The sequence below is a fragment of the Pangasianodon hypophthalmus genome, chromosome 4, assembly GCF_027358585.1.
Source record: "Pangasianodon hypophthalmus isolate fPanHyp1 chromosome 4, fPanHyp1.pri, whole genome shotgun sequence".
Lineage (NCBI taxonomy): Eukaryota > Metazoa > Chordata > Actinopteri > Siluriformes > Pangasiidae > Pangasianodon > Pangasianodon hypophthalmus.
In genome coordinates this window covers 22451124-22591289 of record NC_069713.1, presented here as the reverse complement: position 1 = coordinate 22591289, position 140166 = coordinate 22451124, and the positions used below count along the sequence as shown (strand labels likewise).

General features: G+C 38.7%; 5 protein-coding genes across 15 annotated transcripts; 1 reads left to right on the top strand and 4 right to left on the bottom strand.

Annotated features, from left to right (window-relative positions):
• Window positions 1–205: 205 nt before the first annotated feature.
• On the bottom strand, window positions 206–11297 carry arl8 (ADP-ribosylation factor-like 8). The gene is made up of 7 exons (XM_034304043.2): window positions 11192–11297; window positions 10670–11108; window positions 5534–5594; window positions 5257–5404; window positions 4320–4403; window positions 3817–3968; window positions 206–2048 (listed from the first exon to the last, which is right to left on the bottom strand). Exons 2-7 carry the CDS (start codon window positions 10713–10715, stop codon window positions 2000–2002), a joined length of 540 nt encoding a protein of 179 aa, XP_034159934.1. The 5' UTR covers window positions 10716–11108; window positions 11192–11297; the 3' UTR covers window positions 206–1999.
• Window positions 11298–12229: 932 nt separating this feature from the next.
• nsun6 (NOP2/Sun RNA methyltransferase 6) lies at window positions 12230–28800 on the top strand. 4 transcript variants are annotated; one of them, XM_026936723.3, is made up of 12 exons: window positions 12230–12380; window positions 13293–13390; window positions 17111–17266; window positions 18835–18932; window positions 20593–20699; window positions 20827–20980; window positions 21169–21250; window positions 21369–21488; window positions 24681–24828; window positions 25227–25378; window positions 26145–26270; window positions 27836–28800. In XM_026936723.3, the coding sequence occupies exons 2-12, from the start codon at window positions 13298–13300 to the stop codon at window positions 28022–28024; spliced, it is 1425 nt and encodes a 474-aa protein (XP_026792524.2). In that variant the 5' UTR covers window positions 12230–12380; window positions 13293–13297; the 3' UTR covers window positions 28025–28800. The 4 variants fall into 4 exon arrangements, with proteins under 4 accessions (XP_026792524.2, XP_026792523.2, XP_026792525.2 ...); XM_026936722.3 differs by lacking the exon at window positions 12230–12380 and adding an exon at window positions 12448–12819; XM_026936724.3 differs by lacking the exon at window positions 12230–12380 and adding an exon at window positions 12835–12975 and having other exon boundaries at window positions 25230–25378.
• A 2550-nt stretch (window positions 28801–31350) lies between these two features.
• cacnb2a (calcium channel, voltage-dependent, beta 2a) lies at window positions 31351–96070 on the bottom strand. 7 transcript variants are annotated; one of them, XM_026936359.3, is made up of 14 exons: window positions 95713–96070; window positions 93671–93763; window positions 57343–57462; window positions 46168–46290; window positions 45860–45996; window positions 45621–45697; window positions 43744–43883; window positions 41215–41295; window positions 40831–40889; window positions 40092–40201; window positions 37855–38006; window positions 37322–37417; window positions 36099–36284; window positions 31351–33256 (listed from the first exon to the last, which is right to left on the bottom strand). In XM_026936359.3, the coding sequence occupies exons 1-14, from the start codon at window positions 95791–95793 to the stop codon at window positions 32534–32536; spliced, it is 2178 nt and encodes a 725-aa protein (XP_026792160.2). In that variant the 5' UTR covers window positions 95794–96070; the 3' UTR covers window positions 31351–32533. The 7 variants fall into 7 exon arrangements, with proteins under 7 accessions (XP_026792160.2, XP_026792162.2, XP_026792163.2 ...); XM_026936361.3 differs by lacking the exon at window positions 43744–43883 and adding an exon at window positions 43399–43418 and having other exon boundaries at window positions 95713–96068; XM_026936362.3 differs by lacking the exons at window positions 93671–93763; window positions 95713–96070 and adding an exon at window positions 67356–67479.
• Window positions 96071–101717: 5647 nt separating this feature from the next.
• On the bottom strand, window positions 101718–115872 carry LOC113540130 (zinc transporter ZIP12). The gene is made up of 12 exons (XM_026936381.3): window positions 115408–115872; window positions 113915–114241; window positions 109031–109238; window positions 108806–108948; window positions 108469–108640; window positions 107207–107379; window positions 106589–106741; window positions 104279–104359; window positions 104081–104153; window positions 103839–103997; window positions 102216–102403; window positions 101718–102079 (listed from the first exon to the last, which is right to left on the bottom strand). Exons 1-12 carry the CDS (start codon window positions 115870–115872, stop codon window positions 101951–101953), a joined length of 2271 nt encoding a protein of 756 aa, XP_026792182.3. The 3' UTR covers window positions 101718–101950.
• Window positions 114731–138024, bottom strand: mrc1a (mannose receptor, C type 1a). Of its 2 annotated transcripts, XM_026936379.3 has the most exons (31): window positions 137820–138024; window positions 136726–137127; window positions 136067–136240; window positions 134998–135153; window positions 134777–134890; window positions 134563–134703; window positions 134270–134452; window positions 133636–133793; window positions 133383–133496; window positions 128415–128530; window positions 128157–128305; window positions 127832–128028; window positions 127555–127670; window positions 127330–127414; window positions 126647–126791; window positions 126429–126467; window positions 126097–126263; window positions 125947–126011; window positions 125748–125848; window positions 125523–125662; window positions 124812–124926; window positions 124498–124670; window positions 123209–123253; window positions 120749–120851; window positions 120402–120634; window positions 119548–119713; window positions 118769–118921; window positions 118190–118306; window positions 117911–118072; window positions 117678–117710; window positions 114731–117489 (listed from the first exon to the last, which is right to left on the bottom strand). In XM_026936379.3, exons 1-31 carry the CDS (start codon window positions 137887–137889, stop codon window positions 117254–117256), a joined length of 4368 nt encoding a protein of 1455 aa, XP_026792180.1. In that variant the 5' UTR covers window positions 137890–138024; the 3' UTR covers window positions 114731–117253. The 2 variants fall into 2 exon arrangements, with proteins under 2 accessions (XP_026792180.1, XP_026792181.1); XM_026936380.3 differs by lacking the exon at window positions 123209–123253 and having other exon boundaries at window positions 137820–138023.
• Window positions 138025–140166: the final 2142 nt, after the last annotated feature.

Here is a 140166-nt window from a genome sequence, read left to right as displayed (position 1 = left end):
TCTCATGGGCAGGTGAAGACAAAGCTGCATCTCAGTTCTCCCTACTTGGTTTTGAGCTCTTGGCTAAGTGAGCTAGGAAGTTCTAAAAAGAATTTGCAAGGAAATCCAATTTTTCCTGAATATCACATCACAAAAATGTAGAACTAACCGTCTCCACAAAGGTGAGACAGTTCAAAATGTCAGATAGGTACAGACCAAAGACAAGTTCAAAATAAAAGCATTTATTATAAAATTACAGAAATATAAAAGTTGATACATATTTCTCCCGCTTATGCTGAAATGGCACGTCAGATTTCACCGAATAGGAAATCAATGGCTGATGATGAAATGAGGAATCGGTGGAACTGCAGATTAATGAATCTGTGCCTCTGAGTCAACAGCATACTTAGTGAACCCTGACCCTTTTGTCTTCCCTCACAATCCATTCAGCAAAAAAATTATACATATATATGCTGGAACCATATAACAAAAACCATGGTTACCGATAGTGAGGCAAAAGCTTCACTGGTTTCCAGGTCTGTACTATTTGGTGTTCAAGCAGGCAAGCATAGTTTTAAGTGTTAAAGAAATAAAAGCAGAGGAATGCACAGTTCAATGCCTCAATTATGCTAATAATCCCACAGGCATACCTGTAAACTCCTATAAAGGCTGAGGCTGGGGTTTCCAACATCAGCATAAAACATCTGGTTCCTGTGTGGAATCAACTCACTCAAAGGCCTATTTTAATTTCAGTTCAAAACATGTTTTTATATCTAGACCTTGTCACTTCTGTTCCAAATAAATTTCAAAAAAGGAAAACATTTTTTTCATGAATAATCCCACACAACAGGTAGTTCCAGCAACTATCCAAAAAAGGTAATATTTCATATATGCATGGTTTCATTCTGTACAGCCAATCTTTCAAAATCACAGAGGAATCTGTTCAAGAACACTTTCATTGTTCAAAACTGTAGAACTGAACAGAGCTCCTATATTTTGAAATTGCTTCTCAGTTTGCACCCATTATTTAGAATAGATTTAGAAAATGCTCACCAGCCTGAGACACACACAAATCTGAGTAAAAGTGTTTTGATGCAGCATATGAAATCACCAGTATAAAAACAATACAAACTGGTACCTGAAATATTAAAACAAAATACAATTAGCACTAAAATCAGGATTTTCAAGTTTACCCATAATCCATGTTTCATCCTCACGTAAGCTAAGGAATACAAATTAGTAACCAGTCCTCAATGCAATTACAACGGATGTGTGGAAAATCAGCACATTTTATGTAACAGCACAAACATGGCTAGGGAGGGGAAAAAAAAAAAAAAGGCATTTGAGGACCTTAAATAACGGACATAAATTAATGAAAAGAAATCACTATTACTGACCCAACCTGTATGCCACATTTCAGTGGTCATGCATTAGTTGCACCAGGCTGGGTAAATGACGGCTGGTCGAGTGACTGTAGTGCTGTCAACTGAGGTAATGCGACATGATATGTAATGTAGTGGTTTTTGAATTTGTTAGACACCCCATACAAGTCTCCCCTCCCCCCCAACCAAGCAACAGACTTCCCTGATCCATGAATTGACCTTGGAAAAAAAATTACCACTAAAATATGTTGTCCAATAAAATACACCATAGCCCCCAACATTCCTAAACCAGAACAGAGAACATTTCCAAAAAATTAGTGTTCAAAGCACGCAGTCTCTTGCCTCTCTGTAAGCAGTAACATTTCAGATACTGTGTGTTTCCCTTCTTTCACCTGCACGATTAAACTTGTCCTGAAAAGCTGAGATGTCTGTCCAATCAATCAACCAGTATCCGGTCATTCCGAGGTGAGGTAGGTGTCCAGAGAGGTTGAACATTGATCATGAGCTTAAAAGTTTAAAATCAAATAATAATAATAATAATAATAATAAAAAAGCAGCCAATAGGATGAGGCCGAGTTGCTGCCAGATATTTGTGGTGAAGGCTGTAAATGAAGCCAGTCCTGTAAGGGTGGTGGAGGCTATCTGAGTCCCACCCTCGAGGTCATCCACTCCAGGCCCTGGCACAGCCTGAAAGAAAGATCAAGCACATTAGGCAGAGTTTGTACATGTACATGCGTAAGCTTTTGGGGCAAAGCTTTAGTGAGGTACAAAGGGCCTAAAAATTATTTTTTTTTAATGAATAAAACAACAAATTTTAAATGATCAACAAGACAATCTTTTTTTTGATCAATTTAAGTCAAAATGTGCAACACCGCCAATCCTGTAGATGAATAATGGGTAGTTTCGGGAAATCAGGGGAAAGGGTGGGTACGAGCAAAAACACTAAACAATTAAATGTAACAGTACATTTTTGATATTGTCCTTTTACGAATTTCTTGTCTAATATCCCTCATGGCAAACTGTGTAATGTTTCCACATGGGTGACAAATTCATTGTTGCTCAAACTGTCCAGTCTGAGAGAGCAAAGGAAATCCTTTAATCATTCTCATTTTCATTAACATTGAATTTATTTGTAAAAGTATTTGACACTTTGCTGTAAGTCTGCATGTAGAAGAGGGCAGATAGCACTTTCCTGAGTGTGTTATGCTGCCCTGCAACATGAGCAGTAGTTTGAAAAAATGAGGTTGGCTGGGTTCACGTGTTAGCCTTTACTTTCCCTGCTTGGGAGATGCCCTATGGTAGGCAAGAGCTGGCTGGTGGGTGGGAAATGGCAGGTGAAGAGTTCGTGGAGAAAATAGAAAAAAGTCCAAAGAAAGCATTTGTGGCCAAAAAAATTTTTGGTGGCCAAAATTTCAATGCATCCATAATAAATATAGTTACCTGATTATAAATATAGTTAACTATACACTTGTGGAGTGTCAGTGTACTGTAGTGCAGAAGTCAGACATACATTAATACATTAATTCACATGAATGAATTCAAAACATTCTTCGTTTACAATGACAGAAAGCAAGGGCTCTGCTTCAAGTGGGAAAATAGAGTGGAGACGTCAGAAAATTAATAATGTAAGATGGGTGGAGGGGGCGGAGGGTTCAAAACACCCATATAACTGTCAATCATTCCAGATTCATATGTCGATTGATTGATCTGCCATTTTTATTGGGGAAAAGAAGACTATTGTTTTGGCATAATTTTGAGTGAAATCTCATATCAGCATGATTTATTTTAAAATGAAGAGCTCCAAAACAAAATGTGTAAAGGTTCTCAGGTCTGAATGTGTCATCATACCGTACCAATTTAGTCAATAAGGTGTGCACTTGTTTCGATTAAATACACTATATGGTCAAAAGAATGTGGACACCTGACCATGACATTCATATGTGATTCTTCTCCAAATTGTTGCCACAAAACTGGAAGCACACAACTGTATAGGATATCTTTGTATGCTGTAGCTTTACAACTTCCCTTTACTGAAACTAAGGGGCCCAAACATGTTCCAACATGACAATGCCCCTGTGCACAAAGCGAGCTCCATGAAGACATGGTTTGCCAAGGTTGGTGTGGAAGAACTCGAGTCTCCTGCACAGAGACCTGACCTCAAACCCCACTGAACCTTTGGGATGAACTGGAAAGCTGACTGCACGCCAGGCCTCCTCACCCGCCATCAGTGCCCAACCTCACTAATGCTCTTGAGGCTGAACGGGCAAATCTCCAGTCACTCCAAAATCTGAAGTTTATAACAGCAAAGTGTGAATACATCAGGAATGGGATGTTCAACAAGCACACATGGGTGTCATGGTCAGGTATCCACAAACTTCTGGCCATATAGTGTGCATGTGGACAAATGAAAGAAACAAAATCATACGAACAGTGTGCATGAGTGTGCGACCCTCACCCTTCTCCTGTAAGAGCACAGCAGGACTGAATGTGCCATGGATGGTCTTTGATGGAGCTGAGGGTCAGGTATTTTGAAATCTCTGCTGCAGACATACAGCCCTTCATATCCTGCTTATTAGCAAAAATCAACACTGCAGCTTTACGCAAATCCTGAGAAAGAGCAAGAGACAGAGCGTAAGAGAGCAAGTGATATTTTGAATGATTATAAACAGTAGGCAAAACTACTTACTTAACCGGTAAAACATTATAATATAGTGTTACAAAGGCATCTACTTAAAATAGCAGCCTGCCTGATGGAACTTGGCCCACTCACATTTAGGATTAAGACTGTAACACCAGGATAAACTACTCAGTCAGCACTAAGTACTAGTCATTTGGAATTTAACAGATTAGTTTAGTCGCTGATTTTTTTTTAATTGTACTGAAAAAAGACGCAGAATAAACTTTTCTTTATCTATACACTAGCACAGAAAAATAGTTAGTCCATGTGTAAGTGTTTACCTCATGTGCCAGCATTCTGTACAGCTCCTCTTTAGAGATAGCAAGCCTTTCTCTATCTGTACTGTCCACTACCAGGATTATGAACTGTAGACAAGACAGATATAAAATTCACAATGTTATCAAAAACTAACGTTACAGTTAGCTCCGTGAAAAAAGCAGTCACAATGAGGAGGGCTTTGTGTTTGACAGGAACACTGAGTTGTTCTGCATGTTCTTGCCTGCCAGCACGTGTACATGAGAATGTGTGTGCGCGTGTGCGCGTGTGTGCTTGTGTGTTGCACAGAGTGCAGTGGTTTGGAACAGTATTCAGTAGCAGCCCCCACCATCTCGACCTCTCACACACAAACTGTTCTGGTTGAATGGCTGTAACGTCTTTTCACTTAGTCCTCTTTGTCAGATGGTCAACTTTGACCTCTGGCTCTGCTGCACGCACACACACACCAGCTGGGCTTTGGATGGACACAGTTCACAGCATTCATCAATGTGACGGTACACACTGATACACTCGCTTACAGTAGCTAGTCCACTGGTCAGCGCCTGCAAGTCAGAATTTGCTGGCGAAACCTCATTAAAAATGATATGTTACCGATATAAATTTATATTTGAGATATTTTATTCTCAAGTATATTTTTTAGTTAGTATTTTGTTATTGCTCATTATTACATAGGACAAATCAATTTTGGCATTTGATAATTCTCTGTATAAAATTTAAATACATCTGAATGTTTTCTTTTCATTTTCATTTCATATTATTTTTCAAATAATTTGAATACTTACATACTAAATGACAATTATGTCCCTACATATAATTTGGCAAGTCATTCGGTATTTCAGAAGTACTGAAATAATAATAATAATAATAGCTCTGTCATATAGCTCAAGAGTACATTGTACAGAAATAAAATAAGTATGTTGTTGGAGAGTCATTAAAGGGTACCTCGGTGTTGGAATAGTAGGTGTTCCAAGAGGACCGAAGACTCTCCTGGCCACCAATGTCCCACATTAGGAAGTGTGTATTCTTCACAACGATCTCTTCAACGTTACTGCCAATCGTTGGGGACGTGTGGACGACCTCTTTCATCAGGCTGCATGACAAACAAGAGCACTGCTGAACATGTCCCGCTCACCACAGCTAGTGAGAATCATTACATTTATTGGGGGGGAAAAGAGAAAAAAAAAAAAAAAAAAAAAAAAAAACCCCAGGTGCTACTTACAACTGGTAAAGAATGGTCGTCTTTCCAGCATTGTCAAGACCCACGATGATCACCTTGTGTTCTGTAGATCAGAGAGCAAAATATGTTAAGAAGATAGATTTACCCCATGTGCACTTTTCAATGAGAGCCGGCGGTTTCTGGCTTCAGTAGGCAAAGTGACCATAAGCAAAACAAATTGAGTAGGGCGAGCAGCATGACAAATTTGAGTGAAGTTTAACTTTATGCACATGAGAAGCAAAGCGATTGGGCTACTACTGATACGAGTGAGCAAGGGGCATGTCGTTAACCCCTTGTGGTCAAATGGGTGGTTTTGTCTATGTTCTGTAGCTAGCTTGTAAACACAGTGGGGTCCTGTATTGTACAGGCCCGCTAAAGAAGTGAAAATGCTTCTATTTTGCATTCTTTTCCAATTTAATACAAACATTTTATTACAAATTATATTATCAGCAATAACTTTACTTGAATATCAGAATTTCTTAGATATTCGGTACTTCCCCCTTTTGCTTTAATGACAGTGTGCACTCGAGCTGGCATGGATGCCACAAGTTTGTGTAAAACATGACTATCAATGTTAGCAACTCCTGAACACGTGCTTCAATGGAAGGGACAGGGAAAATCTGACCTTTTGTACAAAGGAGTTAAAATGATCAATAACAAATTTACTTAAATTCAGTAGTGATCTGCAAATGGGCAGAATCATTAATACTAGACATTCAAGATATTGAACATTTCCTTTCTTTGTTCTAAAACTTTGATAATTTCATTAAATCCAGGTTTAAATAAAAAAAAAAAAAAAAAAAAACTTTTGAAAGCATGGTGCTACCAGTAAACCACTGCAACCGGCAGTAAACTAATTATAGGAAAGCCCACAAGTAACCAGCGTAGACATGTGTGACACAAGGTGAAAAATCAATTTTGGTGTGTACTCAGGATAATACTTCTTGAGTTCAAGAACCAAAAGGTCTTCCAAAAGCTCAAGCAATGAAGCAAGTCAAAACATCACAGTCAATATAATTCATTATGACTAGCCATCCCAAAGCAATCAGTGTGTAACATTACATTACAAGAAACCACAAATAAGAACGCCATGTGTTTGTACACACCCTAGTGCATTGACTGCAAGATCTGGAGTAAAATGAAGGTTCATAACTGCCTAGGGAATGGCTCTTTATGTAGCACTGATCCATTTCCTTCAATTCAGAGCAAGCCTACGTCCTGTCTAGCTCTGTGGCTATAGTGAACTTACTACTCACAATTTCAGCATTTTACATAACACAAAAAGGCTGCATGAGCACCTACACACACACACACAAACACAGAGAATCACACTTATGTTATCCAAGAAAAGCATGACAGCCCACGATCAAAGCTGGCATGCCAGTGCAAAGAAAACATGTGTGTGGGTGGGTGTGTGTGTAAAAATGGAGCAGAAGTAGTCTGGCTTTTTGCCCTTTGTGTTTAGATGTGGACTGACGGAAGGAAGTGAGGACACACAACTTGTTGGGTTTAGACAGCTGCACAATGCCATACAGGAAACTGTATCAGTATTACTTCCTCAGGGCTGACTGACCCACACTGGGACTTTGATTCCATCAACTAAATAAACCAAATGAACCAGACAGCTTGGGGGAATTATGCCAAAACTACCACAAATCTCCCTTTGGAGCTCTACTTGAACAAAACAAGAAGAACAGAATGTACTTGCAGAGCACCAGACTTTGTTGGCTGTGTTGCACATAACCAGTATAGTCAAATAGCTAGCTAGATAAAGATACCGACATATCATGTCAAGAGATGTCTACTAATCAGCTTCCGTTATTTTCAGATCCAGCGCTGTCAAACTGATCAAGATTTCCGGCTAGGATCAGCAGCCTCGGCCAAATGCGCCTGTTTATTTAGGTGATTAGTGTAATGGACCAAAAATACCAGTCTAAACCTCTTATCCTGGAAAAAAGTGATGAGGTTTGAGCATTCCGCATCACACTTGACTTCATTGCCATGACCCATATCTAAACCCAGAGATGAAGGAGGGGAAGAGAAGAAGGGAAAGAAAAAAGAGACAGCTTCTATTCTTGTTCACCGTGTTTAACCGGTCTGCCATGCTGACTAGTTATGATCATGCTGTGCGTGATCTTAATCTGCCATGAAGTCAAGCTCAAGGTATGAGCACAAGAACTGCAGCCTCACATTGCTCTTTCTGGAACGTCTGTCTGAAAGCACATCAATATACAGTTTCCACATAATGTAAGCATAATAACTCAAAGGAAACATGATATTTAACAAAGGAAACATACGGTGAAGCTTTCTGTAAGTTCTGTAAGTAGATGTTAGAATAGTCTTCATGACAGAGGACTTAGCTGCTATAATGTAAGTGATAACAGGAACTAACTCCTCTTGAAGACATTCCACAATATTAAATGCAACTATTTATGGTTAAAAAGTGTGATGCATCATTAATAAATGGAAATATATTCAAAAGAATAATCCTTGGCAAATTGCTGTGGTATAAGAGGAATAAAACGCTTCAGGCTGTGCTGTTATGGGAAAATGATGAACTTCGGTTTGATAACACATCATAGCACCCTGTCGCTGATTATTTTCCGACAACAGCACACCGCATTGTTTTATTCCTTATATATATTAATGCAACCTTCTAATAAAGGCGGACATCCAACATTCAGGTCAGTAAACACAGATTTGAACCTTTTCATGTTAAAATGAATAAAGATGATTTATAATTAATAATAATAATAATAATAATGATGATAATGATATTTTCGAACAGACTTTTCAGTTAGGTAGCAGTTAGGCATTCAAGATGTTTGTCAGAGGATGGACGCTCACATCTGCTCATCCTGACAGGATCACCGGCTGTGCATGCATACATGAGTAACGTCATGGGAAGACAATATGGAAGGAAAATGCCTTCCTCACACGCGTTTTGTTTGCCGGGTCACCCAAGACACCAGGCCTTCTGTCACATCCTGAGTCAGAAAAGACTCAGCGTCTGTTCTGAAACACAAAAGCACTATGGGGGTGGAACACTGTGACCTTTTCACCCTCCACATTTCCATAGAAAAGAACTTGACACCCGCCACTCCAAACTACTGTATGCAACAAGATTAAAATAACTGAGTTAACGGATTAGCCAGACTATTCACCTGGCCATGTATTTGCAGTGGATGGGACTCAGTTTAACCTGAAATCAGTCCTTACTCACTCCATAATACTGTGTTTCCCATATTACTCAAGATGAAGACAAGTTTTATTAATCCCTGTGTATTTGCTGGTTTGAGAAATACATAATTTAGAATTCAGGATTAGGAGCCAAATGACCTTTTACTAAGAACTGCACAGGAACACTAGAGGAAGAGCTTCTCAAACTTTTTGCAACCAGGATCCCATTTCACTGTAAAATAATTTCCACTGACTCCTCAAAACTACTTTCTTGAATATTTAAATGCGTACACTAACATTTTATTTATTTATTAGACCCATGGTGCTTACTATTCATGAACACAATATATGCACACTGACATTACTGATAGGCTTATTTTATATTGATTTCCACCACTGTATCAAATCAGGCTGTTACAGTGTCACAGTTAGTCACGGTGTATGATCAGACACTTCTCAACGTTGCATTTTCAAAATACACATTAAATGCATGTCTCTATTACCATCTACACTTTCATTTTGTACCCAGTCAAGTGCTTTACTTTTTTGTTCGGCTCTAGCTCCTCAAAAAAAAAAAAATTCACAACATTGTCCTTCTGGACTAAATCACACTAGGGCTGGACAAAATCTTATACTACAATATGGATAACTTCATACCTTGACACGCTATACATCACAATATATTACGTTTTCTCTAGAATTATTGAAAAATATCTATAAAAAAAAACTGCACGCATTCATGACTGGTCTGTGGCATACCTTACAAATGACTTCTAGTTTTCTGTTGAGTGTCTGATTTGTTATACCCAAAACAAATCCAAACGACCGAAAAGTGACGCAAATCGGTCGAAAAGTGACTTTTGTGACGTTGGCGATATAACAAAATATCCATCAACAGACATTTTCCCCATTCTTCTATGATATATTTCAACATATCGCACAACCCTAAACCCTAAATCACGCAACAGTAACCTCTGTTTATCTGAGTAGGGGACTCAGACTGCACTGAAAACCTTTTGGCTGCATAAACCACTACTGCTGTAAACATATTACACTGTTTCCTCTGCTGCAAAACAAAAACAAAAACTAGGTATTTTTGGCTGCATTACTGCCTGGCAAATTAGCTTTTTTTTTTCTTAAAAAACTTCTTTTACTCGCAGTCAGTCACTCTTTCAGCTTATAACATGATAAATACTGACAATACACGAGATTTTATGGAAAAGTCTTTCGTAAAAAAGAAATAACATTTAGAAAATTATTGTGTGTTTTTATATAATTATTATTATTATATATGTTATTATGTGTGTATGTATATGTATATATGTGTGTGTTTGATCACCACCATGAAAAAATAAAGGTGATATTTTAGACTGGGTTATCATGACAATATCAAACTGTAAGACAAATGCTAAAAACATAATAATAATAATAATAATAATAATAATAATAATAATAAGCCACTGAACCCCTGCCTGCTGCCTGTTGGGGGAAGTATAACTTTAGTGTATACAGTGTGATGTTATTGGGTTCGTGTTAACCCCCTGATTATCCAGTACAGCAGTTATTACACAGCTGATATTTCCACTAAGCAGCTATGGGCTTACCTTCACCTTACCGCTACTAACCGTTACTCAGTGTTATTATTACTAAAAGAACACAATTCGTGTCGAAACTGTGAGTAAACAGGTGTTCAGACAGCATTAGGAAACCATGACACTGTCCTTCACCAATTCTCAGCTGGTGTAAAGCTCAATCTGGAAAGGTAACCGCTAAGTTCAGGCTAGCTCAATGAAGCTAGCTATAGAACTGCGGCTAACAACTGCGGATACTGTAACACTAACACACACACACACACACACACACACACACACAGCTGGAGTGGTACCGTTAGCACCAGAAGTTATTAACCAGCAGCTATAACACACAGTAATAAGACAACACAACAGCCTGGCTGCTTACCTTGATTACAGAAGAAGCTCCACAGTTTGGCTACAATCAGGCCCATGGCTTTGTGTGAGACTGTGGCGCGCGCGGTGGAGAGAGGAGCGGCCTGGCCTGAGCCGCGCGGTCCTGCTAACCCGTTATGTTACCCGGCTACGCTAGCTCCACACAGCCCATCTCCGGGGAGCAACGAGCCGACTGTCTGCGCTGCGGAAAAGATGTTTACACCCCGGCCAGGCAAGGCACCTCAGTTTCTGTCAAAAGCCGGCGCTGCCTCCACATCTCACAGAGTCTCAGAGAGAGAGAGAGAGAGAGAGAGAGAGAGAGAGAGAGAGAGAGTGTGTGTGTGTGTGTGTGTGTGTACTGCTGACCGAGCTGCTCTGTAATCCGCTACAGTCACATCCCAGTCTCCAGCGTGGACTGGCCGCCGGGGTACTAAAGCGAACACGAGGTGTCTCTGGAAGAGAAATACCGCGCTAGCCAGGAGTGAAGAACTTTCATTCCTCTGAAAAGAGGGAAAAGTTTGCATACAAAACTAACCCGGTGTAGTTAAGCGGGTAGTAAGCAGCAGCAGTAGTAGCAGTAGTGGTGCTTAGCACCCAGCTGTACACTAGCGCACCACCATCCCCCAACGCCTTAGGGTTCCCACACGAATATAGCCCACATAGCCCGCCTCCTGAGCTCCGATTGGCTAGTTTGGCTAGTTGTATCCCGCCTTCTGAGCTCCGATTGGCTAGTTTGGCTAGTTGTATCCCGCCTTCTGAGTTACGATTGGCTAATCGTGAATGCTCATGACAAAACCATTTATTCGGATTGATAGATCTTGATAGATTATTATTATTATTATTATTATTATTATTATTATTATTATTATTATTATTATTATTATTATTATTATAGTGCTAATGACAAAGCCATAGATGCCACATTAACGCTGCTGAGAACTACTGATGGGAATTCCGGCTCTTTTCAAAAAGTCAAATCATTTGGCTCGGCTCACCGGTAAGAGTCGACTCCCAAACGACACATTGCCATTTTTCTTATCAAAGTTTGTAAGATTTTGACCAGTGCTTATTTTTCTTTGCCTAACCATGGTTGAAATTGCTTCATGAAATTTATAGTATTTCAGTATAATTAACAAGATAACAGTATTTTGATTTATATTTTATAAAATCTCAGCATTGTACTGCAGAAATGTATTAACAAATACAGAAAGCATACATGCATTATTGCCTGATGTGTCTGTGCTTCATTTAATTAATTTCCATTTATCCTGATAACTTTGAGTCAAACACAATGACCTGGATAAAGTCACTCTCTTCTTGACACTAACGAACAGCTCAGATGTTAAAAAGATCTTTCCATGGAAATATTTTATTAAATACAACTGTAAAGTAACAGCACTGTTTACATTTATTTAAAAAAAAAGAACAAAAAAGGCTTATACATTTGAGTCGGCTCTTATCCTAAATGATCCGTCTCGATGAGTCGACTCTTTCGCGAACGATACATCATTATGCGATACGTCAACTGGTCCGCCATATTGAAAGGGTCTACGGTCTAAACTCGGCTGAAGCTTTCTTAGGTACAACCGATTTTTTAAACAATTTTTTTTTTTCATGAGCCTTGCTGGAAATCTGTCTGGTGTCCGAAACGTAAAAATGCTGTCTTATAAAGGCTGTATTTGGACGCAGGAAAGCATTGTGTCCGAATCGTGCTGCCTTCTGAGGTGACTTTGTTTAACCTGGTCTTGTTTTTGAAGCTAGCACACATGTAGCCTTCGCCTTACTACATATCCCATAATGCAGCGTGTAAACCAGCTTATACAAATGGCGGCGGAAAACACCAGGGAGCGAGGATAAATATTTTATTTATAATTATTTTTGGCTTAATGTTTTATTTATAGCTAGAAACAGCTGCAGAAGTCACAGAATATATGCTCTATTTCCCCAACGATACTTTATTCCATCTCGCATAGAAGACTTTAGGGTTAGTGGCCGTTAGCGTATGTAGGTAACCTAGCAACGTGGTGACGCATGCTGCCTTCGGGGTCCGTCTCAAACCGTTTCATTAAAGGTAGCTTCGCAGATATCGAAGCGCTGCCTTATAAGACAGTTATGAAACAGCAAGGCACCAAAGGAATCAAGGCAGCTGTCTTCGGACACGGCGTAAGTTTTGTAGAACTACATTTCCCACTAAGCCTGGGTTTGAACTATGACCCTTCATGACGTTTGCGGATATTCTGTAGAAACGTGATGGTGCTCAGTGTGGAAAGTAAAGATGTGTTTGCTTCTCCTCGAGCACTGAAAGAAAGAAGAGTCTGGGTTAGTAGGGGAGTGCTTTGAGTGTGCATTCAATTTGTCTAGCTAATCATCAACCTCTGAAAGCAGTGTGTGTGTGTGTGTGTGTGTGCAGAATAAGCTGTCAGATGCAGGCATGCGCTTTATTCATTCATAACATTTCAGATCAGACACAGAAGCAGTCAAATGCAGTGTTGCTGTTAAATAATCTGTGCTGTTTAATCAGTATCGACTCATAATAAACTGGAATAATCATATAGCATACACATATCAATAAACTAGACATGAGTCTTTATTTACTCCTGACAGCTGTACCTTCTCCCCTTTCATCCTCTTTACAGTGTCCATGATGTCTGAGATAAACAGGAGTGTTTTCCCACAGATAGCCTTAAGGTCTGAAGTGCAGGAATATCTTCACAATGTCTACACGAACAAAGAGGTAGGAATCTAGGCCTAAAAATTCTAATCTGTCTGTATCTGTCTACTATACCAGACAGAGCAGAACAATATCATCTTGTGGTTATTATCAAGTTATTGGCCTGTGCCTTTGTGGTACCAGAAAATACTCTACTCTACCATAAAATGGTCATTCCCTTAAAGATTACATTTCTTAAAAAACCGTTTATGCTCAAATCTCACCCTTTCTGCAGTGGATAATCTCACATGGGTACTTCTGAGACCTAAAGTCTACAGCTACTGTAATCATAAAGACTATCATGTATATCCTGAACATCTTTTAATCACACCTGGAACTCTTTGATGTTAATTCCACTATTCGGTGTCATCCAGAGGAGAGTCGTTTCCTTTTCAATCCGGTTCCTCTCAAGGTTTCTTCCTCATGTCCTTTAGGGAGTTTTGCACTGCTACAGTCACCTCCGGCTTGCTCAGAAGGGATCTAAATCTATCAAAATGATACTTTAATTACTTTAATGTATTATTATTTTTAAATGGTTGTGTTCATTTTTCTACAATATGTATTTGATCTCCCATTCCACCAATGACATAATCTTATAATTTCATTCTGTTTTGTGTTTTTATAATATTATTACCCAAATATTTCTCAATAGCAGAGTTGACAGCAAGAAGAAAGCAACAATGTTTAGAATACACACATGTATTAATGGTTAATGGTTTTTAAACTGCAAATACAGTGCATATGGAAAGTTTTCCGACTCCTTCAAGTTCTCCACATTGTGTCATGTTTCAGGCTCATCTTAAAATGGATTCAAGTAATTTTTTTTAACCAATCTACACACAATACTCAATGCCAAAGCAAAAAGAAGTTTTAGAATACTTCGTCAATTTATTTAAATTAATAGACTGAACTATCTAATTTACATAATTATTCAGATCCTTTGTTATGACACTCGCCATTGAGCTCTGGTGCATCCTACTTCTAACGATCGTCCTTGAAATGATTCTACAACTTCACTGGAGTCCACCTGTGCCTAACTGAATTGATTGGAAATACCTAGGAAAGGAACACACCTGTATGTATATGGTCTCACAGTTGATGGTGCATGTCAGATGGAAAACCAAGCCATGAGGTTGAGAGAATTGCCCGTAGACCTGCAAGACAGGATTGTGTCAAGGCACAGATCTGGGAAAGCATTGAAAGTGCCTGTGAGCATGGTAGCCTCCATCACTCTCGAATGGAAGAACTTTGAAACCGCCAACAGTGTTCTTGGATCTGTCTGCCCAGCTAAGCTGAGTAATCAGGGACGAAGGGCTTTGTTCAGACAGATAATCAAGAACCCAATGGTCACTATGAATAAGCTCCAGATTACCTTTGTGGGAGAAACTTACAGAAGGACAGCCATCAGTGCAGCACTCCAACAATCAGGCCTTTATGGGAGAGTGGCCAGATGGAGCCCATTCCTCACTAAAAGGCACTTTAGAGCCTGCTTGGAGTTTGCCAGAAGGCACCTGAATGACTCTCAGATAATGAGAAGCAAGATCCTCTGGTCTGATAAAATGAGGATTTAACTATTTGGCCGCAGTTAACAGCAGCATGTATGGAGGAAACCAGACACTGAGCATCATCTCACTAATACCATCCTTACAGTCAAACATGGTGGTGGCAGCATCATGCTGTGGGGATGTCTTTCTGTGACAGGGACTGGGAGACTAGTCAAGGTAGAGGGAAAGATGAGTGCAGAAAAATATAGAGCAATCCTGAGTGAAAACCTTTCCCAGATGGCCCAAGATCTCAGGTTGAGGCAACAAGAAGACAACGACCTGAAGAAGACAACGACCTGAAGAAGACAACGACCTGAAGAAGACAACGACCTGACAGTCAAACATACAAGCATCCCACCAAGAAAACACAGGAGTGGCTTCAGGTAAAGTCCTGGGGCCTCATTTATAAAACTTTGCATGGATTCCTGAGTGAAAGTGTGCGCATGCACAAAAAACAGGAAATAGCATGTGCACAAAAAAAAAAAAATCAGATTTATAAAACCTTGCATACTCATCCCTGCACTCTGTTTCTTCGTTATTAATCACAATCTTCATGAAAATATGGTTCCAATTCATGGGTTCTAATTCTGACTAGGTGCCCTATAGCAACATGAGTGCATGTTGCTCTGATTACATTTGGGAAAATGGATATTGCTGCAAATTGTGTTTTGATATTGGCCTCTCACCCACTGTGTAAGGAACTCTGATGTATCAACTTGTCAATTTAATTATCCTAACCAATTTGGCTGACATTATGGCTCTTAAGGATAGTTGGGGTTGTTAAGATCTGTAAGTGGACAGGTGCGCACTGGACTTTCTAAACCTGGCATCAACTCGGCACATATTTTTTAAAATTTAAATCGGCTCATTAGCCAGTCATTGTGGTAAGGAAATCTTTGTGGTGTCTAAAAACACGCTCTAAATGTATTGTTTGTTTGGCTTGGTCTTCTAATTGAACCAAAAATGCCACTGTGCCATAGACAACGCATCATTCTCTACCCAATTTATATCATGTAGCCTATTAATAGATCTGTAAATGTGTCAAATCACTTCACAGCTGTTTGCAGCTAATAGTTAACTGAAGCAATAAATATCAATACATAGAAACAGACTAATGAACCAGTCTACACAAATAAATAAATCAACTCATAAAAATGTTATGCTTTAATGCTTCTCATGTCCTAGTAGCTTGTAGAGAATTACAGTTAAATGTGCAAATCACCGCTCTCACGTTACACTTCATATCAACTTATGCAGCTCCATAATAACTGTAATAGCTGCATAATGCAGTGATTTGCACATTTAGCTGTAATTCTCTACATATCCACAGTGTGTTGCTAATTCTTACTGTTTCTAAAATGTTGTGGATGGCGTTACACATAGCTCAAAGCTTCCATAAATATACAATCAATTTCCCGCTAAGCATTTCTTTATAAATCCCAGTCTCTGTGTGGGAGGTTGTGTACACACATTTCAGACCCATGTGTGAGTCTTTATAAATGAGGCGCCTGAAGTGGCCCAGCCAGAGTCCGGACCTAATAGAGGATCTCTGGAGAGACCTGAAAATGGCTGTGCACTGATGATCCCCATCCAACCTGGCTGAACCTGAATGCTTCTGCCATGAAGAATGGGAGAAACTTCCTAAAGAAAGGTGTGCCAAGCTCGTATGATCATTCCCAAGAAGCCTTGAGGCTGTCATTGCTGCCAGAGTCTGAATACTTATATAAATGAGATATATTTCAGTTTTTTATTTGTAATAAATTTGCAAAACATTCCAAAAACCTGTTTTCGCTTTGTTATTGTGGAGTACTGTGTGCAGATTGATGATAAAAAAACTTCATTTTGAAAAAAAATGTGGAAAACTTGAAAGGGTCTGAAAACTTTCTGTATGCACTTTATATTACTCTTTTTTTCCTATTGTAATCTTATTTTAATAATATCTACATAACCTCTTGTTTCTTAAAAACTATATCTAAAGGTTTTATTAGCTTTAATAAATCAAAGAACTTATATGATACCATAAACAAAGACATTTCTCTAACATGGTTAGAATTGTTTGTAATATGTTGGAAAGCGTATAGCACTCGCACCATGTAGCAATTTAATAGTGTAATAATTTATTTATATTGTGCAGCCCTGATACTGAAGTTTAATCTGGAATGGGATGAGCGTCGTCATTGTGTCTCTCTTTCTCCTTCAGCTCGTGTCTGAACTCGGAAAGGAGGAGGCAGAGAAAGTGTTTGATTCACTGCTGTCCTGTCTGTCCCACCCGCCATCACTCACCTGCCTGAGAGCCAGCACACACATACACACTCTACAGGACATAGAACACAGGCTGGAGCAGCACCTTGCACAGGTGTGTGTCAGTATGTGTGTGTCTCACATGTGCTCTGTTCTTCTTCTGTGACAGTTCATATAACAGGATAATCAGACTCCTGCTCTCACATTTTAGAAATCAGGAAAGTCACGTGTACAATCCATGTGCGTTGTGAACAACAGCAAAAAAAATTGCATGCTTGTGAGGCAGTGACAGTTCTGTGCTGAGAGACGTGTGGGTGTGGGAGAGGAGCCAGCAGCAATATGTGCAGTGAAGTGTGATGTACAAAAAAATCACAAGTTCTGATCTGACTGTTCTCATTACAATCGCATGGCCACATTTTGGTTACATATCCAGGACCTCACATGTAAACAGCACACAGCACACATGAAACTACTATGAAAAGATTGCATTCATACAGCTCTAAATTAATTAATGTTGAGATTCACCCAATTTTGACTATTTTAGTGGAACCAAAGAGGATTTTCACTAAGGACGTTTATCTCTTCTTCAAGTAGGAAATGCTCATGTTAATAAATGATCAGTGAAAAAAGGATCTATATTTCATTGCAATCTGCATTAGAGCTGTTGTGTGATGCAGTGTCATTCAGTATTGTGCAATCAGGCACAGATGCTAGGCCACACCTCTTTTACTGAACCTGACAGGCACAGAGGCCACACCTCTTTTACTGAACCTGACAGGCACAGAGGCCACACCTCTTTTACTGAACCTGACAGGCGCAGAGGCCACACCTCTTTTACTGAACCTGACAGGCACATAGGCCACACCTCTTTTACTGAACCTGACAGGCACATAGGCCACACCTCTTTTACTGAACCCGACAGGCACATAGGCCACACCTCTTTTACTGAACCCGACAGGCACAGAGGCCACACCTCTTTTACTGAACCTGACAGGCACATAGGCCACACCTCTTTTACTGAACCTGACAGGCACAAAGGCCACACCTCTTTTACTGAACCCGACAGGCACAGAGGCCACACCTCTTTTACTGAACCTGACAGGCACATAGGCCACACCTCTTTTATTGAACCTGACAGGCACAAAGGCCACACCTCTTTTATTGAACCTGACAGGCACAAAGGCCACACTTTTTTTTTTTTTTTTTTAAACTGAACCTGGTGGGCACAGAGGCCACGTCTCTTGCACTGGCCCTGCTGGGAACATAGGCCACACCTCTTTCACAGGCCCCAACAGGCACAGAGGCCACGACTCTTTTACTGGACTACACAGGCACAGAGACCATGCCTCTTTTACTAGACCTGACATGCACCATGGCTACATCTCCTTCACTGGGCCTGACAGAGACAGAGGCCACACCTAATTTACTGGGCTTGACAGGTACAGAGACCATGCCTATTTCACTGGACAGGCACATGGGCCATAACACTTTCACTAGAGCTGACAGGCACAACTATTGCAATGGACCTGTTGTAGAACAATACAAAGTAACACAAATCCAGTCATTGACTAATTCTTGTGAAAATTGTGTTGTTTAACTTTGAGTATTATCATTTATTTCTTATTTTGACAGCATATCACTAGTAGACTCTTTGATCTCTGATAGTCTCTTCCTGTTTCTCAGCAACAAGTGAGTGGTTGTTACAGTGACAGGGTTTCCACTCCCATCCTTCCTCACCCACAGCTTCCAGACGTGCTGCTGCTGCCAGTCATAGGGCCGAGGTACGTGCACAGATCTGCTGGGAAAGTTACCAGATTCCCCCAGAGACCGTTTTCCTCCGGCTTTCTTAATAGTTTAGCTTGCTTTCCTTTTTACACACACACGCACACACACACACAGCAGAAACGTGTCAAATTCCTTTTGAAATTGCATTAAAAATATAATAAATTAAAAGATTCAGCCTTTAAAGGCATTTGATTACTAATCAGCCTGTACACTATTCAAAATTACGTTATGTCACGTTATGTCTCTTGCTTAAGTCAAACTATCATGAGGAAACAATATAATAACTTTGTTATAAACATGAAATTTCTTTTCTTTGGACTCGTTTGTATTTATTTACCCACAGTAATGTTTTCTTGTCATTGATGTTTAGTTAGATTTAGCATTTCTTATGTTATTTGAGATAATGGCTGCCTAAACTTTAAATGTGGACTTTGACCTAACAGTATTTTTCTAATTATATCTTTGGAGAAGGATATTTACTTATGTAAATATCCTTCTCCAAAGATATATTTATCTTACATTTTTTTATATTTAGTTGTAATAATAGATACATGTTGTTGCAATGCCAGGGAGCAACTATTTATGTTATACTATATATTATACTATTACATGGATAGTGTTTTTGATGTTAATGTTATAAGTAATTATGAATAGCCAGTTTTCCAGTAGGATTTAACTATTGCGGTATGTCCTTGTCTTTTTATACAGAGAAGGTGGAGTTCACTGGGAATAGACTAAATGTAATCTTTAGTCTTGTCTGTTCTTGTACTTGTCATGGTCAGTAATGAAAATGGAATGAATAGCATTGTTTTAATTGTATATGTTTTCTGAGGAACGTGGTGTTCTGCAAGCTTGTCAGGTAATTAAGATAAACTCTTGTCCAGCATGTCATATGGTGCTTTGCAGCATTTTAAAAAGGGTAATGAGATCTAAGATGGCTACACAATGATGAAACATTTGTGTAATATTTCCAAGTAAATAATTGAACAGAGCTTATTGTGTGTGTGTGTGTGTGTGTGTGTGTGTGTGGAGACATGCACCATCTTCAACTCACAGTCACGCAGGAGTTTCAACAGACATCAGCATCCCAAATGACTTCCTATTCATCATATAGCGTAAAGTGACTGAAATTGTTAATAAAATGATAAATAACTTTTAAGACACTAGAAAATAGTTAAAATATGACATGTGTGTATTAAGGCATTTTCCTACATCAAGCAAAGAGGGTCACTTGGACAGAAAGGGTTAACTAATGCATTTTGATAGATTCCGTTTTTACTTTTGAACATGCAAATATTATGAAAATTTGAATACTGTTTGAACAATTAAATTTAAATTTGTTGACATATTTACAGTCTTGAAAGACATGAGATTGCATTCTGGTTTTCTCTGCTCTGTGTGTGTGTGTGTGTGTGTGTGTGTGTGTGTGTGTGTGTGTGTGTGTGTGTGTGTGTGTGCGTGCGCGTGTGTGCGTGTGCGAGAGCCAAACCCTGGCTTTATGTATATACAGTATTATGTGGTAAGTGAAGTTAAATATTGTAGAGTAAATATAGTTGTGAGACCCTCTCCTCTCTGTCCTTTCTGTGTGTGTGGATGAGAAGCTGCTTTCCTGTAGCATAACTGTTTTACTAAAGTGTAGCTCTGTGATGTGTTCAGGGATGTGAGTATTCTGAATGCTGAAGTGATCGTCGGTGCACAGTGTGGCAGTGCGGTATTGAGAGGAGCTCATGTCTTTGCTCCGGGTGTCCTCAGTGCACCTAAGTGTAAGAACTTACACACAATGATTGCTTATAATATACAGTATAGTGTATTCAAAACATAATGGACACAATTTACCATTAACATAGCAGCTGTTTGTGTGTGTGTGTGTGTGTGTTCTGCATGTCTCAGTTATGAAAGCAGGTGACGTAGTGTCAGTGTTCTCAGATGCGGAGGGCAAGTGTACACGAGGAGCTAAAGACTTCCAGGGGAAGAAGGTCTTCCTGGGGAATGGCGTGTGTGTGATGAACCGTTCTGATATATTTTGTGCAGAAGGACCAGTGAGGTAAACTGTAATACTACTAAATAAGAAGAAAGGAAAACAAAATTATTGACTAAATATTAGAAACTGATACGCATCTTGATTTGTGATTTCTTTTTGGAAAGCTTTTGTTTCTCCCAATTTTTTAATCTCTCCTTTGTTTCCTTCTGTCCATTCTTCTCTCTCTTTCTTTCTCCTTGTCTTGTTTTTAGAGGTGTGGCCATTAAGATGGTGGATGCTCTTTACCAAAGCCCATCTTTTGATGGCGTGCTGCCAAATGAAGTGTTCCTGCAGGTGTGACTTCACGTTTGCATGTTCTGAAGGATAATATTGACATGGAATAATCATCTGTCATGTAATAACAATCATCCTGTGTGTGTGTGTGTGTGTGTGTGTGTGCGCACGTGCGCAGAACCTCCCATCAGTGGTGGTGGGACATGTTTTGGGGCCTCGTCCTGGGGAGAGGATTTTGGACATGTGTGCAGCTCCTGGAGGAAAGACTACACATATAGCTGCTCTCATGGCTAATCAGGTGAGTGTGACTGTGCCTACAGGGCTCGGTATCAGTCATCAGCAGGCAGGTTAACAGGAATGTTTTTTAAAACACAATCAATCTTTGCCAGTTTATTGCTGATAAGCTGATATTCTAACAGATATTTTTAATGGAAGTTTTTTTTTTTTAACTCTTTGGATATAAAAAATTCTTTTGTGCCATTTTTTCAGTATAAAATCTAACAAATCCATCAATAATCAACATTTTGGGAAATTCCTCTGTAATATCCTTCTAGTTGGGAGCAGGAATGAACATGTAAATTTCATGAATGTAGATTATCAACTAACATTTTTGGTTCTGAATAATGGAAATAAAGGAAACTGAAGTGTATATCATAATGACAAATAACATGACATATAGGTATAGGTATGTATTTGACATATACATATAGAGATATGTATATGTCAAAATAAAATGAAAATTAGAGTCTTAGAAATATTTACTTGAATTATAGAATTTCTTAGTATTTGATATGTCCTCTGTTTGCTTTAATGACAGTGTGCACTCGAGCTGGCATGATCTCCACAAATTTGTGTAAAACCTGATGATCCATGGTAGATTAAATCCATCAGCGTGTCATCTGAACACATGCTTTAATGGAATGGATGAGACTCATGGAAGTTAACTCATGGAGTTAACATGGTCAATATCACATTAACTTAAATTTAAATAGTGACCTAGAAATGTCTAACACTTTCTGTTTATTTCCAGTTTTTATCTATCTATCTATATCTATATATATATATATATATATATATATATATATATATATATATATATATATATATATATATATATATGTATTAGACAATGACTGTGTTTTTGTGATTTTTTTTACACCACCACAATGGATTTGAAATAAAACAGTCAAGATGTGATTGAAGTGTTGTCTTTCAGCTTTATTTTAAGAGGTTCCACAAAAATATGGCATTTACCATTTAGGAATTACAGCCATTTTAAGCAAAGTACCTCCATTTTCTCAAAGGTATGTGGACAAAGTGACATAATTGTAAATTTAACCATAATTTTAATACTTGGATGAAAATCCTTTGCAGTCAATGACTGTCTGAAGTCTGGAGCCCATGTTCTCAAAACTCAAATTCTGAGTTTCCTCCCTGGAGATGCTTTGCCAGGCCTTCACTGCAGTCACCTTCAGTTCAGTTGCTGCTTGTTTGTGGGTCTTTCTGCCTTCAGTCTTGTCTTCAGTAAGTGAAAAGCATGCTCTATTGGGTGGAGATCAGGCGACTGACTTGGCCATTGAAGAATATTCCATTTCTTTGCCTTCAAAAAGTCTTGAGTTGCTTTCGCAGTATGTTTAGGGCCGTTATCCACCTGCACTGTGAAGCGGCATCCTATCAGTTTTGTAGCATTTGGCTGAATGTGAGTAGAGAGTATAGCCCTATACACCTCAGAATTCATCTTGCTACTTCTGTCAGCAGTCACATCATCAATAAACACCAGTGAGCCCGTTCCATTTTCAGCCATACATGCCCATGCCATAACACTGCCTCCACCATGTTTGACACACGATGTGGTATACTTTGGATCATGAGCTGTTCCTTTCTTTCACCATACTTTTCTCTTCCCATCATTCTGGTACAAGTTAATCTTGGTTTCATCAGTCCAAAGAATCTTATTCCAGAACATGGGAGGCTTTTTTGGATATTTTCTGGCAAAGTCTAATCTGGCTTTCCTGTTCTTGAATGTTACCAGTGGTTTGCACCTTGTTGTAAACCCTCTGTATTTACATTCATGAAGGTGTCTCTTGATTGTAGATTTTGACAACGATACGCCTACATTCTCCAGAGTATTCTTGACTTCTGTTGATGTTGTGAAGGGGTTTTTCTTCACCAAGGAAAGGATTCTGTGATCATCCACTTTAGTTGTCTTCCATGGTCTTCCAGGCGTTTCAATGTTGTTGAGCTCACCAGTGCTTTCTTTCTTTTTAAGAATGTACCCAACTGTTGATTTGGCCACACCTAAGGGATTTTGCTATCTCTCTTATAGATTTATGTTGTTTTTTCAGCCTAATGATGTCCTCCTTCACTTGCATTGAGATCTCGTTGGACTTCATATTGCTAGCTCCAGTCGAACAGCTGCCAAATGCCAACTCAATACCTGATATCAACTCCAGACCTTTTATCTGCTTCATTTGTCTTGAAGTAATGAGGGAATGGACCGCACCTGGTCAATTAACTTCTTGTCAGTCAATTGTCCAAATACCTTTGAGCCCCTGAAAATGGAAGTACTTTGCTTAAAATGGCCGTAATGCCATATTTTTGTGGAACCTCTTAAAATAAAGCTGAAAGACTACACTTTGATCATATCTTGATTGTTTTATTTCAAATCCATTGTGGTGGTGCATAAAGGCAAAATCACACAAACTCTGTCACTTTCCAAATACTTCCGGACCTAACTGTATATATATAAACTGTATGTATACATACAGAGATTGATAGATAGATAGATAGATAGATAGATTAAATCCATACAAATCAATCCCGTACTATATCCTCATCCATATAACGCTGCATAATTTTGCCTTTAAACACTGATTGGCATCTGGGCTGTGAGGCTGTGGGGATGTTGCTAATGTAAACACAAATGATGACTCAGAATCTTGTGCTTATACAGACAGTGATAAACTAAATGGTGCACTGAAAAACAAAGTATTTCCAGCTGCTACTGAAGATGGCTGCTGTTACTGTTTTTAGCTTTTCAGTGTACTTTTCTCCATTGTCCTAGATCACAGCTTGTCATACAGAGTCAGATCCACGTACACAAATCTACTGTGTACTGGATACTGAACAACTCAAAACAGTTTGAGACAAGTGAGTAATGGTCTAATCATGCAGTTTGCACAGTGCCAAACTGGAGGCAATCGCTTATCAGTTACAATATCCTTAGAGCCCCAGCACAAATCTAATGAAACCAAACATGCCCTGTCTAATTTATTACATATCAGATTTTAGATGACTGAAAAATTTTAGTTTAGATGACTGAAAAATGTTGATGTTTCTAATAGCTTTTTTATGAAATGAGACAAAATTAATCAGGGTTGACTAGCCAGGAAAGGTTTATACCACATCTGTATGTACTGATTTCTGACCTACATCACCTACTTTATTTACTTGACTCTGATTTCTCCTTGGTGTTTTGTGTCTCTGACAGGGAGTGGTAGTGGCTCTGGACAAGATCAAATCCAAAGTAGAGAAGATCACTGAGAATGCTCAAGCTCTAAGGCTGCACTGCATTAAAGCGCACTGTTACAACAGCATACAGGCCGTCTGCTCTGATCTTACCCACAGCTGTAGTACAGGTACTCATCAGATCACCTTCATTTATTGTATTTATTTCCACAACGTAAAAAAACACCTCAGACAAATAAGAAGCCAACTATCATAAGTAAAAAATAAAACATGGCAGGTCATGATGAGGTGGTGTCCTGCTGTTACACCCCAATAATAAGCAATTTTTTCCCCCAAAAACAGCACATCTTGTAGTGTTTTACTCCTCAAGGATTACAATTTTATATTTATTCATGAATGACATATTTCTATTTCCTTTATACATTTAATATTGTGGAATGTTTTTAAGGCACATTACGTTATAACAGCTATAAACATAAACAGTATCATTTCAACTGATCATTTATGAAGCCTTTACTGAGTTATGCTGATTTTGATGTGATAAATTGTATAATTTTGTGCATGTCAGCAGACACTCCTCCATTCCCAGAAGAGAGTTTTGATCGGATATTATTAGACGCTCCATGCAGTGGGCTGGGACAGAGACCTAACATGGCACTCAACTACAGTCTCAAGGAAGTGTGCTCATACCAGCCTTTACAGAGAAAACTCTTCCGCACGGTAGGGGCACACATGCACACACGTGTTTTTCCACAAAACAGGAACTTAACGCATCGAATTTTTCAAATTCATTTTCACTTAAGAGACACTGTCACAGTAATAGCCATCAAAGGGAGTGCGTAGTCATTTCATGTGCAACAACACCAGTTGATGAAAATGAGTTTAGCACAAAATGTTCATTTTTTTGACTTTGGTTTATTTTCACTTACAGTGTCACCTTCATAATATAAATTAGAAACTATGGATATAGATTTGATATGTGGCACAGTATGCACCAATGCTGCTAGCCCCGCCCCTTAATACCACTAGTTCCTGTTGATATCTTGAACTAGAACTTTTGGTACCAGGTTCTTGACCAGTGGAAAAATAAAGCACAGATCCTTCTAAGTTCCAGTACATTGTGCAGAGGTAAAAGGCCCATACACACAGAAAACATAACCCCTAACTTCCTTTTGTGTGACATGCATTAACTGCCAGTAGATGGTGCAGTTTCCTTACTTGTCTGTACGAGGTCCATTCCCTGTAGGATATAATGTTAGACCAGGATTGTAAATGTGCTTCCTGGAGCCTTTTTCCTGCGCACATAAATTCTGTAATAAATGCAATAACATAGTGCTAGAATGTTGAGTCCTGTTATAAGTATATAAGTTATAATATATAATTAGAAATTGAGTATAATTCTGAATGTGTTTTGTGATGGGCCGTTAGTTTGTTGAAGAATCTGCATTGGAATGTAGTACCTTTACTGTGACTGTGTGTGTTACAGGCTGTGCAGCTCTTGAAAAAGGGAGGTGTGTTGGTGTATAGTACCTGCACTGTAACACTTGCTGAGAATGAAGAGCAGGTGGCCTGGGCATTGAAAACGTTCCCGTGTTTAACTCTGGAGCCACAGGTAAGAATATGAGTTCAGACAGATATTGTATAGGACATGGATCGTCAAATGATAGTCTGGATGCAGTCCCAACAAAGTGTTTCAATGGATCAAACCAAGTATCCCAAAAACTACTGTAGTACAATTGATCAGTATACGAAAAAGACTGGCCGTAGTCCAGTGACTCTAGTTTTTTTTTTTAAAAAAAGTGAACCATCACAGTTTCTGTAGCATTTATGCATTTATGATAATGATTCTCCTGAAGGCAGCTCATCAAGGAACGAACGTTGTCACACACTTATTTAAATTTCATTTATCTGCTTAGTGAAGTGATGACATTGCGTGTTCAAAAGAAAGAAAAAGTTGACAACAGCAGACAGCTGGACAGAGAAGTATGCATTTATTCTCTGCTTCAGGTTCAAAACAGACATCTCATCAGTTCAGAGTCTATGGCGCTAGTCAAAATATGCAATGTGAAGCACCACTATGAAACAAAACAACCACTTTCAATTGATGTGTCTTATTTATAGCCTTGAACTACTTATTAATTGTTATCTGAACCGGACCTTCACACATTCTTGTTGAACACCCCTTTTGCATAAGCCAGTGTCCAGCTGAATAATATGCCAGTTTTCAGCATTTGAATGAGGCAAGATTTGATAGTATATCTAGATTGAAAAAATGCTCTATAACCTTTTTCCACAATATTTACTTTGGATAAAATCTGTGTATTGCATATTGCTGATGTAAATATAAGTATATACATACTGTCAATATTTTAGTCTAAACATTGGAAACTGTATGCAGAGCAGTGTTGTTATAGAAAAATAATCAACACATTCTAATCAGAATAGAGAATTCAACAGCACTGTTGCATAAAATAAAATAACACCTGCCAGTGTTATGCAATAAATTTAAATCTAATACACCACTTGTTAAATAACTACAATAATAGCCTAATAATAAGTAGAGTGAGTAGATTTATTTTTAATCCACATAGCAGCAACAAGATTAGATGAGAATTACAAAGAAGTATTTTCACATATGATTATATATAAAAAAAAAAAATTATCATAAATTGATCAAGTAACATAATGTTAACTAAAGCTAACCCTAGCTGTTATAAGTTACTTAATGATAAACTGAGTCACTGTTAGTCACTTCTCACAGGCACTGTGATTGGGGGATCACTCCCACCCAGAGAGCATGGCCAATTTTAGTCTCTTGGCCTTGGATGGCTGTTGCATCTGACAGATTCAAATTTGTAATCTCCTACTGATAGGGCAAGTGTTTACTGTTGTGCCATTCGGGAGCTTGATCAAGGTTTAAAGTGATGAAAGTGGTAGTATAAACTTTAAGGTAATCTAGCTAGCAATTTAGCTAACCTCTGGTTTAATGAAAATATGGTCAGGGCTTTGACCTATGAACAATGATTTTTTTTGTGCTTGTCTAGAGGTTTTGCTGATTCGTACATGCCAATCCAGTATGGTGTGGAGAAAATTTTGGAGAAAATTGTAATTGACTTTAAGTAAAGTCTTGATAGATTTTGCTCACCCCCAAATAAAGTGCGATCTTTTTTTCCCCAGGAGCCACACCTTGGATCACAAGGCATGCCTGGAGCTGAATTATCATGTGACCAGCGGAGGCTGCTGCAGAGGTTCCGCCCAGAATTATCATGGCACAGGGCTACTGAGAGTCACGCCTCAGAGGACCTCCTGCTAAAAGCCAACACGGACACTATCGGGTTCTTCATAGCAAAATTCAGCAAGAGATAACGCCCGTTCATTCTAACACGTGTTCATGAAGCAGCTCAAGGAGGCAGACGGAAACGAGTGCCAGGGGAGGGAGGGGTAAACGGATGGCATGAATGGAGGGGAGAGAAGGGGTGGTGCCATGCGTAGTTCTGCTTCCGTTGCCATGACAACAGTGACGCAACGGCTGCTATGGTGATTGTTGGGTTTGCGTGACCATTGGACTGTGACCAGGAAGCAGCATGCAGCCAGAGGACACGATGGTATTGACAGTTTCTCACACACACAGCAAATGACCGCCAGCTGAATTTGTTAATCAACAGATGTGAGCACTGTACATTTTTTTTTTTTTTTTTTTTTTATGGAGTAGTGGAGCAGTAGTTTTTATCAAAATGATGAACGTATATTAAAAGGTTGACACATGGAAATTAACATGCTTTAATATTTAATTTTTTAAAAAAAAGGGCTAGTGAGCACATTTTGTAAATGAACACAGATAAATGTTCTGAAACAGATACCTTTTTAAAATATGGTTATTTTAGATAATCACACATGCAGATCTGACACTAGACCAGTAATTAAGTGGTCAGAATAAAGAAATTAGATTTAAATGATCTCTTGTCTAAAGGGACATACACCCAGAGGAAAGTTCATTTGGGTCCATCACCCTATATAGTTGACATGTCTTTATGACTCATTGTCTAATGTTGGGATGTCTATTTTGATTTAGAAGAAAGTTCATTGTAAGGAGTTGATAGTTAATAGAGCACGAGTGTATTAAAACAGCCTGCGAGTGTGAATGTGGGGGTGTCTGGAAGCATTTTTGCAACCAAAATTATTCTTCAGCACCGTCATTGCTGCCGTTATGACGACTTAAAGTGACTGCCTTCCCACCTGGGACATTCACAGATTTTTCAGCATCCTATTTTTAGTGACCAGTCGGAACCATTTCATCATTCCTCCTTTTGGGCACACACACATACTTTTTGTATGAATCTTAGTAGAAGGTAATCACCATATACAGGCAATAGGTAACAAGTCATGGACTAAAAATGTACAACATATTTCACCCATGCAGATCTTGAAACAAATGAAGAGGGAAATCAGGGAGGAGAAGCGTGTTGGTTATTTTGGGAGCACAGCTGAGATGGGGTTGAGAGCATTGATGGTTTGAGAGAGAGAGAGTGTATGTGTGTGCGTGCGCGTGTATGTGTGCGTGTGTGCGTGTGCGCCTGCAGTAAAGGCAGGGGCATGTGCTTCACTGTAGTTCGCTCACAAATCAATGACATTAATCAAAGTGCTGGGATGCAAACACAAGCTTATGGAACTAAAGAATGCTCACACACACATATATATAACTATATATACTGGATTTATACATATATCCAGTCAGCCAATCATGTGGCAGCAGCACAATGTATAAATCATGCAGATGCTTATAAAGAGCTACATTTAATGCTCCCATCAGTTATCTGAATGGGGAGAAAATGTGACTTTGATGGTTGTTGGTGTCATATTGGCTAGCTTAAATATTTCATAAACTGCTGATCTCCTAGGATTTTCACACACATTCTCAGACAGAATGGGGTCTAACCGCGCTGAACAGAAACGTATCTCAGGATGCACAACACGTCAAACCTTGAGGCAATGACTGCAGAAGACCTCATCGGGTTCCATTCCTGTCAGCCAAGAACAGGAATCTGAGGCTACAGTGGGCACAGGCTCACCAGGTTCTGGACGGTTAAACATTGAAAAAACATTACCTGGTTCAAGCTTCAACTTTATCAATTATATACAGTCAGATCCATATATACATATATATGGACTTTTACAAAGTTATTGTTATTTTAGCTGTCTACCATGGTACATTGGAGTTGAAATTAAATTTTGAATATACCTCTAACATGCAGACTTTCAGCTTTAATTTGAGGGTATTTACATCCAAATCAGGTCAACGTTGTAGGATTTACAACACTTTTTATGTGTGGTCCACTCCTTTTTCCCTAATTATTTCACTTACAAGTAAGCAGGTAAAAGGTCTAGTGAAGCAAGCCATCATTACACTAATAAAAAATACAATTAAAAAAACAGAGAGATAGCAATTAGGTGTGGCCAAATCAACTAATTGGTACATTCTTAAGAGGAAAGAATGCACTTGTGAGCTCAGGAACACCAAAAGGCCTGGAAGACCACAGAAAACAACTGTGGTGGATGACAGAAGAATTCTTTCCCTGGTGAAGAAAAACCCTTTCACAACACTTGGCCAGATTAAGAACACCCAGAAGGTAGGCATATCTGTGTCAAAGTCAACAATCAAGAGAAGACATCACCAAAGTAAATACAGAGGTTTTACCACAAGATGTAATCCATTGGTAAACCTAAAAAAACAGGAAGACGAGATTAGAGTTTGCCAGAAACCTCTATAAAAGCCTGTACGGTTGTGGAACAAGATCCTTGGGGCCGAATCCCCATAGCCCGAAGAGTGGAGGTTATAATAACAGCAAAGGGGGCATTAAGTCTGGAATGGGATGTTCAAAAAACATACATGAGTGTGATGGTCAGGTGTCCACAACATTTTGGCCATATAGTGTATAATGGTATGCTAAAATGTATGCTATAGTCCAGGAGCTATAGCTTTCCACATTATCAGGCACATAGAGACAGCTCTTTGTCATGATTGCCTGGATGTTGGTGGCCCACATTATTTGTTTTTTTGGTTTGTTCACAGTGTCTGTTTTTTTTTTTTTTTATTTCGAATAAATTTCTTTAGAATGTTCTGACTTGAAATTGCTAGAAAGTGACTGCAATAAGAACACTTAATAATGAAACTTTAGAAAGGTTTTGACTTAACTGAGAATCACAATTTATCTTCAATAATTCATCGAAACAATATAGAAATGTTTTTCTTCCGCCCTGGTTTGTTAGTTTAAAATGTAGGCAACCCTGCATTAATCATGAATTTCAGTGTATGCATGGACATGTTTTTCTGTGACATAATCATTAATGCTTAAGGTGTACATAATTTCAGATTTCCTCAACATATATCTTCACACACCTAATCAAAACTTTTAGGGAAGCTACCGCTTCCTGTAGAATGTAGAAATGATGCTCTGAAGAAAAGATCACAAAGTTTTTTATATTATAAGTATTTTATAATTAATTAATATAATATTATATATTTATATTATAAGTTTTTTAAGTTAATTATATTTGTATTTCTCTCTAATCAAAGAGCAACTACAATGCATTCATTGTAGATGCTAAATAATTAAAAAGAAACAAAGATAAAAGACCGCTGACAGAGCAACCAGATATTAAAAACACACCTCCATTATTCATGCCATAGGAAATTATTAATGACTCATATTTATTGTTTAATATTCACGTGTCCACACACTGATAGAACAAGTATGCATGGATACCTATATCTTATTTACAATAATGTAGTCATCTTTAAAAACACCAGTCTTTACAAAGGAGGCATAGTAACAGAGAGCCAAAAGTCCAGAGGGCAGGATAGCAGCACATGGTGTATGTGTGTATATGTGTGAGGTGTGACAGGCCCAGAATTAGCATTATTAGCTTCATAATTTTCTAGTAATTTTCTATTTTCTATATCTTAATTTCTATTACTACATATTTATTCTTTGCAATGAGCCTGAACCTAAAGTGAACTGGAACATATGGCAGATGAGACCAAAACAGAAATTTGACCCCATGTGTCATCTACACCACTGGTGTTTGTGGCATTCAAAGAAACTTAAATTTTTGACTAGTTGATGCTTTGATTACTCAGTCCTGGCAGCCTAAAAGTACAAAAAGAACCATAGCCACAGATTTTGGCAGTTCATAGGCACAACACTAAAAGTCTCTGTATGGACAAGTAACCCATAATCCCTCAAAATGTGCACTATAATAATATTTGGAATGATAGACACAGTATCCAGGAGGGTATACAATGTGCCTAACTTTCTGTTTTGAAGATGTTTTGTTTATTCCATTGATTTATAACAACATTGCCAAACTTTTATGGTTTGCCAGAATGACAACAAGATAGAACATTACAAAACAACATATCTCAGTATTAAAGGAGCAGTTTGTAATTATTCAAGCCCTCTGCTGTATGTGAGGTCAATCACAATGAATCAATGAAAACACTGATGAGCCTTCTCTTCCTCTAAACTCCCTCTCCTAAAATTATGTTTCCATCATGTGTTGCTTTTTTCCGGCTTGGGAGGTGGAGCTCATTTCCAGGCTCGAAAAATGTAAAGAGAAGCCTGAAATGAAGATACTAGCCAAATCAATCACATGGCAATATTGCACATCACAGTTTCTATAACATATCTTTGAAATGATCTAATTATTATAGGCCTGAAACACATTTAAACATTACAAACTGCACCTTTAAATGTTCCCTGTTTGTTTTCACTAACATTGATCAAGGTTGGCAATAATTCTGGACCTGTATCTAGCTTTTATAAAGGTGTATGTTTTGTCTGTTCAGTGCAGTCCATGGGTGTGTGTCTTTGTGCGTTACTGCTCTATGTAGGGATCAGTCTCCCAGTCTGTTTCTTCTTTTTTCTCTTCTCCTTCAGTAGAGTGTTGCCTTTCGCGCTCATGATAGCGTTCTCGTTGTGATCTCTGCTGTCCACGTTGCCGGCCATTACGTTCACTGTGATCGTGCTCTCGCTCTCTTTCTCTTCCTTCCTTTCCATGATGATGATGGCGGTGATGATGGTTATGTTGAACAGGCTGATCTTCCTCTTCCTCCTCCTCCTCCTCCTCCTCATCCTCCTCCCCCTCCTCTTCCTCCTCGTCCTCGTCCTCATCCTCATCCTCTTCGTCTTCCTCCCCTGTGTGGCGTGTATGCGAGTGTGTGGGCAGATCTGAGTGTGTGTGAGTGGTGTGTGGCTCTGCACATGCAGAGTCTCTGCTCTCCAGCGTCTCTTGCCTGGAGAGTGTGCGTGCTGTGTGACTGTGATGGTGGTGGTGATGATGGTGATGGTGGTGATTGTGGTGTTCGGTCCGTGTGGATGAAGAGCGGTGGTGTATGTGCGGTGCTCTTCGCTCACTCCGTAAGACTCTCTGTTCTTTAACAGCCTCTTCCTGAGGATCGTCTTCCTCAGCTTGGTCCAGGCTCTCTTGCTTTTGCAGGCGATGGTGGTGACGGTGATGGTGGTGGTGATGGTGATGATCTTCTAGAGAGCTCTTCCTCTCGTCTAGTGACTTCTCGGCCTTCTGGGCGCCCCCTGTGCCCTGGGTTAGTGAACACATGCACACACACATGCACACATGTATTAGTGATGAAACACAAAACTCACAGCATTGCAGACTGACCATGCATCTCTCTCCTTCTCTGCCACTCTCACTTCAATACAATGCTATAGAAATCATCAAAATTTGGACACACATACAGTACACAACACACTGGGGGTCCTTTTCTACTGACAAGGTTCTGGTGCTGGAACCATTCCACATTTTTCTAGTGTAAAAGAGCCAGTTCTTAGCTGGCAAAATCTGTTCAGATTTATCATCAGAATGTTGCTGGGCTGGAACCAAGGAACCATTAACATAAGGGGCTTTAGAGCAGGGTAAGTTTGCAGCAGGTTATTTTTCATGAAGACGTGAAATTGGCAAGATTACTATTGGGGGAAAAAAATTTAATACCGTATCTCTGAAATAATTTACAGAAAATGAAATAACTCATTGATGGGCAACAACCTAATTAGAGGTTACCTTACTAATGTTTTAAGCATCTAAAGACTCAGAATTGTTTAAAGCAATAAAAACATGTATCTGTCAACTTATGTGTAATCAGATGTCAAAGTATTTGACTTTGGATGGTATAACATGCTCTCAAAGCCAGTTGTACAACTTGCACCATTTTTCATGTGCATTAGGAAAGATGATTAGATAATAGTTTGGTGCTTAAATATGTTGGTTCTTTAAAAAAAGGTTCCCTTGAGCAGCACCAGCTCCAGCACCATGCCAGCAGGGTTTCAGGAGGGTATGGGTTACGTACATAAAGAACATGAGACCACTGCAAACCACTGCAAAGCAGATCATAGTGTTTCAGTCAGCTTTCTCACACTCAGTAATGCCACATTAGTATGTTTATTCTGAAGTACGTAGACCTTTACTGTTTAACATTTTAACTCATGTTCATGTTGGCTGCTTCATGTTCACTAATGTCAGCTGAATTGTAAAATTTACAATTGAGTGTGAATGTAAGAATAACTGACACTCTCTTCTTCTTCTTCTCTCTCCACTAGCACACCCACACTCACCATAGACAAAGCTATGCATCTGTAGCCTCCTCAGACTGAACAAAAGCCACAGCAGGCAATAAAGAGATCATTATTTTTAGAATATAACAAGTACTGACACACACACTGTACAATGCTTTGCATATTTACCCCTGTTGAATTTCCACATTTTGTAGTGTTACAACCTACAAAACTGAAACTGACTTAACTGGGATTACATTTCATAAATCTACACAAAATAGCACATAATCCTGAAGTTGTGATTGCATAAGTATTCACCCCCATCGCTGTGAAACCCCTAAATTAGTTCTGGTGCAACCAGTTGCCATCAAAAATCACATAACTGGTAGCGTGGAGTCCACTCTCCATATAAATACATCTGTTCCTGTAAGAACCCAGAGTTTGTTAGAGAACACCTAAACAAACAACATCATACAGACCAGGGAGCTATCAAAACAAAGGTCTGGGAAAAGAAACTTTGAACATCCCACCAAAGCAACATTAATTCACCATTAAATAGCCATTTCATAGAATCCACAGAGTCTTCCTGCGTGGCTTTAAAGTGTAACATGACCGCAATATAAATACACCAGTCCCATTTCTGGAAGGCCCCAGAATTTTTTTAGAGCACATACCTAAACAAACAGCATTGTGAAGACTGAGGAGCTAGTTGAACAAGTCACAGCTAAACTTCAAGTATCAATCAGAGTTTGGCCATAAAAATTTGAACACCCTGTGGAGTACCATTAAATCCTTTATTAAAAATGGAAAGAACATTGCATAACCATAACTCTGGTAAGAGCCTTAGTCAGGCCAAGGGTGACGCTGAAGTAGCTAGAGAGATCCACAGCTCAGATGAGAGAAGCTGCTCATAGGACGGCCATCGCCTAGACACACCAAAAAGCTGAGCTTCAAGGAACCACGCTGAGCCATATGAAATTCTGTTTGGAATTTGCCAAAAGGCAGGTAGGAGTGTCTGCAAATGTGGAAAAATATTCTCTGATCTAACGAGACCAAAACTGACCTTTTTGGCCTTGGCACAAAGCCCTAAATTTGGCAGAAACACAACACTATTCATCACCCTGAGAGCATCCCAACAGTGAAGCATGGTGGTGGTAGCATCGTGTTGAGTACTACGCTTGGCATCTTGGTTACCTCTCTGACTATTCCCCTCTTTCCCGGTCATTGAGTTTTGGTGTTTTGCCTCCTCTGACTGATCCTGATTGATACTTTTCCAGAACCTTTGCACTCCTCCACCCTCCAAAAACACACCATTATTAGCTATTTTCAATGTATTAATGGCATATAATCATATAATTAAATATATTTCAGTTCCAGATTATAACACTAGAAAATATGAAAAGATTGAAAGGTGGCTGAATACTTATGCAAAGCATTGTAAACACATAAGTAAGGTCTGGTGTCCCACAGAAATGTATCATTTTTATGATAGTCTTACAGTGATATGGTTAAAAGTCAGATGAATAGTCATGATGAGCAATACATCAGTAATTCTGTGAGTGACCCCGTGCTGCACTTTACTACACAAAGCTTTTTATGGACTCAATCCCACTGGGCTACATGTTCACCCTGGCCTTGAGTCTTTTCTGTTACTCCCTGTCTGTTTCATCCCTCATTCTTCATCTTTTCTGTCACCTTCTCTTCCACCACTACAAGCCTGGACCATAGTCTTGTGCTTGTCTGTCTTGTGTTCATTTCCTTCCTTCCTTGTTTTATCCCTTATAGACCAACCCCACTTCACCATCTCCTCTCCTCCTCTCCTGTCCCTCTCCCATCCCTGATGTAGGAGCAGGATAACGTTTGGTGAGCACCTGCAGATGCAGACTAGACAGAGGCTCAGGAGTGGCTGACTGGGTGGCAGTGAGTTTGTCTAAGAGAGGATTGGCCGGAGTGCAGCTGGCCGGGTGTGTGGATTTCCAGTAAGCTTCCAGATAGTCGGCCATGTGCTCACAGGCGTCCTCTAACTGATTCTCATCCAGGATGATGTCAAAAAGTTCCTGGAAAAAGACATGGAAGGTAGGGCATAGAAGTGAAAAAAGATTAATGAGTGATTAATGGGATAATAGCAGGGAGGAGGGAAGGATTGAAGAGGGAGAGAAAGGAAAAGAAGCAAAAAGAGAAGAGAAAATATATCAGGAAGTTAAACAGTAACAAGAGTAAATTAATAATATTTCAATAATATTTCTTATTTAAGCTATTACTTCTACTTCAAAAAGAGATTGCACAGCATAAAAACTTTTCAAGTAACTTGGGAGAAGTGTATTGTCTGTTTTGGGGTATGAAACTTAGAATGTGTGTCAGAAATAAGGTGACCCATTTAGGAATTTTACAGATCCATTCAGTATAAATTTGAAATCAAAAAGGGAATTCAAAATTCTCAAAGGCTGTAGCATACATAGGGCTTAAACTAAGACGAGAACATTCAGACTATCCCCTCACACACTCTAGGGGTGTGTGCTATAGATAAAAATAGCATATTTTGGCCTGGGAAAACCCTTCACATCAACTTTTTCTACTATATATAGTTCTGGGAATTACAGGCTTTCCTTTTTGCATGCATCTCAACAAGAAATAAAGTTGTAGCATTTTATAAAGTCTGGTTACCCCCAAAAGCGAAAAGGGAGAAATTATTAAAATGCATTTTAAAAAATCCAGTCTGACTTCACTGCAGTGCAGCAGCCGCATTGTGGATGGTATTTGATTACAAACTGAATTGATAAGGCTTATGATCATTTCACTACAATGCTTAACCAAAGTGTGTCATTCTCTATGTCAGGAAATCACACTTAGCTAACAATGTTTTAAATATCTTTAGGCAGACTGAAGCTTTGGCAGTAATACCCAATTTTAGCTGAAAATTTTTAGCTTAACCTGAAGTAATTTGACCAAAATTAGTTGTCTTTGGGGATCATGTGAATGCCACAATTAATTAAAAACAAAAACCCCGAGAGGGTCATTCAGACAGCTCACCAAACACAATAAATATCTAAAAAAATATGTGTCTGTATGTGTAAGTCAGCGTGTCCATACTCACCGGAGGGCACTGAGCCAGTTTGTCTGCTGCCACCATCTGCACATTGAGGTGTTTCGCCTGAGACTTTCCTCTAGATTTTATTAATCTCTGTAACACCTGAACATACACAAACACAATATCAGTATAGAAATCACACGATACCAACAGATCACCTAATTCATCACACTGGCATCAACTCCATCTATTTATGCTTTCTTGTATTAAAGTTGTATGATTTCTTCCATTCAGTAATTGTCAGTACAAATTACTGATATAAATATAGATACAGTAAATTAATCCAAGTCTATGATTGCAGTATTGATAATTTTACTTCTTTCACAAATATGACTATTTATGTCCTGCATTCATTATCACTGTAATTTTATGTCACGGACTCTAATTTAATTATTCATTATGAGACTGGGCTTATTTTACGAGGTAACCGTACATCGTCATACTATGCAATACAGACGCATCAATGCAGATGTACTGAGAGAGAAGATCTAAAATAAAGAGTAACAGAATGAGTGTTGGCTAAGTGTGTGCCTGTGTACCTTTGGAGAGGCAATCTTGACGTAGACGATGATTGGTGCAAGTGAAGTCTTGCTCAGCTGAGATGGATGGTTTATTGTGTCAGCGTCCAGAACCACCAACTGCAGCGTGCGTGCCAGCTCAAAGATCCTCTCAATCTCACTCTGTACCTCAGCTAACACATAAACACATAAAGAAACATAAAACAGAGGTTACTATACTGCATGGTCATGTCAGGAACTTATTCACTCAAACGTCCATTCATGTAGTGCTTTTCAAAGTGGGGTCTGTGATGTTTTTTTTTTTTTTTAATTTAGTTTCAGCAGTAAAAACAACAGCACACCATTATCAAATTTATTATATTTATTAATGAGTTCTTATTGTTATTGGCCTGTTTCATGACATAAATCTGTACTGAGGGGTCAGTGGAATTTATTTTACAGATAAATGGTCCCTGGATACAAAGTTTGAGAACCCCTGATCTAGTCATTCAGGCTATGTAAACACTAGAAATATTCACATTGGAGTAAAGCTGCTTTGTGGCAATGTCTATCCAACAAATATTCATATGTCTGTTATACCATTAATTACTGAATAAAACTAGATGAGGGAAACTGATGTTTTGTGAGTAATCGTGTGTGTGTGCGTGCGTGTGCGTGTGCTTTGCGTGCTTTTAATGTGTGTGCTCAATGGTGATTGTACAAAAGATTGCCAGGAGTGCAATCAGGAGGTCATGCTACAAGGAATGTCTTTGATCTTAATCATGGCTCACTAATCAAGCCAAACTAACAATCATAACAAGCTTCCTGCTCTCCCTGTCTCCCGTTCACACACTTCAGTTCCTGCACCTTCCTCATGGGTAATGGGCTCAATATTCTTTGTCTTCAAATGATAGTATAAGCATGACATATATACAGGATATAAGCAGGATATAAGCAGGAGTCATACTCAAATTCAGTATTTTTGTCAGCCATAAAGTAAAGCTATTCATTTTTTAACATATTATTATCATATTATCGTATATCTTAACGTATTATTGTTGTTAATACTAATAACCTAGGCTCTAAATTTATGGATGTTTCTAGGAAAAAGAAGGCTAATACAAAGTATTTAACTGTATGCACTGTTAGGTGATAACCAATTTAAGTTTTTTTTTAATGTACTGTATATTAGGGGTACATAGGCTAGTCAAATGTATTCTAATAAATAGTGAATATCATCACTTTATGCTGCTGTGGGGATTTTTACTAGTCAAGGTGGTGGAAAAAACAGTGAGGCAGATGGTCTAATTGTAATATTTCAGACTAGATGAATTCTAAAGTCAGCTGCACATTGTGTAAGACTATGCTTGAGAAGTATATTTTTATTTTGTTTTGCTTCAATAGAACATTTTTACTTTTATATCACTTTGTATTTGATATAGTTTTTATAAGCATACTGCTCTCATCAGTATTTGCTTCAACTATGGAGCCAACTAGTCGAATAGTCCATGAGTTTTTTGAATTATATCTACTGTTCAACTAGCAAAAAATAGTCATGCAGGCCCTTATATAGACTCTATCTCTTTTCCAAATATCCAAAATATATAACAGTAGGAAAGAGAACCCACATGGAATTGAATCTTGTATGCTAAGAACATACATGTGAATCACTGAATTACACTAAAGACCAACACCTGATTCCTTTCTGAATCTTATTTTTAGACACAGGACTAACTTTCACCAAACACAGCAGATAGGCGTTGATTTTAATCAGCGTTTCAGCCCTGTGAGATTCGAGCGGCCCATGCAGAACAAGGGCAGTCACTACACTACATGACTGTGAATTCTAGTGTGAATTTGTTGAACAGTATTTACTATGGGCCGTTTCAGTATTATTTTTTGCAAGTTCTCATGAGCCAAATGAAACATGGCATTGGGCCATATTTGTCCCACAGGCCTTGAGTTTGACACTTGTGTGTTAAAACTCAAGGCCTGTGGGACAAAATCCTGTGTGTCCTACTTTCAAGTCTTGTTTTTAGGTTGTTATAATGTCACTTTCTTAACCTTGTGGAAAAAAAGATGGATGCAACATCCTTAAGAAGGCCATTGATCATTTAATATGGCATCCACAGTGCATGCACACATGCTTTATGGACACTTATAAGCACTGAAGTCATGCACAATGGGAATGTACAAAGACAAATGTAAGTCTGAAGGCCAACACACATATACAGGGCATAAGCTACACAAACACACACACACCACACACATGCACTTACCAAGATTGGAACGTGTGTTGGAGCGTTCAATGATGGCATGTTTACTGGGGTTATTCAGGACAGATCGCTTGGCAAGAGAAATGTCTGCTGTTACCCGAGTGATTGATATCCTAGGACGAGAGTGAGAAAAAGAGAGAGCATGTGCACAAGCCATTTAAGAAAATGACTTCCCAAAAATAATTCTACAAGAGGAAAGAAAGTGACACTGCAGTATGTCCATGCACAACAGAAAATGAGAATAAAAACTACTAGCCAGAACTCCAATCATTAAATTTTTTTCTGCTTTTCAGAAAATATCACAGAAAATACTGTATTATTTCGAAAAAATACTGCACACATTTATTATCCAGTCTGCACTTCAAACTGTGGTTACTGAAATCCAATTTTGTCATTTACGTGAACTAATTTTAATATGTGTAAAATTACTGTTACTGTATTGTTCATAATATGCTTTCGTTTCAGCATACACACAGCTGTGTTTTCTGTGTTTTTCTGTGCTGCACTGGAAAGAGGCATCGGTCCCGTTCCGGGAAAACACTCAGGCCAGGAGAAGGCGCAGGCATGCAAGCCAGCCTTGTGCTTATGGTCCAGCATGGCCAATTAAGGCAATGAGACAAGACTATTTAAAGTAGCTCCACACACATACACACGCTAATACATAAACTACCCCAAAGAAGGATCAGTCAGGACAGGAGCTATCAGAGAAAGAGACAGAGAAGGACTTTGGGCAAGCTCTTACCTTCCCTCAAATCTGTGCTTCAGAAAGTCAAATAACGCTTTCTGCATCATGTCTGTCACCTGTTAAAAAAGATGTGGGTAAATAAAAGACACAGGATATACAGTATATACATGTAATGCTACTAGCATTATTACTGAAGAGGAAAACTGGTCAATATACATAACATAGCTTCATATGTACAATATATTTGTAATATCTTTATCTCTTTCAATGTACGAAAAAAAGATGATATTCTAAACTGAGCATCAGGCATGGCATTGAAACCAACATGTGGTCGGGAAAATGTCCACAATTTCATATAATGACCGGAAATCCTATTGCAGCACAGCTAATTCTGGCAAGATTTATGATGCTTGATTTATAGTCATTGTTGAAGAATCTGACCTCATAGCCCTTGAGTGAGGGTCCCACCAGGACCACGGGCCTCATGGAGGGCACCACGTCATATGGGGGGACGTGCTCAGTCTGGAGAGTGCAGGAAAACACGTCATTCTCCCTCTCCCACACTCAACCCTTCATGACACACTGACATAAACTTACATCACATTCAGTATAACTACTAAAACACACCATATACAAGGCTTTACCAATCCCAATTCACTGGACCCCATGACCTGCACGTTTGACTGGTTTTCCTACACTAAACACACCTGACCAGCTCATGTAGTGCTTGATGATTAGATGTTCAATCATGTTCAATCAGGTATGTTATATTACGGAAAACAACAAATGTGTAGAACATTGAGGTCTTTGGTATTGGGATTGAAAACCACTGTTGTATACCCACACCAAATGACAAAAAATGCCAAGAAATGTTATGAAAAGCAAAATATACATTTCTTTCAAAGTAGGCAGAAAACGATTTTCTGGTTACAGTCGGCAATGTGCATGATTTTTGTCTAAAAATCTCACACAAGGCATTACTGTAGAGAAAGCACAGAAATTCAACCATGTCAAAGTAGACTAGCTGTTGAGAGTTTTTTGCTCAGTCTTCAGTATTCAATGAAGCAATGAGTCCACTTCATCAACATGTGCTGAAACTGTAACATCTAATTAACATTCTGCAGTGTAAGATTGAATTTTGTCTTCATTTACAGTTGCAAATGAATCCTCTTAATTAAGCTTCTCAGCCTGAAAGTGGAACAAAGTAAGTAGGCTGAGACTGATGTCTGTATCTATAAAGTTCTCACTTCATTGGTGAATGATACAGTCATCTAGGACAGAATATGATATAATAGCTAAGAAAAATGGGCCTCATTTATCAAGCCAGATACGAATGAATTTATTCGTAAATATTCCGTAGGAGCATTTACACAAGAAATGTGATAAATTTGGGAAAATGTCCTTATCCTATGAGACCAACCTGATTTTCTGTAAATTTATGTATAAGGAGCCTCACATTAGTGGGCTAAGAATATAAATTATGTTTTCAAGTTTGAATAGCTTATTTATTAATGACTTGAAAGAAAGCAATCCAAAACAAATCCATCAATTAAGACAAATAAAACTAGCCTTACAAATAAGAAATGGCACCCTATAAATGGAGTTATTCTGTGTCTATCATAGCTGAACTGCTTCAACGGCTGAGCTGCATTATTAGAAAACTCTGCCATTAAGAGGAACTCATAGTCATCATTTCGTTGTTTTCAGCTTCCTGTGAGCTTTGCCTTTTATGGACTTTTGTGGGCGTCACTACAACGCAAAACAGCTGTGCCGTGAAAGTGCTTGGTAATATATAGATGATCAGCGTTTATCAGCATATGCACCTGAATACAAAGAAATTCAGCATTACTTAAGGTTTTTAAAATTGGCAGCAATTTTTTTTAGTTCAGTTTGGCCTACCAAAACATATACACACAACTTTATGAAAAGATTGATAAATAAGGCCCAATAAGTACAACACAAATGCTAAAAATACCTAACATAACTAACGCAAGATCAAGTCTTCTTGCTGATCGTGGTCATGCTTTAGTGTTTTACATCTATTCAACAGTAAAGATGATCACTTTAATCCATCAGAAAAACAACTGAACAACACAGATATCACAGATTTGATCAAAGGCATGTAGTACAGGTTCGGTATCAATGAAACAATCAGTGCATTAGACTGTTCACAACAAGCACGTGTTAGTCAAGCAAGCAAAAATAGAACACTATTTTGTAACACAAACGTGAATGGGAACTCGAGTTGTCTAGTAATGCAAAACAATAATAATAATAAAAAAAAACCAAACACAGGTCCTGAGGGTATCTTCTTAGTATAGCTGATGTTCAGTTTGTTGTTCTATATAAAAAGCATTTACGTCAAGATAGACAAAACAAACTTTGAAACCTTCCATTTTTACATTACATGTGAACCACTTGAGAAAAGGCAATACCCATGAACTGAGGTTCCATTCATTGTATCACAAACACACACACACACACACATAAACACATCTACGTTAAAGCAAGACTCAGTTACAGAGAAGGATTAGTGGGAAGGGAAAAACACAGCAATGCAGAGACTCCAGTGGGCCTTACAGGCTTCAGGAGACTCCTACATGTCCTTATAGCAGCCTAACTTACCGACTTCAACTTCTGCTTAGCTGAGAGAGGGAGCGAGGGAGAAGGACAGAAAGGAAGTGACAGCATTAAGTGAAAGAGGAGAAAAGGAAGGAAGGAAAGCAGAAGAAGAGAGCAGAAGAGGGTAGTAGAGTGGGAATTTGAGGCCAGAAATTGAGAGAGAAGGGAGAGCAGACAGAGGGAAAAAGTAAAATGGTTAGCTAGGCGAGCATGCTTATTGCTCTCGTGCGGTCATACAGACAGAGATGTTGCATGGACAGACAGGTGGACGCACATCGCGTGGTGCTGGAGAGACATACAACCGTACGGAGGATTGCGAAAAATGGGAGGACCCGCCTCTCGGGTTACCTTCTTAAAGAAGGGCATTCGTTTCTCACGGGTTAAAGTGGATATGACTTGGTTTGGGCTGGCTTTAGGAGAACGCTGCTGGGGAGGAGGAGGAGGTTCAGGCTCCTCCGACTCTAAACCCACAGCATCTATGTCAATGGCTACACACAGATATAGACATATACATACAGTTACATATGGGACTCCGCAAACAAAACACAAGGAAATAGACTATATGGATATCTACAAATAATGTCTGCATGTATGTTAATTTCACTGAAAATACTAAAACTAATTTAAACTCTATGGCTGAAAACACACTTATTTTTTAACTGTTACCATTGGAATAAAAAAAAAAACAAAGCAGCAGTACTGATCATGGGTGCTCAACCTCACAGTTTACCAAAATAAAACATTATCTTTTATAAAACCATAAAAATTGTATAAAATGCATCATGTACTTTATATAATCTTCCCCACACAATATCAACATAGACACTAAGGCTGTCAGAACAAATTTAACTGATCAAACAGTTAATTTTTCTTGATATTTACATATACAAATGTAAAAGATCCATATTCCAATGTTATTCCAATTATTCCAACGTCACCTATCATAATCCATAATCCAAAAATGCATGCCATTTATTTTATTTTCATTTGTTCATCTTCAAGCCCCTATCCAAGATCAAAAAGTAATATTATGTGTAAGAATGTGTACTCTTTTAGAAAAGAGGGTTCCTCAAGGGTTCTTTAAGGGTTCATTGGATAATTAAGGGTTTGTTTCCAAACAGAGTTCTATTTAGAACCCTTTTTGATAGGGAAACACTGTCGTAGGGAACTACTGAGAACTTTTAAGGGTTCCCCCAAAGGGACAATTGAGTTAATTAAGGGTTAGGAATTTACTCAGTGTTTAACATTTCCAACAGGTCATCTGAGTTAGTCCTAATAGGCACTTACGTGCAATCCTAGTCAGGGGTTGAAAAAAAAGTAGTCAACTAGTCATCGTTTCAATAGGTAAAGTAAAAACTGTTTTAGGACACTGGTATTTTTAATCTGTTTTATTTGTATAAGAATGTGGTAAACTGCAGTCCAATTAAAAGACATAGACGGTCTACAAAACTTTTTTATGCTACACTTATAAATAAATTGGTACCCTAAATGTGCAAAATAATAAATCTGTGTATATTCCACTATTTAAGGACATGCCAATTCTAAAATGCACTCATGTGAAGACCTGGCAAAGACCTGAAATCTTTGATTCTGAAACTGAGAGTGCATAGTGTGGCATGGAAGTTTCTAGCCTAAAGAAGGATGGAGGATGTGATGTCCACAGCAGTGTCCAGGAGGTTTTTCTGCCATGTTCAACTCCAGCATTTGTAACATCAAATATCAGCCTCTTTGGCATGCGGTGCTGTTCTGAGGAAACTAGCTGAGTGGGATTGGACAGTGATGTGCAACCCGTGGCTCTGAAAGTGCTCTTTCACACTGCACTCCACAGTGGAATTCAAATTCACTATGCCACAGTGAAAGGATTTTATTTAAAATTTCTTTAGCTTTCTGCTGCACAGCTCTCCACTTGATACAAAGTGATATCCAAGTCAACTAGTCTATGTAACCCCTGATCCATATAAAAGCTGTCAAGGTTATGCCATACAAGAATGTGACAAAAGCAGGTCTAGTATACCCTTGTTCATTTGCCTAACAGAATTTACACACAACATTCATAGTGCCTGGTTACATGTAAGAATTATTACCATCATTTAGCTGGAAAACATATATGATATAAAGACCATGTTACTATAGAGCTAAACCTTTATATTATGCCATGATGTTAAATGTTTTCTTTCTGAATTCTAAAGTAAATTAAACGAGTGCGAACTAAATAGGCCACTAACCTGAGGAGGGAGGAGTAGACTTTCGAGAGCTTGGGACAATGTCCCCTAAACTGGACAAGGAGTTAGCCCCCAGTTTGCTACAGAAAGAGAGAGAGAAAAAGATTGTTTATGACAAAGATAGAAGGTGACATTTCTGAATAAGTCTACATAAACAAACAGCAGGTTTAATTTGGTATGCTGTCATCTATGCAAGTCTACTTGTCTTGTGTGTGTGTATTTGTGTGTGTGCGAGCATATGCCTGGAGTGGAATTTGCTCTGTTTGGCTCGTTGCTCCTGGCGGATGCGAAGGTTTTCTAATTTCACTGGACTGGGGATGAAACCAATCTCACATCCTTCTTTCACCAAGCGGCCAATCCACCAGTCATTATTGAACTTCTGCCAAAAGCACATATAGAGGCAATAAATCAGCATCATCATTATATCATCATTTCATCCATCAGCTCAATAAGCATACACTTACAGAACCATTATCACTGTTTCACTCACACAGTGAATTAATATAGGTGTGTGTGTGTGTGTGTGTGTGTGTGTTTATTTATTACTAACCTCTTTTACATGTAGGAAATCTTTAGCTTCAAATGAAATGGCCATGCCAGGCACGGGGACATCATCGTCGAGGGAAGCACTGTAGCTAACATTTGTGCGAACAGCAAACGCTACTGGTTTTGTCTGCTCAGGATAAATGGAAATAAAAAGAATGGAGAGAAAGAAGAGTGATAAGAACTAACTTCATCAAGTTAGGTCCAACCTAAGCCCTCTCATTGCATAAATATGCAAATTAGAAATATCTATCTGTCCTTCTGCTATCCCAACCCCACCACTTGACCATACTAACCTGCTTACACTATTACTATTGCCTATGGCAGGGATCATCTTATCCACAAAGAGCCGGGGTGGCTGCAGGTTTTCATTCCAAACTCACCTAACTACACCTAACAGTGCTTTGATAGTTCATTGATTCAACAAGAGGAATCTGGTGTCATTCCTGCTTGGTTATATGTCACAGCCACCCTTTACAGATACGATTCAATACCCCTGACCTGCAAAATATACCACAAAATGGTAAAGAGAAACCGGGGAAATACAACTCTATATGTTTACCTGTCCTTATTAGTGTACTATATGATTGCTTACTGTTCCGTATGAAGCTACTGCAAAATGTTAGCACTTATTTACCTGCTAGGAAGCTTGTCATATGATGATACATGTGGGATTTCAGTATTATATAATTCATAATCATTTTATGTAACAGTAGCCAGACTTGTCAAAACATACACCCATAACAACCAAGTCTTGGCCCGTCTCACAATATTAATAACATTGCCATAAAATACTTTTATGATCGTTTCACTGAAAATAACTAAAACAACATGCTAGTAGGAATTAAGGGTTAAAATTATAAGTGGATACAATTTTCTACTCTTTGTTTTATGCTACACTGTGTAGACCAATCTGAATGAACTTCATCGCAAAACTACCTCAAGTAGAGCAACAGTGTCATCTCTGTGTAGGAATGAGCTTTTTTTAGTCAGTGTGTGGCTAGACGCCATTGTGCCTGCTCTAAAAATAGAACTCAGTCAGAGGAACCGGGGGAGTCTGACTCACTCATGAGTCATGAGTCAATGCTAACATTTATGTTATCAGTGCTTATGAGCACTAACTAATACAACACAAAGTTAAAAGTCAGGGAACAAGTCAAGATAGGGTAATTGGTAAGAATTTCAAAAGCCGAAGGCTATTGATAGACTCGGAATATCACTACACTTCAGTGGCATAGCCAGTGAGGATTAAGGAAATACAGTATACTAAACAAAATCACTGTGTGGTCAGTACAATTAAACTGTACATATATTGTCATGCATTTTGGGTGGATGCCAGAGAGTAGTCGGAGTGGTGATGGCACAAATTTTATTGTTTAAGCATTTAAGGCTCAATCTGATGTCAACCAATTTTGCCATATTAATACCATAGCCATTAAATACCTTTATGACAGTTCCATTGAAAATGTCCAAAACAGCATGCTAGTGCTAGGGAAAATGACATTTCATAAAACCAGATCTCCTCTTCTTTTTCTCCTGCTGCAGTAGACCACTAATATTCTGTTGTCTGTCACCTCGATATTCCTATGCCCAGAGTATAGCTAGCTGGCTAGTAGCTTTGAAACAGAGACTGGAAAACACAGGATTCTGATTGGTTGATTCTGTTTATCACTATAGTAGCTGGTAGGCAATAAAATGTGATTTAAAAAACTAAGGGACACTTTCATTTTACCTTTGGGGAGGGTAAATATGAAACTGTTGACTCTTTATGAACATCATTATAGAGCCGTACATGTTATTTGAGACATATAATCAGCTGAGCTGTATGTCTGTTATGGTTAATTTGCCACAAATAAAAATTTGGAATAATCATAATATATTGTTTAGGTGGAGTGGGTGTAGGGTTAAAACTCGTTGGGGTAGATACACCACTGCTATTTATGCAACTGTATTTATGCACATGTATATTCTTACATTCATAAGATGTTGAACTCAGTGCAATGGTATTAATACTTACATAAGAAATATAGGTATAGATTATACAACTATTTGATATAATAGCTCCATATTATATTATTTGGTCAAATAAAACTGCTGACAGTAGCGCTGCCAACAGCAAAAGCAAATGTTTCAGAAAACAGATAGAGCAAAACAAAGACAAAATGCAGATTACTGTATATGTATTTTATAGGAGCAGTATGTGTACATCATGGTGAGAGAAAAGCTTAAGTAGGTTAAGATTTATTGCTTTTTTTTTTCCATTTCCTGGCTTTTCCAATTTCCTGTTATAGGAAATAATCTCAGCTCAACTCTAGAATTCTCACGGGTGTGTTGGCGTAACCAGAGCACCAATCAATCAATAGAGGGGTGCATTCTCAATGCGGCAATGTTTGTAGAAGACATAAAAACCAGAACGGTAGAATAACCCTCACTGCTGTAGCATAGAACATATTCTGAGAATGGAGGATTTCAAAACAAGCGATTTAAAAATAACTTGGGCTGACAAGAAGGACAACAGAGAAAAATGTGAGGAGAGACTTTGGGAATATCAATTTACAATCCATTTCATGTAAATTAGATTAAATGAGACAAAAAATGCAACTACAGTAAGCTGTATGGTTGGAATGGGATTATGACATCGCCTCGTTTTCAGCTGAAAATGTGGTGTAAAACTGGGTTGTAAATTGAAGCCTTAATCTGAAAAAGTATCAAAGGGCAGCCTTTAATACCTGACGAACATGCACTATAAAAGTTGGCTGAATGTTGTACAACACTGTAGTTAGATGATAGTGTGAGAATCTATGTCCCTTGAATGACCTTAGCTCAGAGTGAACACAAAAGAGAGGATAACAGGAAGGTTGTATCCAGTGGAATACCTAAATCAAGAGACTTTGACAGCCAGACATCAGATAAATAATATTAGATGCAGTGGGGGAAAAAGATAATGAGCTTGAATACATCATACATTCATATACAGTTTAACTATGATAAATGTGTGGCTGTGAGTGTGTGTGGGTCCGAGAGAGTGCGAATTTAAAAGGTGAAAATCAGTGTCATTAGCATCCCAGTGATGGCCCTCACACACAGACACACAAAAACATGCACAAATACGTGTGCAGACTGAATTATGGGCACACTATACAGAGGACACGTGTCCTCTACTATACATTGTGCACACACACATTACTACTTTTCTGCTCTGGATGACCGGGTAAGACTACTGGTGTCAGCTCTTCTCTTTCAGTCCATCCGTCCTTTTTGACCTTCTCATCCCCCTTCTTTACAAAAACCTAATCCTCTACCCTAATGCAAACATTACCTTTAAACAGTAATTATGTAAAATATAAAGTGCCTTATTATTACATTTTAAAATACTTCTCTACTGACATTTCTTTCTACTTTTCTCTATTTCCATGCCTCTCTTTCTCACTGACCATCTGTTATGCAACACAGGCTTCCATAATATATGCAGTACTGACCATGCAGAGAGAGCACGCATTTGAGTGTGTGTGTGTGTGTGTGTGTGGATTGCATGTTTTCATGTTTGTACATCTTGGTCTCCACAAGAATAGAAATCTCGGAAGGGGGTGGGTAGTGGTGAGGGTAATAGGATTATCTGAGATCGTCTGGTTGAGATCAGAGACCAGAGGACATTGGAACTGGGATCACATGGAACGCAAAAAAAAAAAAAAAAAATGTCACACAAGCGGGAGTTTTTTATGCTCATGTGAGCGAGTGATCAGATATGAAGTTAGCAGGACAAACAAAGAGCACAATCATTAATATCATTCATCCTTAGTAACTTCCTAGTCAGGGTCACATTGGCTTAAATTAGGCTAATGATAGATCGATAAAGATCTCATATAATTATATAATCTTTATAACTATATCTCACAATGATGGTCATGTAGCATCCATAACATGCTTATACTACACTACACTGTGGCAGATCTCCCAAAACAATTAAATTCCCATGAATTACTAAAGTCCTGTTACATTTTGTGACATTAGTATTATAAGGTTGTATCTGGGTTAAAAATGAATAGAGAGATTATGGATAATTACCTGAGTAATTAAAGTCTCAAGATGATTTGTCTTTTTAAAAGCACGGTTTATGAGGGTGGTGTTTGTATGACTGTATGCATGTGGAAGCATATGGCTGTTTTCCTGTCCAAGGGTAATGAATAATCTCTTATTCCTGTCCCCATGCCTATGTGCTATTGGACATCTGGCCTTGCTATGAATATTCATGCATCTGATGCATTTTTAATATGAGATTGATGGCCAGTGCTATATTTAACACAGTGGAGGAAAAACATGGCTAAAGAGAGAAAGAAAAAAGGAAAAAGGAGAGATTAATGGGGAGAGAGGAAAAAAACATGACTGAGGAAGTTTGTGTGTGTGTGTGTGTGTGTGACAGAGAGAGGAAGATAGAGAGAGAGACAGAGAGAGAGAGAGTATAAGAAATAGCCTAGCTCTGAACACCTGCTTCATTTTGCCTTTCAGAAACCTGTTTCTAAAAATGAGAGAAGCTCCAGACAACCTAAAGTAGCCCTGAAGCTGTGTCTAAAACCTAGCCAGCCAGACTTCTCTGGAAACAGTAAGTGTACGTGTCTTCTGTGAGAGAGTGAGTGAGTGAGAGTGAGAGAGAGAGAGAGATAGAGTGATGACATTTGCCTATGTATGAAAAGTGAATACAGTCATGTATAGCATGTTGCCATTGTAGTTAAAGGTCTTTTCTAATTAGCACACACTCACATGAGTTCATTCACAGGCAATTTTCATTCCCTCTGCTATAATAACAGACAGGCTTATCAAAAGTAGGGGTGTTAATCAATTCAATCCTATTGGCCAGAAAGTTCATTTTCATTAAACAATGTGTGAGATTAGAATTGGCAGGTTTGGGTTCCCAGTTGGGGCAAGAGAGAAGCATTGGCCCTATTGTAAGGAGATCAGTAGCTCCAAATCCACAGAAAGCTTTGGCTGGGAGTTCAAGGGAGAGTAACTGGCCATGTTTTCTGGGTAGGAGGGATGTCATTACACTGTCCCCTGTCAATCACAGCGACATTAGCCAATCATGGGTGTCTGCGAGCTCATGTATGTGGAAGAGGGCAGATAGTGCATTATCTGTATGTTATGCTACCCTGTGATGTAGCATGAGCAGCAGTTCAGAAAGGTGCTATGGCTAGTGTCATGGGTCTCAGAGGAAGTGTGATAGTGGAGGGTGGGAATTGGCAAAATAACCAAATTGAGAGAAAATGGGGTACAAGCATAAAAATAAACAAACAAACAAACAAAAAAACATCATTCACGTTGTGGGGAGTGATCCTGAGCTATACACGTAAGTATGCAATACTGCATTTAGGCCTTTTATTTTTTCTTGATCTGATTGGAGAGATTACTGGTCACATTTTAAAATTTAACAAAAGAAAGGTGTAGTGATTTCCCAGCAGCCTTTGCCAGAAAGGCTTAAATAAACAGGCAGTTAGAAATCTGGTAAATTCTTCTCTCTTCTGTATGCAGAGCACATTTGAGTCATCTCATTTCAATATCAGCTCTACAAACATGACAGATTATGAATTCATCAGAGCTTTATTTTGAATGTCTATAATTACCACAGAATGAGCAAAGATAAACTTTTAAAAGTCAATTTCTGTTTTAAATATTTAAGTTATATATTACTGTTATATAGCAAGGCTATATTAGAGGCAAAGGCTGCAAGGAGATGCAAGATTTAAAAAACAGAAAAATCTGGTTTTGTCATTCACTTATGATTAGTGCCATGTGATATTACACTCACTGAACACTTTATTAGGAACACCTTTACACCTACCCATTCATGCAATTATCCAATCAGCCAATCGTGTGGCACCAGTGCAGTGCATAAAATACTGCAGATACGGGCCAGCAGCTTTGGGTAATGTTCACATTAACCATCAGATGGGGAAAAAATGTGATCTCAGTGATTTTAACTGTGGCATGATTGTTGGTGCCAGACAGGCTGATTTGAATATTTCTATAACTGCTTATCTCCTGGGATTTTCACGCACACAGTCTCTAGAGTTTACTTAGAATTGCGCAATAAAGAAAAAAAAAACCCAGTGAGAGCCAGTTCTGCAGACGGAAACGCCTTGATGAGAAAGGTCAACAGAGAATGGCCAGACTGGTTAGAGCTGACAGAAAGGCTACAGTAACTCAGATAACTGCTCTGTACAATTGTGGTGAGCAGAAAAACATCTCAGAATGCACAACATGTTGAACTTTGAAATGGATGGGCTACAACAGCAGAAGGCCATGTCCGGCTCCACTTCTGTCAGCCATGGACAGTTGATCACTGGAAAAATTTAGCCTGGTCTAATGAATCTCAATTTCTGCTGAGGCACACAGATGGTAGGCTCAGAAATTGGCCATGGACCCAACCTGCCTTGTGTCAACAGTCCAGGCTGTTGGAGGTGGTGTAATAGTGTGGAGAATGTTTTCTTGGCACACTTTGGGCCTGTTAATACCAATCGATCATCTCTTGAATGCCACAGCCTATTTGAGTATTGTTGCTGACCATGTGCATCCCTTCATGGCTACAATTTACCATCTTCTAATGGCTACTTCCAGCATGATAATACACCATCTCACAAAGCAGTCATTGGATCTGAATCCAATAGAACACCTTTGGGACATGGTAGAACGGGAGATTCACAGCATGAAAGTGCACCTGAAAAATCTACAGGAATTGCATGAGGCAATCATGTCAACATGGACCAGAATCTCAAAGGAATGTTTCCAACATCTTGTGGAATCCATGCCATGAAGAATTGAGACTGTTTTGAAGACAAAGGGAGGCCCTACCCAGTATTAGTGTAGTGTTTCTAATAAAGTGCTCAATGCGTGTATATCACAGAGCTATTTGCTCAATTCTCTTTTTTTGAAGTGTCGACGGCTCTGACACTAGTTATGGTTGTAAAGTTTATATTAATGCGCTTGTTCTAATATGTTAGCCTATGTTAGCTTCACATAAACAGAACATAAACGTGTAAACATTGACATGGTGAAGTTTTCCGTAAGAAGACATTTATTTAACATTTTTGACAAGTCTCTAATGTCAGAGTTTTGTAACCCTCAGAGGCAAAGCCGTAACATTATGTTTTCTGACATGGGAAAGTCTTTAGGATGAAGGGATTTGCAGTTTTTCAGTAACGTGACAAGCAACAGGCTTTTATTGTTCTATTAACCTAATTAATTAACAAAAGTGACAAACTAGTAAGAATTTTGCATTATGCAAAAATATGCAAAATTGTATTGCCTCCCTGCCCCCATCGTTTGAATCCATGATCATTCTTGTATGTATTTATCATTCTTGTATGTATGTACATATTCTCTTGGTGAAAGCTAATTTTGTGTGGATGCACGTTAGATTTATCTCGACTTTTGTTTTGCAGGTGCCCCATCATACGCTACTGCTATAAATTATCCAATAGTTCAATGAAGACAAATATTTATAAATTGTTACTCCTGACTGCACTGTTTTCTCTGTTTTCTCTTTTCCTTTATGTTACTAAGTGAAACTGTGTATTTTGGATAGCTTAGTCCATAGGCTATGGCCTCATCTGTTTTTTTTTTGTTTTTAACTTAGAGGAGAACTAATTTTAGAAAATTAAACTGCATTGCTCCTAGCTAGATTGTTTAACCTAATGTAGCATATAGATTTCCGTCTTCATTCAGCAAAACCTTGCTGACATAAAATGCACAAATGTTTGATATTTTTGATCAATTATATGTTTGTTGGTTAGCATTCAATCACCAGCTTATGATGGGTAATGGTCAAAAGATTTGCCAATACATGTATAAGAGTGAAAAAGAGGAAAAGAAGCACAAAATATCAATGGATAATCAAAATTTTAAGACATTTATAGCCACATCCCAGATCATTTTCCACCTAGCCCTGAAGTCCCATTGCACTTACAGTTCTTGCTTTTTTCCGCTCTAACATACTCATTGTAATCTAAATGGAGAACTTGGCAATTAGCAAATGAGTTGTGTCTGGCAGCAAAATATGCAGTGCAGGGATGAATGATCTCCCAAACAAACCAACATATTATGTTAATAATGTTTACTTATGATTCCAAGGTCCCACACTAATGAGGCTGAGCTGCTTTCACTAACATGAATTAGAGAATCAGTGCTAACAAAAACTTCACTGGCATGAGAAAGTGAAGCTAAGGGATCTTGGGACTCCAAAATCAGAGCATTCCCTCCTAGTTTTGTCCTTCAGTGGACACCTTTAGAAAGTGTAGCCTGCTCTGTCAGCTGAAAAACAAATGGTTCTGTTCTGCAATGACTAGAAGACGATTTTAGTGGCGGCACATGGGAAAGGCAGGTGGGACAATGCTCCACTTTCCCCAGTAAGCAATTAAAACCATTCAGTCTGGAACTTCATGTTTCACCATTTCAAATAGAACAAGTCACTAACAAATCAGTGTTTAGCAAGTGTGTGCATAAAACTAGGTCCGAAGTTATTCACTTCAGTAGCAAGATGATAAACAGACCACTGCAGCCAAACACAAAGTCTGTGGTGGAAACAACTGGTGAAATGGCAACAGAGCCATTAAAAACTAGGTCAATCAGTTTATCTTATCATTTCTAAGCCTGACACTACCACAACTCACTATTATACCTTCCTTAAATTTGCCCTGATTCTCACCTGAGCCAAAATTGGGACTTGATTTGATATTTTGTATTTTGTAAAATCAGCTGTACAGTGCATATTAAAATATGTTAACATTAGTAAAACTAATCCATGAAAAATGGAATGGTTCTGCATTATGCAAAAATTCTGCATCACAGCATTAGTTTTAACAAAAACACTAAACGAATTTGTTATTAATAAGAGTCTCTTGCAAATAAATATTACACAATGGGCAAATTCTCCAATGAATACTTAGTATTGCCTAAGTATGCACAGTATTGCCCTTATTTATTTAACCCTGCTTATTGTTGCTTTTCTTTGAACATGTGCCACACTCCAATCTGTCCTCACATCTTATAGACCCAGAAGGTATGCTCCACAAAGCCTTCCAGAAAGCTGACTTCCTCTCGGCTTTAGCTTCCCGTCACTCTCTCTATTTTCTGGCAATGACTGAGACCTGGATAAGTCTAGATAACTCAGCTATACTGGCTGCTCTGTCCTCTGCCTATGCTTTCTCTCAGACTCCACACCACAGGTTTGCTTTTATCCCAGAAACACCTATTGCACTGCTTCATCTGAACACTTCATCCTTTGAATTCCAGTCTGTTACTGTTATATCTCCCTCTTATTTTCATATTATTGTTATCTATCGCTCACCTGGCCTCCTACGTAACATCATTTCCTTATTCCGTCCTTATTATTTCCTTATTATAAACGTCCTCCTTATTATCTTTCCTTCTGATGCCACTTCTCTCACTCTCCTCATAGACTTCAGCCTCCCTTCTCTCAAGCTTTAGGCTTTTTACCTTCTCTCTCTTGCACTCTTTTGGTCTGCTTTTCAACAGCTGCTCTCCAAAAACAAGTGAGGAAATGTTCTGGACCTGGTCTTCACTCGACCCTCCTCAGCTGTAGACATCAATGCTACCCCTCGCTACTTTTCAGATCATCACACTGTATACTTCACTCTCACCCTCACTGCCCTGCTTATCACAAACTATTCCTACCTCTCACTGACCTCTCAGAAATGACCTTAAAAGTTCACAATGCTGTGTGTCACATTGGTATCAATACCCACTCAAACTAAACTACCCATGATTCCAGTCGAAACCGTGTCAGCCAAAGAAGTCAACATCAAATCAGCACTAGACTTACAGGCATCCTATCCCCATTCACAATCACCTTCTAATCACACACACACACACACACACACATCAGGTTCTAATCATTGCAACTACTTATATACAGCGGACAGTTCAGAGTCTCTTTGAGAATTCTTGCTCCAGCATTCATGTCAGTGACGTTACTGAGACATTGTTTACATTCCTGTCTCTCTCTGGCTTTGTACCTAGCTTTGCTTGGTACTTTGCCATTTTGGTTTGGCTCCGTCTTTGCCTGTTTCATGACCTCTGTCTGTGAGTCATGACACTGCCTTTGAACTTGTTTTTATTGGACCAGTTTTCTTGTAAGTAGCTATTAAATAATTGCCGACTATTATTTGTTTCAGAAAATTGAAAGCGAATGTGTAATAATGTGTCACTGTTGCTGCATGCTACATATCACAGTCGTAAATTAGTAGCTACTCTGTATCCCAAACAATTATACTTCTTATGATGTTTTTGCACAATTTGTAAAAAATGCAAGCATTTATTTCAGAACCAAATTAAAAATTTATTGTGTTTAATTAGATGCAAGACAAATTCCAAATCTGACCCCCCCTTCCACCCCCGCACCCCAATTTTCTACCTAATTTAGTCATGCCCAATTCCCAGCAGGCATCTCTCCCCTATCACACGACAGCTACCAACCAGGGTAGCGATGGCTATCACATACTTTCTCTCAGGCATGTGAAGCTAGCCAACCACATCTTTTTGAAAAGCTGTTCATGCAACATCAGGGGCGGCGTAACTTGGAGGAAAGTGCTAATTTGGAGGAAAGTGCTATCCCCCATTTCTGCATACACAAGCTTACAGATGATTGGCTAGTGCTGCTGTGATTGATAGGGGAGAGAGTATGCCACCCCTCCCTCCCTGAGAGCACATACATTTTTGCTCTCTTGGATGGAGGATTCAAACTTGTGATCTCCGGATGATAGGGTGAAAGCTTTCCTGTTTTACTAACGTAAAATAGATTAGAATCTGCTAGTCATATTGCTGAATAATTAACCCCTTACACTCAGTGGGATGAGACTCACATACCTCACTCTCATAACTACATATCTTTCCTATTAGTTTCATTGTATTTATTGAATAATTAATAGCAGTTACTAAATAATGTCCTTTAACATTAATAATGGAATAATAAGCGGGGACTAAGAGGTTACCACACCCTATGATCACATTGATTGTATCAAGAATTCCATGGTAAATTTTATTTTATCATTGCTGTCCTTCTAGGCATCTCCTGAGAGCACAGACCCACAACTCAAAGAATTCATTCACAATACAGGCGTACACTGACAGATACAGTATAGACAAGCCCTTAGGCTGGCAAATAAAAGTTAACCTTGGCCTTTTCGAGCTGGAGCTGGGCCTGCCTCTCAGCCTCTCTGCGCAGTGCCTCTTTGTCCTCCTCTAGAGACACATCCGAGTCAGACGGTCGACTGGTGTATGAGTCTGCCGAACCCTGTAGAGAGAGCAGAGAGACAAGCTTTACCACAATATCACCTACAGCATCACATACACCTGTAGATACATTTTCAGGTTTTTCTGTATTATCACTATCCCGAATGATAACAGTGCAAGTGTTTAGAAGCTTTACATATTATCATAGACTAGAAGCAAAGGATATCTGAGTGAAAGATACCTGAGGCAGTAGTGAAGTAGCAAAAGTGATAGGCAGCAATATGTAACATAACTCTGTTAATATTTTGCACTTGAACAAAGCACCAGGAGTGCAGGACTGACTGACCTACTGTGCCTTTGTAATCTACCTTCTAGACAAGAATGAATTTTTAGTAGTATTCCAACATTAAAGACACTTCACTCTCTGCTCTACTCCAGAGTGCTCAAGTATGGCTGACAAATCTGACTTACTAAGATCTGTCTGTCCAGTAGATATTTGTGAAATGTGTGCAGACAAAGTACACACTTTTTAAAAAATTTTAAAATCAAATTTATTTGAGAACACTTTTATATGAGTCACTATATAATGATCACAAAGCAGTAGAAGTCTACTGTTTGGATCTTTACTCTAAAAGCATTTAAGTTTCACCCTTTAAATAAGCAAATAAAAGCACATTTCAAATCCAGAGTAAGTTTATATTTATTGTTCATTTTAACACTAATTCATGCAATAACAGTGTAATCCATATATCGTGTCCTGGCAAATGATGTCATTGAGGAAGATGAGAGAATAATTCTTTCATACAGTATGCATGAATGCAAATATATTCATAAATACACACACAGACACACACATACACACACACACACACACACACACACACAGAGCCCCCTGTGGCACTTGTGGTGCAGACACTGCAATGCTGATTTTCAACTATAACAGTACATTCATAGTTACTTTCATATCTAAGGAACATATCACAAGCAAAGGATCCAGTGAGATAAAAATGGAATAAAATACTATGTTTACTATCTAGATATTATTGCAGTGAAGTCAAATTGTTATAAACTAACACTGACAATTTTTTTTATATTTCATTGTTTTGCAATGACTTTCTTCAACAGTCAAGTCAAGAAGATATGGAAAAAGCCTTTGTGTTCTTTTTTTATATCTGTACCTCACGTTGACCCATTTTACAGTATATTATTTACAAAATTCTAAATTAAGGACGCCTTTGGGATTATATGAAGAATGTGAGAATCAAGTGTAATTGATTAAGGTTGCAATAAACCTCAAAGGGCTGAATGTATGTACATGAGGAAACACAGCACAAAATGCAATTCAATGCAGCCAAAAAATACACTCCCAGTGCGTCTGACATTAACATTCAGTTTACTAAGGCTCCAGCTCATCACTCAAACTGACCCAGTTGTGTGAGAAAACTGTGTTGCCAATGTTTCTAGTAGCACGGTGCTCATTTACACCTGGTCTTGGGTCACATGCAAAACTGTTTTGTGCACTGAAAAGAATATGTAACCTGCTCCACTTCTCACTTCCCTTTGCACTAACTTACAACTTTTTGCACAGTCCACTCTCAAATGCTTATGTATGAGAAAGATAAGTACACTTTGGGCTGTATTTAGAGTTGATGACTTAAGTTCTAAGGAAGAGATTCAGAGATGCACATGCTTAAGTTGATTTTCTGGGAAACCCATTTAGATTATGCAAACAATTTAAAAATGAACAAATAAAGACTGATATGATGATATATGAATGAGAAGATGGCAAGCATTGGAATAAACATTGAATAGGAGTCTAGTATATTTCTAACATTTTGCTGCATGAATAGTTCTAGTAGAAATTATAACTTTAGTCAGTGTAAATTTGGTTTTATTTAACAATATGGCTTCCACTCTCCTAAAATTCCACTTGATCCAGCACATCCTACTTAATGTAGCCTCAAGAGACTAAATCGAGGTCATGAAATTGCAATGTATGCACAGGATGCAGCCTATTTTATCAGGCTGTTACTTCACTATTTTGTGTTGTTGAATTAATTAAATATTGCCAATGTTTTAGTTAATTCTATGCACTCTCTTGGAAAGAAAATGTAACCATGGTTTGAAGGATAAGCTGACTAGGCATTCATCTATTACGCTTACTGCTCATTTTAATTAATAATTTTATTTATAAAAAATTTAGTCCTCGAGATAAGCAATGTCTCCAATTAAAAAGCTGTCTTCTCAGATTTAGTGGAATTTAAAGGGATAATGAATTAATAGTCTCATATTTATGTATTTAATATTAGCCTTAAATGGTGTCCCATAGTTTTTCCAGTGTATTTACAGCCTAAACATAAATTTCAGCCATACTGTGGTTACGTCAAACTGTCAGACAGTGGCACTCAACTTATATGCTGACATCATGCAAGGAAAAATGGGCTTAAGTCTAAGGTTAAAATTGTGCCTACCTGTTTCTGTTTTAGACAAAATCAACCCTGTACACACAACTCCCACTCAACTGTCCAACTAGCGTACATAGTTACATCTGTGGTCTGAATACCATTGTGCACAGTTTCAGTATTAATTCCTGCGCATTTAGATCATAAATATTAAAGTCAAATATTAAAAAGTACTATTAATAGTAAGTGTACTATTTAGTGGATTCAAAATAGACCTGAACAGGCCAGGTTCAGATAAGGACATTAAGTGGTTGCAGCCAAAGAAATGTTAATGCATCATAGCAAAATCCAAAGTTCATACATAGTACAAGGCATAATCAACTTCTCATGAACAGTACACACACATACACTCACAAACACACATAGACACACATATACAAACACACACATGTACACACACAGCCATATTATGCAATTCAATTATCACGCTTCTGCACTCACTCTCACACACTTTGTAAAGTAAATTCTTACGCCAATATCGTTCTTGACTCGACCCCCCTTTGCTCTTTTCAGCAGCCGTATCCAGGAGGCCTTCATCAGCCAAAATGGATGGAGCCTTCGCTCTCTTCACCATAACCACAAACACAGCTGACACACTAACTACAATCACACAACAGGAGCTATCACTCACTAATCACTATGCTAAAGTGATGACAACAAATTACTACACACTTAAACTAAATCTTAAAGCATGTCAGCACTTCATACCAACGATATTGATGCTACTACTAGTGTAAATATAGCAAAAAACACTGAATTCCCTTTAGAGTATTCCACAAATAGTAATTACAGATCAACAACTATCACTAAAAGTAATTTAATGTACTTATACAAATGCAACATTGCAATAGAGCTACTCTGATACTCTGATATGTTTTTTTTTTTTTAAATTACAACCTTTCACTGTTGCTATTTTAAAAGCTACACCTGCCCTGCAACCTTATTACTGTGCTACCTGATGTCCCTACTATTGCTGGAGCTAACAGTAAGAGCGTTAGTTGTACGGCTGCTGTTGCTGTGAGAACAGAGATTCGCGCTGCTCGTGTTATGCTGTATTCGACGGCCGCCAGTGATTCCACTTGAGCGTGTTCTCTCACTCTCCCAGCGCATGCTGAATGAAGAGGGGCTGCAGAAGCTGTTGCACAGGCTGCTGTTCGTATTATCCTCATTCAATTAACAAGGCCAGGCTGCCATGCTCCGCGAAATGAGAAAGCAGGTCCAGGATTGTGGAGCTGCAGATGCTAATGATGCTGTTGCTGCGGCTCACAGGTGCTGCAGTCAGCCACTCTCACTTGGTCCCTGCCCTGGAGTCTCTATCCATCCATCCTCTCACCGGGTGTATGTGTCTCAAGCTCTCTACTCTCTGCATATGATGTTGTTATGGGCTGCATCCTGTATTTCGTCCCTCTCTCTCTCTTTCTCTCTCTCTCTCTCTCTTGTCCCTCTCTTCTGCGTTCTCTCAGCACCTTCGCTTTTACTCAGCCCCCTCCCTTCTGCTCCCCCCTTGCTCTCCCCTCCTCTCTCTCTCTCTCTCTCTCTCTCACACACACACATACACACACTTCTCGGCTCCTCTTCACAGCATCTCCATCTGCTCTTTCTCTGCTGTGATTAATGCCTCTGCCTGTTTGCTTCACTGTGTCTATGTGTGTGTGTAAATGGGATTGTGTGCGCATCTAAGTGTGTGTCTCTAAATTTGTGTTTGTGACTCCAAAGCTTGCCATCTTTGCCACCTTGCTGATGTCACATGACAGCATGCGTAATATACAAAACACACACACACACACACACACACACACACACACAGGCACACGCTGTTCCTTGGCTTTGTTCTCATCCAACTAAAGTTCAGCAGTGTGTGTCTCTCTCTCACTCTGTCTCTCTGGGGACATTGTGAACATGCTCAATCTGTGCCTGTTTCACGTGCAAATCACATCACTGAGAGATAAGCTGAATATGAGAGAGAAAAAGGGAAAGACAGAGATAGACATGTATTTGATAAATCAGTCAAAATCATGACTCCATTAAATTTTCTTATTCTCTTACAATTAACTACCTGACTGACTGAAATCAAATATATAGAATAGATTATACAAGTATAATCAATTATACTACTGTTTATAGCATACACCATTGTTCTACTACTGTTAATGTGTGTTATATATAAACATTATTCAGTTACAGATTTCTAGTGGTTTAGTCGAAGGAATACAGAATATATTCTTTACACATAACAGCATTTAATGCCTTTACAATAAGACTTTTGGACTATACAGTATTCATAGACAGACAGTTTTTAACCTCCAAAAACTTTAGTCAGTAATAGCAAATTCCCAAGGCAACCAGAATTTCATTTGAAACATGTACTATGTGAGTTTATATCTTTTTTATAAATAATGATCTGAAGTGGAAGGCTTGCTGGGAATAAGCACACTATTGTAAAAGTTGGATAGAAAGTGGATGCAAGTGTTGAAACTCAGCATGAGCTTTTTTGGGGAAATTCTATCCATAGCATAGGGCAGTACACAGGCAGACAGGATCATCCATAATAATACGCCAAGAAACAGGCCAGGGTCAAATATGCAAGGAACTCGGATCTAGGAACTGACAGAAAAATCCAGGACAAAAAAAGACACAACATAGACATTATATATATATATATATATATATATATATATATATATATATATATATATATATATAAGGAGAAACTAGGAACAGGTGCATATAATCTGGGAAATGAATCAGTTATAAGATGAGGGAGGAGACAGGACAAGATGAGGGAGGAGTACAACCCAAAACTAAAACAAAAGCACATGTCTGGCATCTCCTTGTAAACTGCAACATCAGGAAGAGGGTAACCATGACAGGACCCCTCACTTAATACATGGATCCCAGTGTCAGGCAAATGGGAGGCCCCAGATTCCTGGGAGGAATGTCCACAATCAGCAGGAAAACTAAGAAAACTGGAGGCTGGCATTGCACAAGAGACATGGTGGCATCCGCTGCTGGAGACTTAGAAGGCGTGATGACAGTGTGGCGATGCCCACTTGATCTCTCGGCTGATATCCAGTCATAGCTAAGGAACAGCTCTTGCATACAAGTTGGCAGTTTTCAATTCAGCTGGATAAATAAACAGTTATAGTCTGTTCAATGTTTTTTGTCAGCGAAGCTGGATGGGATGGGAGAACTGTGAAGCCGTATGCACAAATGGTACAAAGACAGTGACTGGTCATATAAGTGGTTACACAGCACAGATTAAAGATTGTGAACCTGAACATTACATGTTGGATATTGTATCACTAAGCATGTGCATGGACCCAGGCCTTCCTTCTGCTTTAAATAGAGCCATAATGACAATGAGCTTTCTAAATTGAAGAACACTACAGTCATGTCAGTGTTGCGACTTTTAAAGGAAGAGGGGATCTGGGCATGATGTGCACTTATTTCATTCCGAGGTGTGCTGGCTCTTTCAAGGAAAAGTATCACAGTGGGTGTTCTAGTTATGCACAGAGATCTCAGAGTTCCTAAGAGATGTTTTCCAGCCCAGACAAGCTGGCATACCTGGATGATGATAGCAATGTGCTTAACCTATCTGTCAAAAAAGGCTACACATCTATACTGAAGGTCAGCAACAAAATCAGTGTCATCATTAAGCAACTAGAGCTTTGGGGAAAACAGCTAAAAGATGGTGTTATGGACATGTTTGCTGAAATGACAGAGTTTCTCCATGCAAACAGACTATCAGTGTATTTAGTGAGGGATGTTGCCTCCAGTCTCCAACATGTCCAGAGCACTGGAATCAGGATCTATTTGTTCTCAGTTCTACAGCTTCCAGTCACCTCACCAGTAAGACAGAAGAACTGCTGGTGTTGTCCTGTGATATTCCAGCAGGTGTCTAGTGTTATACTGTATATACTAGTATTTGTTTTAGATCAATCAACATACAGACATATTTGCTTGTTAAATCTGTAACACTGACTATACATTTCTAAGGTGGTAGATATACATCACTCATTACAGTTAGCTGACTTGATTGTTTCTAACAAAAGGTGAATATGGAGGAGTTCATGTTTTTCCCCACTTTGTAGCTCAAATACACAGAGGTCGAAAATAATAATTCCGAGTTACTTCCACCACTTCCAAGGTAAGTTGAATGTCGCATTAAAATACTGCCCCTATCCATAGCTCTGGAAATCATCATTGTCTGCACTGACTGCAATGAAAACTAATTCAGGGCTCAAATGCACATGGAGAATGATCCACACGTTTGCCATCCAAACTGGCCATTTGTCATCTAAAAATTGAAAAACTGTGCAAATAAAAAGAGGCTCACCCTTCTCGTGAATATAGTGATTCCAAATTCCTATTCTGATTCCAAAATGTTCTTGCTTCATTTTTAAAACAACATTAAATACCAAAATTCCAGTATGTTTCAGGCCAGGGTAGCACAACAATTAGCCTACCTACCTTTCTGTTCTGAGCTTCCCGATAGGTTATTGTTTTCAATATATATAACTAAAATTTATTAAAATAATTTTGACGTTGTCAGAGTCATTATGCAATTATAATCATAAACATTTATATGCTCAATTGCTTTTGGTTTATGCCATCTTAGAATGTAAAAAATAAAGGAACAAGAGCAACAAAAAATGCTTAGGCCTTCCTAATGTGTCTAACATTTTAAAATTGATTTTTATTAAATCCGTGAGGGTCCAGTGGAAGTTTGCGATTCCCTGCTTTAGCACACATAGACTCACTGGGTAATATGGTCTAATTCTATCTACTGCATTACCAATTAATAACAATTTAGATGGCCAAGTTGAAAATCATTCCTGCACAAAGCTATTTTAGATCATGCCATTGTTCAAGTTTAATGACTCTTTAACATGCCCTGCCCAGTATGTATAAACAAGAAATGTTCCTGTCCTGTAAGGATATAAATGTGCAGCAGTCTCTCTCTCTCTATCTCACTCTCTCTCTCTTTCTCTCTCTGTCTCTCTCACTCTTTCTCTCTCTCTGTCCACCACACAGAGAGAGAGAGAGAGAGAGAGAGAGTGAGAGCGAGAGATACCAGTCCAGTCAATACCAACATGGTCTCACATATTTTTAGGGATTTGCATGTCTTATTTGAATAGTTTAAAGAAGGTTAAGATTAAGGTTAGGGTCATACCTTTTTCTTTTGTCCTAATCCTGTTACATTGTCCTTACTGGTTCGGATTCTTTTAAATTTTGCATGAGATCAGATTTGTCATGTCAAACACAACTGACAACGACTGCCAGCAACAATGATAATAAATAATCTTAATACATCTGCTAACACACTTAGAAAGTGATTCAACATTCCAAGTCAGTCTGTCCTAGAGGACGTCAACTAGCTACAAATATTACATCAATTCAACAAGTTTGATAATTAATTTGAAAAAGACAGAACAATTTAAATGATCAACACTTACTATTAAAACCTCTAAATTCCAAAACTTACCTCACTGGCAGACAGCATGTTCTACTTTATTAACACCAGTAAAATCTTTGTCCAAGTTTTTATATTTCACTATTTGCCTAGCTAAGGATATAGTGCTTGCAGCATGTCTCCTTTCTATAGTCTCACTCTCATGTCGTCTCATAACTAAATATATAAAATTTGTCTATTCTCATCTCATGAAACCTTAGTTATGCCAACTCTGACAGGACAGATGATATGACAGAAGAGCGAAAAAACCCACGAACAAAACAACATGCTTTAAAAGCCATAGACAGGTTTGAATATGACCCTGCTATTGCTAAATTGCACACAATCGCATACATATGCAGTATTTGTATAGTGATTAACTGATGCATATCTGTTCCAACAACACAGAATAACAAATAAACAATTAATAAATGAATTGATTAATTTGTATTCCAGCTATGCAGTGAGGCTGATCATGATATTGAATGAGAGCTCTAAAAATTTACTAGCTGACCAATTCAGTGTTATTATTAAGAAACCATTAAGGTTGAGACTTACATCACAGGGTCTCGTCATAAACATAAAACTAGTACGCAAACAGATAGGAACACACTCATCGAAAGGCAGATAGCAGCATCATTTGTGCTTCTTATTTATTTTAAATCAAGTGTTTTAAGTCTGTAATCATGCCATGTCTCATCCAAATAGCATGTGTGGTAAACAGAAAAGCTGCTCTCATTATTGTCCAGCTCCTTCTTTCAAACCATACAAAGCTTACAGTTCTGTTGTTTGTCGTTTTGTGTAGTTTGTACTTTAATTTAACTTTAATTGTGTGCTTAATCTATTTACTTCTAGTTTCTCCACCAAAGGCATTCTGAAAAATCATTGATCAAGGAAGTAATCCACCTCATTCATGTTTATTACACCTGTTATCATATTTCAATTGTTCTTAAGCACTGCCGATAATGTGTAACGGTTGCACCAGAGAAGCGGGATTAAATAAATTAGCCTCATTGAATACCAGATCTAGGAGGCGTGTCACTCTGTGTAATCCCTGACATGGCTGTCAACAGTGAATTTACAGTCTGGGCTAGAAAGAAATCAGCCACAACTTCATACCATTTTGTGTATTTTTATTACAACCTACTGTTCTTGTTTCCACAAAAGTAAAAAATAATCCACATCATGCCATTTGTTAACAGCAAATAACTGTTGTAATGTGGATGCCAGAAATTTAGACCTTTTTAAATGTGTTTTTCCCTTGAAAAAAAGAGGGAGGGCTTAGCCCTACTAATCTGTTTATACCAGCCAGCCCTACATGTAAGGTTTATAGTGTTAATTGAATGAATGTGAGCATGAACTGTCAATGTTTTGGCTAGCATCAGTGGCTGTAGTAAACCTTTAAGAGGGCTAGACATAAATATTCACCACTCCAGCATTATGCAATAATATACAGTTGAACATGTCAAGTAATGTGCAATAGTTTAATTACATGGTTTAAATTCAGATGTATAATCTATGCTTCTTGTTTTTAAATCCATTATACAGACTCGACTACAGCCCCAAGTAAATAAAAAGTAAGAATGAAAACAGGAAAAGGTTTGCACATATGTGATAAGGTCCAAGGGGAAGCTTAAAAGGTAATGATCTCAGTCTGTCCCCGGCATCTACACACAGCCTCCAAGCTACAGTGTCAGTTTGTCACTGTTAGCGCTGACCAGATGTTAACAGGCCTGTACATTAATGACAATCCCAGCGTTAGACTCACAAACACACATCTAACAGGACACTCGTTTAACAGAAAAAGGCAAGAAAGTTCAGGGATTGCTCAACTCTCTGCCACAGACTCCAGCCCAGAAAGCTCCAGAAAAGAACTGGGATTTTACTCCTTTGTTTGGATGGAAAGAAAACAACTGGGTCTGTACTGAAGTGCTGCACATAAGCGTGTGTTTAACAGTGAGTGAGTGTGTCTGTGTATACTCATGTGTGTGTGTGTCTGTGTGTGTGTGTGTGTAAAGACATCGTTAAACAGGGACTCACCACGTCGGACTCCTCGCTGGTTGAGAGGTACATGTCTGAGTATTGCCAGTGTGTGTATATGTGTGAGTGTGAGGAAGATAGTGAACTACTCCACCCAGAAAGTTTTCAGACAGGCCCAGAAGGAGGAGGAGAGAAAGGGGATCAAGCCTCTCTCCCTCATTTGGGGGCTGTGCTTCGGCCACTTTTTCTTTTGCTCTCCGACTTTGTGCAGCTGTGTGTAAGAAGTGCTGTGCACTATGATCTGTGACCTGCTGTGATCTTTAAAAAATGTCTTTTTTATTTATCTACGTAAAATCTTGCATACTTGCATACTACGTAAAATGCATACTTACTCCTGCGCCCCCCTCCACTCTCTCTCTCTCTCTCTCTCTCTCTCTCTCTCTCTCTGTCTGTCTCTCTTTCTCTCTCCCTGTCACTTAGCAGCGCTTGTTTCCCATGCTCTGAAAAAAAAACTCCACATTGACAAAACATCCCCAAACACACACACACACACACACACACAATTAGCAAGTACAATTTAAGCCCAGAAAATTCCAGAATATACTAAAAGCAGCTGCAGTAGCTTGTATGTGTGTGTGTGTGTGGCCATGTATGTAATGTGTGATGAAAGAAAAGTCAATGCTGGAAGAATTTCTGCCAAGGCCAAGCTCTTGAAAAAACAAGCACATCAACCTTTATGTAAATCTTATTCACCAATCCAAAAGCAATATTCATAGTGAAATAAAACAAACAAACAAACAAACAAACAAACAAACAAAAAAAACGGGATACGACGTCACACTTCACACTCTGCACAGAGCACATGGATAACATGTGTGCCTGTGGTCACCTCATACACAGCGTGGAAGATCTGTTTTAAATAAAACTTAAAAGCTTTACAGGCCAGAAACTGAGATACCGGGAGAAGACATGGCCAAGTTCAACCAGTGATCAAGAAAGCTCTGGAAGCTTTTAAGAGATGACACAGGCGATCAGACAGAAGCAGGCAAGAGAACATGATGAAATTCAACAAAATAAGGTATTTTTACCTAACTGCAGTTTTCATACAGGAACACACACATCTTCTCAACCGAATGTTACAAGTATATAATCAGCAAAAAGTTGAAATTATTCCAAACTGTACTAAAAACAGAACATTTACCATACTCTAAGACTAACCCTAAGGCATTGAAAGACCAATGCCACAAAAATGTGCTGATCGAGCTCAGGTTCATCAGAGCTCTGCTCCGACCACTGAGCAAACCAGTTCCCTAGAGCATGCTGCAATTAAGAAAATGGCACTAAGCACATAACTCACTCACTCACTTTCAGTAAGTTTTGTCCTGGTCAGGGTGGCAGTGGCTCCGGAGCCTATCCCGGGAACACTGTGCATGAGGCGGGAATACACGCTGAATGGGATGCCAGTACCTCACAGGGATTACCACATAACTAAGTAACATAAATACGTAATAAGTAGTCCAATGAAAGCAAAAGCGAATAAATAGCTTTACTTAGCAGTCTAAATTGTTTATTTCTAAATAATTATAATATTGTGATTATAAATAATGACAATATGATTTCATTATTATTATTTTAAAAAAAAAACATTCACAAACTTTTATTAAGAAAGAAACGCAATGCTAAAATGCAAACCAAAAGTATAAACAATCAGTATAAGAAGAGAGGCTAAATGAGGAAATGTGACACTTGGAAAAATGATACTTGATTATATTGTATGTCATTATTATTAATGTCCATTCATTAATTCATAAGCGTATTGGAATATTAAAGTTAGGCTGGTGTCACATCCTTAATATTAAGTGGCCTTGAGCTGTGTTAATCACTCTTGCATGTAAAAAGTGTGGATACAGTAGAAAATGATTTTCTCTTTTCTTAGTGTTGTTCAGTCTTTCATCACATTCTGTCTGGATTATGTGTAACATCTCAGGTAAAAGCATTCCATACTGGTGTAACCGGTTCTCTGCTTTGTGTTTCTGTTAGCATGCTAACACTATCACCTCGTACTGATAATTTTTACAGACTGGAGAACCAAATCCTCAGATCGGATAATAAAATGGAGAACACACACACATACCTCCAATACTCATAAACTGGACTGAAGGAATACACAATATACACACAAACCAATATACACACACAACTGAGCATCCTCTCTGCAATTTATTTGCAAGTTTTTGCACAAGTTTATGCTGCTACATAACTCATTATATTATACTGTTCATAGGCTGCTACTCTTACGTTTACACTTATGTTTACACTATTTCAGCCACTTGTTTTGTACTTTTGTATTTGCACTATTGTCACTAGGTTCACTTTAAACAGAACTGTGTACTGGTCGGCGCTGCACTGGGACTTACTATGCTCACTGTCTGTCCCAGTAGTCACTGTACTGTCTTGTACTGTTTTGTACTGTTTTGGGCTGTCTGCACATGTTTGCACTTGTGCACTTTATGTATAAATTTACGTAGTCCCTTGTAGTTCTGTGTTGTTCTGTGTTTCTTATGTAGCACCTTGGTCCTGGAGAAACGTTGTTTCGTTTCACTATGTACTTGTATATGGCTGAAATGACAATAAACTCCACTTGACTTGACTTGAGTACATAGATTTTGTAATAAAAATACACACATCCACAGCGACCAGATCGTTTATTTTTGTTCTCTATATTATTTTAGTCATAGACATAGTTTTACATTACTTTAGCTAGCTAGAGTTAGCAGCCTGGCTCACTACCGTTGGCCTGGCAGATATGTGGTGCCTCAGGGAAAGTGAAGCAACCCTTTCCCCTTTAACCAGAGCTAAACATTTTTTGCTACCTAGCTGCCATTACTCAGCTAATTTATTCTGTGTGTGCTGTGCTGTTTATGATCCTGAAGCGCTAATCAGGTCAGCTATTCATGGACAGAGTACCATAGGCAGAGTCGCAGGGCTAGCTAACTTAGCTCTTGTAGAAAGTGGGAAGTTTTACTCTTTCATATTCAGTAAATGTGTCTGTCATATTTATGAGCACAATATATGTATAAATTTTTTATTCTCATAATGCTGGGTAGGCAATGATAATGGCAGCATACTACCATACTAAACTGTATGTCCATCCACCAGTCTCTTTAGTATTTAGGCACTACTTAGTGCATGTTATGCTGTTTGTGACACAGTCTTGAATTCTCAAAATGTGTATTGACTTGGTACTTGCAGCTGTCAAATTAATTGGCATGGTGGAGAATGGTGTAGCACAACCCACCTTACAAAATGTTCTTTTGCTTGCAATAGCATTATTCTACCAAAGAGGGCAACATTCTCAAATATTATATCCAACAGCTTTAAGGGACCGTATCATTTTAATCGGAAAAAGGAAACCATTTCTTACAGGGTTCTACAAAGAAACTTTAAGGATTCCCTCAGATTGCCATACAGAAAAACCCTTCAGGGTGCTAGATTAAACCTTGTATGTGTGTATGTATGTATTGTATGTATGTGGTATGTGTGTGTGTGTGTGTGTGTGTGTGTATGAAGGTGTACGAATGTGTAAATGAGAAACAGATTGGGTTCTTAGATGCCCTCAGACATTTTTTAAACTATTCATTCATGTTCAATTACCACTTCACCCTGGTCAGGGTTGTGGTGGATTCGGAGCCTATACAAGGAACACTGAAAGTGAGACCCTGGGATGCTGGTCCATTTTAGGACACTGCACACACACACACACACACACACACACACACAAAGACACAAACACTCATTCACCCTCAGTATCTCTTTTCCTTTGATTAATGTGGTACACTGTAGAAAAGTTATAGTAAAACTGTTCTCAACCTGAGTCTGGGATTAGTCATATTCAGAACTGAGAATAAAACTAGACACATGATCACATCATTGTACATACGTTTTATTTTTATATGTACATCCTACTATTTTGTGCAATGTAGAATGAGTATTGCTACATAAAATGTGGTTCTCGAGAGAAGTATTGAATATTTATATATGTATTTAATATATTTTTATTATATATAATATATTATTTACAGTCAGTTCCATAAGTATTGGGAGAGTAACACAATTTTTGTAGTTTTGCCTCTGTACACCACCACAATGGATTTGAAATGAAGCAATCAAGATGTGATTGAAGTGTAGACTTACAGCCATTACAGCCATTTTTTTACATCGTCCCTCCATTTCACAGGCTCAAAAGTAATTGACTGATAAGTAGTTTAATGGCCAGGTGTGGCCTGTTTCCTCATTATTTCATGACAAATTATGGAGATAAAAGGCCCGGAGTTGATTCTAAGGGTTGAATTTGCATTTGGTAGCTGTTCATGGGAACTTTCAATATGTAGTCCAAAGAGTTGTCGACACAAGTGAAGGAGGCCATCATTAGGCTGGAAAAAAAACAGACCTAGCAGACAGATAGCAGAAATCTTAGGGCCAAATCAACAATTTGGTACATTCTTAAAAAGAAGGAATGCAGTGGTGACTCAGCAACACCAAAAGGCCTGGAAGACCACGGAAGCCAACTAAAGTGGATGATCGCAGAATTCTTTCCTTGTTGAAGAAAAACCACTTTACAACATCTAGCCAAGTCAAGAATACTCTGGAGGAGGTAGGTGTATCATTGTCGAAAGTCTACAATCAAGAGACACCTTCATGAATGTAAATACAGATGGTTTACCTCATGAAGCAAACCACTGGTAACACTCAAGAACAGAAAAGGCCAGATAAGACTTTGCTAAAAAAAAAAAAAAAAAAAAAAAAAAGCGTGACCAGTTCTGATGCAAAATTAACTTGTACCAGAATGATGGGACGAGAAGAGTATGGAGAAGGAAAGGAACAGCTCAAAGCATACCACATCATTTGTCAAACAAGCAAAGGCAGTGTTATGGCATGTATGGCTGCCAATGGGACTGGGTCACTGGTGTTTATTGATGATGTGACTGCTGATAGAAGTAGCAGAATGAATTCTGAAGAGTACAGAGATATACTTTCAGCTCAGATTCGGTCAATTGCTGCAAAGGACCTGATAGGATGGCGCTTCACAGTACAGATGGATAATGACCCAAAACGTACCATGAAAGCAACACAAGAGCTTCTTACTGCAAATAAATTAAATGTTTGTAAATGTCTGATGACCTGTTTTCACTTACTGAAGACAAAACTGAAGGCAGAAAGACCCACAAACAAGCAGCAATTGAAGGCAGCTGCAGTAAAGGCCTAGCAAAGCATCTCAAGGGAAGAAACTCAGCATTTGGTGATGTCCATGGGTTCCAGACAGGATTACTATCCAAGTATTAAAAATAATCCTAATATTTATGATTGTTAGTTTGTCCAATTACTTTTGAGCCTGTGAAAATGGAGGGACTCTGTAAAAAATGGCTGTAATTCCTAAAAACGGTTAATGCAATATTTGTGTTAAACCCCTTGAATTAAAGCTGAATGTCTACACTTCAATTACATCTTGATTGCTTCATTTCAAATCCATTGTGGTGGTGTACAGAGGAAAAATTACAAAAATTGTGTCTAATACTTACTCAAATACTTACAGACCTGATTGTAGATAGCTGTGTATTTTATAGACATATATAGTGGCCAGACAAGTCTACACATACTTGTTAAAACTGCAGGTTTTTATCAGGTAAAAAATGAAACCAAGACAAATCATGTCTTATTTTTCTACCTTTAATGTGATATTGCAACCTACAAAAAAGCAAATAGGAACTTTTTAGGAAAAAGAAAAAGAAAAACATTATATTGACCTGGTTGCACAAGTGTGCACACCCTTTTATTGGGCAATTGACCAATCACATTCCAACTCTTGTTCAAAAGTAATTATTATACATCTGTCATTAATGAAGTGAATCTGATTAATACAGATCAGCTGTTTCTGTAGGATATTCTTGATTCTTCTTCATTTCAAGTGACTACTGAAGATATAATCCACAAAGAGCTTAGAAAGCATGTACAGGATCTCACTGTTGAAAGGTACCAATCAGAAGACAGGTACAAAAGAATTTCCAGGCTGCAGTAATATCTGGCAAGTACTCGTCACTCCCTGCATGTCACAACAGTCTCTTGTATTCTTCACATGTCTAAGCTATGGGGTAGAGTTGCTAGACAGAAGTTCATTCTCGTGAAAATAAAAAGACCCAAAAAAGGCAACTTTTTGGGCATAATTCTAAAAGGTATGTTTGGTGCAAAAACAAAGATCATACCCATGGTGAAGCATGGTGGTGGCAGCATCATGCTACAGGGCTGCTTCTCTTCAGCTGGGACTGAGGCTCTAATCAAAATAGAGGGAATCATGGATAGCTCCAAATACCAATCTATACCTGCAGGCCTCTTTTACACAGCTGAATATGAAGAAAAATTTCACCTTCCAGCATGACAACGACACAAAGCACAAATCCAAGTCAACAGGGAAATGGCTTCAGAAGAAGGAGATCATTTTGGAATGACCCAGTCAGAGCCCAGATTTAAATCCTATCGAAAGTAAGAGTGGAATAAAATTGCCAGTACAAGATGTACTAAGTTGGTAGACTCTTGCCCAAAAAGACTAAGTGCTGTATTACAAGCAAAAGGTGCTTTAATAAAGTATTAGTTAAGGGGTGAATACACTTATGCAACCACGTTAGTGTAAGATTTTTCTTTTTCTTCCCCCTAAATATTTCTATTTGTGTTTCACTTAAATATCTATGCTTGTTTTATCACATTAAACAGCAAAACACCACCAGATTCAGACCTCATGTAGGCTGGAAATAATGAATCAGTACTTTAAATGAATCATCTTTCATCTTTCGTCTTTCATCATCATGTGGACAAAAAGCACTAATTTTAAAATGAATTCAAATTTGTTTAGACAATATTACAGTGCACCTTGCCATGGAGCATTTAATGTATATTTATTAATTTAAAAAATATTTCATATATATTTGCCAGCTTAAAATATATTGTGCTACAAAATGTACTATTTCAAAACCAGTACAGCATGCACAAACATACATTATATATAAATTACATGATATATAAATTAAAGTGCCTTACCCTGGTCACCACAGCTTTACATATTGGAGACTTTGTAAGCGTGTCCAACATAGCAAGCAGAGCCAAAATTATCAAGCTTAAGCACTGGTGCAATGTTAAGTTGATGCTATACTGCTGAGGTACTAACTGAAGTAATGCTCTAGCATAGAACTATACATTTATACTACTGTTACACTACAAACTCCTCTAACAATGCACAAATGCATCAATATTGATACTGGATGCTTTCCTGGTGCAGCACAAGTGAGCTGACTGATCAGCTGACTGGGTGACTGCAAAAACCCACAGCTCCAACTGGGGCACTGACACACACACAGACAGACACACACACTGTATGTGGGTAAAGCATTTAGCTATTAATCATGCATAAAGCAAAAGATAAGCAGAAACCTATTTATACAGAGTATATATATATATATATATATATATATATATATATATATTACTGTGCAAAAGTTTTATGCATCCTATTTTTTTAGTACAAACTTTGTTATAGATTTTTATTTTATGACTTCTACATTATTGATTCAGTACAAAAACATTTTAGACTTCCAAACATTAGTTTTCTAGCACAAAATTAAATGTTACAGAAAAATGTTTGTATGTCAATAAAGAAAGCAGCATATTATGTAAGAGACCACTTTTCAGACAAAATATATATATATATATATATATATATATATATATATATATATATATATATATATATTTAAAATGAAGGCTGCTGGGTTTTGCTGCAAAAATAAGAAGCAAGTGTGACAGTCAGAGTCTCCAGAAGAACTGTGGCTGCTTCTGCAAGATGCTCAGTAAAACTTACAGCTAATTTCCTTATAAAACTGCACAAATTGTACCTGAGACTACTTTTTTTTAAAAGTGAATGATCGTCACACCATATATTGTCTTTGTTTCATTTATTACTGTTTACTGCTCTTTATATCATTTTTTTAAATGTAGAAACATTTAATTTCATTATTTTTGAAGGCATCTTTGCTCTACAACATTTCTTTGCATGTGCCTAAGACTTTTGCACAGTACTGTATAATATATATATATATATATATATATATATATATATATATATATATATATATATATATATATATATATATACATACACACATGCTATGTATATACAGTTATACATGTACAGATTTATATATAACCCTTTTTCTTTTTCCGTTCTGATAAACACACACATCCAAATCCCATTAAGTTTAAAGGTTGTGTTCCAATGTGCTGTCATTATCAATTAGTTCACTGATCAGTTAGTTCACAGTAATCGACATACATTTGCATATGGACACCCCTCCTATACATTACTTTTACACAAGAACAATAAGCCAAAATAGCTAATCGAATAAATGCGGTGTTCCTCCTTGATTTTTCTTCCAACTTTTGTGTGTAGTTAGGAAAGAATCGTCACGCATGGTGGATTTTAACACCAAGTGGGCCATGTTTCTTTGTTGCTTACAAAGATTTTTTTTTATTCATTCATACATCTTCAGTGACCACTTGACTCTATTCAGAGTCATGGTGGATCCAGATCCCCGGAATACTGGGCAATAAACCAAAATACTCCCTGGATACCAGGGCACCATGCAGTTACACATTCACACACTCATTCACACTTATGGGCAGTTTAGCAGTTTAGCCAGTCCACCTGCAGGCATGTTTTTTTGGTAGATGGGGGAAAAAAAAACAGGAGAACCCAGAGGAAACTTACATGAACACTGGGAGAACATGCAGAAAAACTCCACACAGATAGTAACCTGAGCTCAGAATCGAACCCAGAATCCTGGAGCTATGAGCCAGAAGCACTACCCACTTTATATACATAAATGGCAAAACTCACATTATTATGACTAGTATTATGATAGACCTTTTGCTGTTAGCTACAGTACAGTACAGAAAACCATTAAACATGGCTGAGGGTCATGTAGGGCGTAAAGTGTCCTTATAAAACTCTCTCTTTCATTGGTCAGAAATATGGCAACTAAAAAAGATAAATAAACCTTTGGCAAGTAGGCATAGAAATAATGAAAATCACCCATGCATGGAGACCATGGACGCAGACCTCAATACATGGCTAGATAATTAGATGAAGAACTAGTTTAAGGCATTTTGTGTATCACAATCACCATTCATTTTCTCATTGTTGTTTGACGTTTCAAATATCCAGAACATATGGGATTTCTGCATTGCAATAACTTCATGCTTTGTCAGTTTGTGCCTTTTGGTTCAGTTTAGTAGTTCAGAAAAGGTTTAGCAGACAGGAAAATGTCACCCACAACCCAGAACATTCAGCATCTTCCTGCAGCTGGGTTGATTCAGGGTTGAATCGCTTTCTCATTGCAATCGAACTATACCCACTGCATTCCTGGGAACACACTGCCTTGTACCATTTTATGATTTTTCGTCTCTAATACATTTGATTTAACCCCAACAAAGCTCAGTGCTTAAAATGAAATTTTTAAAATTTTTAAGGTCCTTTGTGTTATAGTAGAATCATTTCAATCATAATCTTTGACACAAATGTCACACGTCACTAAGCCTAGACTAGTTAGACATAACTTTAAGAATGTTGCACACATAAACAACACAATAATGTAACCACACAGAATGTTCAATGATTGCCTGAAAACAGGCCTAGAGGTAAATAAATAAATAAATATATAAGATGGCACACAGTCCCACACACACACACACACACACACACACACACACGCATCACACTTGAAATGATCAACATTACCTTAACTTTCTTAGACATTCTTGCGTTCCCAAAGTGCCACAGGGACACTCGGGCTGTCTGCTTCTCTCACACAGAACCCCATCAATAATGCAGGTACTGGCTAGCATTCAGAATTCTGAGCAGTTTCCTATTACAGTAATGAGATACATAGCATTACAAGAAAGTGTAAACTTATACTAACACAATGCAAGTCCAGTGTTTGCCCAAATAAACACCGAAACGCAGGTTTAAATAAAACACTTGGTGTAGCTAAATCTGTCTGATAGAAAGACAGATTGATAGAAATACAGCTGTATCACAACAGTTCTCGTTCAAGTAGTAAACAAACCGAATCTGAACTCCTTTGGATACTATAAAGAAATATCAATAGTGTTAACAGACTTTTTTTTTTAGGAATTATTATTATTATTATTATTATTATTATTATTATTATTATTATTAAATACCGACTCTTGAGAATAGAGACAGAGAGCAGAATTCACTTAGATGTTCACAGGATGTGGAGAACTGACCACAACAAGCTGACAGATGCTGCGGTGAGTCACATGACATACTCCAGACACCATCTGGAACCATAATCCTTTGGTGTGGAGATAAATGGCCTGAGTCCTGATATCCCTGACTGCCGCAAAACCTCAGCAACTCTGTCCAAACTATAAAGCTGCTCATGTCAAATGGATTGTAGCAATGACAACAGTGTGTAGTAAACTTAACATTAGACTGCAGAATGTGTTTAGCAAAGAACATGTATGACATTTTACTAAGTTTTAGCTTGAGCTTTGGAAAAAGAATTGTGAGTGTGCTTTAAAATTCAGGAGACCAATGAAGAAATATTAAAGACCTGTTAGGATGATAGAGCTCTGGAAAAATAACACAACTGACAGGCCGTTGTAAAAATAGGTCACTCAATTATGCAACTTGCTTTGGAAGTCATTTGAAAATGTTATAGTTGAAACTAGAAAAAAATAAAGCCAGTCGTATTTTTATAAAACTGACTTCTGCTGATAAAAAAAAGTCATGCAGAAACAGTTCATGTCACAGGTTTGAAAAACTAATTAAAAATAACTGTTAGGTTGAATAACTGTTAGGTTGAATAACTGTTAGGTTGAAAGGGGCATCAAACATACATTTTGAGTTAGATTCATACCTAGATTCAATTTAGTATGTTGGCTCAGCATTCAATACAGGGTTCCCAAACTAGGGGTCGTGACCCCTGATTTACAAATGGGGCTGCGAGAGAAACTCACAGTCTCCTCTTTTGCTTCATTTATTTATTTTTCAAATTAATATTAGAAATATCAAAGACTCATTTTGTGTGCTAATATTTTGAAATATTATTGGGCATCACATTCAGATAAGCCACATTTAAATTAATGGGGAAATAATGTTTTAGTCTCTTCAGACTCTTTCCAGTTCTTATTAGTCTTTTAGTCTTATACTGACATGCTGCATTAGCGTAGCTAAGCAATAAAAATTTCCCAAAACCATCTACCTCTCCTAAATATACTAGTGCTGTGTCTTAAATCATTTGTGTACTATTCAAGACCATTATTGAGTACTAACACTAACCAGTTTTCTCACCAGTGTGTTTAACATCACGTTGCATGAAATATTTTAATATCTGATTATTTTATAGTTAGACAGGAAACCTGACAGACAGGCATGTTTTAGCTCTGATGTGCAATCAGGTTAATGTCATTTTTAATCCTCCAGACGTACGTAAATTAAGCATGCGAGTGTGTGAAAAATGCCACTCACATTGCTGTTGCTTCTGCACGTTTACGCAAAGTCAGGCGTCAAGTATAAACCAGGCCGCTCTGCTTCACATCAGGCCGTATCACACCACCCCGGCATGGATTATTTTCTTATTAACAACGCAACACTTCCCACTACACTGGTAAGTCAGTGCAAAGAATATTCCTTTGGATTTTAGTAACTTATGTTACACATACATATGTTATTTACGAAATAAAATGTTCAAATGTTACAGGAGTCCTATATTATAAATATGGAATTAAAAAAAAAATGTAGCGTGGTCAAGGCTGGGGAACTGAGTTGGGGAACTGCTTATTTAATTCGGCAGAGAATAATATGAAAACATTGAAGAGCTTGAAGGCAAATTTACTGCAGTCACAAATTCTACTGCCAGTCTGTTCTAAAAAGGCATTTTGCTGAGATGGATATAGTTTAAATTAAAGATTAAGTTAAAGATTGTTTAAAGCACAAGAAGTGTGATTAAAGAGTACTAAAAACAGCACTATTTGCCATTCCACCCATAACTCTGAATGGGTTTACATGTAGTGAGCAAAGAAAACTGATATTTGCAACAGTTTCCTAAGTTTATGGTGAGCAGCTAATTTAATGTACAACCAAAAATCAGTAGTACATATATCTAACAACATGCTGATTTTTGCTGACATTATGAATTCACATCAACTCCAAAAAATACAGTTTGGTCTCTGCTGTGCTTTCTACTTCTTACACTTACCAATAAAAAATGCCAATTTACTAATTCATGAAAATTTTCAGTTCTGTTCAGAAACCTGAATCCTATATCTTTGCAAACATCTAACCAAAACATTTATACTAGTTCAAATAAATATTTGAAAATGTAAATTTTGCCAAGAAAAAAAATCAGAAACTATTTTTTCCAAAAGTTAATCCTGGAGCTGTATTCTGCTAAATTAGCAGTGATAAATATTTGAATACCCAGACATAGGCCTCCCCAAACAAATAAACTGTCACCACTTGTTCCAATATATCACGTGCAGTTTTACATGACTAACTGCAGAGCTTGTTTAGCACAATAAATTTTGCAACCCTACAATATTCAGGAGTAGTGCTTGTAAAACTGTATATATCTATGTGTTTGTGGGGTCCAGACAGGGCCTGTCTATGAGTCAAATGGTAATCTCATACTTTTACAATCAAAAGAACTTGTAGCTTGATCATATTTTTTCCTAAATCCGCTCAGTTTTTTTTCTCTAAATGCACCACCTGTTGAAATGACACTTCAAATCTCCTCCTAGAGTTTGCTGATTCCAAAATTATAGCATGCGACTCCCCACACACACACACACACACACACACACACACACACACACACACGCACACACACACACACACACACACACTTTCAAGTCCCTATCCTGGCCGTATCTAGACAACCCACACTCACCCAGGAGACGTTCTTGCTCTTGGGTGATTTGTGCATGGCCGTGTGAAGACTCCAATTCAGAGGAAAGGCCTCAGTCTCACACTCACTGCTTTGTTGTCAAGGACTGGTTCCGAGGTCGAGTCGAGAGGGTCCATGTGGAGCTCCATTTAGATCAGCCCAGAACGCGTGATGTATCAGACCACCTCCTTAATTTTAGCTTCATATAACCACGGAAACAATATTAAACACAGACATGGGAACTTCAATGGTAGCTAACACCCAGGCAGGAATGATGGAATAATAAACAGACCGAGAAGACGAGAAAGTGCTGAAATCGGTGCATTCTCCTCGGAAGGTGATAACGAATCCTGTGAAGCAAGGTGAGAAAACTCCCATTATTCTTCCTCCTTGTTGCCTGTGGAAACTCTCAACACTGAGGTGGGAGAGATATGAATATGTAAAACCCCACCCACCTGGGCCTGAGAAAGACCACCAATTAGGGAGCGGGGATTTGGCAGCTGCTGTCACGCATGAGACAGGTATTACTACAGAAATACATGGAAAGGGGTGGGGAAATGGGGCACATGTAGTGAGCAGTGACAAAGAGGTAAACTAGGGATTACAGTGTGTACAGGTGCGGGTACATAGAGATTTCAAAATGCGGAACAAAACAAACCTCAGTTTTACCTTTACTGTCCTGTCCCAAGCTTTAATAAGTGCATGGATTTGCATAATAACAAACTAATGTTCTCTCTTTCTCCTTTTGTTGCCATCATTTCTACCTTGCTCTGCCTTTCATTGTCTACGGGGACGGTTTTCTGCTCTGCTGTCGAATAACAAGGTTATTCGACAGCCAGTATAAGTCACGTTAGTGTAATAAATACTGAGCAGTGAAACTACAATTCCTTCTTGCCTCTCCTCCCAGTTATATCACTTTCTCTTCACCAATAACATCTCTTCACTGGACCACCTTGCTGCATTCTCACTTCATTTCACACTCACTAGCTCTCTACACCTCTTTCCATTGCTGTTTCTTTCACTCAGTACCATGCGATCACTGCATCCTTTCATCAGTTCCGTTTTCCTCGCCTCCTTGCAAGCTGCTAGTGTTTTTGTGCCTGTGTATTTCACTCACACACACACATTATTAAAGCTATGGACAATTCGGAACTGATATATAATGGAAATCCAGGCTGCTCATTATTATTCTTGGCGGTGTGTTTTATGTAATGTTTGGGCACCAATATAGTAAATGACCACACACATACACATACACCCAAACAAGCACAGTTGATAATTAGACCTTTAACCATCTGTCTCTGTGCTTAATGTAAAACCTGTCACATCATTTCTATACTGTAGAGCTACACAGACAAATGCACCATAATGCATACACACACACACACACACACACACACACACAAATGTTTGTCTTACTATGCTTGTAAGGACCTTCCACTGATATAATTATGAATGCAGCTAATTAATGATATGCCTATGCCTAAATCTAACCACAACCTTAACATCAGTAACCAAAGTTTTTGGGTCTTTTAGATTTTTTACATAAATGCTGCAGATTTGTAGAGCAGTTTTCGTCACGGGGACCAGGCCAATGTCTCCACAAGCTCAAAACTGTCATTTCATATACTTTTGGGTATCATATCACAAGATATAAAAACATAGATTCTGTTCTAGACTGATAGGAGTGGAGCCCGATGGGGTCTTCTGCTGTTGTAGCCCATATGCCTCAAGATTCAAGGTGTTGTATGTTCTGACGTGCTTTTCCGCTCGTCATGGTTATAAAGAGTGTTTTTTGTTTTAATACTGTAGTCTTCCTGTCAGCTCAAGGTGTTTCTGCCTGCAGCAGTTACTAAAACTGTATCTGCATATAACTATATATATATATATATATATATATATATATATATATATATATATATATATATATGTATATATATATATATATATATATATATATATTGGAATAAACTATATTTGAATTATGTACATGATTTCAAACTGCAGACCTTTAGCTTTAATATGCAAATTGGTATTTACATCAAAATCAGTTGTCCCTGAACTGTAAGGGCTTTTTATGGTGTTTTAGGCAAACTCTAATCTGGTCTTCCTGTTTTTGAGGTTTACTAGTGGTTTACATATTGTGGTAATCCCTTTGTATTTACTCTGGTGAAGCCTTCTCTTGATTGTTGACTTTGAAACAGATACTAGGGCGTTTTTGATCTGCCCATCTGTTGTAAAGGTTTTTTTTTTCTTAACAGGGAAAGAATTCTTCTGTCATCCACCACAATTGTTTTCTGTGGTCTTCCAAGAATTTTGGTGTTCCTGAGCTCACCAGTGCCTTCTTTCTTTCAAAGAATGTACCAAACAGTTGATTTTGGTCATACCTAATGTTTTTGCTATCTCTCAAATGGGTTTGTTTTGATTTTTCAGCCTAATGATGGCTTGTTTCACTTGTAGTGACAGCTCTTTGGACTTCATATTGAGATTTAACAGTAACAGAATCCAAATGCAGATGCCACACTTGAAATCAGCTCTAGACCATTTATCTGCTTACTTGAAAGTGAAATGGGGAATAACATGGCCATGGGACAGCTGAGCAGCCAACTGTCCAATCATTTTTGGTCCCTTAAAAAAGGAGGGGGAGCAAATATAAAAAATTGTTGTAATTCCTACATGTTTTGCCCAATTTGGATCAAAGCTAAAAGTCTGCCCTTTGAGCTCATATTCATTATTTAATTTCAACTCCATTATGGTAGACAGCTAAAAATATATAACTACGTCAATGTCCAATAATGTATGGACCTGACTGTATGTCCGATAGCCAATAAAATCAGCTGGTTTTTAAGATTCTCCAGACTAAACAATATCCACAGAAATCACACTGATTCTGTATAGACATGTTAAAACACAAGTTAAAAAGTAAAGGCACTATATCTATGATGCCCTCTAGTGAGTGGCTGCAGTACAATTTTAACTCCACACATACCTACATTAGTGAGTAGATCCAATATTTAAATTAAAATTTAAATTTTTAATATTTAAATTTAATATATAACACCAATATCTAATATTTAGTAGACTAATTTTTAAAATTAGACATTCAATCAGACTTTTGGTTGTTGTGTTCTCTTCATGTGAACATTTTTCTTTGCAAAAATTAGTTTTTAGACATTATTGGATGACTATCAGAGTTAATTGAGAGCTAGAATTTAATAGTTATGCATAGTGAATGCGCAGGCATTTTTAAGCACAGACCACAGCACAGCAAGCTCTACATCATTTGTCAGTAAAGAATATGGCATAGAGGTTCTGGATGTCTATGTAATTGTTGCATAAAAAGGAGCCTGAAAGTGTAGGCAATGTTGTTATAGTAATTGCCTGATACTGACCACCACTGCTATTATAGTTATTACTCTGATTTACATAAACTGCCAGTTAATGGCTTTCAGATGGCATGAAGATAGGGTGTGTCCACAATGAATATGGGTGGGCATTAGTCAGACACACATGTGTGGCTACAGCATCATCAGGATTTAAATTCATGAGGTCTTGAAAAAAGAAAACTGTCTAAGTTTTCTATGTTTGTAAGTTGTCTAAGTTTTCTAACTGTTTAATGGATGATCTGGTCTCCTATCCAGATCATATTCCCGCCTCACACACAGTGCTCTCGGGACAGGCTCAACCACAACACTAAGATGAAGTGGTTACTGAAGATGAAAGAAATTCTTGCTCTTGAGAGTTTGAGAGAATGTTTGAGAGTACGTAATTGTGTTTGTAATTGAGTACACAACTGTCTTTATCCTACATTTTAAGTACTTATTTTTATTGTCTTGTTTGTTTCTGATGTTAAACAAACATTTTTCAAATGTGCGTTTACCAATTTTATTATCAGTTAGCTGAATTTTAGCTCCTTAAGATTTAACTATTGGTCAAGTCCTAATCTTGCATTACTGTAATCTATGGCAGTTGAGCTTCCATAACTTTTGGCTTATGGAGGAAGGAAGGAAAGAAAAGGAAAATAAAATGGGTATCATTATATATATCACACACACACACACACACACACACACACACAAAACAGAGTTAGTTTTGCATCATACTTTCCAGCTTGCTGGTTTAAGGGGCTCTACTGTATGTGGATCTAGACATTTGTCTCACTCTTTCCAGAGCAGTGAACATCTCCCTGTAAGCCCATTAAATGCATTTATTCCCCTCTGGTATGTCAGGAAAATCTTCATACCCTTTTAGTCCTCCTGAGAACTAACAGGAATGCAGATGCACTGCCAATGAGTTTTCTGTTTGCTCAATGATATATGACATAACCAGCCTTCTGGAGAAAACTGTAAAAGTAATAGGTATCTCACTAATACCAACATAAAAATCTAAAGCCTAAAAGCTTTATCAACTCAAATATATATATAGATAAATATTACATGCATTATGAATCTATGGCATGTTGTCTTGTTTAGCAAGCTAATCCTTCAAACCTTGGGCATGTTTCTTCACAGAAAAGCAAAAACACTGGCATTATTTTATTAATTTAACTCAAAAGAGCAAATTAAAAGTGTGATTTTAAAAGGTGTGATAAAATAGACTATATGCATACACGTTATTACATATAAATAGCAGGTTTTTGTGAAGTAAAAGAATGAAACTAAAATAAATCATGTCAGATCTTTTCCCACCTTTAATGTGAAATTGCAAAGTATACAGATAAAGTGAAAAACAATCAGAAACTTTTATAGAGAAAAAATGAAAAATAAGAAACTTACAATAACCTAGTTGCATAAGTGTGCACACCCGTAAACTAATACTTTGTTGAAGCACCTTTTTATTACACATTTTATTATTCTATCAGCATGGCACATGTTGACTTGGCAATATTTTCCCACTCTTTTTTGCAAAAACATTCTGGATCTGTCTAATTGTAAGGGCATCTCCTGTGTACAGCCCGCTTCAGGTCACCCCACAGATTTTTAGTTGGATTCAGGTCTGGGCTCTGGCTAGGCCATCTGCTTTTGGTTAAACCATTCCTTTGTTGATTTGGATGTATGCTTTGGGTCACTGTCATGCTAAAAGGGGAAACTCCTTTTCACCTTCAGCTTACTAGCAGACATCTGAATGTTTTGCACTAAAATCGACTGGTATTTGTAGCAATTTATGATTCCCTCAACCTTGATAAAAGCCTCAGTTCTGGTTGAAGAAAAGCAGCCCTAAAGCATGATGCTGCCACCACCATGCTTCACCTTGGGTATGGTGTTCTTTTGGTGATGTGCTTTTTTTTTTTGCACCAAACATACCTCTTGGAATTATGGAATTATTATACCTTTTGGAATTGGTCTCATCAGACCATAACACATTTTGCCACATGGTTTACAGTTAGGCACATAGTTGGGCGTGGATGTTCTTTGTGAGAAAGGGCTTGTATAGCCACCTTACCCCATAGCCCAAACACAGCCTCCACAGAGATTGTTGTCACATGTAGAGAGTAATCAGTACTTGTCAGATATTCCTGCAGCTCTGAATGGTGCTGTAGGTCTTTTAATGGTGCTGTAGGTCTCTTGACAGCCTCCCTAGTAAGATTTTGTCTTGTCCTTTTGTACACTTTGGAGGGCTGTCCTTTTTTAACAGGGGTGTGTAGACTGGTTCAATCCTGGGCTGTTTCCAATTCCTCTGGGAGTGTTTGATTTTCCCGCTTTGTGCTCAATGTTCCCGCTATAGGCTCCAGATCCACTGTGACCCTGACCAGGATAAAGTGGTTACTGAAGAGAATGAATGAATGAATGAATGAATAATAGGATGAGCTGGCTCAAGTGCTATTTTTTAAGCTGCCAAATATAAAGGGTGGAACCATATTGTTAAATTAAACAAAATTTAATGTGATAATTTCAACTAAGACTATTCATCTAACAATATATTGGCAATGTTCTAGACTCCCGATGGATGCTTTTTTTGGAGCTTGCCATCTTCCCATTCATATATCATTGTATTGGGTTTGGGTTGCATTGTATTGGGTGTGGGATTTATTTATTTATTTATTTTTTAAATTAAGGCAAGTGCTTATTTTCAAAGGTGGTGGTCTACATATTATTAAATAATATGTTGGGCACCTGACCAAAATCATTTTGACCAAAATCTCAATCACACCAGTACAACAGAAATCTTACCTGAAATCTTCAATATTGCTCAGAGTGCTCACAGAACAAAAAAAAAGTCTTTTGTTAGAAAGCTGATTGCAGGATTATGGAATATCAGCACTGCAAAGTTCAGAATTGCAATAATGGTTCACTGTATACTGTAAACATCCTGCATGCTCAGTGAACATTATCTGATTACCTAAACTGTTCTGTTTTCAAACTACATAAACAAAGGCTAAATATGGATAAATAAAAACACGTGTGTCAGTAATTAAGCCTACACTGGCCTACTGTGGTTGTGTGTTAGTGAGTGAGAAAGGTTTCATTTCAAATATCCACTGGTGAAAAATAGAAAAAGGTGAAACCTGAGAATGTGTCTTTGGACTACAATTCTGCAGGTCTAGTATGGACAATGCCTTACTTTTCTTATTCAGGAATTCCTTTAAACACTATTCTCTTCTCTTATTCTTTGCATCTCCATACTCTCTGCTTTCTTAGTGCAGCAGATTGTGCCTGTGCTTCCTTCCACTCACTCACTCACTCACTCACTCACGCACACACTAATGGACTGCTTTGGATATCCTTCCTGAAAACACAAATTAGAGCTGACACTGACATAGCAGTGATGTTAGCAGTGATTTTGTTAGAAGTGCTGTCTCTTTATTATAGATCAAATATGCAGTTTTATTACTTACTTGTGTGGACATCTAATATTAAAATCAATTTAGTTTTCCTCTCATGGGGTAAAAGCTTATTTCATAAAGCAAAAAGGTTTGTCTAAAAATGCAGCCTTATTGGTTTAAATAACAATGTTATTTTCTGCTTTGCTAATAGCACACAGTGCAGAGCTTGAGCAAAGCACATTAGAACATGGAGCTTGAACAAAGCACATTAGAACACAGAAGAGTGTAGAAGGTTTAAAGGGATTGATCATGTGTAAATATACATTACAGCCAGCAGAGTGCAGTGTTACTCTGCTATTTGTACATCAATACAATACACAACAAATGGAATTAGACCCAAGGGATTAGATTCTAGACACACCGCCTTGCACAGGTTCAAGGTTTTGCTGCACCAAACATTCTTTCCAAATAAAATAATTTTGTTTATTTGAGGAAATATTTATTTTACAAAAAGAAGGACATAATAATTGCACTTTCATCACTGTTAATTTTTTCAGTTCATGAACCTAAAATGAGCTGAAAGGAGCTGGCCACAGATACAATAAATGCAAGAGAAAACCCTGTATTGCAATTTATTCCCAATTAATCCAAATATTATTGTTTGAAAATGTACCCTAAAAGACATTAATACAGCTACAGATCCAGCAAATTATGAATACATATTCAAAAAAGGTTGTTCTAATTCAATATATCTCAGAACGTTATGGAAAAATGTAAAAAAGATAAATAAATAAATTATTGATATTGCTGATACAATTAGTATCAGAAGGCTCAGGGACACATCCTTGTTCTGCTGTCTCATTTCAGATCAGATGAGACGCTGAGATATGTGCTTCTTAGGAATTCTCTCCTTAGTAGGGTCGAAAATAGAGAAAGTGTGTCTGTGTGTGGTTGGCAGTAGTTGATTTAAGAATCTCCTGTGGGTAAGATCTGATATGAGCACAGCAAAGCAGAGCCATATGGCAGTTTACACAAAACTTTCCACTAAATAAAAAATACAGACCAGGGGCCATATGCACCAACAAACCTAAGACTAAAACTACTTCCAAATTGGCTGATTTAGAAGAATTGATTAAAATGGGTATGTTAATCCTAATATTAAGCCTCCCAATTTTTCCTAACAGCAATTCATAAAGCATTTTAGCAGTAAAAATCAGTCAAGTCAGTCAGACCGAATCACAAGCAGTTCTACCGTCATGGGAAAAAGAAAGTACACCCTCATTTAATTCTATGTTTCTAGTAATCAGGGCCTAAATAACAATTGTGTGGTCATCACCAACTTCTACAAACAAACATCTAACCTCACATGACATCAAATAGACAACAGATTTCAATATGTAGTCATTTTTTCCCCAAAAAGTTAACCAACATTCAGAAACCAGGTGGGAAAAATAAGTACACCCTACTTCCACAATCACTCAGAGTAATTAGCAGCCAGGTGTTACTAATGAAATACACAAGATTAGATAATAAAGCTGCTTTTGGCAGTTTGGTGTTCTGGAGCACTCAGGTGTGTCTACATTATGCCAAGAAGAAAGGATATCAGCCATGACCACAGAGAAACAATTGTTTCTGCTCATCAATCTGGGAAGGGTTATAAGGCCATCTTCAAACAATTTTAAATTCATCATTCTACAGTGAGAAGGATTGTTTACAAATAGAGAGCCTTCAAAACAGTTGCCAGTCTTCCCAAGAGTGGACATTCCAGCATATTCAGTCCAAGGTCAAACCATTTAATGCTCAGAGATCCCCAAAGAGCTACATCATGTGACCTAGGCCTCTGTAAGCACATAAAAAGTTTATGACAGCACAATCAGAAAAGACTGAACAAATATGGCTTTCATGGAAGGGTGGCTAGGAAAAATCCCTTCTTTCCAAAATGAATATGGCAGCACGACTTAGGCATAGTGAGGCCAATTGACAGGTAGAAAGATAGCTTTGTTCACATACTGAACTCCTGCTACACCACCATATACTGGTAGAGTGACTGCAACACTGCTGCAACTGACCTAATCAATCCAAAGCCCTGACTTATTCCATCACCCATGAAGAAGATCCCAAGATAGTAAACTCCTCTACCAGGGGCAAGGTCTCTCCCCTCACCTGAAGAAAGCATCTGACTCTTCCAGGAGGGAATCATGGCCTCAGACATGGAGGTACAGACTTTCATCACAACACCTTCACACTCAGCACTGAATTGTTTGAGTGCATGTCCACTACAGATGCTAACAAGAGAACAACATCATCTACAAATAACAGAGATCTATCCCCTATCCCCCCATGCTGGACACCTCTTCTTCCTTGGCCACATTTTGATATCCTGTCCATGAAAGCCATACACACGATAAGAGACAAGACACATGCTTGATGGATTTCAACACCCACCTTAAACAATTTCGACTTAAAGCCAAGAATGTGGACACAACTCTTCCTGCACTCATACAGAGACCAGATTGCAAAAAGTACAGACCCAGATACTCTGCACTCTTGCAGTACCTCCTACAACAAATGTCAAGGTGCATGATCATAGGCCTTATCCAAATCCACAAAACACACCTAGAATAGATTAGCAACTATCGGACAGGGTCTCTTGTCCAGAACCCTGGCCAAGACTTTTCCTGAGAGGCTGAGGAGTGTGATTTTCTTATAATTGGAACACAACCTCTGATCCCTCTTTAAAAAAAGGACTACCATCCCACTTTGCCAGTCCAAAGGCAGTACCCCAGATCTCCATGCAACCTTGTCCAGTGCTGAATCTCATCCATACTGGCAGCCTTGCCACTATAGTGTTTTCTAATGGTCAACACATTCTTGCACTTTCTTTAGCACAGCTTGTGCATGGTCTCGTCTTCCCCTCCCAAGCTGCTGAATCGTTTGCCAGAAAATCTTTGGGTCCACCTTGGGTCCCTTGGGACCCTTGCTTGGGTCCTTTTTCTTCTCCAACTGCTTTTGATGCAGCCCTTCTGGCTCTCGAATACCTCTCAATTGAATCAGAAGAGCCTTCTGCAAGCATTACACAGAAGGCCTCCTTCTTCAACTTGATGGCTTCCTTCACCAGTGGTGTTCACCAGTGCATCCTAGTGACATGACAGGCACCAACAGCCTTCCAAACACAGCCTATAAAAAGTAGGCCATGCACTTGAAGCACTATAATGGCCTAATGTAAAATGCATATGGAGCCTGCCGAAATTCAAATTTAATCGCACCATCAGTCACAGTCGATGGCCAAGAAGGAAAACGTCACTTCCAAATACAAACACGCCCCATAGTATACTCCCACTCCCTGCACTGATTGGCAGGTTTCTGTGCAAGGCATTGGAAATGCAAATGCAAAGAGAATTGTGATTGCATTTGAATTTTGGCAGGCTCCAAGGAAATAAAATAGCAAACGGGGTAATTGCTATTGCTATTTCAATATGACAGTACTCGTAATACATGGGAAATGCAGTTGCAAATGGACTTTGCTTTTCCATTTGAAATTTGGCAGGCATTGTATGTTCATGTAAACGAAAATGCAGAAGCTAATTGTATTTGAATTATGTCACAATTTATGCATCCACAAATAGGAAACGCAATTGCAATTTAATTCACCTTCACATTAATTCACTTTGTAGGATGATTGACGTATATTATAGAAATCATTAAATAACTACAGTATATACTAACTGCTTACAAGCAAGTAGTTTGTTACTGTTTATGACAAGATTCTTGTTTGTAATTACAGATTGTGTTTGTATATAATTATGACTACAATGAGACCACATTTTATGAGTAATTAATTCAGGAATCCAGATAATTCCAAAGGATTCACAAATTTTCTTGTTACTGTATTTTTGTAGTTCTCTTGGAAAACAGTCACAGTAAATGTCATAAGTAATGCTGAATGGTGTTCATTCCTCCTGTACAGTTCCAGACACTTCTGTTCTTGCAGCTCATGGTGATACTACACCTTACTTAGACACTTTATGTTGTTTTTTCCTTTAATTGGTTGCTTATCTGTATGATAATCAACTGGACAAATGTGATCCTGTCAGTAATAAATGTTTTTATTGGAATGGACTGGCGACCCATCTGGGGTGTATTTCCACCTTGTGGCCAGTGATCCCAGGATAGACTCTGGATCCACTGCAACCCTAATCAGGATGAATCAGTTTCTGATGAATAAATGATGAATGAATCAATAAAGCAATGGCCTTTTCAGATTTGATGTCCTCTCTGGTAGAAATACATGATTACAAGCAACTTGTGGAAGAATCTTTCATAATATGGGATGCACTGTGCCATTCTCTAATGCATGGACTAATATGACAGCTGCAAGTGGCAAGTCAATTCCCATTCAAGCAATATTTAACGCTGTGCCTCAAACTATGCACTAAATAGTTTGTCTAGCTAGTAAAAACAGTATTACGTAAGTGATATTAATTGTTACAGTGCACATCACTGTGACTATAAGTTATCTGGTATTATTTTTTTGCCTTCACCAAGAGCTCATTTTGTAGCTTACTAGTTAAGCTTATCCAGATAGCTTGATGTTGTTAGCTCTGTGTGCTGTCACTGAAGAGGGCAAAAACACATATGCGGTGTCCTATCTGGAAACCCCTTTGTGTCCAACTTAAACTTATGCTTTGTTAATACAATGCCACGCTTCGAACTGTGGTTCTACAGCACAGCACAAAGAGCCAACATTAATGGGCTGACTATCGTTACCAAGCTACCTTAGAGATAGAATGAAGAATAAAATTCCTGGATGAATGAATTAGAATGCCAACGATTATTACTTACATTTTGCATTAATAACAACTGGTATAAGCATTATTATACAAAAACAGGTATTTATATTCCTGTTATGCATGAATAGGAATACATATGTCCTTTCACTTTTGTTTGATGGGTGAACTGCATCTTGCAATTTTGAAAATGTTAGTTTATTAAAGAGGATTGGCTAATGATTATAAATGGTATTAATTGTTAGAAATATCAGAAGAAGTTTTCCTTCTAGTGCACTGCATACGATAGAAAGAGCCAGTCATCTTCTCCCTTTCTCAAATGAATTCACCTTTCTGAGCTGAGTACAGAGGTAGGTGTAAAGAGTATGTTGGCACAACATCTCCCACTTATCACCCCCTGACCCTTCCAGTCATTGATTGGTTGAATACATGCCCACAGGCATGATGGGAGTCTGACTCATTGCCTACTGGGTAAAAGTAAATATCTGACTTGCTGACACCCCCAGCTGAGTCAGAACAAAGTTACTGAAGCTTGTAAAAATATCTCCAAAAAATGTAAAGCCCAGGGTCACGTGTACTTGAAATATAACTGAGCTCTCAGCGGTAGGGGAAGTGGTAGGGAAGGGTACAGTAAGGTCATTGGGTTATGATGACAGAAGAACAATGTAAAAAGTTTTTTTTCTCATAACATCTGAACAGTTACTGGAAGCAGGGCTATTTCAAGATGCACTTAGTACTGGAATGCTAATTTAGCACAGTTCTTCAGGCTATTGGTCAGACGTGACAATATGATTCTCTCATAGCTGTAACTCTGTGTCTTTTTATCTTTTTCTCTTAACCTCTCTCTTAATCTATGTCCCTAACACTCTATTTTCTAGGAGGATATTTGGATGTTTAATGAAATTTGGAGGTTTCATGCAACAGTATAGTTTGTCATGCAACACACCATCCTGGCAATTATGGCAAAAATCAGACTTCATGAAAGCACAGTAAGTATAGACACCCTATAACAGAAACCCACAGTAAGGAGAGAAACCCTATGTGTGTAAATGTAACAAATGGTCAGAAACCTGAATATATTCATCTTTGTTTGTGATTTCTGTGTGTGTGTGTGTGTGTGTGTGTGTGTCACTGTTCCTTAAAAGGCAGAAGCATGCCTGCAGAGGTTCGTGTTGAGGAGAAGAGCAGAGCAGCGGGTCAGAGCAACAAAGACCAGACGCTTCCCAGATCATAAACACTGTGTTCTTGCGGGTGCACCTCTGCTTTATGACATACACACACTCATGCATACAAACATTTACACTCTACGCAGTACTTCACACAGTCTCACAGGAAAACATTGATCACTTTCTCTGACAGTTCAGCTGTTCGGTGCCAAGCATGCTAGTGTGTGTATATGTGTCTCTATTAACCTGTACTGTGTGACCTAAGCATTACCTAAAGCTTCTATTCAGCTTGTGTAACTGCAGGTAGGAGTCTGGAAAAAATCGCCCACACTGAAATCATCGATGCCTATCAGTGGCCACCAACACACTCTCACACAGTAGGGTGAGAGAGAGAGAGATGGTAAGTGATTATGTAAGTATGATAAAACAATTAAAGTGTATTTTTATTGATTAAAAGTACATATTCATAGTCTACCACATCAAGCACTGAAATAATACTATTATTGTGACTCTGAAATGACTTCATTGCAAGTACTTCATTATTTAACACCTGCAGCAACATCTGCTCTCTCAACCACACGTACAATCCAAACTGAACGCAATCAGTAGTCCAACCTGCAACAGTCATGTTAAGTCTTCTTACCTGGCGCACAATGCTGTTGTTTGTGGTGTCTGAGCTAGTACTTCCATCTGAACCTTTGAACCTTCCTTTTCTGCCCAGTTTTCTCCTGTGACACTGCAAATATGTGGGAAAATAGTGAATGAACAATTTTCAGTGATGATACTATGAGTATAACTCAAAAGGAGACTAAACCAGCTCACATGTCACCAGTGGCAACCGCAAAACATTCCTGATCACAAATGACTTTTTTTTTTTAATGGCCTATTCCCTAAGGCCATGTAAAGTTCTGCCAAGTCTTTCTGAGACTTGCCAAGTAGGGTGGGTACGTTTATTTTAGTACTGTCAACCCCAGTTAAAACTGAGACAAACAGAAACATAGAAAAGAGAGAGAGCTAGAGAGATGGAGATAGATAGGCAGAAGGAGATATACAAAGGCAGAGATTAATGGCCATTATCCCCACATTGTTTCTTTGTTAAATATGTTAACATAATTGTTTGCTAGCTGTCACATTTGTCATCACTGCTGTTACTGTGTTATTGCATTCCAATTGCTCATGCTGCTATTTTAATACACCTCTTATTTTAATGTCTATTATTACTGACTATGTTCTTTCCAGTATTCAGAATTGTAGTTGTTATGCACTGGTAAGAATTTCGAACATCCAGTCAAGTGTAGTTGATAACCCGGGTGGGGGATATGAGGGACAGTAACACTATAATATCTACAGCGCAGAAGGACTACTCAGCCGAAATCAGGAAACTTTTTTTTTTATGGTTCTCAAAGTGGGGTCTGCAGATTGCCATTGGTTTGTGCTGTCTATTGTGCTGTAACACATATATATATGTTTTTTAAAAATTATTTATATATAGTTCTAAACTTTGTCATTACAATTTAATATGTATTCCAGCAACACTGTTCCTTAAAGGGAGTTGTTCATTTCCCTGTCTAACAATAACCAATGTAAAGACAAGCAATGGCAATTTGAATATAACAGCAATGTTAATGAAATCTAAGAAAACCGATGTCAATGTAATACAAAATGTTTCATATCTACATTTTAACATGATGTACTTCATCCTGTAAATGACGCTCAGGGATAATAAGCTCCAATGAATCTACTAAATAAATATGATTGTAGGTGTATGTGCCTAAAATATAGCCTAATGCCTATAAAGGGGTCTGTGGATTTATAATGGAAGCACTTCCCTTTCAGAAAAGTCACATACACACATACACACTAAGTAAAATAACTATTCAGTGAGAAAATTACATATGAAAAATGAAATGCCCTACATGTGAAAGATTTCACATGTGAATCATGTGTTTTTTCTAACTTTTCTCTAAGGGTTCCTGATGTTTGCGAATCCCTGTGCTATATAAGCCATACAAGATTAAAATTGTCTACATACAGTATGTACTATATAGAGAGCCTACAGTTGTTTTAAATGGGTTGACTTTGAATAGATATAAGCACATCTTTGACAGTTGGCGTTACACATCAGGTAAAGTAGCATAAATTTAATAGTGAACAACTGTTTTGTCACTTTTGTCACTAAAATACAGTAGCTTATAATGAGTAAGGATTTGAGTCAGGGGTTTTCAAACTATTTGCAGCCAAGGATAACCTTAAATTTCAAAAATAAATTCCACACGCCCCTCAGGACAGATTTATTATTCAAATATTCACCACACAAAGATTAAGTCAAGTGGTTAAATGTGTATAATAATATCTTGGCTATTGATTGGAATCTTAATGCTTTTTAATCACTGAAGTGTCCACTGTCAGAAAACATACACACTGATTCCAGTTATTATTTGAGTTATTATTATAATCATTTTAACTGTCCAGTCAAGCAGGGTGATAATAAGAACTCCATAATAATTATAATAACTTTGATAATGATTGATAATGGTTGGTTGTAACAAAACCAAACCAAACAAAAGATCCTTCCATTTTGAGAAGCAGTTTAAGTAACCCGACTCAGGGGTTATTTACCCTTCACACTCCTCAACAGCAGAATAATCTGTATATAAGTGCATCACCTTGCTGAACCTCACTCACCTGAAGCGCGGGGTTCTCGAGAGTGTCCAGATGTTTTTCCAGGGAACTTGAAGGCGTTTTGGACATGCTGTTCACCACCATTGGACATTGCTTCTCGACGAAGCGGTTTGTGGAGCTTCAGGCTGAAAAATCCCGGCTCTGTAAAAGAGGAAATACTAGCAGACGCAGACAGCTTATATGTCCTGGTGCGCTCTCACCACAGCGCAAAACCGACCAAGTTTTCACGCGATGGTGTTTATTTGGATTAGATCGAAATTCTGAACCAAGCGACAGACGACAGGACTGTCAGAAAACACCGGTGCTGGAGGAGGTATAAAACAGTCCCATTTATGATTAAGTATGTTGACTCATTCAACTGCTGTTTTCCATCCCACACTCAGTATTTCGTTATTCTACGCTTGCCTTGCACACACACACACACACACACACACATACACACACACACACACACGCACACACACAGCAGCGATTCTTTCTTCGGGTGTTAAACAACATTAAACAACACAGTTCTAAGTTTCAGGAGCTGATACCCCTTTATGACCTTATGATATAAAAACACTTTTTTTGCAAAATATTTGATATTAAATTATTGTCAGTTGTGTTTTGAGACACATCTAAGCTTTATACAGCACTGAGTTTAGTGTAGTGTATTATTGTGTAGTTTTGTATTATTGTGGAATAAATTAATAATACATCAAGCCTAATCCTACACAGATTTTTTTTTCTCTCTCTAAAACTGACCTAAATTCTTGATGTTTTTGAGGTTTTCCAACAACCTGGCCCCAATAAACAATCTCTTAGCTTCATTTTTACTACAAATGCATTCATTCATTCATTCATTCAAGTGGCTACTGAAGATGAATGAATGAATGAATGAATGAATGAATGGACGGATGGACAGATGGACGGATGGATGGATGGACAGATGGATGGATGGATGGATGGATGGATGGATGGATGGACGGATGGATGGATGGACAGATGGATGGATGATTGGAACAGAATTACTATGTAAAGTTTATTTGCAAATTTATACAACAGTTAGTTCCGCCCTGCGATTATGATCGGACCAGCAGCATTCCAAAAGTGCTTATATTTAGTGTAACTGCATGGAGATATTTCACTGTATCACTCTGGTGATGTGTTCACCACAAAAAAATCCAATTCTGGCAACAGTCCCACTGAAACGGTTACTATATTAGAGTTAACAATAATCATTAGCAGACATGGCAAACGATACATTTCTCATGAATATAACTTCCGACTTAAAATATGATTGCTCATCAGCAATTCTGACTTCTTTGGGATCTATTTCTGTTTGCAGAGCAAAAATAAACAAATTAATGTGTCCAACATGTCAGTTACTCAATTTTAATTTATTATTTATAAAACTGTTGAATAAAAGCAATATCGCACTCGTAGTTATGCTGTTATACTGACATAGCTGTGATTAAATGCAGGCACATGACTTGAGGCCTTGTGCCTACAGCCGAATCGTAGCCATGCCGTTAATCAGTATAATACACTCTTGCTCGTATGATATTGCATAAATGAACACTCTATTATCATAAAAGTGTATATAAAATAGTACAGCAAATTAAAGTACGCCACATTTCAAAAAGATATCTATCAGCACCTTTTGGAAAGCCAATGAAGTGGGATCCGTTACTCATATGTTGCTGAAGAAACCAGATACCGTTAGCCTTCACATTATCTTTTGCATGTCCTCTCTGTTTACACTGTGTTCCAGAGAGACTGATGTTGATTTACTCAGAATTTTTCATATCCTACAGTGTACCAGTCATCTGTTGAAGAGTTTCATATTTGCCATGAGTGTCTGAGAGCTCCTTGTTTTCTGAACTACTCTAATATCCAGACATTTCTCCTGTTATTCTTCTTTTTCAGTGTGATAATATTTTATTTGAGGTCATAAGCTTTACTGGCACAGCTCAGCGAGATAAGATTAACTTGGCCTTTTTGGGTTATAACTCTGTGAGATTTTATCAAACAGACACAAAAAACATTGTCATAAACTGCAGCAGCTTGGCTTTCCAATGTATGCGTGTCATAATATGAGTGACTATGGTCCCTATAAGGGGTGCCTTGGGTTCCACATAGAAGTGCCTTGATGATTATCACTAAGAGTATGCTTAAATAAATGACGTGTGTCTCTTTAGAGTATTAATGAATGTCTGGAGTTTTTGCAGAGCCAGCTAGAAGGATCTGTTTCTTGGTTTATCCTAAAGGTGTACATAGCACCATTGTTTGCTTGTCTGGGGACTGGGTGATGGAGCACATAAACTTGTCAAATTTTTGGCATAATGTTCCTGACCTCCACAGAAAATGATGTTCATACAGTGGATTATGCCCTTTGGTGCTAAGCAGTTTGTCCAACTTGTCATATGAGTCAAGAGAAGATATACAGTATATAGGAAGTGGTTTCTGCTTTTTGCTGGAAATCTCTACAAGTCCAATACAGCAATTCAGCAATGAGATGAATAGAAAGACCTTGGTTCCTAATGCTGCTTTCACTAGATACCACAACACTCTGAGCAGATCAGCAGATCTGCTGCTCCAAATGAATTGTTTCTCTGATATGGTGGTAAGACATGGGGGCGTTGTTATGTAAGCATAAGGCCGGCCCACTGGGTGGGGAATATCTTGGCCTATAGATAGTGGATGTGTATATATATATATATATATATATATATATATATATATATATATATATATATATATATATATACAGTTAGGTCCGGAAGTATTTGGACAATGACAAATTTTTTGTGATTTTGCCTTTATACACCACCACAATGGATTTGAAATAAAACAATCAAGATGTGATTGAAGTGTAGACTTTCAGCTTTATTTTAAGAGGTTCCACAAAAATATGGCATTTACATATGGCATTAGGAATTACAGCCATTTTAAACAAAGTACCTCCATTTTCAGGGGCTCAGAGGTATTTGGACAAAGTGACATAATTGTAAATATAACCATAATTTTAATACTTGGATGAAAATCCTTTGCAGTCAATGACTGTCTGAAGTCTGGAGACCATGTTCTCAAAACTCAAATTCTGAGTTTCCTCCCTGGAGATCACTGCAGCCACCTACAGTTGCTGCATGTTTGTGGGTCTTTCTGCCTTCAGTCTTGTCTTCAGTAAGTGAAAAGTACTCTATTGGGTTGAGATCAGGCGACTGACTTGGTCATTGAAGAATATTCCATTTCTTTGCCTTCAAAAAGTCTTGAGTTGCTTTCGCAGTATGTTTAGGGTCATTATCCACCTGCACTGTGAAGCGGTGTCCTATCAGTTTTGTAGCATTTGGCTGAATGTGAGTAGAGAGTATAGCCCTATACACCTCAGAATTCATCTTGCTACTTCTGTCAGCAGTCACATCATCAATAAACACCAGTGAGCCCATTCCATTGGCAGCCATACATGCCCATGCCATAACACTGCCTCCACCATGTTTGACACATGATGTGGTATACTTTGGATCATGAGCTGTTCCTTTCTTTCGCCATACTTCTCTCTTCCAAACATTCTGGTACAAGTTAATCTCGGTTTCATCAGTCCAAAGAATCTTATTCCAGAACATGGGAGGCTTTTTTAGATGTTTTCTGGCAAAGTCTAATCTGGCTTTCCTGTTCTTGAATGTTCACCTTGTTGTAAACCCTCTGTATTTACATTCATTAAGGTGTCTCTTGATTGTAGATTTTGACAATGACGCCTACCTTCTCCAGAGTATTCTTGACTTCTGTTGATGTTGTGAAGGGGTTTTTCTTCACCAAGGAAAGGATTCTGCAATCCACCACTTTAGTTGTGTTCCGTGGTCTTCCAGGCCTTTCGATGTTGTTGAGCTCACCAGTGCTTTCTTTCTTTTTAAGAATATACCCAACTGTTGATTTGGCCACACTTAAGGTTTTTGCTATCTCTCTTATAGATTTATGTTGTTTTTTTCAGCCTAATGATGGCCTCCTTCACTTGCAGTGAGATCTCCCTGGGCTTAATATCGGTAGCTCCAGTCGAACAGGTGCCAAATGCCAACTCAATACCTGATATCAACTCCAGACCTTTTATCTGCTTCATTTGTCTTGAAGTAACGAGGGAATGGACCACACAAATTGCTGAAAAATTTAATGCTGGCACCAGGATGAAATATAGGACAAAGGCAAGCCGGCAGAGGCAGTGTGATGCTCCGGGCAATGTTCTGCTGGGAAATCTTGGGTCCTAGCATTCATGTGGGTATTACTTTGACACATACCACCTACCTAAACATTGTTGCAGACCAAGTACACCCCTTCATGGCAATGGTATTCCCTAATGGTAGTGGCCTCTTTCAGGAGGATAATGCGCACTGCCACACTGCAAAAATTGTTCAGGAATGGTTTGAGAAACATGATAAAAAGTTCAAGGTGTTGATTGGCCTCCAAATTCCCCAGATATCAATCCAATCAAGCATATGTAGGATGTGCTGGACAAACAAGTTTGATCCATGGAGGCCCCACATCACAACTTACAGGACTTAAAAGATCTGCTGCTAATATGGACTGAGTGGACTACCAGCCTTTTATTTCCCTCCAAGTTTGTGTTTATTTTTCAGTAGTTACTTTTGGGGGACCCCTAGTGGCCATGAGTTCTACACACTCTGCATACTCCTATGCACCCCTGGATAAACACATAACCAGCAAGCAATGTATACAAACAGTATTTTCACATTACATTCTAGCTTAGAAACTGTGGTCTCTGACTAAGATTAATTAATGCATTGCAGTTCCTTGTTAGCCCTGACATGGCATTGACCTAAGTGGGACTGTCCCAACATACCCAGACCCCAAAAATTAACAGAAAAGGAGAAATCTGGGTATTTATTGATAGGCTTTTCTAGAATTTACACATAGAATAACCAAAGTTTTTAGGCACTTTTTTTTATTTATGTGCCCTCACATAAAAAGATGCATTACAATTTATTCAGTTTTGTACAGTAATTACAATAGTTTAAATATTTTGGGTTTACTTTAGTAATTATAAGTCACTGTCATAGTTGATGCCAGTGTAAGTCTAATGTACATAATTAACACCATGCTCATGAGTTTGATTTAGATATAAAGTATGATAAACATTAACAGGTCCAAAAATATTTGGACTTTGACAAAGTAAGTGTTATTTTAGCTGTTTACAACAGTATATTGGTATATCAGTGTACCAAAAACATAAAGCAGTTTTAACACTAAAGCCGTTTTTACACTGTGCATTTCCAGTGGTCCTTTATGGTTATTACTTATTGAACAAGATGATCCCAACAAGAATTCTGTAACAGACTGTGTGATAACATGTTCTTTGTTTCAGAGAAAACAATGAAGATAGCTGCTATGTTCTGCCATACTGTGTGCAAAGCAACGCAGCAAAGATTTGTAGCTCTTCAACTGGAACGCATAAAAATAGTTTCACTTTGTCGTAATTGTAAATAAACTCTATGATCAGAGCATTTGTATGCTAATTAGCTAGCTACCAATCATCAAATACAATCTCAAAACTGTACTTCTTGCTGAGGTGGTACCCTCAAACAACTTTTAAATGTACACTATATCCACATATCCAGGTGAAAGATACATATTAAAGGTAGAAAAGATAAGGGGACCACAAGGAAAGGTACACTTTTTCCTGAAAGTGTAGATTACTAAACCACAAATCCTGAATTGACTGGCACTAATCAGTTTACCTAATTTCATTTTCAGAAGACCTGCATAGAAATAAACAGGTAAGGAAACATGCAGATCATTTGCATGCAGATTCACTTTTTCCTCTACTTTATTTACAATTACTACTTTTTTCTACTTTATTTACAATTACTTAGAGGTGGAAAGAGCACTATGTAGATTTGTTACAGCTTGATTTTTTTGCTTTAGTTTCTAGCAGTTAGTTTCTAGTTCCTTTCTTTTCAATTTGGCACATTTTAGTTTTCCTCCTCTGATATATTTGACTCAATTCACCACTGACATACAGTTACAAATTCTTTATTAGTTTGAATTTGGTGCATCACAATAGGTAAAACATCAAAAATGTGCAGTTTGAAAGTCCCAGACTAGCATTGGTGAAAATAACACTACTTAACTGTACACTTTTTTTCAGCAGATTTTGGTTGGGGCTAAAATATTGCTTTAAAAAACTCTGAAAGAAACAACATTATATACTTTGATGCTGCCTTGTGAGATGTGTATGCATGTGTGCGTGTTAAAAAGTGAGTTTGTGTTCAAAGAGTGCTAGAAGCAGTAAACATGTCCAGCCCACCAAGAGGCCAATATTCTGCAGAATAAACATAAGAAATGGATGTGGAGAGCGAACTCTACTCATCTCGGGCATCTAGAGAAAGATGGGGAGAGAGAGAAAGAGCTTGAATGAGAAATGCTCATTGTTAAAATTGTTAAAACAGTGAGTATGATCTCAAAAATTAAGAACACCCTTTCAGAATATTGATTATTTTTAACATCAAACTTACCATCTCTACCAGTGACAGATAGAGAAATATCCCAGCTGTGACAGTAAAGATCCACTGTTGTACTTCCATTTCTGAGGAGACAACAAGGCCGATGTAGAGCCCTATGAAGGCTGTGAGGGCGCTGACAAAGTTCATGAGCACAGCACGCCTTACTGACAGACCAGAACTCAGCAACACAGCAAAATCACCTGCAGAAAGACAGCATTCCTGCATTCGTAAGTAGTGTTAGGGTTGATGATTTTTGATTATAGTCCTCTAGCCTATGATGCTGGTTCATGATATGTATACTGTATTTGCACCACTGAAATGCATTACAAGTATTTCCATTATGTGTAGAATGGGCCTGTGCACTTTTTGTCATTCTGTTTTTGTGGCAGTCACAGTGTACATGGACCAGAAAGCAAGTACTTTTTTAAAAAAAATTACTTGTATAAGGTATTAAGTGCATTCTGTAGATCAAAAGTAAGCAGACATTCTACATATTTGTAATACTGTTGTAATTTGAGTGTAGCTACAGTTTAGAGATGGCACAATCCACTTTTTCTTTGAATACCTTGAGTATCAGCTGATATTTAATATTTTATATATGAAGATGATATTTTTTTCTTGAAAAGCTACTAAGCTTTAAAATATTTTTTTAAACTGAAACACTTAAAAAATACTTGCAAAATATGCAACTAAAAATGCAATGTGTTTTTAAGATCACTTACATTGCAAATATAATATTATAAGTATTGTGACCTTTCAGTGTAGTGACCAGTTGAAAGCAAGATGACCTGAGGGGAAATTACCTCTTTTATTGGTTACTCATTATGACAGTTCTTTTAACTGTATAGGGAAAAACAGGAGTGAGGTCATAACAAATACAGGGAATCACAGTGAGAACAGACATACAAAAGAGTAAAAAGGCACCAAAATGACATATCCCACTCCCAACAACAACAGGAATACCCCATGAACAACAACAGCAATAATAAACAACATTAACAGCTATGGAACAGTGAAAAACACAAAAGAACATCGCGGGGGCAAAGCTATGCAAAATAAGCATGCGGTTCATACACACAGCATCCCCAACTCTAAGGTTCAGGTACAGAATGCCACACAGCCCCGAAACCCCCCCAAGAGACCCAGTCACCCCAACACAGTCCCCAATATAGCTCATTACAGCTCATTGTCCCTTAAACAAGTGAGTGGCTGCCTGGGTCACCGTGTTGGACAGCTATCATCAGTCTGACTACGCCCCTAACAAGTGCACTAACAGGTCAGCCAGATACACAATGCACTGCTCCTTTATCAGCTGTCAAACCTGTGCTGTTATAGAAAAAACAGATTTCTTCAAATCAGAAAACTGTTTTCGTAGCTAAAACAATGTAATTTACCTTACATTCATAACAATGTGGCTGTAGTGGAGTGTGATTTCTCTGTTTCACATTTCCAATTTCTTCAAGAAAGGACAATTTAGTTGCAGTGTAACCTTACTGAGTAAATTATGGTATAAAATATTTATTCTGAGAGACATTAAAGCAAGGAAGGAAATGTCACTAATAGCTGTTAAATTGTGTTCATTTAAAGCTAAATAAATTGAGGTCTTTAGATCAAGTTTCACTTCAAAACTCTTACCCATTTCATGGGGAATCTCATGGCACAGGATAGCTACTGTTGTTGCCATGCCAGTTTCGACTGAGTTGGAGAAAGCTGCTCCCACCACCAAACCATCTGCAAAATTATGGAGGCTGTCGCCCACTATCACCATTGCAGCCAGCAGTGGAATGCCTCGTTCTGGGGAAAATGGGGAGAACAAAAAGAAATTAGTCTGTAAAGATGATGATGATGATGATGATGATGACATACAATACACTTACTCTGTCGCTGAGCAGGTTCGATGCTGGGCTCCACTTGTTGTATTTCTGTACCCTCTGTCTCCTCTAAAGTTCTCTGCACATAAATTTAACAGGTCCACTTAGGTGTACACTGTGCCACTAATTATTCACTCACGTCTCTGAAACAACTTATCCCACAGACATAATGTTGCTCCATATGAACACATAGTGTACACTGACCAGTTGCATGGTAGACACTGATTTTCCCCTCTGGCCTTCTCCATTACAGCTCAACTCTACAGACAAGCCATGTGAGTGACTCTGTGAGAGAAACCACAACATTAAACATTACATACGGAGATATACATGCATCCTGGATACATTTGCATGAATATACTGTATACTACGTACACACAAATGTACACTTGTTGGGTTCACAAGTAGTAAAAAGAGGTAGACAGCACAAACTCTAGTCACTAGATGGCACTGTTTCAAGGATAAAGATTACACAAGCCTACTTGTATACTATATAATGAAGCTGTATATGCTGTATAATAAATACTACCCTTGTAGTATGGGGTATAGTATGCAGCATGCCAGAATTATCATCTGTTCCTCAGAATTACATGGGTTCATATTTTTGAGTATCTTTATAGTTACTAAAACTTAAACCAGAAATAACGCAGTGAGGCATTGGGGGCAGATTGCCCAGATAGCACTTATATATGGGTACTACTAATGTCTCAACAATGTTGCATGGAGCGAGTTGAGAACTCTTGCCCTAGTTAATTTTGCATCACTTACATCATACAAGTGGCACAAGACGAAGAGGGTCAATGGGGTAATTACTTGCTCTTGGCAAGAAGAAGAAGATTTCACTGGCAATTTGTGTAGTCTACAGTTTTTACCTTTAACCATGTCATATTGGCTTTCTAACTAGCTGGTTACCAACTAGGTAGTGTGCTATTTGAAGAGCTTGCTAGCTAATTAGCAGAATAAGGTAATGAGGTTACATCTTTCATGTAAAGATGGATTGGTTGATTATTTAAAAATTGATCTGATTTATAGGCTGCTATGTGCAATTTTTTTTTTTACACTATATGACCAAAAGTATGTGGACACCTGACATTCACAGCTGTATGTGGGCCTTCCTCAAACTGTTGTCACAAACTTGAAAACACACAATTGTCTAGAATGTCTTTGTATGCTGTAGCTTTAAGATTTCCTTTCACTGGAGCTAAGGGACCCGAACCTGTTTCATCATGAAGACATGGAACTCATTTTTGCTGCCAATATTTCTGCTATACTTATTGCTGCTATGCAACAAAAGAGTTTACAGTTAACAGTTCATGTTCTGTGTATTTATTGCCCTGTGTATTTATTGTTCTGTTCAGTGTATTTATTGTCCCACACTTGTCTCACACTATTGTATATTTTTTATAGTCCTGCATACTGTTCTGTGCTGCACTGTGGTCCTGGAAAAACGATATTTTTTCCAATGTATGCAACCTATATAGAGGAATGACAATAAAAACACACTTGACTTGACTCAACTCCACTGAACAACTTTGGGATGAATTTGAATGACGGCTGTGGACCAGGACTCCTCACCCGACATCAGTGCCAAACCAAAATCTAGTGGAAAGCTTTCCCAGAATAGTGGAGTTTACAGTTATACTGTAGCAGCAAAGGGGGAACAACCAACTTTTTTTAATTACTCTTTGTTTTTTGGGCCTTAACATGTAGAACCCTACAGTGTGTTTCCCCATAAGACAGGGTTCCCAGTAGGTCTTTTTTGGAAGCTTTTCCTGTTTTTCCCCTTGTGTTGCCTGTGTTTTTCTCTCCCTCTCTTTCTGTTGTGTGTGTCTGGGTGTGGTGCTCCACTTTGTGCCTCTTCCCAATTGATCAGCAAACGCACGTGCTTCCCATCTGCTTATCAGTCTGCAACACATATAAACCCCGGTTCTTTAGTCACTCATCACCAGATCGTTCTAGCTACCAGTGTGGTATCAACATTAAGGGCTCTTTCGTGTTTATGCTCTGCCTTTTGCTTCCTTGTTCTTGTTTCTCATGTAACCCTGTTTCTCCTGCCTACATCCACATCTGCCTACTTGCCTGCCTGCACTCTGCTACACCCAATCCTGTGTCACCTCCCCAGAGTGTCCAACCCTCATGCCACTGACTTGAGTTTGAGTCCTGGCCTCCACAGACAGACCGAGCCATGCTCCTTCCCCAAACATCTCATTATCCTTTAATAAAACCTGTTTAACCTTCTGTCCTTGAGTCTGTGTTTTGCTTCTAGGGCCAAACTTTCTTAGGCTATAACATAAATATCCAATAAATATCCAAAAAAAAAAAAAAACCCATAAATAACCCCTTTACCACAAAGGAGAAATGACAGGGAGAAGAGTGATAATAGTATATGAAATAATAGTAATAGTACATAATAGAATAGTATATTAGTATTAAATAGTATTTAATACTATTTAATACTAATATACTAATATATAGAAAATAGTATTGAAACAGTGGATTTCTGGAAGAACTTACATGCCCTTGTGATGACATTACAAATGAGAAGATTCTCTCAATAAGAAAAAAGCCATAGATCCCAGCGATTATGCCCATGATCTTCCACAGGTATTCTTTTTGTTCCATAAGGTTAGAGTCATCATGCTGGCTGTCATCATGAAGGCCAAGGATCTCCAAATTAGTTGGAAAATATGGACAAAAATATGTGAATAGTAATAACAGCAGTGTAAGGGCCAGCCATGACATAATTACAAACGTTTACTGCTAACTTCTCAGCCCTGTTTATGAATCCTGAATGACACACAGAGTAGCTAGCAGCATTTTTATTAATATATTCAGAGATTAGATGGTAGATTTTGTGTGTTCATAAGTAACAGTAAATTTAGCATAACTTCAGTCCAACATATTAGAGTAAGAATTACCGTTATATAGATTATTAATAAGCATGTTTTTAAATCATGTTTTTTTTTCAGTGACACCTGAATTACATACAGATCATGGAGTTTTTGACACACACACACCGAGAATACTAATGTATTGAAAACTTTTGGGTTAGATAGTATAGAGAGTTTTAGGGAGGTAAGTAAATATGTACTGTTCTATATCTATATACTGTTCTAGAGTTAGGTTGGCTACCTCTGGTATCAGATGGAGCAGTGCGTCTCCTGACAGTGTGCCCACAGCAAGCCCAACAAACAGCTGCAGGATGAGATTGTAAGTCTTCTGACAGGAGCTAAAGAAGATCAGGCAAATACCCAACATCGAACCCACCGTGATCAGCAACACCGCAACTGAACTGTAGCCATACTCTGTTGAAGAGAGATATAGAGATATACATACACGTACAGAGAGAAATACTATAGTGTGTCTCATACTGACTGACTCTATTCTGCATTTTGTTTACTACAACCTTTTTTTTTTACATTTGGTTTCTTAAAATTATCCTCTCTCGTTAATGCTCGGTGGTGTTCAGATAGCATGATAATTTGTTTTACGTCGTCTTACAACTGAAATTTTAAAGGAGGCAATGTTTTAAGGAAATCTGGTTCACAGAAAAAACAAGTTAGATCATCAAATCATGTTTTGTACAGTGTATATTTTGAGTGTAAAAGTTTGAATGCCCTTGAACAAATGTAGTATTTTAATTCAGGAGATATTTACCATATTAGGTTTCACAGATGTTCAGTCATTATCAAAAATAATCAAGTCATGTAGGTTAATATATTCAGTAAATAGTGAAATAGTGGAAAGAAATACAGTTTATCTTTTCAAACATTGGGATTTCTTTTTCTCAGTGAGATTTCCATTTCTAAATATTCTCTAATAACTTATATTAGAGATTACAGATTATTATATGCCTGCCCTTTAATACTGCCTCTAAACTTTTCCATGCTCTGAACAGCTTTTAGATTCTTTCTGTGATAATATTTGCCCACCACTTCTTTCTGACATCCTAGGATTTCTTTTATAATTCTGCCATATGTACTGTCTACTTCAAATCAGGTTTGTAGACCAAGATGCCTAAATTTGGCCTTCTTTTATTTATTTGTTTGTTTGTTTGTTTGTTTGCTTGTTTGTTTGTCTGTCTGTTTGTTTATTTATCTATATGTTTTAATTTGATGTCTTCTTGCAAAATACAGCTACATTTCAATTTAACTTTTGGATTTTTTTTTTCTTCAAATAAATGGTAAAATAGAGTTATGTTTTTATTTGTTTTCAAGTAGCAATACGGGATGCCAACTTGAACTATTAAATATTTTTAGTGGAAGTTATGCGCTTCAAGTACCCCACAAAGAATTGTCATAGATCCCTCATAACAGAACTACCTAAATTACATTAAAACAAAAGCTGAAATACAGACTCAATGTAATAAGTTAGTAATAAGTAATGACTCTTACTCTCAATGTCACTTGGTGTTGATTTCCTAGCTATTGATTGTGTAGGGTTACAGGCATCACCCAGCAGCTGCTGAATGATTGCAGGACAGATGTTTTTGAAGTGATCTCTGGAGATTGGTGAGAAAGGATCAAGGACAAAGATGTCCAGCAGCTGACTAGCTGAAAAGCACATCTATATGAGGATATAAAATTTGAGATTCAAAAAAAAAAAACACTCTAGATGTCTACACAATCAGCTTGCAACTATGCAGCAAACCTGCATTCACCATATTGAACTTGTTGACTTATTCACTTGTATTAAACATCTTAAAATCTTAGTCATCTCAAATGATAGTACCTGTGTCCAGTCTCTGGTTCCTCTTAGTAATTCCTGATTATATGTATTAGGGGATGGTTCTGTTGTGCTCCTCATTCTCCTGCCTTGTGATTTGGTAGAGGCAGCTCCACCAACACCAAGTTGGAGTAATAGCTGTTGCAGATCTGAATAAACAATAAGTGACATCTGTCCTATATGCTTATACACACAGTGTTTCTGTATGTGTGAACTTGTGTTTGTAATTACCCATGACATAGAGATCACTGGTTCGGTTGAGCGACTGGAATATGTAATCAGTGAAGAAAGCAGGCGAGGGGAGGTTTCGTCTCCTTACACAACGGCCCTGGCGCAAGTGATTGACAATAGCCGCAGCTAATAGAGGAACAGAGGATGATTCGACACCTCTGCTGTCAGTCACGCCCACTTCCTCCATCAGCTGTGCAGCATCAATACACTGACAGCACAAATATAAATGCAAGTATTGAAACCTCTTTGTAGATTGTAGTGCTCAGACCTACACATGTGTGTCAAAGGAATACCCCATCATTTTTACTGTATATGTATATTACTGTATATGTGGGATTACTATGAACAAGAATTATACAATGTTTCTTATATTGATTAAAAAAAAAGCCAGTTCCCCTTCAGGAACTCGAGCTGTGTCGAAACGCTATGGGAACGCCTTCAGCGTGACCACGCTCTGAATCAAGTGTGTAATCAGTCCAATGGATGGGCGAGACGTCACGGGCGGAGTGACAGAGCGACCAGGAAGCCTAAAAGCACAGCGGCAGCTTTTTGGATACAGCGGCAGCTTTTTTTTTCATTCAGCGCGCGCTCTGTGTGTGGTCCTTTTATGTGGTTTTGCTTTCACCACAGCATGCCTAAAGCTCGCAAAAAGACAAAACATAAGGGTGAGAGCAGGCAGTGTTTTAGGCTGTGTGTTTCTCCCTGCCCGCGCTATATTACGGGTGGGGATACACACGGTCTGTGCGTTGTCTGCTTGGGAGCGGAGCACGCAAAGTCCGCTCTCGAGGGAGCCAACTGCCCGCATTGCGTGCATTTGCCACTGCATGTGCTTCGCTCCTGGAAGGCTCTTTTTGAGAAGGGAGCCTTCACCAGCGTTCCTCGCGGTGCTGGCCCCGCTTCTGCCGAGGCAGAGTGGCGGCTACACTCGTGTGGATCGCAGATGGATTTGGTAGAGGGAATGGAGACGGGCAAGCCCCTATTTTCTTCCTCACCCACCAGATCCACTGCTCTCTCTCTGGGATCGGAAGCCCACTCCGCGGTTTCCTGCCCCTGGCAAGAGGGCTCGACGCTCCTCCTGTCTTCCTCCTAGGAGGTTGATGTGGAGGGCGTCGATGAGGGGCACCGAGGTGTCGAGGTCGTGGGGGAGGCCTTTTTCGGCCCGTATTTTCAGTCCCGTCTCCTGCCATTATGCTAATGTGGCGGGGCTGACTGATCACGGTTACAGGACGATGCCCCAGGTTGAATAGACGCAGGCTAGCTATCTGTCCCCTGACGCGGCATCGTCCCTGAAGGCTCCGGCATTGCCCTCCAAGTTGCTGCAGACCACCTCAGCGCTGGTGGGCAAAGGGTACACGGCAGCAGGCCAGGCTGGCACTTGCCTGCACACCATGGCGGTGTTGCAGGCCTACCAGGCCGATCTGCTGAAAGAGCTGGACGAGGGCAGATTAAGTTGGAGGATGTCTCAGAGCTTACATGAACCGGCGGTTCCTCCCTCGCCTCTCTCTAGCTCTTGGAGCTGCCGGGTGGGGGCAGCCCCCTCCGTGTACCAGCTCCTCACACCGGGAGGCACAGAGACAGAGCGTTTCCTCCCGTGCTCCCCCGCATCGGGACCGGGAGCCCCAGTGACGCTCTGGGCTGGGGATTTGCGGACTGTTCTGCAGGCTAGGAAGACCTCGGCCAGGAGTTCCTGATGCCTGTGGTCCAGAAAGTCTGAGGGCAGGCCCCTCTGGGGAAGAGCGGTGTACACCTCATCACATGGTGCCCATCTCTCCTCAGTGCCCTCAGGGGATCGATCTGCCAACCCTGCCACCCATGGTGCTTCAGGGTGCAGCAGTCTCCGGCGAGTGCTTCTCTCAGTTTCCGGCCGGGCACGTAGCGGTACTGGGAGACTCGCTACCTCTTTGGAGGTTCCCAGAGCAGCTAGTTCGGCCGTCCCCTGCCAGTTCACTGCTTCAGAGCACCGAGCTAGCGGCTCTCATTTCACCAGAGGTCAGTCTCGAGAGACTGATTCCCTTAGTGGGCTATTCGGCAGCGTGGGAACTTCTGCCAAATGTGTCTCTATGGGTCCTGCATACTGTAGAGAGAGGCTACCGAATCCAATTTGGTTCTCCACCACCTCGTTTCTGCAGAATTCTGCCCACTCTGGTGGGCCCCGAGCAGGTTCTGGTAATTGAACAAGAAGTAAACACTCTCCTGGGGAAGGAGGCCAAAGAGGTAGTCCCTCCTCACTACAGAGAGTCTGGGTTCTACAGCCGGTACTTCATCGTTCCAACGAAGGATGGAGGGTTGCGTCCCTTTTTAGAATTGCGTCATTTGAACCGCTCAGTCATGCCACTGAAGTTCAGGATGCTTACAATCAGACAAGTTGTGACTCAGATCAAGTCTGAGTACTGGTTTGTAATGATTGATCTAGAAGACACATATTTCCATATCTCCATCCTTCCCCAACACAGGCAGTTCCTGAGGTTTGCTTTCGGGGGCGAAGCTTACCGATATCGGGTTCTTCCGTTTGGCCTGGCACTCTCACCCCGCACTTTCACGAAGTGTGTGGATGCTGCTTTGGCTCCTCTGCGACTCTAGGGCATCCGCATCTGAATTATATCAACGATTGGTTGATATTAGCTCAATCGGAGCAGGCGGCAGTTCGGCATTGAGATGTCGTTCCTGCCCACATGAAAGAGCTGGGGTTAAGACTAAAGACCGAGAACAGTGTGCTTTCTCCAGTACAGAGAACCGATTATCTGGGCGTGGTGTGGCATTCGACCACGATGCAGGCACGTCTGTCCCCTGCTCAGATCGAGTCGATCCTCATGGCAGTCATGAGAGTAAGAGAAGGCCGGTCACTCGCTGTAAAGCAGTTCCAGAAACTGCTGGGTCTGATGGCAGCTGCATCCATTGTGATATCTTTTGGCCTGCTGTACATGAGTGGTGGCTCGAGACCAAGGGGTTCTCTCCGAGGGGAAACCCGCTTCGCTTACGTCAACCACCAGGGAGGTCTGCGTTCATGCCCCCTTTACAGGCTGGCACTCTGGATCCTTGGGTGGTTCCAGGGGAAACTCCTCCCTCTGGGAGCAGTATATATTCCTGGACATCTCATTATCGGAGCAGACATCCTGTTGAGGCAGATATGGAGAGTGTTTGGCCAGGCTCAGTTGGATCTGTTTGCGACTCAGGAGATATCCCACTGTCCCCTCTGGTTCTCTCTGACTCATCCAGGTCCTCTCAGACTGGATACCATGGTACAGACTCCCCCGATTGCTCTGCTCCCGGGAGTTCCAGAGAGAGTGCGCCAGGACAGGGTCCTTCTGTTGTTAGTAGCCCCGTTCTGGCCGGGCCGACTATGGTTCTCAGACCTGATTTCCCTTCTTGACGGCCCTCCATGGGAGATCCCTGTCAGGAGGGACCTCCTCTCACAGGCGGGTTTCTACCCCCACCCAGAGTTGCGGAAGCTGTGGATATGGCCTCTGAGGGGGCACAACTCTTAGCTTCCGGCCTCTCAACCGAGGTTGTTGAGACCATTCTCCAATCCAGAGCTCCTTCTATGGGGAAACTGTACACCTTGAAGTGGAAACTTTTCACTTCTTGGTGCGGAGACCGCCAGCTCGACCCAGTTAACTGCCCTGTTGGTACAGTATTGGAGTTCTTGCAGCTCCAATTCTCAGCAGGGTTGACCCACTCCACCTTGAAGGTCTACGTGGCGGCCATTGCGGCCTGCCACGCCCCTCTCAGTGGTCAGTCTGTGGGCAGACACCCCCTAGTTACACGTTTCCTCTCCGGTTTACTGAGACCTCCGGTACGATCTCGTGTCCCTCCGTGGGACCTGGCTGTGGTGTTACATGCTCTCTGTAAACCTCCTTTTGAGCCTATAGAGGAGATATCTGATCTTCATCTCACTTTTAAAACATCCTTTCTTCTGGCGATTTCCTCTCTCAAGAGAGTTGGGGATCTACAGGCCCTCTCAGTGACTTTGAGACTTTATATTTAGACTTTGCGCCTGGTCTGGCCAAAGCGTTTCTTCACCCTCGAGCGGGGTATGTTCCTAAAGTTCCCTCCTCTACACCACGGCCTGTCGTACTCCAGGCCTTCTGTCCTCCTCCCTTTCGGGGGCCCGACCAGCAGAGGCTTAATTGTAACGTCCACAGAGCTGCCCTGTGGAGTAGGGCAGACCATTTGTTTGTGTGCTATGGTCCCCCTAAGCGAGGTCTCCCTGCTACTAAACAGACCCTCAGCGGAGGATCGTGGATCGTGGATTCCATCTGTCTGGCCTATGAGTCCTCTGATCTCCCCTCGCCTTTGGGAGTCAAGGCTCACTCCACTAGAAGTGTGGCGCCCTCCAATACCTTTCTGGCAGGTGTCCCTATGCAGGACATCTGCAATGCTGCGGGTTGGTCTGTGCCCCTGACTTTCGTCAGGTTCTATGGCCTCAACATGCGAGCCACTACGCATGGATTTGTAAGTCTGGTGGCGTGGGCATACTCGTTCCCATATCGTTTCGACACAGCTCGAGTTCCTGAAGGGGAACGTCTCCAGGTTACGTATGTAACCATGGTTCCCCGAGGGAACGAGACGCTGCGTCTCAGTGCCATACTTCTGGCATGCCTGCAAGCGCCTCTTCATTCTCAAAGCTGCCGTTGTATCCACCGCGCATGCTTTTAGGCTTCCTGGTCGCTACGTCACCCCGCCTGTGACGTCTTGCCCATCCATTGGACTGATTATGCACGTGATTCAGAGCGTGGTCACGCTGAAGGCGTTCCCATAGTGTTTCGACGCAGCATCTCGTTCTCTCGGGGAACCATGGTTACATACGTAACCTGGTGACATTTTCTTGAAATTCACATGTTTGTGTTTGGGTGTCACAGACAGTTAAAATGTAAGACCAGTAACCTGTGTGTGTTTTGAGGCAGGTCTTTCTTCTGGTTGATAGTGTTGGTTAATAAGTTGCAAGATGCTCTCTGTTTCATTGGGTGAGAGGAAATGTCCATCTTCTGATGAGTGGAGTGAAGTCAGAGCTCGAAGACAGTATGAGAAATCATGATATAAGGGTGAAAAGAAGGAGGAGGGTGACAAAGATGAGGCATTGGAGGAACAAATCTGTCTCATGTTGATGATATAATAGAGGAGCATGGTGGATATCTTAAGGTAGGTGTTCTCACTGATGTAGTCATTCCCATCATCTTCCAGTGCTGACATTAACCAGTCTTGAGGAAGACACTAATAAGAAGCATATGAAATAGGAAACATAAACTGTTAAATGGGCATATTAATTGACAAATAGAGAGCTTAGATTGCTTATAAGACAGGCTGTTTTATCTTAAATATAATGTTGTTTCACCTGTGTAAAAAGCATGAATACCTGTTGCATTTTCCCAACAATGTTATATGCTGTGTGTATTGTATACCCAAGTTTGTTTAAGATAAGCAGGAAGTGCTCTCTTAAAGGGAACCTTTTAGAAAAACAGGGGACCCACTTTTACTTTCTTCTCTCTCGCTCTCTCTCTCTCTCTCTCTCACACACACACACACACACACACACACACACACACACACACACACACACAAGCACTCAAAGACCTCTTTGAGTCTGTTAGAAAACATGCCATTAAGCAGCTCTTTGTACTTAGGGGACAGGCTTTGTATTTCCTAATCACACACATACAAAAACACTAACACAGAATAAACCACTTCAGTCGTCATACTCAGTACATTCCCATGAATTCCTTTTATTATTAGAGAAGCAACAAGTGCTACGCATGGACGGATTCTTAGAAAAGAGAAGATTCCTGTTGACATTAAGTTTAAAGCTGCAATGAGGAAAGCTCTGTTCACATCACACTTAACAATCTCTTGCTTTGGCTTAGCAGATTTAGTAAGAATCTAAGGAGATGGCTGTAACCAATGATGAAATTAAAGAAATAAACAAGCAGTAATGGGGCATAATTCAAAGTATGTGGAAAAGAATAGAAAAAAATAACAACATAAGTAAAAAGAAAAATATATAAAATCATTTAGAACCTGACCTGTTTGCTTTTGGTGCTTATGAGAGTTCTATTATTAGAAGGGTATCCTCAATAATTCTTATGTCAAAGTACATGGTAGATTTTGATTGGTTTGCTCATGGTGGGCAATTTTATTTTATCACATCATGAAAATAAATGTTCACCTTTTTTACTTTAAACATTGCTTAAGAATAGAAATGGGTTTGAATTAATGTGTAGTTTTGTTACTATAGTGAATTAAATTAACAGTTTTTTGTGTTTTAGCCATGTACATCCTTGTTCAATCTTAGCACTGGATTTATTGACCTTGTGTTGAGCAGGAAGTGGTCTTAGATTCATTTTTGGAATTTGAGGTGGATAGGTTAGACCTCTTCTTCATACCTTCTCACAGAGCTGCTGGTTTTCTGGACACTCGACAATCCTGAAGAGCTCACTGACCAAAGAACCCACATCTTCCCTTCGCAAGGCTTCCTGACTTTTTGCCACTGGTATCCAGTTACTCAGGCCATTGAGAAGGCCCAGCACAGGCCATAATCTGTACAAACTGCACATTGCAACTAACACACCCCTGCATGTACGTACGCTCACGGTAACTGAAACCTGCACAGGACACAGGAGAAGCAGAAAGAGAAAAGAAGCACAAACTATAAGAGTTTTTGTTATAGACCAAAAAGCTTGATGAAGTATGAAATGAAGGCATGAAATGGAGAGAAACTGTAGTATGTGAATAGCAAAGGGCTTGGGGGGAGTAGGCTGAGAGGGCATGTTTTTTTTCTTTAATGAATTGTAATTAAGGGGCTTTTCAAAGAATCTTTGGAGTAGCAGGAGGCCAGAAAAAGGCCCCATTAATGAGCTTCTTCAAGCCTTTACATTGACTCCTATTCTGCCCAAAAAGCATTTCTGAACAAACAGGAGAAAAACAGAAACTTGGAAAAGGTGAAAGAGCTTGGGTTTTGCGTTAAATTAAGAACGTAGACAGACAATAGTAAGTTCTTTGCTGATACTATAGGACAGGGCAAGATTTGTTTACATGTACGTTAACTTCACATACACAGTATCTAAGCCCGTGCCTAAAAACTGACTACACAAATCCTGAAACATGCACACACAAACTCTACCCATGCATCAGCTATGCACAGAATCAAAATGCTCTCCATGACTAGCAAGTTCTTATAACTCACAATATTGACTACACACTGTACTGACTATTATGCTACACCAATACCAGCAACACCAAAAACAACAACTCACTCCAAGACTATAAAGTCTAAACAATTTATTTTTAGTCCCTCTCTTTAAATCTCAACTTTAATTATGAAATTACTGGCCTTGCTTTTCTTTCCAGTCCACTGTGTAGCTGAAGAAAAGAATATATTCCTTCTCCAAGGTTCAGAAAGCTGGGAGAAATCTATGGCATGAATTCCAGAGCACGGGTAAATGCTTTAATGAGCAAATATGCTAGTGCCCCTTGCAGGGGATTAGTAGCCTCTGGTTGAGGCTCTTAGGTCAGTGGTTACTATGGCAGTATGAGCCTCATTTTAGAAATGATTGTGGGGATCATGTAGGTTGTATGAGAGTCAGACAGAGAGAGAGAGAGAGAGAGAGAGAGAGAGAGAGATATAGGGAAACAAATAGAGAACCCCAGAGAGAGAGAGAGAGAGAGAGAGAGAGAGCAGCACTTCATTATATATTCTATAGCTGAACACAGGCTCAAACTCATTCAGTTCATTATGTTAATGTTATATCAGGCAAGTATTTTACATTTCATAAAGCTGAACAAAAATATCTATAATATTTTTAACAACTAAGATAGATTCATGCTTCATTCCTTTTTAGTTCTTTAAACATTTATTTACAATAGCAAATTTAAAATGTAAAATAATAAATGACAATGTCAATAAAGCACAGCTCTGAGAATAAAAATATGGTGGTATACAGTCTATGAACATTTACATTGTCCTATATTATCTTGAACATTTTTAGGATTAAAGAAAGTACTATAAGATGTAAATAAGCAACATGTGATTTCATCACCTCATGTTTAGCAGAGTGGACAAAGTGTTTTGTGTATTACTCTACTAAATATTGAGCAGACATCTTCCTACTACCAAGCAGATTGGTGATGTACAAAATTCATCTATACATCTTGATTATTTAAAAAACACATTTTTCTTTTGTGTAATTAACATAGAAATTTGTTGTAACACTGTGTGTGCGTGTGTGTGTGTTATGCATGCTCATTTTGTTCCATGTTGGTAACCAGTCCCTTGGTGTCTACTGTAGTGGTAGATCGTGCAGGGTTGTTAAAGTAGAGTGTGTTATCAAACGTACACTCCCCGACTACTGGGATAGTTGGTCTTTTATAGAAGAGGAAGGCAGCCAGTCCTGCTACAGCAATTATCACCAATACAACTGCTACAGCGATACCAGTGTAGCCATGAGAGGCTTCTTCCACATGTGGTTCTGCAGGGCAAAATTAATAATTAGGAGCATTGAAAAACTGTTCTCAATAAAACTCATAACACAAAATGATTTCATAGCATCAGAGTTGCCTGTTTCACTTGCAGGTTTATTTAGCCTTGAAAAGGCTTTTTTAGGTTAATGTTAGAAATGAAGCAGCTGATTTAGAGTAAATGAACTTTTGTACTCACGAATTGCCGGCTGTTTCTCAGTTGGTGGTATAACTAAAAGAGGGATGTGTATATGAGATTAAATTCCACAACAAGTTTAAGATAATGGATTACTGAAAATACAATATGCTGTAAAAACATTAAAAAAAGACTTATAAAAGAGTTTTCTATAGGGCACCAGTTTTAGACTGATGATTGATCAATACTGTACGTGTGCGTATGCATGTGTGTGCGCGTGTATGTGTATGGCTTACTTTTGGGGGTTTTGCAGATATAGGCTCTGTACGCACTGCAGTGAGAGTTTATCCACAAGCCACTTTCTGATTTAGCCTCCACACAGTCGCCGTGGGTACCAGGTGACCGTGGTGCCCAATTAGTGTAGTCCACCACAGTGTTATCAATCCACATCCACTCACCTGATAGATAAACACATACACATACTTACTACTTACATAGAGGCCCCTTTGGGTGTATCTAATTTGATATTGAAGCTACTCTGAATGGGACGGTTTTAATATAAGTTGCTTTTAAACCTGTGTAGCTGCGGTGGATGCCAATCCAGAAAGATTTAGCTTCATCATGAAGAATCTCAATATTCTGGCGGATGAAGGTAGACTCCAGTGCATCCTCCACACTCACCAATGATGCACCTGTGCATAGAGATGGACCATTATTAGCTAATGTTTTACCAATAAGCAGATATTTGTAACATGAATGAAATTAACAGGAATGAAATCATGGTATTAATTGTCACATGTACAACAACGAAATGGTAACAGACAATATAAGGCTACAAGCCATATGCCCAGTATAATGGAAGACAAAATTAACCAGAAATTTTAGGTGTTTAGAAATTTTAGTAAGTTCCATACTGAAACGCATGGTCTATATAATACGATAACAATATGATTCCAAATTGTACACTAAAGCTATTTACACAAAGCCTGGATTTCAAAAAATACACAAGCATTGAAAATATGTTTTTAGCAAGAGGAAGCAGGTGTTCCTGGGACATTTTGTTTTTTTTCCCCAGTATATAGATAGCATAATATTTTAAAAATAGGCGATATATGTACAAAACTGAAATATATGAAATATATGTATGTGCCTACCCATTCTCATACACTCCACTGAAGCATGGGCCCAGTTCTCATTCCTTGAGGCTACAAAAACATAACAATGTCCTCGGAAAGGAATCCAAACCTTGGATTTCTTTGGTTCTGGGCAGCGTCCTGGGAGCTGAGGGGGATCAGTGGGCGCGATATCTGCATAGTAGAAAAAAGAAGTTTTAAGCTGTTAACATACTGTATACATTTATTTTTAAACTTTCAAAAATTAGGAAAAAGTTCATTTTAAACAATAAGTAATAAGTCAATAATCTGAAGGAATCCAAAAGTTATAACTCAAGTTAGTTGAGTTAGTGTAGTTCCAAAAGTTATACCTCAATCCAATATAAGCGTGAGTGCCACACACAGTGTTTTCAGAACATCTCTGTGTGCTGATATGCTTATAACTTAATCTTAATCTTAAACTTAATCTTTAGTAACCACTTTATCCTGGTCAGAATGTGATGCTGGATCTGGAACATATCTTAAATAAATTTGCAAGAAAGACAACACAGGCTGTTTCACAGATTATAGCCAATGACTTGTTGTTGCTACGTTTTCTCGAAGGCACAAACACAATAGCATTTAGAAGTATCCAACCTGTGGAAATTACAAAAAAATACACATCCGTCTTCATACACACATAAACATGTGGTGTTTTTCTATGGCCAATGACCTTCTTCCCCTGATTTGACTCAAAGAACTTAGTGCTGCATTGATAATCAGGGCCAAAAGTTTTACTCACTGGTGAAATCTCTGCAGGTATAATGAGCACTAGGACCTACCTGGTGAGCGTTTGCAGAGAGAGTAGTAGCTTTTGCTGCATTCTGATGTTTTCCATGTTCCATCTGTGTCAATGTATACACAAGCCTGGTTTCTCAGTGGCTCACCTGCAGCCCATTTAGTGTAGCGCAGTAACCAGTTATCCGTCCAGCGGTATCGTCCACCGGTCTACAAGCAACAGTAAAGAAGATACTCATATGGGGAGGGGTATGTGAGAGAAACCAAGACAGGATGGTATCTCTAAGAACCACTTACTAGCTCATTTTCCCATAATTCTCTAGCCCCATGGTTTGCCACAAGGCATCCATGAAGCATAGCCAGGTACATGGTACAGTGGTGGAAATCACAATCCACCATTATCAATTTATTATGGTTTAATCCATATCAAATTTCTCAAAAACAAAGTTCAGGAAAGGAAAACTCTGTGGCTCCAAAAAAATAGCACAAACATTGTTGTACACATTTAAATAATAAGCCTAATATTTGAATATTTGGATAATGTTTATAAAGTAAATCTGTACTGAGGGGATCCATGGATAAATGTTTTGCAGTTAAAAGGGTCCCTGGCTTCAAAATGTTTGAGAACACCTACTCTGGCTTACTCTTTTTACAGCAGAGTTTCATTTTTAAATACCGTGTTTTTGGAAAATCCTGGATCACAGTAAACTTTGAATTTTTATTCAGTTACAATTTAATTGTTGTCATATGGATATGAGAAACCATGGATTCACTTTAGTGTATTCATGACACCATGGTATGGATATGCAGTAACACTGAAGCTCAGAAACATCTGTCCATATCTCCTGCAACTGCTTTTCTCTTCAGTGTGTCTTTACAAACTGTTTGGTGTGCTTACCACATTGCTGTTCAGGCCAATCCACACAGGCTCTTTCAATCTGCCAGTCCTGAGGGTGATGAATGCCTGGGTGACAGAGTCTAACACACTAGCTAAGTCAGCATCGTCTGCTTTGCACTGCCTCCTTGCCTCATCCCAGCTCATCTTCTCAGTTTGTATCTTATATGAATTATTTCCCAGTTTAAAATATGACGCTGTTGACATTGTTGTCACTGGAACTTGGATCTGAGAATCTGGGGCAGATTAAACACACATTCCTAATAAAGGTCTAATGAAATTGACGATAATGTTGAATTTACACACACTGATTTCTGAAAGTTCACTGTTACTGTAATAGTTCCACTCACCAATATTCCTCTTGCACACAAAACCTCGTTTCTCTTCACAGTCCTCAACCTTCCACATGCCAGTAATCCTGTCTGGTGCCTTCACCATAATGACACAGTCAAACTGCAGAGATGATGATTATGTAATTAAATAATATCCACAGAAAAGGAATTAAGTCAGCATATAACAATACACTGCCAAATAACACATATGCTACAATCAGATTAAAAAAGGTAGAATGTTAAACAGTGGCAAAAAATATCAGAAAGTGACAAAGGATCTCCAATAGACCATGGCCTGTATGTGTTAAGCCTCTCGGGATCAAGTGTGAAAAAATGTCTTAGAAATCAGGGCCATATTTACAAAGAAGCTTAAAGGTGCAAAAACTTAGAGGTAGTCCAGAGGACGTAGAAGAGTCAAGAGACTCTTAAATAACAGGCACCTGACCATCACACCCCTATGTGCTTTTTGAGCTTCCCATTCCAGATTAAGTCCCCCTTTGCTGTTCTAACATCCTCCACTCTTCTGGGAAGGCTTTCCACTAGATTTTGGAACATGGTTGTGGGGATTTGTGCTCATTCAACCACAAGAGCATTAGAGAGGTTGGGCAGTGATGTTGGGCGAGGAGGCCTGGTGCGCAGTCGGCATTCAAGTACATCCAAAAGGTGCTCAGTGGAGTTCAGGTCAGGGTTCTGTGTAGGTTGCTCAAGTTCTTCCACTCCAGCCTTGGCAAACCATGTCTCCATGCTTTGTGCACAGGGGTATTGTCATGCTGGAACATGGCTGTGGCCATTATTTCAAGTGAAGTTGTAATGCTACAGCATGCAAAGACATATTAAACAATTGTGTGCTTCCAATTTTGTGGCAACGGTTTGAGGAAGAACCACATATGGGTGTGATGGTCAGGTGTCCACAAACTTTTGGCCATGTAGTGTAAAATGTATAATATGTTAACATATAATACCATACAGTCATTGATATGGTGAAGCTTTCAATAAGTAGACATTTATTTAACATTTCTGGAAATATCAGCGCTTTGTAACAGTCAGTATGTTTTCCACCATGCGAGAGTCTTCAGGACTTTGTGCTTTCTGAGATGTGATAGTGAGTTGAAAAAATGCTGCAGTGCACTTCCCTTTCAGCAACTGAGAAATGTTTGGACTGCAAGTGATACATTTAATAATAATGATATGAATGATAATGAATTTTCAAAATTGATAAATGATAATGATAATGAAAATGCAAAATGATAATGAATTTTGCTTCTGCTTCTGCTTCTTTGCTTCTGCTTCTGCTTCTTCTTCGAATTTAGTGGTTTTAGGTTTAGCAAGCATTTGGATAGAATTTTTGTAATTTTTGTTACAGACCTCATGCAGGATTTTACACACTGTTATTAAAGCTGAGATTAATGTAAACTAAGGAGCTACTCAAAAAAACTGGCAAATATGTGCACATAATTTCAGTAATCTGAATGGTCTGTCCAGAAAATCAACTTAAGGGCATGTGTAGCAGAGGTCTGAATAAGGAGAACTTTCCTGCAAAATTACTGATATTTTGAAGGCTATAATGCCGAGAACAAAAAATCTGTGTGTCAGTTAAGTAATTGCCCCAGAAAAGCTTAGATTTTTCATGAAGAATCTTGAATTCCAGATTGTAGATTTTTAAACTGCATTACAATTTTGAACCCTGTTTATGTTACATGTAACTGGACATTGTATGTCTGAGCTCAGGTTTTTTTCAAGTTTTCTATGATTATTGAAGCCCCTGTTATAGCCACATCCACAGGATTTGTTAACGTTTTGATTAAGATTCTACTTTATTGTCATTGTGCAGAGTACAAGCACTGAGCCACTGAAATGCAGTTTTTGCATATCCCAGCTTGCTAGGAAGCTGGGGTCAGAGCGCAGGGTCAGCCATGATATGGCACCCCTGGAGCAGATGTGGTTAAGGGCCTTCCTCAAGTGAATAAATGCAGCAGCTTGACAGGGCTGGGGCTTGAACCCCTGACCTTCTGATCAGTAACCCAGAGCCTTAACTGTTCAGCCATCACTAACACCACTATAGAAACATGTTATAGAACAAGAAAAGAAAACATAGACAAAAGTGGGTAACCATCATAAGGTTAATTCTGTTCAAGAAAAGTGTCTCCATTTTCAAGCCTTATGTCACAGAAAGGTTGAAAAGGATGGTTTGAAAACAGTCTCCTGTGGTAGCATCGTAAGGTAACATTCCAGGAATCAGGAATGAAAAGGAAAAAAAATTCATATGTATAATTATATTTTGATCTTGATTTTGGTGCTGTATGAGTGGAAAAAGCTTAGGAGAAACATCAGAAAAAATGTTCACTTCATTGAAACTTGATTAAAAAAGGAAACTGAATTTGATAACTAGAATAATTCCCCAGTGGAATAAAAAGTGGTCGACATCAATGCCAACTGCAGTCAAAGACTGAAAGTCAAGCACAATTATGGCAGACCTACCCTGGTTTCTCCTGGAATGTCATAGTCCCACCTTGAGAAGAGGTCCTGTATTTAAAAGAGTAAGATTTTATAACAGATTTATATTTTTAAGAACCCAGTAGTATATAATAGATGACTATAGGTATGACACAAGAGAAGACATCCAACAGTAAGAACGTGACCACACATAAAGTCAAATGTGTGCTTTTGTCAAACACAAGACAAGGAAATTACTTTTTTTTTAATTAGCAGATGGAAAGTCCTAGTTCCAGGACTCAAGTCCAACATGCCAGGTCAAGATATCTTGCAGTTCCATTAGTGAGAATGTTTCACTGAGTGTTCTAACACTCTAGCTTTAAATGACAAAGTTAGGAACCTAGAGGAAGACCCAAAGACCCAAAGGCTCAGGTAGTTTCCAAGTGTATTGTACAAGTAGACCACATACAGAAAGAAACAGGTGAAAGGTTTTCTACAGAAAGAAAATATTAAGCAGCTCTAGTTTCATTTTATTTTATCTTAAATCCCAGAATGGTCATACCCAGAACACTGATCAAGTCTTCCAAGGGCCAAAAACATGTTTATCTTGCAAACGTACAATACAAAATGTGACAAAGACTGGACATCACAAATGTACAAAACCTGGAATTCCAGCAGTAAGTTAACAAGCTCGCTCTATTAAGAACCATTGCCCTCTGGACCGGTCTCACCATTTTACACGAGGATTCCTCTTCTCAGAAATTTTGAAGAAAACATGCAGAATAAGAGCAAAAGTGAAATCTAACGGATCTGATGGTATTTTCTATTGTGGTTCCAGAAACCCAACTTCTTTCAAATGCTCACTGGCAGAAATGACAAAGAGACTTCCAGCACTGAACATGGAATATTGGTTACAAGCAGTGGAAGTCAGCAACCTTGAACTGTGAGGTAGGATCATACAACATGGACAGAAGAAGTAGGCAAAATGTTTTGTTTACATATGGATAGTTTCTGTTGACCTACATTGCAATCACACTTAAGGCAGATGAGGACACAGGAATCTTTGTAACTGAAGATCTGCGTGACCCCCCCAATGCCACAGATCCTGAAATGTTGTGCTTGAATCTTATGACCCAGAAGACAAAGTTGCTAGACTGTTCTGAAACAACTTTAAGGCCTTGAGCCTTAGCTTGTAGGTAAAGTTACGTAAGGAAGAGCATTGCTTTCACTAAGTAGCAATAATTCATAATTAACAAGCGTGTGATTAGGCAAAATGATTATGTGTATATATTAGAGAAATAATTATGTGTATATAACAGAGAAACGGCACTTGCATCTACTCCATATGCTCTGCGTCCATCTGGAACTGACACTGGATAACCTTTGGCCCAGTTGGTAAACTTGACACCTTTCCCATCTGTCCAAAAGAAACGCATCTCCCAGTTGACATCATTCAAGCCAATCCACATGTCATCACGTGCACTGAGCATCAAAGTGGTGAGAAATGCTGAGAAGAAAAAGAGAAATTACACCAGGCTTTTGGTTCAAGTTTTGAGCACAATTTTATTTTACTATTACAAAGGTTATGAAGGACAATTGTAGAGGTGAAACTTTCATGAAATATATTGCATTCTCGTTTAAAGAGTACCTTGCTCTGCTTGACTCAGAATGGACACTAAGTTGCCTCCTTGAGAGATGCAGTATAGTCGAGCATCATGCCATGATTTCTCTTCGCCACCATCTTTCCCTACAAATTTATAACACTGGGGAGAAATTTTAATTATGTCAGACAAGCAATGTTTCATTATTTCAGTGCCGTTGGGACTCATTAAGCAATCTTTTAGTAAAACTGTGTGTAAACGGTTTTTGCGTAAGCCAAACCATTCTTAATTGAATAACTGTTCTTGTTTGTTTTATTTACAAATTTTTGTTTGCTTGCTTTCTTTAGTTTTGCTTTCTTTATTTTTCACAAAACAATTATTAAATTTGGGTGTGTAATTAAATACGTAAGCTTTTCAACTTTGAGAGTGTAATCCATATATAGTGCAGTAACTGTATATGGTTTGAAGCCAATCAATCAAGGTTTACATTAGTTAGTCTTCTTATGTATAAATTTACACACACTCAGGAGCACAGGTAGGATGCAATTTTTTTTCTGAAATTACAGGATTTTCATGAATACCAAAGTTCTTGTGTAAATGCTCCTATGAACCATTTTATGAATAAATTTGCTCCTATCCAGATTGATAAATGAGGCCCATTGTCTGATGTAGACAGCCATGGAGGGTGGAATGTTTAGAATATTCATTAGTTTATATCTTTACAAAACCATTGTTTTGGTCAAGATAAATTCACTCACTTTTCCCTGAAAAGCTGTCCAGTCTGAACTACAGCCTCCCTTTGGTGCAGTGGTAGGAGCCGCTGTGCTGGTGACAAAGTTAACCCTTCTTTTACAGATAGAGGGTAATTGTACTCCACAATTGATATCATTCCAGAATCCTGAGGAAGAGATGATTTCATGCATCCCCAAAATTTATTGACAACAACCATATTATCCAGATTAAAATAGATGAGGTGGTCTTACCCATACTCTTGTACATGGTAACACAGTTTTCATCATTGTTGGCAAAGTTTGGTTCATTCTGGTTCCATGCTGTATAGACAACTGGGGAACCATCCACCCAACTGTAAGAATAAGATAATGTTAATACGACTGATGGAAAAATACACCTACCAAAGGAGTTTCTGAACTTTTCCTTCTGTCACCACTTTGTTAATGTTACCTAAAGGATTTATCCAGTGCCACTGTCATTCCAATGTAGTACTGGTCCTCTGGGCCTCTTGAAATCTGTAAGAGTGAATTCATAAAACATGAATAGCTTCAAAATTGGCATTATCAGAACAGAACAGAGGTATTGAGTTGGGTCCTTTACCTGTTTATATATAAACTTCCTCTCACTTTGACCGGTAATGACAATAAGGTCAGAATGGTTCTTCTTGCAAAATGCACGAGCATCTTCCATATCCAGACGTTCGTTATTAATGTAGTACTGACTACCATTGAACTGGATCCAGCCATCTTCCGTAATGTTAAACTCCACTATGGAGCATAAAAGACACACCAAAAGAACACCAGATTGTAGAAATTATAAACTTTGCTTCAAGGTTTGATCTGTTGATCAACACATGATGACTAATCAGTATCAGCTATTTTAGCAATCTAATTTAAAGGTTGTCAAAATTAATAAATTAAATGAAATGATACCTTGGGGGGTGCCTGTAGGTATAGGTTTTGGAGTTGTACCTGTTGTAAGGGTCAGAGATAAACATTTGTACTTACTACAGAATGATCACAGTAGAACAATCATTTGTTGTTAGTTCTGAAATACTTTAAGGGTTGTGCAAAATGCAAAATATGTGGTGGACCATATACACTGCAATTGTTGTGGGGTGTGTGTGTTTTGTTTTGGGTGTACTACCTACCCAGTCGTATCTGACAGATCCAATCATTGTAGGCTTCACAATCCCTATCATTCCACCTATGACCATAGTAGAAGCTGGCTTCTGCACAAAGCTCATTAGAATTGTAATTATTGGGCTCCCCATAGGCCCAGTTCTCATAGTTTGACTAACATACAGGAACACACACACACAATAGAGGAAAATTATACGCACATATCTTGGGCTTAATATACAACATGTAAAAGCCTGTAGACCACAAATTTTGCCGCTGATTTACACAAACATAAAAATAATTAAATAATTAAAATATATCTATGTCTCTAAACTCCATCATCAATTCCCCAACATTAATAAAGCTTTAAATAGAAAACAAGTTTATCACTGGTTCTTTGATACCCCTATACTACAAATATAAATTTAATTCTACAATATGCAGACTATGGTCTAAACTACAATCATATAAAAGTACCATCCCAATAAAATGGGTAACTACTATTCATTAAAAAATAAAAAATATAATATTACAAAGAATACATATAATTACCCATGTTACTTATGTCAACAAACCCCCCAGATTCAGATTCCATTTTATAGTAAACCATTTACAGTTTACAGTATTTTCGACATAGTATCTAGTTTAAAAAACAACTTAAGCAATGAATAGGATCATACAAAAATGGACAGCAAAAATAAAATTAACTCACTGAAGTTCCATCTGACCATTCAAATCCAGCATTATCATCCAGAATATTAAAGCCAATCCATGCTGGATCATTTCCCCCACCATACCTTTTAGAGGACAGTAAATAATATGTATACTAATTAATATTTTACACTGCATCATTTTCTTAAAAAAAGTTAGAAATCATTGGAATTCTTGTTAAATTACAAAATTATCTAACTGTAAAGAATGTAGAAAACATACTTACGGTAAATTTTTGGTTTCAGCTTCAGTGTGAAAGCTAGCAAGATCACCACCAATGGCTTTGCAGAAATCACGTGCCTCAAACCATGTTTTCTTTTTCTCTCTTTCATTTCTAAATATCTAAGAAGTTAGGAAAAAGCACAAGATGTATGCTGCATGAGAATGTGTAGCACTCCATTGTATGGAGCATTATATCCACAAGGCAAATTTTCATAATTGAAAGCGTACTTTAATGTGGTCATACTGATGACTGGGTCTTTTTGTGTGTGCAGTGACTGTACCTGAATGCAATTGGCAGGGTCTTTTTTTATCCATTTGGAGGGGCAACTGAGAGGTTGTGTCAGAGGAGGCTCTCTGGTTGTAGTAACACCCTCTGCTATTTTCTTACAGATGTACTTCTCTTTACTGTCACAGGCGATTACATCCCATAATCCTGCTGAGGTCCCAGTTCTCATGGCAACACAGCCCTGGTGCCTATCTGAATGTCAGGTAGACAGTAAAGTCAGCATTATGACTTTAATAATTCATAAAGTTCATTACAACATTCGGGTTCTTTCCAAGAAAATATTTAATGTAAACTATAGGACTTATTAATAATTTCCATACCTGGCATTCCTACATTAAAATGTGTAAATTTGACTGTTTGCTTATTTGTCCACTCAAAGCGTTCTGCACGTTCTGTATTGGACAGACCAATCCAGAAATATTTTTCAGGCCGTAAGCCAATCTGGCTGATCAGAAAAGCATTCTCATACCTAAAATAAAGCCCACATCACCACATCACCACAAACATGCAGGTCCATGCAGGTAATTAGTTTAATTTATTGGCATATAAAAACAGTATTTGACTAATGTGTGCATTACCTGTCTGCAACTTGTACTAGGTTAGATGCACTCTGTCCACATGCTGTTTTGGCCTCATTGAAGGTTTTGGCTTCTACAGCAATGCTGTAGCAGTAGGAGTTGAACCTGATCCAACCCTAAAAGAACCACAGAAGCCAGACCCAGTTCAGTACATGCGTATATATATATATGTATGGAGACTTTGACTTTCACGCACGTTTCTGTTTTTATAGGTAAATCCTGAGAGCCAGCATTATGTTTTTTGTCTGAAAATGTTTTTTGGAAGTACATAATATGTTACGTACCATACAAACATTTTCTGTAACATTTATTTATGTAATGTTTTTGTTCAAAAAGTAACGTTTGGAAATCTAAAATATTTTACTGACTCAATAACAAAGAAGACATCAAATAAAATATAACAAATAAAAATATAACAAATAATTTTTTATATCGCTTGCCTTGTACTGTATGTATATAGAGGTCCCTGAGCCCTAGGTCACTGTTTATAGTCTTAGTTCTGTCAGTATTCTGTCCCCCAGCTTTGCCTTTAAACTAAGCTCTATGGTAAGCTGAAATAAGCTATATAGATCATGAGGTCAGGTTACTAGAGCTTTCCCATGTGTGAATGGGTTTCTTCTGCTTTCCTTCCCAAAAATGTGTTGGTATGTGGAATGGCTCCATTAAATATCCCATAGATGTGAATATGTGTGTGCATGGTGCCCTGGGACCTGGGCATATGTTCCTGGGATAGGCTATGGATTCACCATGACCCTGACCATGATAAAGTGATTACTAAAGATGAATGAATGAAAGAGTTACATCTATGTACAAAGAGATTAAAGACACTTATGCCGAGTTCACACTGCACGATTTTAGCCCGATTTTTCACTCGCTGACAGGTTTTGCGAAATCGCCGACAAATGCCTGAAATCGGAGGCAAATTGGTGCTCGTTCACGCGAGTGACAATCACACAGTGTGAATTATCAAAGACGTGATCTGAGAGAATCACCGATGCATCACCGACGCTCGTGAAACATTTGGCATGCTAAATATCTGGACCTGTCGGCGATACAAAATCCTGCTGTGTGAAATGAGTTCTGACCGAAACAAATGTCGGCGATGACCTCCAGCCAATGAGAGAGCAAGATACAGGGCAGCTGGAAGCTCGGGGAGGAGTTATAGAATATCAGAAAACATGGCTTCGGTGCTGACAAAGGCTCCTTCTCGGTCTATTTGGACCCAAGAAATGGAGGAAAGCTTGGTCGAACTTTGGCAGGAGCACTCATGTCTTTTTAATGTTTCGTCTGAGCTGTACCACAACAGGGTCGAGAAAGAAAAAAGTCTCCCCAACCATTTCCTCCTCCATAATCTTTTTTCTTTTTTGCCCTTTCGCTGCAAATCAGCGCACAGACCATTTGGATCGCAAACTTCTTGCGGGGTACCATTTCCAGTCTCGCGCGAGAACTCTGATCTCACGTGCGATCTTGCATTATTTCCTTATCACTTCTCGCGTGCGTTTGGTTGTGAAACGTAGTTTGCGAGCCAGACAGAGTTGTCGGCGATTCTTTCTATTGTAAAGTCATGCAGTGTGTAACCTTCTGTCGCCGATCCATAGTGTAATGTGAACACAGCAGCGACTGAATGCTACCCCAGATAGTCGTGCAGTGGGAAAACCACGATGATCTGACGACTTTGAAAATCGTGCAGTGTGAACTCGGCATTAGAGAGGTTATACATCAAAATCCCAATGTGTAGGATGTGGACATTGTTTAATAAAAAATTAACTAGAGTTCATTACCATCAGTGTTTTTAAATGGTTGTCTTACCACAACTCAGAGAAATCATATGCCAAGAATGGCTTTATTGCACGTAGTGTTAGTTCACTATGGGAAACACAGAGTCACAAGGAACCCACTGTAACAGTCAAAAATGTTCATCATCAGCGTTTTCCTATGGCACTGAGTCTAAATGTTTGACTGCAGCAAGATTTTTTTGTGCTTGATTGTTTTAAAAACAAGGAGTCAGCAATTGTTCATGCCTTTTCAAGAAGAAAATCACATCTTTTGTCCACACCCTTTTCATCATTCTTTCACTAAAGGAAAGAAAGTCATTTTTTGAGCAAGTGTCAGCTCAGTACTGGAATGAACCTTAACTGGATGAGTATTTCACAATAGCAAGCACGATGTAATGTGCTGACACCAATCCAATACTCTGAGTAGACAAGCTCACCAACAGATTGGGGAAGTTAGTTCAGATCTAACTTAAGGCTACTCTCAGGTTTCCCTTGCCCAAGATGACCTAAGACAGGGAAGCATAGTGGAATGGTAACACGTGTGCAAGCAGTCGTGCCCTGTGCAGCTTGGGTACATTGCAGCAACCACAGAGAGTCACTGGCCACCAAGGGAATGCCTGACCATCTGAAGGAGGTTTTGGACAATGCTGTGAGAATTATAAACTTTGTTAAAGCAAGGCCCTTGAATTCTTGTTCGTTTTCTACACTGTGCAGTGAAATGGGCAGCGACCATGTCACACTGTTACTCCATACTGATGTGCGATGGTTGTCCAGGGGAGAGGTCCTGTTTGAATTGAGGGACGAACTTACAGCTTTTTTTTATTGACCATCCTTTTGAATTGTGTCACTGCTTGCACAATGAAGAGTGCCTCACAATACTGGCCTATCTGGGTGATGTTTTTTTCCCGTCTGAATGAGCTGAACCTCAGATTACAAAGAATTTCCACAACCATATTCAATGTGCAGGACAAAATTGAGGCCATGATTAGGAAGATGACTCTCTGGTCTAACTGCATTAACAAGAAAAACACAGAGGCCTTTTTGTCGTTGCATGATTTTTTTGTTAGCAAACGAACTCAGATTTCTGGATAGCCTTGCGTGCTTTGGCAAATCGCACTGTAAAGACATTACAGCCCTTCTCAACAATGTACCTTTGTGAAATTGGGTTCTCAGCACTTACTAGCAGGAAGAACAAATATAAACACAGACTGTGCATAGAGACTGATTTAAGACTCAAACTCTCTCCAATACAACCAAACAGTGCGGAGTTATGCAAGTCGCATCAAGCACACCCATCTAATTAATCGGTGAGTCATTTATTTAAAATATACATGATTGGTTGTATACAATGAAGAACTTCCCACAGCCTATCAAGACCCAGGTGAGTTCTTTTCTTAGGTTGGTGGGGGAACTATAGGTGCTTTATAAATAGACTCTTCAGCATAACTTCCCTCCTCAAGGAAGGGAGTGTCTAAGAGTCTGAAGAACAGCAGCACAGCCAAAACAGTACTTCCTGCAAACTGATGCATTGACAGTGGGACTGGGACCAGTCCTCTCTCAATAGTTAGTGGGCAAGGTGTACCCAGAAGACATGTGCTACTACCTCACCAGGAGGCTCTTCACTCTTGTCACAGACTATGCCCACCTCCACTGGATGGTGTGAGGGACTATGAGGCAGAGCCTCTAAAATGGGTATCACCAACCTCTGAAGACTGACAAACCAAGCGCAGCACCATGGTCAGCGACACCTCGGATGAAAAAACAAATGCAGGCAACTTAGAGAAAGCAACTGTGTATGGCTGCAGGGTGATGATTACACACTTCTGGGACTGGCAGTTCATCCAGGGAGAAACCAATACACAGACCAAATGGTAGCACAGAAGGCGAAAAAGTTCTCTATGTATAAGTAAAGTCTCTATGACTCCCTATCTCATGATTACCTGACCACAAACTGAGTAAAAAAAAGATTCAATAAAAAACTGCACACACTTATTCACTAAAAAAATTCCATTCAGACAACTGGAGAAACTCTGTTCCTTCTTACTCTCAAACTTTTTTAAAGATACTATTTTTTAAAAAAATAAATAAATAAATAAAACATATGGAGCAAAATTATTGAAACCCCTAGGGAATATTTAAAAGCAATGAGCTGTCATTCTTGAATCTGTCATTCTTGGATTTTTTTTTACATTGCTCTCAGTCCTGAGGACTTTTGTTGTTTCCTTTTGTTGTTGATCACTTCCTGATTTCTTGGAGGGGAAAGAGGTCTAAAATGTCTGAATGTCAATGTACAATGTAAAATGTAAAATGTCTTTGTTGTTATCCATCACCATGGGATAACCCTTGAAGTCAGGTAAAGGATACAAAAATAACATCATGAAATGAAAAAAGACCTATTATCCAGCATAAAATATGGTGGTGGATCATTGATGCTTTGAGGCTTTTTTGAGGTTAGTGGACCGGGGCACTAGGAAAATCAATGTCATCATGAATTTCACCATTTTAGCCTAAAATGACAGCCTTCAACAAGGTAAAGCTTTCAATCAAACATTAACAGCCATCTTAGCTGCCTGTATTTGACCCCTACTGAAAATTTGTGGTCTGATTTCAAGAACACAGTACATATGCATCACCGTAAAAATCTTAAAAAAAGAGATCTTAAAATTTTTGGCATGCAAGAGTGGTTCAAAATCTCTCTAACTGTCACAAAACAGAGAAGACATTACAGAAAGAGGCTCTGTGCTGTTATCCTCTCCAGCAGAGGCTTTACCAAATATGAATTGTGGACATGCTGATAATTTTGAAACTAGTGTTTTGCAGGGGGGGAAATGCTCTGCTTAATTAATGCTGTGTGTAATAAAACCATAGAGTATACCCATATGTTTACATATTTACATATACTGTATTTGTATACTTATTTGTGTTCATTTTCATGAAGGGTATCAATGATTCTGAATATGTACATGGTTCAGTACATAGTTCTGCACTGTACATGGTTTAGTGGTTCCAGCTAGAAACAGTGCAATACTGGGCATTTTGTGTTGTTGTTGTTCTTCTTCTTCTTTCGTCTGCTCCCATTAGGGGTCGCCACAGTGGATCATTGGCACGCATATTTGAGCTGGCACAGTTTTTATGCTAACATAAGGACTAGATCACTTTTAAAGGTGTGTGTGCAGAGAAAGGTATGACTCACAGCAGGACATCCAGGACTGATCACCTCAGTTGACCCTGCAGGTTTGGTGGAGGCTTTCTTCTTACACATGTAGCCATACTCTTTTTCACACATGTGGTCTGCCCACTTCCCCTCCTAAAGTATGATATGAAAAGTACTCACAATCACTTCTCAGACTGAGACCAAGAGGATGTTTAATATAGAAACACCCTCAGTGTGTCATCTTCATACATTATACCAGTACAAAATATGTTGGATTTAGTTGTGACTGTACCTTTCCTTTCATGAGAACGCAGTCTTCTCTGAGGACAGCTGTGTGTGAAGGTTCTCCCACAAGCCACTTGGCAAAGGTGACATGAGTTCTGTCTGACCATTCAAACAGGTTCTGAGTCTTCTGATCATTTAGACCTATCCATAATTCATCAGTGGGCACTGCCAAACAAACACACATGCCCAGAGGTTAAGGACCATATGCAAGTCTCAGGGTCCAAAATTGTAGATTTTCCCTTCTAACTAAAAAGGCAAATCATTATTTCCACGGTTCACTTGATGAATTCAGAAATGTAATTTTAATAGCCAGAATATGTCCATGAATAACGTCCATGATTAATGTCCATGGATAATGTATGGTTAAGGTGTGTCCATAAGTGTGTATGAGGGTGGGTGAGTTTATTTTTTAAAATTATATTCATCTGTCTTGATCTGATGAATGACTTTCTGTTTAAGCTGAAGCTGTACATTGTCTGTACAATTATAGACATCAACTGCATTTTACCTTTTTTCTGTGTAGAGACCATAATTATGTATTTTCTTAAACATTCTAGAGATTATTTTATTATGGTTATATGTATCATGATGCTTTGGCTTCTAGGCTAATCCAAATAAATTAAGTAAGTAGGTGCTCTTACAGTATCCACTCTGTGATATAATAAAGCTGTGTTCCTCTATATTGTGAATACTGATTAGGTCGGCTCCTTCTTTACGACAGGCTGTCAGAGCATCTTTCCACATCATCTTAGTACGTGAGAGAGAGTAGCAGTGACCAGCATACGGCACCCAGGTGGGTGGGCAGAAACTGGGCTGGTCTTTATCTATCAAATACACACATACAAATCACACAAGTAAGAGAGGGACAGAAAGTTGAAAGGTGGTATATGGAAATGTGTATACTTGCAATAGTATATGTGTCTCTTGGTCTTACCTACTGAAGGTGTAATGGTAGTGGAGTTTCCCTTGCGGCAGATGTATCCAAGTTTACTACTACAGGCTATACTCTCCCATTTAGATGCTTTCCCAGCATTAAGTGCTGCACAGTTCATGCCAGGCTCCAGTAAGGGGTGGCCTAAAGGATGAGGTGTGGGTAACAGCATGCTTGGAAATAGTCTTAAAGTATGTGTGTATGTGTGTACACTCACCTGGAGCCCAGTTCAGATATCTAAATGGGTTTCCATTGCTCCATTGCCAGCCACTTTCAAAATCCAGGCTATTCAGTCCAATCCAAAGAGACGAACCAAGTATATTAGTTAACCCTGAAAAAAATATATTACCTTGTATATTATATGTAAAAAAAACCTTTCTGTTATAAAATAATCCTTGCATTACTTGGGTTTACTGATTTGAAGTCAGGTCTGTGTACCTGATATATATGTTTGCTCATGCAGTTCCATGATGCTGAGTAGATCAGCATCTTGCTGCTGGCAGCTTTTGCGAGCCTGATGCCAAGTCAGCACTGATTGAGTGTTCCTCTGGTACAACACACCGGTTACTGGATCAGTGTCCCAACCTGATGATGCTAACACACCACAGACACAGAGTTTTACAAATACACACACAAATACACACACACACACACGCGCACACACACACACACACACACTGGCAAAACACACACATATGTATATAAAATAAAAGTAACATATACTCACATACACTGGCAAAACTTTGAGGATAGAAAAACTTTATCACCAAAATGTTTCTGAAGTGCATTTATTCATCAGTATCAATTCATCATGTCTCATGGAAAAGATATTTTAACTGGCGTTTAAATCCAAACTAGCTTTTTCAATATTTTAGGCAATCATGGAAGGCTGTATGCTTTTGCAATAAGGCTCCCATCTCCTATATTGTATCTTCGATAAGAGCTTTTTTTTTTTTTTTTTTTTTTTAACAGATGTCACCCTAAGAAGACTACCAAAGTGATCAGGGAATAAATTACATTGTTAATGACTTGTGAACTAACATGATTATTTCTACACATGTTGGACATTAATGCACACACAAGTGGAACATAAAAGCTCTCTAAATAACACCAAGGCAGCAAAAATCTTTCACTTACATCTGCAATAAAACAGGAAAATATAGAGGAAACAACTTCACAGGAAGTGTGTGTTTCAGCAGGTCAGTTCCCAGACCTGAATTTGGGACTAACCCCAGTTTTATGGCCCCAATTTAGCACACAGTAAAAAAGGAAAATTATCTGTTCCACCTACCACAGCACTTACTACATAACTCTGCCTATTCAAAAAGTGTCCACACTCAAACAAGACTACCAGTGAAAAATAATTAACTGAATGTAGGGGTAATGTTTATCATTTCATACCACACACATATCCAAGTGGATAACATCTCTATCAAAACATATTCATTATTAACAAAGATTTCAACATCTCTTAAAATGTGCTACTATTAAACCAGTGTTTGCTTACATTTTGTTGGACAGAAACCCCATTTCTTGTCCTTGCTGTAGTCTGTGACTGTGGCGCACCAAAGCTGTCCATCAGATCGCCCCTCAAGGGTGCACTCAGCGTGCCACTTCTCTCCAAACATAAAGGGAAACTGACAGGGGCTGCCCAAAGCATTGCCACCAATGGTGAATATCTCTGCAGAAAATATGTAAAAAGAAGTGTTAGTGAGAAGAGTATGGTTAAGAAGGCCCTACTCTTCACACTTATATTCATCTTATACATAAAATAACAGCTACTGAATTGGTTTACTGAGCATATAATTATAATGTAAATTGTTCTTAGTTACTCCCTACAAAGTTTTTCATTCATATTGTGCAGTCTAAGCATTGTAACCGCTCATAGCATGCTTCTCCTTAGCACCTTTATTTGGCTTAAAATTTTTATGCATTAAATCTGTTGCTGCTTGACCAGCCTATATGGATCATTCAAAATCCAAACAATGGCTTAGTTCATAAATCTACCATGAGTAAAATACATCATCAGCCATATGTCACATCAGTGCATAAGGTCAGCTGTGTGTAGTCAAGTGATCATGCTACCTACCAAATTTTAATCTTTGATCAAAGATGCATTATATAAACCTCTACAAACCCCCTATATGAATTCAAAGTAGATCCTACCTTGGTATCCGTGAGAGCACAGGTCTTTCTTATTGCCATATATCTGCCAGCGGCTCCAGGAACCTGTCCCTGCGTACAGCAGTATATTGGGCTCATGGCGATTGCCGTAATTCAGATGCAATGGTTGGCCCTTTATACCAAACAGAGTCTCGTTCTTGCACTCCCATATCTGCATAGGACTGAGCTCATTGCAGGGGAGCAGAACAACTCTAACCCAATCTTTAAGGTCCTGAGCTCCAAGGCACAGTTTGTGGGAGATGCTTAGGATCCGAGAAGAGGAAATCCAACGGAAGCGCTGCGTGTCTGAAGACAAGTCACAGTCACTGGCCTGTGCCACGTTGGGATCTATCACCTTCACACATTTGTTGTGAGCCTCATTGTAGATCAAGAAAGCACTGCTGTCTATACAATGAAAGGAGAAAACACGGAATAATTTATTAACTACTATGAACCACTGCCTGTAGTCTGAGTCTGAACAAAGTGAAGTGAAGTATGGTGTCCCTTTAACCCATCCAAGTGCACACACACACTAGTGAACATACACACACCGTGAACACACACCCGGAGCAGTGGGCAGCCTTTTTTGCTGCAGCGCCTGGGGAGCAGTTTGGGGGTTCGGTGCCTTGCTCAAGGGTCTCACCTCAGTCGTGATATTGAGGGTGGAAGAGAGCGCTGGACATTCACTCCCCCCACCTACAATCCCTGCCAGACCTGAGACTCGAACCCACAACCTTCAGGTTCACCTTCGGGTTGCAAGTCCGACTCTCTATCCATTAGGCCACGACTGCCCCGAAGTGTTATCTATTGAAAATATTGTACTTAGATTTTTATTAAAACAGGTTTTTGCAGAATTTTCATTACAAATGTCAATGCTCTAAATGATTTTAAGTGCTATTTCCACAAGTCAGGACATATCACAAGTATCACATCACCTCAAGTATTTATAATAACATCTGTTTCACAGTTAAGTATTTAATCAATATTTCTCTATTAAATGAAACACATTTGGAATCTACTGATCTATCTCAAATGATCTATCTGTTTGCACACATTTATCTGTCTTATCTACACATATACACATATTTATTACATACCTAGCTGCACAGTGTAGTGCAAAGTCATGCAGAGGCACAGCAGCACAAACAGAGGAAAGTGGAGCTTCATGTCTGTCCTTTAGTTCATAATCCAAGAAGAAAAATCCAGGGAGTGAGTTGTGTGTCTATGTGTTTGTATGTGTGGATTTCTGCTCAAGTGTATAGTGTGAAGCTAACAAACCATGTGAAACAAATACACACCCCTCATTTGTTTTAAGGTTGGAGTGTGAATCCTTTTTGGGGTGGGAGTTAAAAACAGGAACAATGTGGCAATCCATGCAGAGGATCACTGTCTCCTTCTCTCACTCACTCATGCACGTTTGTGCACAGACACACACTCTCACAACACACACACCACTTTACAAACTGCACTAGACCTTTTTTTTATTATTTCATTTATAATTTTGATTGTATATTCATAATTGATGTTGAGTGAATTGATGATTGAATTAATTAAATTATTGTCCAGAAATGTTCTTCTCATTATGTCAGGAGAAATTAAACTCTGTATAGGGTAACTGTCCTTTAACAGTGTATTGAACTTTGAGTCACTTTTAATGGAAAAACTGTAGAAAATAACTCTTCATTTTCAAAATTTCAATATGTAATAGACTTGTTACTGTTACTGTAATGTGAAAGGCCACAATTCAGTCTAATTCTGAGAACTGAGAACTGTGTGTGTGTGTGTGCGTGTGTGTGTGTGTAAAGGACACACACTTGAGTTCATACTAAGATGAATTGCCATCATTAAATTCTCAGGTCATTCATACAGCAAGTTACAACGTATTCAGTTTCCAGGCACAATTACTCAGTTTAAATGAATTTTATATTTGTTACTGAATGTCAGACTGACTGGTACAATTACAGACCAGTGGAGGTCTACAGTAATTGATAAACCCTTCTATATTAGCTTAGACAGTAGTTAGATTTCAGATGTATGCACTATTTCTGCATCCATCAGTAAATAAATAAATTAGCCCCAGGAAAACTTTGTGAAAATAATTTATTGCATAGCAATAAAGGCTTTAGGAGAACTTTCACTAGAAAAGTTTATGCTCTAATTGATGAAGTGCTATTTCCTGGTGATATGTGTGGGGGGGTGTTGGGGGTTAGAAAAAATGCTGATAAAGTAAGAGAGAAAGGCAATAGGAATTTAAGAGGACCTGCAGCTCAGCAAGAAGGAAATCTGTTCCAAACACTGAAGTACAAAGCAGGGAAATCCTGTTTCCTCCCCTGGGGTTAGAAAGAGTTGAGGTTGGCATATATAATACAAATGAAAAGTTGGATCAATGAAAACATTTTCACTTTAGTAAATCAGTTGTAAAACTGTTTTTTTAATCAATAATCCATAAATCTAAAATCTATCGATGCAATTTAGTTTTATGTTTTCTTTCTTTTCTTTTGATGCAGCAGTTCTCAGAAAGAGGCAGTGGTCAATTATTACTGAATAAGGAAGGTATCAGAAAGACAAAACAATGTAGAACATGAGAAATAAAAGGAAAAGACAGGAGAAACTTTCGCAAGGACAAAGCTGGTACTTTGTCTGTTCATTTCCCATTTTTATTTCTGCATTTGTAGAGGGAAAAACACCCTTTAGCTATCTGTGTCTGAAGTTGGAATTTCAGAAAAATAAAACTAGGAAGTTGGTTTCAAAGAAAACACTTTTTTTTAAAAAAATCATATTATTGTGTTTTAATTTGAAATTCAAACTTTGTTTAAATGCAACAGGCCATCATTCAAACTCTCATTAAAATACACTATTTGGCCAAAAGTTTGTGGACACCTGTTCATATGTGCTTTTTGAACATCTCATTCCAGATTTAGTCCCCCTTTGCTGTTACATTAACCTCCACTCTTCGGGGAAGGCTTTTAGATTTTGGAGTGTGGCTGTGGCAATTTGTGTCCATTCAGTCTCAAGAGCATTAGCGAGGTTAGGCACTAATATCTGATGTAGGGTGAGGAGGCCTAGTGTGCATTTGCCATTCCAATTCATCCCAAAGGTGTTCAGTGGGGTTGAGGTCAGGGCTCTGTGCAGTCCACTTGAGATCTTCCACTTCAACCGTGGCAAACCATATCTTCATAGACCTCACTTGCATAGGGTCACTGTCATGCTGGAACAGGTTTGGGCCCTTAGTTTCAATAAAGGGAAATTGTAATGCTACAGCATACAAAGACATTCTGTACAATTGTGTGCTTCCAACTGCGGCAACAGTTTGGGGAAGAACCACATATGGGTGTGATGGTCAGGTGTCCACAAACTTTTGGCCATATAGTGTAGGTCTTATAGCACAGTTACTCTCCTTTTATCAACTTTATATAACATATTAAACTATTTATTGAGGTAAAA

Excerpts from the sequence above, each read along its gene's own strand:
- arl8 (XM_034304043.2), bottom strand. The coding sequence starts at position 10,715 with ATGGGCCTGATTGTAGCCAAACTGTGGAGCTTCTTCTGTAATCAAG. Across the intron at positions 5,405-5,533 it reads ACGACCATTCTTTACCAGTT|CCTGATGAAAGAGGTCGTCC; the intron begins GTAAGTAGCACC and ends TTTGTCATGCAG. Across the intron at positions 3,969-4,319 it reads ACAGAATGCTGGCACATGAG|GATTTGCGTAAAGCTGCAGT; the intron begins GTAAACACTTAC and ends GCTCTTTCTCAG.
- nsun6 (XM_026936723.3), top strand. The coding sequence starts at position 13,298 with ATGATGTCTGAGATAAACAGGAGTGTTTTCCCACAGATAGCCTTAAGG. Across the intron at positions 21,251-21,368 it reads CAAATGAAGTGTTCCTGCAG|AACCTCCCATCAGTGGTGGT; the intron begins GTGTGACTTCAC and ends GCACGTGCGCAG. Across the intron at positions 26,271-27,835 it reads GTTTAACTCTGGAGCCACAG|GAGCCACACCTTGGATCACA; the intron begins GTAAGAATATGA and ends TTTTTTCCCCAG.
- cacnb2a (XM_026936359.3), bottom strand. The coding sequence starts at position 95,793 with ATGGTGGTGAACAGCATGTCCAAAACGCCTTCAAGTTCCCTGGAAAAA. Across the intron at positions 46,291-57,342 it reads TCCAGCTCGAAAAGGCCAAG|ACAAAACCAGTAGCGTTTGC; the intron begins GTTAACTTTTAT and ends TATCCTGAGCAG. Across the intron at positions 37,418-37,854 it reads TCAAGATTGCCTCTCCAAAG|GTGTTACAGAGATTAATAAA; the intron begins GTACACAGGCAC and ends GTGTATGTTCAG.
- LOC113540130 (XM_026936381.3), bottom strand. The coding sequence starts at position 115,872 with ATGGGGCCTTTTTCTGGCCTCCTGCTACTCCAAAGATTCTTTGAAAAG. Across the intron at positions 106,742-107,206 it reads TGCTCCATCTGATACCAGAG|ATCCTTGGCCTTCATGATGA; the intron begins GTAGCCAACCTA and ends ACTAATTTGGAG. Across the intron at positions 102,080-102,215 it reads ATCTGTCACTGGTAGAGATG|ATGCCCGAGATGAGTAGAGT; the intron begins GTAAGTTTGATG and ends ATCTTTCTCTAG.
- mrc1a (XM_026936379.3), bottom strand. The coding sequence starts at position 137,889 with ATGAAGCTCCACTTTCCTCTGTTTGTGCTGCTGTGCCTCTGCATGACT. Across the intron at positions 124,927-125,522 it reads GGACAGCTTTTCAGGGAAAA|TGTTATAAATTTGTAGGGAA; the intron begins GTGAGTGAATTT and ends ATTTCTCCCCAG. Across the intron at positions 120,852-123,208 it reads ACATTCCAGGAGAAACCAGG|TTTGACTGTGTCATTATGGT; the intron begins GTAGGTCTGCCA and ends TCATCTCTGCAG.